The sequence below is a fragment of the Pan troglodytes genome, chromosome 10 (genome assembly GCF_028858775.2).
Source record: "Pan troglodytes isolate AG18354 chromosome 10, NHGRI_mPanTro3-v2.0_pri, whole genome shotgun sequence".
NCBI classification, from domain to species: Eukaryota; Metazoa; Chordata; class Mammalia; order Primates; family Hominidae; genus Pan; species Pan troglodytes.
Window position 1 is genome coordinate 128,139,739 of NC_072408.2, and position 143,403 is coordinate 128,283,141.

General features: G+C 45.1%; 3 protein-coding genes across 40 annotated transcripts in view; 1 reads left to right on the top strand and 2 right to left on the bottom strand.

Moving 5' to 3' along the window:
* Positions 1–1,464: 1,464 nt before the first annotated feature.
* On the bottom strand, positions 1,465–45,963 carry ANAPC5 (anaphase promoting complex subunit 5). 2 transcript variants are annotated; one of them, XM_003952336.6, is made up of 17 exons: positions 45,559–45,963; positions 41,219–41,298; positions 40,312–40,421; positions 39,255–39,447; positions 35,416–35,482; positions 30,705–30,806; positions 28,947–29,137; positions 24,760–24,841; positions 23,995–24,084; positions 21,734–21,876; positions 20,504–20,639; positions 13,802–13,876; positions 13,112–13,233; positions 11,947–12,054; positions 11,723–11,870; positions 2,810–2,972; positions 1,465–1,799 (listed from the first exon to the last, which is right to left on the bottom strand). In XM_003952336.6, the coding sequence occupies exons 1-17, from the start codon at positions 45,763–45,765 to the stop codon at positions 1,588–1,590; spliced, it is 2,229 nt and encodes a 742-aa protein (XP_003952385.1). In that variant the 5' UTR covers positions 45,766–45,963; the 3' UTR covers positions 1,465–1,587. The 2 variants fall into 2 exon arrangements, with proteins under 2 accessions (XP_003952385.1, XP_001166076.1); XM_001166076.4 differs by having other exon boundaries at positions 21,734–21,915.
* Positions 45,964–92,824: 46,861 nt separating this feature from the next.
* RNF34 (ring finger protein 34) lies at positions 92,825–117,638 on the top strand. Of its 6 annotated transcripts, none has more exons than XM_003313987.7 (7): positions 92,825–93,467; positions 95,971–96,036; positions 109,440–109,658; positions 110,786–111,193; positions 113,532–113,624; positions 113,867–114,068; positions 116,672–117,638. In XM_003313987.7, exons 2-7 carry the CDS (start codon positions 96,028–96,030, stop codon positions 116,860–116,862), a joined length of 1,122 nt encoding a protein of 373 aa, XP_003314035.1. In that variant the 5' UTR covers positions 92,825–93,467; positions 95,971–96,027; the 3' UTR covers positions 116,863–117,638. The 6 variants fall into 6 exon arrangements, with proteins under 6 accessions (XP_003314035.1, XP_009424697.1, XP_522545.3 ...); XM_009426420.5 differs by having other exon boundaries at positions 93,357–94,038; XM_009426422.5 differs by lacking the exon at positions 113,532–113,624 and having other exon boundaries at positions 93,333–93,467.
* Positions 117,639–122,363: 4,725 nt separating this feature from the next.
* The window catches only part of KDM2B (lysine demethylase 2B), a 154,654-nt gene continuing 133,614 nt past the window's right edge, over positions 122,364–143,403 (bottom strand). For 11 of the 32 annotated variants that reach the window (XM_063785129.1, XM_063785126.1, XM_063785119.1 and 8 more), the window contains 10 exons: positions 138,586–138,729; positions 137,760–137,847; positions 137,323–137,591; positions 136,990–137,103; positions 136,302–136,340; positions 135,467–136,146; positions 134,379–134,542; positions 134,125–134,286; positions 133,166–133,384; positions 123,414–123,730 (listed from right to left, as the gene is read on the bottom strand). In XM_063785129.1, the coding sequence (XP_063641199.1) occupies positions 123,549–123,730; positions 133,166–133,384; positions 134,125–134,286; positions 134,379–134,542; positions 135,467–136,146; positions 136,302–136,340; positions 136,990–137,103; positions 137,323–137,591; positions 137,760–137,847; positions 138,586–138,729 (2,061 nt within the window). In that variant the 3' untranslated portion in view covers positions 123,414–123,548. Of the gene's footprint in view, positions 123,731–133,165; positions 133,385–134,124; positions 134,287–134,378; positions 134,543–135,466; positions 136,147–136,301; positions 136,341–136,989; positions 137,104–137,322; positions 137,592–137,759; positions 137,848–138,585; positions 138,730–143,403 lie in introns of all 32 variants that reach the window. The other 21 variants (XM_063785127.1, XM_063785122.1, XM_063785121.1 and 18 more) reach the window with 7 other exon arrangements.

The following is a 143,403-nucleotide window of genomic DNA, read 5'->3' on the forward strand; positions in this document are numbered from 1 at the left end:
TTAACAGAGAAAGAACCAATAATAGGAGCTGCAAAATTTAGTTGGTTCCCTGTTGATTTATAAAGACTATTTGGGGTGGGCACGGTGGCTCACGCCTGTAATTCCAGCACTTTGGGAGGCTGAGGCAGGTGAATCACCTGAGGTCAGGAGTTTGAGACCAACCTGGTCAACATGGTGAAACCCCATCTCTACTAAAAATCCAAAAATTAGCCAGGCATGGTGGTGCATGCCTGTAGTCCCAGCTACTTGGGAGGCTGAGACAGGAGACTCCCTTGAACCCAGGTGGATGTTGCAGTGAGCGAAGATCACGCCACTGCACTCCAGCCTGGGCAACAGAGCAAGACTCCATCTAAAAAAACAAAAACAAAAACAAAAAAACACAACTATTTGGATATAGCTGCTGCTTTGGACTTGAAACAATGGCATTTTTCTGTGAACACTCAAGGATAAGAAATTCATGAACAGAAAAAGCAATAACTGGCTCCTGCTTACTTGCAGGGTTAAGAAATGTAAACTATAATACACTGTATATTTGGTGATAGCATCTCACACCTCTGAGCTTTGGACCCTTTCTCATTTATTTTTATTATTATGTTTTTGAGACAGAGTCTTGCTCTGTCACCAGGCTGGAGTGCAGTAGTGTGATCTCGGCTCACTGCAACCTCCACCTCCCAGGTTCAAGTGATTCTCCTGCCCCAGCCTCCCGAGTAGCTGGGATTACAGGCATGCACCACTATGCCCAGCTAATTTTTGTATTTTTTTTTTTAGTAGAGACGGGGTTTCACCATGTTGGCCAGGCTGGTCTCCATCTCCTGACCTCATGATCCGCCCGCCTCAGCCTCCCAAACTGCTGGGATTACAGGCGTGAGCCACCGGAGCCGGCCCCCTTAATTTATAATCACCTTACTCATGATGAATTCCTGGACGTAATTTATCATCATCCCTCATTTATAGAGTTAAATATAGGAAAAAAAAAAAGTGCCCATGCAGAATATATAAGAAAGCCAACACCTAGAAAGGGACTGAAAAATGCTCCTGGTCATTGGTCCAAAAACTATGAAAAAATCTTTTCCTTCTTAATCTCCAGTCAGGGACCAACAAGTCCTCGTGAGCAGCCACAGGAACCACAAGCGCTGGTTCAGTCCAACAAGGCAGGGAGGCCTCAGAAGAAAGTCCAAGCCTCATACAGACCTGCACTGACCACCCTGGAGAGATCTACCAATTCCAGGAAGAGCTCTTGTCTGAGAATAGGTGCTAAATGAATTTACATAATGATGGAGTGTGTACAATTTCTAATCAAGATATTGGCAATTTTGCCCAGAGAGAACATAATCTGAGATGCTTGCACTAACTTGTTAGCAAAATACCCATTTATTAAGAAAAAGTTGGTGTCCTTTGCTACCAAAAGGGAAGAAAAGGGGAATAAAACAAATACGTAGTTACTAGCAACAAAATAAGACAAACTAATCAGAATGCTGTTTATTGACAAGATAGGGTGTCACAAATACATCATTTAAAGGGAGAGAGGGGACATGAACAAGTCCAAAATCTTATACTCTGCACAGCAGCCCAGCAGGGATGTCCTCTCTAGAGATGGTTTATCAAGGGTACCCCATGAGAGGGCAGTTCCTGATGCAGCTGCCGGAAGAGCATCGCACACCGGTTCCTCTCCTGGGTCTTCCCCAGGGTATGGTAGAGTCTGGCCTGGAAGTAAACGACGTCCCTGATTCGCTCTTTGCAGTCAACCTTTGCAAAATAGTTCTTGGCTTCATTGAGGTTCTCGATGGCAGCCTCCAGAGCTGACGGAAAGGGGAAAATAACACACACATTTAACTCAACCCTTCACGTATAGTTTTCAAAACGTGGTATTTAGTTTTATTTGTTCAACAACTACCAGAAGATTCTTTTATATTCTCCATTCTTTGAGAGAGAAAAAACAAACCACTAGGGTGAGGTTTTCAAACAGGTCTTTAAGACTGGGCGAAGTGGCTCATGCCTGTAATCCTAGCACTTTGGGAGGCCGAGGCGGGTGGATCACCAGAGGTCAGGAGTTCGACGCCAGCCTGGCCAACATGGTGAAACCTCGTCTCTACTAAAAATACAAAAATCAGCCAGGTGTGGTGGCGGGCACCTGTAATCCCAGCTACTTGGGAGGCTGAGGCAGGAGAGTCACTTGAACCCGGGAGGCAGAGGTTGCGGTGAGCTGAGATCATGCCACTGCACTCCAGCCTGGGTGACAGAGTGACTCCATCTCAAAAAAAAAAAAAAAAAAAAAAAAGGCCGGGCGCAGTGGCTCACACCTATAATCCCAGCACTTTGGGAGGCTGAGGTGGGCAGATCACAAGGTCAGGAGTTCAAGATCAGCCTGACCAACATGGAGAAAGCCCTACTAAAAATACAAAAATTAGCCAGTCATGGTGGTGTGCGCCTGTACATATTCAGGAGGCTGAGGCAGGAGAATTGCTTGAACCTGGAAGGCGGAGGTTGCAGTGAGCCGAGATCACGCCACTGCACTCCAGCCTGAGCTACAGAGTGAGACTTTGTCTCAAAAAAAAAAGGTCTTTAACTCCTGACTTCTAGCCTGGTACTTGGCTCTATAGGGTTAAAATAGCCATTCACTTGTCCTCAGTCTTTCTGCCAAGCGTGCATGTGAAAGCACTTTAAATGCTGCATGAAATTTTAATATATATTTGTGAACACTCAGAACTTAAATGCTGTCCCAAATTTAATGTCTTTTCTTCTTCTGGGTCCTAAACTTTCAATGCTTTCTGGAATAGCATTGCCTAACAGTCTTCGTACAGCTTCCTACCTTCTGCTTTCTTCGGCTGATCATAGGAAGCTGCTGAAGCCACCTGGCACTTGGCCACTAAGAACATGGCACGACCTTTGTCCAGGATAGCCCCGTCAGCCAAGATGGGCTCGATGGCCATGTGGAGAAGACTTAAGGCCTGTTCTGGGATTCCAAGAATGAGCTGAAAAAGAAACATCATGGCACTGTACATACCCAAACCCACTGCCCTTCACCAGGAAGCGTTTCGTTTCTGGCAATTCTCTCCTGAATGGCTATCTCTGGCTTACCTTTTACCTGACATGTACTACGTTAAAACAGGAACCACATTCCTAGAAAACACAACATGTGACAATCTGATTTCAGACTATGACAAATATAGCAGGGGGCGGTTATTCACACTATGGAAAGGTTCCTGTCTTTACAAAAAGATCCAGCATTAATATCCTTTAGCTTGGTGATTCTGAGGGGTTGAACTAGGTGGGAGAAAGGTAACAATTCAGAAAATAACTCAAAAGAATAAAGCAAAAGAAACAAGAGATTCCGGTTGGTGTTAGTACATTTAAAAAAAAAAGAGAGAGAGAATTAAAATGGTACACTAGAGCTGGGCACAGTGGCTCATGCCTATAATCCCAACACTTTGGGAGCATGAGGCAGGAAGATCACTTGAGGCCATGAGTTCAAGACCAGCCTGGGCAACACAGCAAGACCCTGTCTCAAAAAACAAATTTAAAACAATTAGCTGAGCATGGTTGCACATGCCTGCAGTCCCAGTTATTCAGGAGGCTGAGGCAGGAGAATCACTTGAGCTCAGGAGGTCAAGGTTGCAGTGAGTCACAATCGTGCCACTGCACTCCAGCCTGGGCAACAGAGCAAGACTTTGTCTCAAAATAAAATAAAACTAGAAAACATCTACTTAACACACAAGAAAGCAGTAATGGAGGAACTGAGGGACAAAAAAGATATGACATATAGAAAACAAGGCAGGCGCAGTGGCTCACATCTGTAATCCCAGCACTTTGTGGGAGGTGCAGGCGGGCAGATCACTTGAGGTCAGGGGTTCGAGACCAGCCTGGCCAACATGGTGAAACCCTTTCTTTCCTAAAAATACAAAAATTAGCTGGGCATAATGGCACGCACCTGTAATCTCAGTTACTTTGGTGGCTGAGGCAGGAGAATCACTTGAACCCAGGAGGTAATGGATGCAGTGAGCAGAGATCACACCACTGCACTCCAGCCTGGGTGACAGAGTGAGACTCCATCTCAAAAAAAAAAAAAAAAATCAAATTAGAAATAATGACATTAAAGGCAAATGAGTTAAACTAATTAAAAGGCAGAAATTGTGAGAACAAACTTTTTTTTTTAAAGTATCCACTGTATGCTGTCTACAAGAGACTCACTGTAGATTAAAAGACACAAATAGTACTTTAAAAATTAGTCAGGCATGATGGTGCTCTCCTGTAGTCCTAGCTACTTGGGAGACTGAGTTGGGAGGATCCCATCAGCCCAGGAGTTCAAGGTTACAGTGAGCTATGATTGCAGCAATGCACTCCAGCCTGGACGATGGAGTGAGACCCTGTCTCTAAAAAAATAAAATAAAGACACAAATCAGCTGAAAGTAAAAGGATAGAAAAATATTCCATGCAAACAATAACCAAAAGAAAGCTGGAGTGCCTATATGAGTATCATACAATATAGAGTTTAAGTTAAAAGCCGTTACAAGAGACAAGGAAAAAGGAGGACATTATATACTCATGAAACAGTCGATTCATCAAGATATAACAATTATAAACAAACCAAACAACAGTGTTCCAAAGCATATGAAGCAAAAACTGACAGAACTGAAGGGAGAAATAGACAATTCAACAATAATAGGCCAGGCACAGTATCTCATGCCTGTAATCCCTGCACTTTGGGAAGCTGAGGCAGGTGGATCTCTTGAGACCAGGAGTTTGAGACCAGCCTGGGTAACATGGCAAAAACCCATCTCTACAAAAATATAAAAAATTAGCTGGTTATGGTAAGGCACACCTGTAATCCCAGATGCTCAGAAGAGTGAGGTGGGAGGATCACTTGGGCTCCGGCAGTTGAGGGTGCAGTGAGCCATGATTGTGCCATGGTATTCTAGCCTGGGCAACAGAGTGAGACTCTGTCTCAGACAAAATAAAACAAAACAAAAACCACAATAATAGTTGGGGAGCTCAATATCCCACCTTTCAATCACAGATAGAAAAATTAGACAGAAGATCAGCAAGGAAAGAGAAGACTTGAATGACACTACAAATGAACTGGCCCTAACATATATATATAAAGCATGCCACCCAATGATACATTAGAATACAAATTATTCTCAAGTGCATATGGAACACTTTCCAGGATAGACTGTGTTTGGGCCACAAAATAACACTCAATAAATTTAAGAATGAAATCATACAAAGAACCTCCTCTGATCACATTAAATCAAAAATCAGTAACAGAAGGAAACCAGAAAATTCACAAATATGTGGAAATTAACATACTCTTAAGTAACCAATGTGTCAAAGAATAAATCACAAGGGAAATTAGAAAATGCAATGAGGTGTATAAAAATACCACAGACTCCGGCTGGGTGCGGTGGCTCATGCCTGTAATCCCAGCACTCTGGGAGGCCAAGGCGGGCGGATCACCTGAGGGCAGGAGTTCAAGACCAGCCTGGCCAACATGATGAAACCCCATCTCTACTAAAAATACAAATATTACCCAGGTAGCCAGGCACAGCGGCTCACACCTGTAATCCCAGCACTTTGGGAGGCCGAGGCAGGCAAATCACGAGGTCAGGAGATCGAGACCATCCTAACACGATGAAACCCCATCTCTACTAAAAATGCAAAAAAAAAAAAATTAGCCTGGTATGGTGGCACATGCCTGTAGTTCCAGCTACTCAGGAGGCTGAGGCAGAAGAATCACTTGAGCCTGGGAGGCAGAGGATGCAGTGAGCTGAGATCGCGCCACCGCACTCCAGCCTAGGCGACAGAGTGAGACTCTGTCACACACACACAAAAAAATTACCCTAGTGTGGTGGTACACGTCTGTAATCCCAGCTACTTGGGAGGCTGAGGCAGGAGAATTGTTTGAACCCAGGAGGCAGAGGTTGCAGTGAGCCAAGATTGTGCCACTGCACTCCAAGCTGGGTGACAGAGCAAGCCTCTGTCTCAAAAAAAAAAAAAATACACAGACTCTCATTTATGAAATTTGTGGGATAAAGTACAAATTTATGAAATATAGTTCTCAAGGAAATTTATAACTGTAAAGGCCTACATTACAAAAGAAAGAAGATCTCAAATCAACAAGCGAATCTTCCACCTTAAGAAACTAGAAAAGAGGCTGGGCGCGGTGGTTCACGCCTGTAATCCCAGCACTTTGGGAGGCCAAGGCGGGTGAATCACCTGAGGTCAGGCGTTCAAGGCCAGCCTGGCCAACATGGCGAAACCCCGTCTGTATTAAAATCACAAAAATTAGCCAGGCGTGGTAGCATGCGCCTGTAATCCCAGCTACTCGGGAGGCTGAGGTAGGAGAATTGCTTGAACCTGGGAGGCGGAGGTTGCAGAGAGCCAAGATTGCACCATTGCACTCCAGCCTCGGTGACAAGAGCTAAACTCCATCTCAAAAAAAAAAGAAAGAAACTAGAAAACGAAAAGCAAACTAGACCTAAAGCTAACTAACAGAACCAAGGAAAAAATAAGGATTAAAGTGGAGATAAACAAAATGGAGACTAAGAGAACAACAGAGAGAATCAATAAAACCAAAAGTTGGTTCTTTGAAGAGATCGACAAAATTGATAAACTGTTAGACTGACCAAGAAAAAAGAGACAAGACTCAACCGAAGTCAGGGATGACACCGGGGACTTTACTAACAACCTTACAAAAGTAAAATGGATTATACAAGAATACCATGAACAATTCTATGCAAGAAATTAGATAAACTACGTAAAATGAACAAATTCCTAGAAAGACCAAACTACTAAAATTGACTCAAGAAATAGGAAATCTGAATAGACCTATAACAACTAAAGAGACTGAATTAGTAACCAAAAAAACTTCCAACAAAGAAAAGCCCAGGGCCAGACTGCTTCACTGGTGAATTTTACCAAACTTTAAAACAATTAACACCAATCCTTCTCAAATTCTTCCCAGAAAAAGGAGAAGAGAGAATACTTTCTAACTCATTTTGTGGGGCCACTATTACCCTAATACTAAAGCCAAAGAAAGATATCACAAGAAAACCACAGATCAACATCCTTTATGAATACAGATGCAAAAATTCTCAACAAAATACTTGCAAACCAAATCCAACAGCACGTTAAAAGGAACGTACACTATGACCATGTGAAATTTACTCCAGGAATGCAAGGTAGTTCAATACACAAATATATAAATAAAATGAAAGAAAAAATCAGGGCTGGGCGCAGTGGCTCACGCCTGTAATCCCAGTACCTTGGGAGGCAGAGGTGGGTGGATCACGAGGCCAGGAGTTCAAGACCAGCCTGACCAACATGGCCAAACCCTGTCTCTACTAAAATACAAAAATTACTTGGGCATGGTGGTGCACACCTGTGATCCCAGCTACTTGGGAGGCTGAGGCACAAGAACTGCTTGAACCTGGGAGACAGAAGTTGCAATGAGCCAAGACTGCACCACTGCATTCCAGCCTGGGCAACAGAGTGACACTCTATCTCAAAAACAAACAAACAAAAACCCATATGATCAAATCAATCAATGCAGAAAAAAAAAATTTGACAAAATCCAATACCTTTTCATGAAAAAAACACTAAATAAACTAGGAATAGAGGGAACTTCCTCAACCTCTATAAAAAACCCACAGCTAGCATGATATTTGATGATGAAAGACTGAACGCTTTCCCCCTACAGGAACAAAATAAAGACATACACTTTTTTTCTTTTTTTGAGAGGGAGTCTTGCTGTTGCCCAACCTGTAGTGCAGTGGCATGATCTCGGTTCACTACAACCTCCAGCTCCTGAGGACTGAGTTCAAGTGATTCTCAGTCCTCAGCCTACCTAGTAGCTGGGATTACAGGCATGCACCACCACTACACTCAGCTAATTTTTCTATTTTTAGTAGAGACGGGGTTTCACCATGTTGTCCAGGCTGGTCTCGAACTTCTGGCCTTAAGTAATCTGCCTTGGCCTCAAAAAGTGCTGGGATTACAGGTGTGAGACACCGAGCCAAGACACACACTTTTGCCACATTTATTCAACATGTATTGGAAGTTTTACTCAAAGCATTTAAGCAAGAAAAAGAAATACAGGGCATCTAAGTGGGAATGGAAGAGGTAAAACTATCTCTATTTGCAGATGACATGATCTTATACATACAAAACCATAAAAAAAAATCCCCAAAACCTGTTACAGGTAATAAGTTTGGCAAAGTTGCAGGATATAAGATCAATATAAACTAGCAATGAGCAACCCAAAAATAAATGTTTTTAAAAATTTCATTTAAATTACCATCAAAAAGAATAAAATACTTAGGAATAAATTTAACCAAGGAAGTGAAAGATTTATATACAGAAAGCTACAAAACATTGTTGAAGTAAGTTAAAGATCCAAATAAAAGGAAAGACATCCTGTGTTCATGGGTTGGAAGAGAACAGCATTAAGATGGCAATGTTCTGCAAACTGACCTACAGATTCAAATACAATCCCTATCAAAATTACAACTACTGTTTTTGCAGAAATGAACAAGCTAATTCTAAAATCAACATATAATTGCAAGGGATGCTGAATAGCCAAAACAATCCTGAAAAAGAACAAAGACGACTCCCACTTCCTGATTTCAAAACTTACTACAAAGCTATAGTAATCAAAACAAAGTGGTACTGGCATAAGGGTAACATATAGATCAAGGGAATAGAATTGAGAGTCCGAAAATAAACCTATATATCTACGATCAGTTGTTTTCTTTTTTTTCTTTGATCAACTGGTTTTTAACAGGGGTACCAAAACCATTAAATGGGGAAAGAGGAGTCTTCAACAAATGGTGCTAGAATAACCTATATCCGTATGCAGAAGAATAAGAGTGGAGCCCTATCTCATAGTATATACAAAAATTAACTCAAAATTATTCAGACTTAAACATAAGCATTAAAACTATAATACTGTGAGAAGAAAACATAGAAGAAAATCTTCATGACATTAGATTTGTCAGTCTTAGACATGATACCAAAAGCACAAGCAACAAAAGAAAAATAAATTGGACTTCATAAAAATTTTAAACTTTTGTATATCAAAAGACACTAACAAGAAAGTGAAAAGACCAAACACAGAACAGGAGAAAATATTTGTAAATTATATATCTGATAAGGGTCTAGTATCCACAATATATAAATAATTTTTACAAGTGAACATCAAGAAGATAAACAACTTAGTTAAAAAACAGGTAAAGGATCTGAATAGACGTTTCTCCAAAGAACATATGCAAATGGCCAATAAGCACATGAAAAGATACTCAACATCATTAGTCATTAGAGACATGCATATCAAAACCACAGTGAGACACCCCTTCATACCCACTAGGAAGGATGTAATAATTAAAAATGGAAAATAACAAGGGTGGGCAAGATTGTGGAGAAATTGGAACCCTCATACATTGCAGGTTGAAACAAAATGGTGCAGCCACTGTGGCATTTCCTTAAGAAGTTAAACACAAAATTATCATGACTCAGCAATTCCGTTCGTAGGCATCAAATGAAAACAGGTATTCAAGCCCGGGCGCGGTGGCTCACGCCTGTAATCCCAGCACTTTGGGAGGCCGAGGTGGGCGGATCACGAGGTCAGGAGATCGAGACCACCCTGGCTAACACAGTGAAACCCCATCTCTACTAAAAATACAAAAAAAAAAAAAAAAAAAAAAAAAAAAAATTAGCCGAGCGTGGTGGCGCGCGCTTGCAGTCCCAGCCGGGCGCGGTGGCTCACGCCTGTAATCCCAGCACTTTGGGAGGCCGAGGCGGGCGGATCACGAGGTCAGGAGATCGAGACCATCCTGGCTAACACGGTGAAACCCCGTCTCTACTAAAAATACAAAAAATTAGCCGGGCGTGGTGGCGGGTGCCTGTAGTCCCAGCTACTCGGGAGGCTGAGGCAGGAGAATGGCGTGAACCCGGGAGGCGGAGCTTGCAGTGAGCCGAGATCGCGCCACTGCACTCCAGCCTGGGCGACAGAGCGAGACTCCGTCTCAAAAAAAAAAAAAAAAAAAAAAAAAATACAAAAAAATAGCTGGGCGTGGTGGCGGGCGCCTGTAGTCCCAGCTACTCGAAAGGCTGAGGCAGGAGAATGGCATGAACCCGGGAGGCGGAGCTTGCACCACTGCACTCCAGCCTGGGTGACAGAGCGAGACTCTGTCTCAAAAAAAAAAAAAAAAGAAAACAGGTATTCAAACAAAAGCTGTACAGAAATGTAAAGAGCCGCTATTCATAACAGCCAAAAGGTGGAAACGACTCAAATGCCCATCAGCTGATGAATGGATAAGCAAAATGTGATCTAACCATACAGTGAAATATTCTTCAGCCATGAAAAAGAATGAAGCACTGATATCTATTGCTACATGGATAAAACCTGAAAACATCAAGCTAAGTAAAAGAAGCCAATCAAAAAAGGCCACATTTATATGAGTCCAGTTATGCAAACTGTTCAGAATAGGCAAACTCATAGAGACAGAAACCGGTGAGAGGTTACGAGAGGCTGGGGGAAGGGAGGACTGGGGAATGACTGCTTAATGGGTACAGTTTCCTTTTCTGTGTAATGAAAATACTCTGAAATTAGATAGCAGTAATGGCTGCACAATGTTGTCAATATTCTCAAAACCACTGAAATGTACACTTTAAAATGGTTAAAGTGGTAAATCTTGTGTTACATACTTTTTTTTTTTTTTGAGATGGAGTCTCGCTCTGTTGCCCAGGCTGGGAGTACGGTGGCACGATCCCGGCTCACTGCAACCTCCGCCTCCCAGGGTCAAGCGATTCTCCTGCCTCAGCCTCCCGAGTGGCTGGGATTACAGGCACGTGCCACCATGCCCGGCTAATTTTTGTATTTTTAATAGAGATGGGGTTTCACCATGCTGGCCAGGCTGGTCTCGAACTCCTGACCTTGTGATCTGCCCACCTCAGCCTCCCAAAGTGCTGGGATTATAGGCATGAGCCACCACACCTGGCCATGTACATTTTATCTCAAGAAAAAAAAAAAAGAATCACTGAGGAAGGTGGTAAGAAACAGATTCCTTAGCTCCACCCCTAGAGATTCTGACTCCGTAGGTCTGAGGCAAGGCCTCAGGTACGAAGATATTTTTTAAATCTCCACAATAATTCTAATGTACAGCCAGTTTGGAGAACCTCCACTTTAATTAATAAATTCTTCCAGTGCATTTGACCTTCACTCATTCATTGATTAATATTTATCGAAAGCCTTCTATGTGTAGGGCCTATAAGGTACTAGGGAATATAGATGAAAATGAAGAGTCAATTCCTTCATGGCCTTTACTGGGGGAGAAACAAAACAAACATAAAATACAATTTGATTTCCAAAAGCTTTCAATGAACATCTGTGTTCCTCATTTCTTTATTCATATCCCCTTGTTGCTAAATCAAGCATCACTCTGTGTCAGCTAATCATTAATATGATGCAGGTGTTCTCACTGAAGAGGCGAGTCCTCCTTACTGAATACACAGCTCAGGAAAGCCAGTGCCACTGGAAGGTGTCAGTTTGTCACCAGGTTCACACCTCCACAGGCCTCCTTGGAGGGCTTGCACAGGAAGACTACCTTTCCAGACGTCAATATGAACAAATGAAAACTCATTATTATCCTTTCAATACTCAAACGTAGTCACAGACTCACCAGCTCTTGAGCACAAATATGTGCTATAAAAACAGAGATCGGCTTACCTGCGCAAAAGCCAAGTTCAGCACTGTTTCAGAGGCCAAGTACTGTAACCGGTACTCCTTGGAGAGGGCCAGAGCCTGCAGGAGCATGGGCAGCGCGATGGTAGGGGAGGAAGATCGCCAGTACAGCTCTGCCACGGACAGTAGGACACTGACCGTAAAGAGGAAAACACAGGATGAGAAGATCCACCACCACATCTCCGTGAGATGCACAAGAGACCCCTTACCTGATCACCATTTCTGTGTTCTTCAGTTTCTGACAATGAACCAACAATTTTTGTAAAAGCTTATGTGCCTCTGACATTTGGTTCTGAGCTTGTAATACAACCGCTTTCCTGAAACAGAATCAAAATGAACACACGTGTTTTAACTAGTCACTTTGAGGGTAAGAATCTCAATTTATTCAATTGCGCTATAAACCTCCCAAGGGAAAAAACTGTGCCTGATTTAATTTTTGTTGAAAGAGGCTGAGCGCGGTGGCTCACACCTGTAATCCCAGCACTTTGGGAGGCCGAGGCGGGCGAATCACAAGGTTAGGAGCTCGAGACCAGCCTGGCCAACATGGTGAAACCCTGCCTCTACTAAAAATACAAAAAATTAGCTGGGCGTGGTGGTGGGCACCTGTAATCCCAGCTACTCAGAAGGCTGAGGCAGGAGAATCGCTTGAACCCAGGAGGGAGAGATTGCAGTGAGCTGAGATCGTGCCACTGCACTACAGCCTGGGCGACAGAGTGAGACTCTGCCTCAAAAAAAAAAAATGTTTTTGTTGTTGAAAGAATAAATTATATGTGTGTATGAATGTGTGTGTGAGCATGTATGTGAGCATGCTGTGTATATACACACACACACACACACACGCATGCAGGAAAAATTCTGGAATTATAGATAACAGCATGTTAATGATTATCTCTGGGAGATACTTATTTTCTTCATTTTGCTTATCTGTATTTTCTTTTTTTTTTTTGGAGATGGAGTCTCACTCTGTTGCCTGGGCTGGAGGCAATGGTGCGATCTTGGCTCACTGCAACCTCCGCCTCATGGGTTCAAGCAATTCTCCTCCCTCAGCCTCCCAAGTAGCTGGGATTACAGGCACCCACCACCATGCCCGGCTAATTTTTTGTACTTTTAGTAGAGAGATGGTTTCACCATGTTGGCCAGGCTGGTCTCAAACTCCTGACTTCAAGTGATGCACCTGCCTCAGCCTCCCAAAGTGCTGGGATTACAGGTGTGAGTCACCACACCCAGCTGCTTACCTGTATTTTCTTATTCCCAGTAATAAATAGGAAAAAAAGTTTTTTTCTAAGCTAAAATAAATTAATGCACATATAAAACAAAAACAAAACCATTTAACAATTATTTTATTCCTGGGTTAGAGTTTTCAAGGTTTCTTACCTATAAACACCCTCTATGCTATTGAGAGCTGTGATTCCTGTAACAAGTGAATCAGCCAAATGATATTTGCCATCATTCATTGCTCTGTCAAACTGTATTTTTTGATCACATAGCATCCATAACTAGTAAGAAAAAAAACACAATTAAGTACAAAATGGCACATGTTCATCTTAATGAGTATATGAAAGTATTTTGGATTGCTTAGCAAATATTCTTACAATAATTCACACATATTCTTTTTTGGGGGGATTTAAAAATTTTTTTAAATATCTCAAGTATGTGAAAAAGCACAGAGAATAAAATAGCAGATACATGTGTGCCAATCATCAACTTTGTCAACTCAAATTTTGCTTTATCTGCTTCATATACTATTAGATACCAATGAAGTCCTTTGCAAATTCTACGTCTCTTTCTCTTTTTTCAAAGTAGGCACTCAATTTGGTATTTATCATTCTCATTCATGTTTTTTATACTTTTACAACAACATATACCCTTGTCTCTAAACAACATAGAGTATGAGCCTATGTTTTTAAACTTTATATAAATAATATCATACTTGTAAGCATCCTTTGACAAGTTCCTTTTTAGCTCAATATTATTTTTCTGAGGGGAGATTATGTCCCACTTTATATTATAATAAAAGCTATTTTTATCAGAAATAAATCTATTGCCATGCAAAAGGCAGATTACCTGGGCGTGCTGACTATTAGGCGGAAATCGTTCCTTCAAGTGCTTTAACACTTCAGAAGCTGCAGCAAAACAGCCCTAAAGTAGAAACACACAATTTGATCAGCATAACCTGTGTTGAATCCACACCTGCTGTACCATGCACAGATGGTGACAGATTCACCTGTTCCCGTTCTTGATGCAGCAACCTGAGAGATACTGGTCAGAGACTCAAATTTCTTTTCTTTTTTTTTTTTTTTTTTGGGACAGAGTCTCGCTCTGTCGCCCTGCTGGAGTGCAGTGGCGCGATCTCGGCTCATTGCAAGCTCCGCCTCCCGGGTTCACGCCATTCTCCTGCCTCAGCCTCCTGAGTAGCTGGGACCACAGGTGCCTGCCACCATGTCCGGCTAATTTTTTTGTATTTTTAGTAGAGACGGGGTTTCACTGTGTTAGCCAGGATGGTCTCGATCTCCTGACCTCGTGATCCGCCCGCCTCAGCCTCCCAAAGTGCTGGAATTACAGGCGTGAGCCACCATGCCCGGCCAGAGACTCAAATTTCTAAGGGCCATTATTTAAAGGCTAATACAATTTATTTTTTAAAAAATTTTAAGACCAGGCATGGTGGCTAACGCCTGTAATCCCAGCACTTTGGGAGGCCAAGACGGGTGGATCACCTGAGGTTGGGAGTTCGACACCAGCCTGACCAACATGGAGAAACCCCATCTCTGCTAATAATACAAAATTAGTTGGGCATGGTGGCTCATGCTTGTAATCCCAGCTACTTGGGAGGCTGAGGCAGGAGAATCGCTTGAACCCAGGAGGCAGAGGTTGTGGTGCACTGAGATCGTGCCATTGCACTCCAGCCTAGGCAACAAGAACAAAATTCCGTCTCAAAAAAAAAAAACTTTTTTTTAATTACACACGTAAGACATATCCATTCTAGAAAAACACTTACAAAATACATGTAAACAAGAACAAACAAATTACTTTTTTTTTTTTTTTTATGAGACAGGGTCTTGCTGTGTTTCCCAGGCTGGAGTGCAGCAATGGTTTGATCTCAGCTCACTGCAGCCTCAACTTCCTAGGCTCAATCAATCCTCTCATCTCAGCCTCCCGAGTAGCGGGGAATACAGGTGCATGCCACCACACCTGGCTATACAAAATCCTTTTTTTTTTTTTTTTTTTTTGAGACAGAGTCTTGCTCTGTCACCCAGGCTGAAGTGCAGTGGCGTGATCTTGACTCACTGCAACCTCCTCCTCCTGGGTTCTAGCAATTCTGATGTCTTAGCCCCCACCTCCCGAGTAGCTGGAATTACAGGCGCGCGCCACCATGCTCAGCTAATTTTTGTATTTTTAGTAGAGGCAGGGTTTTGCCATGTTGGCCAGGCTGGTCTCAAACTCCTGGCCTCAAGCAATCCACCCACCTCAACCTCCTCAAGTGCTGGGATTACAGGCATGAGCCAATGTGCCTGGCTGACAAATTACTTTTGGGTTTTGCTGTTGTTGTTGCTATTTTTTTTTTTTTTTTTTTTTTGAGACAGAGTCTCACTCTGTCACCAGGCTGGAGTGCAGTGGCGTGATCTCAGCTCACTGCAACCTCTGCCTCCCGCGTTCAAGCGATTCTCCTGCCTCAGCCTCCCGAGTAGCTGGGATTACAGGTGCATGCCACCACGCCCAGCTAATATTTGTATTTTTAGTAGAGACAGGGTTTCACCATGTTGGTCAGGCTGGTCTCGATTTCATGACCTCGTGATCTGCCCGCCTCAGTCTCCCAAAGTGCTGGGATTACAGGCGTGAGCCACCGCACCTGGCCTGTTTTTTTTTTTGAGAGGGAGTCTCACTGTGTCACCCAGGCTGGAGTGCAGTGGTGTGGTCTCGGCTCACTGCAACCTCCACCTCCCAGGTTCAAGCAATTCTCTCGCCTCAGCCTCCCAAGTAGCTGGGATTACAGGCAGACACCACCACACCCAGCTAGTTTTTGTATTTTTAGTAGAGACAGGGTTTCACCATGTTGTCCAGTCTGGTCTCCAACTCCTGACCTCAGGTGATCTGCCCACCTCAGCCTCCCAAAGTGCTGGGATTACAGGCATGAGCCACCGTGCCCGGATTACATATGTTTTTATAAATTACTTATAACACTGTTTACCGCATGGTAGGCATCCAGTGAATATTTGTTGAATGAATAAATCTTTCAATGTCAATAAATACAAATTTATATCATCATAGTGTTTTATCGGGAAAAGCAATTATGGTACATGAAAATAATCTGGTTTTTGATATTTTGGTTATTTCTAATATTTTCCATTTAAAAAATGCTACAATGAATATCTTGGTGCATAGAGCTTTGCATACTTTTCCAATTATTTCCTTAGCATAAAACCTTAGAAGTAGGCTAGGTGCGGTAGCTCACGCCTGTAATCCCAGCAGTCTGGGAGGCCAAGGAGGGCAGATCACTTGAGGCCAGAAGTTTGAGACCAGCCTGGCCAACACGGTGAAACCCCGTCTCGACTAAAAGTACAAAAAAATAAGCCGGGCGCAGTGGCAGGTGCCTGTAATCCCAGCTACACAGGAGGCAAAGGCAGGAGAATCGCTTGAACCCAGGAGGCAGAGGTTGCAGTGAGCTGAGATCCCGCCACTGCACTCCAGCCATGGCCCCAGAGCAAAACTCCATCTCAAAAACAAAAACAAACAAACAAACAAAAAACCTTAGAAGTGGAAATGACAAGCACTTTTAAGTTCTTTGAGATATATTACTAAATTACCCTATATAAATGTACCAAGTACTTTCATACCAGAACTCTATGTGCTTTTCTTCCTCTAATACTGAAGTATCTTTGCTTATATAATTGGTGAAAGTAGTACCTTAACTGCTTTAAATTTAATTTCAATGACTAGATTGAAATGTTTTCATGTTTTTGGGCCATGCTTTTTCTGTGAATGAACATTCATGTTTTTTTATACTCTTATATTGTAGGGATGTTTATCTTTTTTTTTGAGACAAGGTTTTGCTCTACTGCCCAGGCTGGAGTGTAGTGGTGCAATCTCAGCTCATTGCAACCTGTCTCCTAGGTTCGAGCAATCCTCCCACCTCAGCCTCCCTGGTAGCTGGAACTACAGGCATGTGCCACCACACACCACACCCAGCTAATTTTTGTATATTTTGTAGAGACGGGGTTTCACCATGTTGCATAGGCTGGTCTCAAACTCCTGAGCTCAAGTGATACGCCTGCTTCAGCCTCCCAAAGTGCTGGGATTACAAGTATAAAGCTAAACAGCGCCCAGCTGGGAGGTTTATCTTATTGATCCTGAAATCTTTTCAATTTGTCTCAATCCTTTCATGAGGTAATGCACTTTTTGTCTACATAGACGCTCAGGCCACATGTGGACTTTTATTTGAAGTGAATAAGCAGAAATTACATAGAATTACAATAAAAGATATTCCTGTGATTTTAACTGGCCAGTCTCGCCAATTATTTTCATGACTGCCACAGGGAGTCGGGCATGGGGATATAGATCCTGCAGTATCCCCCAAAAATATTCCCATCGTGGCCTGCAATTCCTGAGACTGAGAGAGGAGTGATATAAGATGAGCTAGAATTACATGGAAAGAGCAAAGGAGAATGGTTATATTAGAAAAAGAATTCACTCTACCTCCTCTGGGTTGCAAGAGGAAGCTCAGAAAGCAGTTCTGAGCCCCATAACTTATTTATGGGCTTACCGAAACCCCAATCACTCTCATACCACAAAACAACGTGCACCATCCAATTTACTTGGAGGAAAGTTTCAGAAGCAGATACAAGAGAAAGAAAAGAGTAACTGGCGACTCATGATAAAGCTGCCTTCTCTGCAGCTGGCCAAACTTAATTTCACAAGTATGAGTCTAACTTGTCTAATTAAAAATCTGACAGTCATCAGCCCAGTAAGTATATATATCCACACGGTTGATGTTCTAAAACTAGAAAGATCTAAGGCAAGATGAAGAAAGGGGTAAAGGACTGACTTAAAAAAAAAAGGCAGCTACCTTCTAGTTGTGTACTAAAAGGCTTCCTAACACACCCTGGCTGTTGAAGCCAAACAATGATTGGGTCAGCACGTTTTTCACATAAGCCCAGAGGTGAAAGGGAGATGAAGATGGCATTATTAATATAGACCCAAAGAGCATGGTTACTTTTTAGGGTCTTACTCCCAGAAAAAAAAGACACAAAATTCTAACAAATGGCCTTGAACAAAGTTACAAGGCTAAAGAATTGAGCCACAACGTACTGTGACTCACACCTGTAATTCCAACACTTTGGGAGGCCAAGGCAGGAAGATCACTTGAGGCCAGGAGTGTTGGGCAACACAACATAGAAAGATTCCATCTCTAAGAAACAAGAATTAAAATAATTAGCTGGATGAGGTGGTGTACACCTGTAGTCCCAGCTACTAGGCAGGTTGAGGTGGAGTTCAAGGCTGCAGTGAGCTATGATCATGCCACCGCACTCCATCCTGGGCAACAGTGAGACCCCATTTCTTAAAAAAATAAAAAATACGCTGGTTGTGGTAATCCCAACACTGTGACACTGAAGTGGGAGGACTGCTTGAGCCCAGAAGTTTGAGACTAGCCTGGGCAACAGAGTGAGATTCCATCTCTACAAAAAGATATTTTAATTAGCTGTGTGGTAGCATGCTCCTATAGTCTCAGCTACTCAGAAGGCTGAGGTGGGAGGATCACTTGAGCCCAGAAGGTTGAGGCTGCAGTTTGCTGTGATTGCACCACTACATTCCAGCCCTGGTGATACAGCGAGACCCTGTCTCAAAAAAAATTAAAAATTGGCTGGGCGCGGTGGCTAACGCCTATAATCCCAACACTCTGGGAGGCCAAGGCGGGTGGATCATTTGAGGTCAGGAGTTTGAGACCAGCTTGGCCAACATGGTAAGACCCCATCTCTACAAAAAATATAAAAATTAGATGGGAGTAGTGGCACACACCTGTAATCCCAGCTACCTGGGAGGCTGAGGTAGGAGAATCGCTTGAACCCAAGAGGTGGAGGTTGCAGTGAGCTGAGATCACACCATTGCACTCCAGCCTGGGTGACAGAGTGAGACTCCCTCTCAAAAAAATAAAATTAAATTAAAAATAAATTTACAATTAAAAATTAAAAAAAAAAGAATTGAACCAAGACTAAGGTTTTTGAAAAGTAGTTTTCTATTCTAATAGTAAAAAAAAAATAATTTCGCCGGGCATGGTGGCTCACATCTATAATCCTAGCACTTTGGGAGGCTGAGGCAGGCGGATCACCTGAGGCCAGGAGTTCAAGACTATCCTGGCCAACATGGTGAAACCTCATCTCTACTAAAAATACAAAAATTAGCTGGGCATGGTGGTGGACACCTATAGTCCCAGCTATTCGGGAGGCTGAGAAACAAGAATTGCTTGAACCCCAGAGGCAGAGGTTGCAGTGAGCTGAGATCACGCCACTGCACTCCAGACTGGGTGACAGAGCGACACTCCATCTCAAAAAAACTAAATACTTCAATGTTCACCGACTCATTCATTACCAGATGCTTCTCTTATCCAAGGCACCAGGAAAGGAAGAGAAGTGGTGTTAAGGAGGTGCCAGTGCCACGAAGAGGGAAGAAACAAGCGAGAGACAGACTTGCAAAATTCCCAGGGGAAGCAACCAGCTAGCACTTTCGACCTCAGAAAACATGGGCGGTGCTTCCCAGACATGGGAAGAAACCAGCTGGCAAAGGCGCCGTGGAACCCATCAGTCAGGGCCCATCCACCCCTCAGTTTACACAGCCATGTAAGAGACTGTAAAATGCTAACATGTTTGCTATAGGGAAGTATGTCTAGACTTCTGAAAGGAGTGGAAACCACCCAAAAATCTTTAGGCTGCAATTAGGGAATGTTGAGTGTTATGATGCAATCTAACAGCAACAGGTATCACAAAGAGGAAGAGAAAAATATGATCAAGGAAACATCTGGATTGCCACAGCAGTGTTTACTGAGATGGAGGGCTTTAGATAAAATAGCTTTCCCTGACTCTTTCCCATGAAAGAAGATATTTTGAATAAAGGGAAGATAAAGCCTACAGTAGCAGAAGAGATACTTTAATTGATCCCTTATAAAGAGAATCTCGTCAAATTACTTGGGCTGTAAGTCATCAAGATTATGTCCCATTCCCACTGCTCTTCTTTGGAGTCAACCAGGTTTCGGTTGGAGACCTGCCTCTGACATTTACAGGTGTTGGATACAGGATTTAGCTCCCAGGACCTCAGTCTTTAGTTCTGTGAAATAGGGATAACAACAAACCTGAGCCCATGAAGTGGATTCTATGAGACAGTACCCATAAAATAGGCACAGGGACTGGCATAGAACAAATTTACAACCAACATTAGTTATTATGATCTCAGATATACTTCTATTATACTCTCCTCTCTCCTAAAACACACAAACCTCTGCTACCTTAAATGTCAAAGAATCCTATTTATTTCCTTAGTTACATGAAACTGGCTGACCTCTTAGAATTCCCATCACTGATGCCAAAAAAAGACCTCAAATTCAACCAACTTTGCAGACTCCACCCTTGGTCCCCTTCCACTGGTGGGATTTCACTCTTTCAGCCACAGTGTCGAGCAGACCTGTCCAACACGTGTCCAGTGCTTTCCTCAAGCATTAGAGGAAAGAAATGGTAGAGCCTCCATTGCCCCAGAAGCATGTGGGCCCGGCCACCTGCCTACCTGCTCCGCGTGTAGCTCTGCGAGGTGGCAGAGTGCAACAGCAAAGGACTCCGTGTTGTTCTGCTGCACGCCCGCATTCACCGCCTCCAGGCTGTTCATGCTCAGCAACATCTGGGCCTGTTGCAGTGCCATGGTGCTGGGTGGGGAGAGGGAACAGGATTTCCTTTCAGCAGCAGACCTGGCTGCGCTTTGGCCATGCCCGTCAGCTATCTTGAGTGGAGGCGTAAAGTCATACACCTCACAGGCTCTGGCTTTCTTGGGAGCAGATGCCTCCCAGTGCCAGCAACCTTGCCCTCAGGATAAGAAAGGCAGAAAAGCATCCTGGATGTGCAGCGCGAGGAGACACGTAGTGGTTAGGGCACAGCTGGGAGTACACGCTCCCAGATCCCCCCGCCCCCACCCCATGTTCCCTGCAGTCATAGTATGTTAATTAGTTTTCACGGGTGAATTCAGACCCGATGCCATCCTGGCACAGGCTGCTCTGGCAATGTAAGCAGTGGCCAGTGTCTGCAGCTGTTTCAGAGCACACCGTGCCAAAAAATTATCTGAAATACAAAAACAAGACTGGTAAAAAAGGCACTTCCTTTCATTACTGAATTCCTAGAAACAGACTGTCTAAGTGAGGGGTGAGGTAGCGACAGAACTCCAGGATTAAAATGCGGCAACAAAGTTTACTTCCAGGCTAAAAGTGGCTAAATGTGAAAGTACACAATAAGATGAAAATAATCCACAGAAAACACCTCAGTTAACAGAAAAGCAACTTTCTTTACACAATAGTTTTGGGGTTCAGGTGACACTCAACTAGAGCAACCATGGATCATGCCTCCTATAAACAGGAAGAAAGGTTCCTGTCACAGAGCAGAGGAGCCCGGTGCTTGGAGTCAGATGACGTGGGTTTGAGTCCTTTCTCTGTCACTTGTTAACTGCGTTTGCGATCGCGGGTAGATCAGATGTGTGAACCCTGGTTTACTCTCCCAGCATGGAGATCACCCACCCATTACCTCACAAAGTGGCTGGGAGGAGTAAGAAGGAACATGCATGGGAAAAAAGTTTTCAGTCTGTGCAAAATACAAAATGTTTTAGACTATAAAACATTTTGTCTAATCCCCTGCAGGAACAACATCTATCCAAGGCAGGTAAATCTTGTATGTATGGCCTTTCACAGAACCAGCTTGCTAGCTCCTGCTTCTCTCTAAAGAATTCACACCCCCAGGGCCTTGGGAGACCTACCTGCGGCCATACAGCCTCCAGATGGCCGTTTTCTGTGCGATGCTGATATCGATGAGCTCTGACAGGCTGTGTTTCCAGTGCAGGAGGTCGGAGTCCTTTAGGGCATCCATCAGCTTGTTTGCCGTCTTCCCAGCAAAAGCTCTCTGTTGAACAAGGGACTGTATTCCCAGGGAGGCGAGGTACTAAGGGGACAGATATACCCACGACCCAAGATAGAGATTACATGACAGAATTTGTTTTGCTCTTCAGAAATGTGGTGGATTTCACATTTCAGCACATGCACAGTGACAGCACTATTTAAAAGGAAAGTACCTATAACCTGGCCTTAACCCTGAGCCATACGAGATGTGTTCCTGAAAAACTGGGTCTGGGAGAGAGGCAGAGGGTACACGGGAAAGAGCCAGCAGGGCTTTAGCATTAGATGGACCTGGACTTAAACACTGCCTCTGCTACTTACTGTGTGACTTAGGGCCAGTCACTTAGCTTCTTAGCTAAGCCTCAGCTTCCTCATCTGTAAAATGGGCATCAAACCTATCATAAAGAATTATCGTAAGGATTACAATGAAATAATAGATGTCAAACAGTGCTGCGCACATATGTAATAGGAGATCAAAAAAGGATGCCTATCATGAGCAACAAAATTATCTTGTCATTAACTTTTTGTGTCATCTTCAAGGATGAAAGCTCAACTAAAAAATGCCAGCTTAAATTCATGGCAAAAATTGTAGTTAAGCCTGCGCTTACTTCAAGGAGCCACTTTTGTCATTATAATCAATTCTGTACATATAAGTTTCTTTCCCAGGTGTGAATCAATGGACAAGCTACAGATTTGTTTTTTGGTTTTAGGGTTGTTTTTGAGACGGAGTCTTGCTCTGTCGCCCAGGCTGGAGTGCAGTGCAGCAATCTCGGCTCACTGCAAACTCCGCCTCCCAGGTTCAAGCAATTCTTCTGCCTCAGCCTCCAGAGTAGCTGGGACTACAGGCGCCCACCACCACGCCCGGCTAATGTTTGTATTTTTAGTAGAGACGAGCTTTCACCATAATGGTCAGGCTGGTCTCAAACTCCTGACCTCACGATCCACCCGCCTCGACCTCCCAAAGGGATTATAGGCGTGAGCCACCATGCCAGGCCGATTTTAAAGTGTATACATTAAATTACTACCTGTAATTACTTTCCATTTTACTGAAGTCTGTCACAAACTTCATAAGACAGAATGCTTAAGCAATCCCACTGCCTATGGTCTAGTTTTCAATGGGTGTTTCTGAGAGAGAATAAGGTTCTCCAAGCTTGTGCTTCCTTTTTTTTTTTTTTGAGATGGAATTTCATTCTTGTTGTCCAGGCTGGAGTGCAATGGCACAATCTCGGCTCACTGCAATCTCCACCTCCCAGGTTCAAGCGACTCTCCTGCCTCAGCCTCCTAAGTAGCTGGGATCACAGGCATGTCCCACCACACCCAGCTAATTTTGTATTTTTAGTAGAGAGAGGGTTTCACCATGTTGGCCAGGCTAGTCTCGAACTCCTGACCTCAGGTGATCCACCCACCCCGGCCTCCCAAAGTGCTGGGATTACAGGTGTGAGCCACCACGCCCAGCCAGATAAGCCTTTTCAATGCCCCTCTGTGTATGTCATTGAGGACTATAATTCACGGCCTTCCCTATCACTCAGAACGAGAAAGGACAAATCTGCCTGTCAGGCTTACTGGTTCCTGGCTTTGTTTATTGTTTAAAACAAGGATCAGCAAACTTGTTGTGTAAAGGGCCAGAGAGTAAATAATTTCGATTTTTCAGGCCACACTTGGTTTCTGTCACGTATTTCTTCTCTGTTGTTGATTTTTTTTTTCTGCAATCACTTAAAAATGTAAAATCCACTCAGCCTGAAGCCCCTAAGTAGGCAGAAAGCCAGATTTGGCCCAAGGGTGGGAAAGTTCACCAATCCCTGGTTTAAAAATAAGCCTTTGCTAAAATTTTTCTAAGTGACTATGTGCTAAATTAATGTTGCTCAATAAACTAAACAACGATCTCTTATCAAATTGGTAAAGGGAATTTCCACAGATGTTATTAGGATACAGGGAACAGAGAGAAACCTACCACACAGAATTTAGTGGTCTGATTAATAATTAAAGTCATATGAAACTGCCAAGAATAAAACCACACTTTGAAACCCATTCTAAATCTATCGCTGGTTAATGACAGAGGTGGGCAGAAAAAGAGACAAAGGCTCGACCATTTATGGAAACAATCTCACAGAAAGATGAGCCTTACCGGTAACCCAAAATGTACTGCCTTCTTCACAGAATGCTCCAGCAGAACATAGCTATCGGATCTCTTCTGCCCCAGCACATAAAGCCAGCTCTGGCAAGAGAAATCATCAAAATATATCATAACAGTGGCAATGGCTGATGTTCTAGTGAAATATCAATGTGGTCATAAGAAAGAATTTAAAAGGGACAAAATGAATCCTCTCAAATACTCTTTCAAGAAATATCAAGAATCTCAATAAGACCTGTCAAACATATCAACATCATTAAAACCAGGCTGAAATAAATGAGTCATTGTTCTGCTTCACCTGACAGCCACTGAGTGGCAGGTGTTTCAGAAAAAAAGCATGAAGCTCCTATATGGCCTTCAATGGAGAAATAAGATTCTCAGGTGCTTGTCAAGTAGCTTCTGTGTTCCACTTGCCCTGGTGATTTTGCTATTACAGGACAACATCTCACCCAGTTACTAAGTGTAGTATACATCTTTTGTTAATGCCAGTGCTAAATGTGATAAAGGTTTCTCTTCTTTCATGGCAAGTTGCATTAAACTTTGTAGAGCAGATATATGCCAAAAGCAAAACAGATGTCATGAATTAAGAAAGGTAAGTAAAGATAAGTTGCCCTTTCTGAATTCCCATGACCACCTAACTTGTTTCCTTTTGCTGCTGAAGATCTCTGCTCCAACTGCAAAACAACACAATTCAACGGGGCCTTGTGAAGGCCAATTCAACCCGTGAACAAAACTCCCAAGACCAGAGGATGGCCTCACCAAACAGTGCTGGAGACACACGTGATCGTTGGACTCCTGGGCAATCCTAATTGCCTCCTGCAGGGCGAGCTCTGCCTGTTGACTAATGACAGACTAAACATTAATATCCCATTAATAATCACAAACATGCATAAGCAACCATAGCAGGAAGTCATCTGTACACAGTCATCCAAATGCAGGTCTCTGGGTTGGAAGCTGTAACTATTTCTGGGCTTATTCTCTCAGAGGCGTGCCCCAACCCTAGCAGCAGAAAACACTGACAGTGGAAATATAGGACATGTCTCTTCTAAGGGGAATTGCTACGAAAAGGGCATAAAGCAAAGGCTTTTATCTCCGCTTCTAAGATGTTTATTTTAAAGGTCCACTGCTGAGGGGAAGGGCAAGGAGAGGATATAATATTTTACTTTTCATGGCATTCTCTCCTACATTATTTGACCTTTTTACTTACTATGTGCATTTGTTACTTTTATCATTTTTTCAAAATCACTTTTATGTTTGTTTGTTTGTTTGTTTGAGACAGGGTCTCCCTCTGTCACCCAGGTTGGAGTACAGTGGCACAATCCTAGCTCACTGCAGCCTTGAATTCCTGGACTCAGGTGATGGACCTCAGCCTCCTGAGTAGCTGGGACTAAGGCACTCACCACCATGCTTGGTCGGCTAATTTTTTTAAAAATAGATATAGAGTCTCACTATGTTCCCCAGGCTGGTAAACTTCTGGCCTCAGGCGATCCTCCTGCCTCAGCCTCCCAAGTAACTGGGACTACAGGCTCATATCACCATGCCCAGCTAATTTTTTTAAGAGATAAAGTCTCACTGTGTTCCCCAGGCTGGTCTCCAACTCCTGGCCTCAAGCGATCCTCCTTCTTTGGCCTCCCAAAGTGCTGGGATTATAGGCATGAGCTATGGTGCCCAGCCCAAAGCTAGTTTTAGAAAGTATTTTGAGGATTCCCACTTCTGTAATATTTTTTCCTTTAAATCTCTGTTCAAATATTAAGTTGGCAGAGATCAAGGAGGGCTGATCTGCTACCTTTCTATTTAACCAGAGATTTACAAATTGAAGGAGTTGAGTGACCTGTATATGTATCTGGAGTAAGAGTGTTACTCAGGAAAACAAGAGCACTTCACCTTCACTTTCTAACCTCTTATCCTGGTCTATCACTATCTGAGATATTACAACTATGCTTAGCGTTGTTTATTCCCTATTTCCCCTGATATAAGCTCTATAACAAGGTTTTTTTTTTTTTCTTTTTCACTGCTGTATCCCTAGTACCTACAATAGTGCCTAGTACACAGTAAATGCTCAATAAACAACTACAAGGATTTTCAAGAAATCCTTTTAGCTAAGTGACAAAGATTTACACAGGCCCATAGATCTAAGACCAGAAACAAAGAAGCCTGGGCCTGAGTAAATCAGGAATTAAGGAAAATGTACACATTAATAAAAATCTACCTCTCCTCATTTATATTCTGTGCAATTAGCTGTCTACCCATTGATAATATTGTAAACATAGACAAATTCTGAGATGGGTGCAGTAGCTTATGCCTATAATCCCAGCACTTTGGGAGGCCAAGGTGGGAGGATCACTTGAGACCAGGCGTTCAAGAACAACCTGGGCAACATAGCAAAACCTTGTCTCTATATTTTTAAAAATAAAAAGAAGAAATTCTGTTCATCAAAATATTATTTGTGGCTGGGCGCAGTGGCTCACGCCTGTAATCCCAGAACTTTGGGAGGCCGAGGCAGGTGGATCACCTGAGGTCAGGAGTTCGAGACCATCCTCACCAATATGGTGAAACTCCATCTCTACTAAAAATACAAAAATTAGCTGGGCATGGTGGCATGCACCTGTAGTCCCAGCTACTCGGGAAGCTGAGACAGGAGAATTTTTTACCTGAACCCAGGTGGCGAGATGGCAGTGAGTCGAGATCGAGCCACTGCACTCCAGCCTGGGCAACAGAGCAAGACTCCATCTCAAAAAACAAATTAATTAATTAATTAAATAAAGATTATTTGTATCCAGAAGGCTGTGTACAAATTTCTAACCCCCAGGGGAAGCAGTTCCTTACTAAGTTAAATAGGTTATTGGTAAATATTAAAAATGGCATTTCTATTATTTTTGAGTACATAAAAAAAGAAAGGCTCTGATCGAGAGGTTATTAAATGTGGGAAGACCAAAAGAAGTTAGTTATTACAAGATATCATGGAATGTTGCAAAAATCATGGAGTTTTGAGGAGTCTTAAATATTTTTGGGTACAACTATCAATCTGATGTTTGAATACCCTTAATAACATCTTTGGTCTAGGCCTCAGCACCTCACTGACACCTTCCTCAGAGGGTTCAATAAGGGGAAACTGTTTCCTTATAATGAGCAGAAATATTTTGTCCTTTAACCTACACTTACTTACCAGCTCTCAATCTTCTCCCGTAGCCATACCCTCAATCAATCTAAGCTCTTTTCACATGACTTTTCACTACATGAAGATGTCAAACACATGCTTGGATAAGTCATTTTTTTCCAGGCTAAACATGTCTCACATCCCTCCCACATTACTTATATGATATGGCTTTGAATGTCTCAACACCCTGAGACTGTTCCCTCCCCACACAAGCTTCAGCTTGTCTACATCCCTTTTAAAGCCTCACAACTGGGTTGGCCCAGTGGCTCATGCTTGTAATCCCAGCACTTTGGAAGGCCAAGGTGGGAGGATTGCTGGAAGCCAGGAGTTTGAAACCAGCCTGGGTAACAAAGCAAGATCCTACCTCTACAAAAAATAATTTTTAAAAAAAGTAGCTGGGCATTGTGGTACATGCCTGTAGTCACAGCTAGGAGGCTGAGATGGACTGCTTGCTTGAGCCCATGAGTTTGAGGTTACAGTTAGCTATGATCATACTACTGCACTCCAGCCTGGGTGACTGAGTGAGACCTTGTCTCTTAAAAACAAAAACAAAAACCTGACAACCAGAGATAAAAAGAATTCCCTAGGTGCTGCCTGACACAGAGAAAGGGATAGATGTCTCCATTATTGAACTGTGAACACTATGCTCCCATTAATACACGCTATAGTCTGTATAGAAGGATGCCTGTAGCAAAGACCACACTTCTCTCAACTGGTAAAAAGCCACAGGGCAGGTGGGGGGGTGAAGGGATCTTTGAATTAGTAATTTCCCAACTTTCACCATTATTTACATTATTTCATTATTTCCAAGATAGCCTCCATGTTTTGAAAGTTGTTTTATCTACTTAATTCTATTTACTAAAACATAATTGATCGATTTTCCTATTTCTATTCATTAAAAACAGAGGCACACTGAGGCAACAGTATAAACCAGTGTCACCTGACTGAGCAGCCTGAATTCTACCTGAAAGCAAACCTGACTTTTAGTAAGCCTATGTAGTCTTTCATCCAGTAAAGGTACAACTGCCTTCTGGCTTTTTGAAATACTAAAAATAGCTTCTGCATCCCCATTTTTACCTCCAAAAAATCCTTTAGGGACTCTCTGGCCTAATGACCTAATTTCCTTTTCACTGAACGGCCTGTTGTTCTTAGAAGTAATGAAAGAGGCTAGGCACTAAGACGGCAATGTTACATAGTGACACTAGGGGGCAGACTATTTAGGCAGAAGGTTTCATAAACTGTTCCAGTGCCAATAAGGTTCCCTCTATGGAAGTTACTGACTAGTCCAGGTTGATGAGCTGCTTTCCTATCTTCTTTTTTAAAAATACATTTTTAAAAAATGCATCACAATTAACATTTGAGAATTCATTTCTTCCATTTCTTTTCCCTTTTCTTTTCTCCCAAAATAGCAAATCTTTATTTTTTTTTCCTTTTTTTTTAAGACGGAGTTTCACTCTTGTTGCCCAGGCTGGAGTGCAATGGCGTGCTCTCAGCTCACTGCAACCTCCACCTCCCGGGTTCAAGCGATTCTCCTGCCTCAGCCTCCTGAGTAGCTGGGACTACAGGCACCTGCCACCACACCTGGCTAATTTTTGTATTTTTAGTAGAGATGGGGTGTCACCATTTTGGCCAGGCTGGTCTTGAACTCCTGACCTCACGTGATCCACCCGCCTTGGCCTCCCAAAGTGCTGGGACTATAGGCGTGAGCCACCGCACCAGGCCAAACAGCAGACTTTTTATTGTCATCGGTTCCTTCAATTTGCGCAAGGAGAAAGGTCTATAAACTTACTAGTGACCGAAGCGGCAGTGCAGGGCGGCAAGATTCAGAGCGGCGTATCTCAAGCTCCGGCCATAGCCCTCTTCCCCATTACTTTTGCTTTCGGCTCCGGTAAGAATCAGACGATCAAAATAATGGAGGAGACTGTGTGTTGAACTGAAAACATCTTGGACACGGAGGTTGTTTAAGTAGCTGAGATAATGCTAAAACAAGAAATAATCAATGTATTTTAAACGCTGTAAATATCTCTGGTGTAAGACAACTGCAGAGAGTTCCACTGTCTACAAACACTAGTGTATCCCATACCCTTCTAATAAGATGGTCATAGTTTAGCTTAATCTTCTCCCTAGAGGCAGAATACAACAGCTTCAAGACACATTCCCCTTAGAGGGAGTCCACAAATTAAAAATGGGAGTTCCATTAGTATTTGTGTCAGTTTTATCTCAAATATACTCCACTATGCCACTGGTTACATGAGTGATAGATGAGAATACTGGGCCTTACCTAGTTCAAATATTGAGGAAAACTGAGTGTTCAGAATTAAAGATCCTAAAACCTGAATTCATATACAAATTATAAAATTAAGTTTTATTAATGTACAAGTTAAAACACACTGAGACTTACTAGTTTACTAAGTTAATTATTTTCATTTTTTTTTTAATCACTGAAACTTCCCTAACAGGCAGATCTCAGTTACTAGGAAGCAAAATAGATATATTTCTGCACCCAAAGTCAGATGGAAAATCCAAATACTATTTAAGAAAACTTTCCGAGTAAAAAATCCATTAAGGAATGGAATTATTAGAACTTTAAAAATAAACACTGACAAAAGGAGAGAAAGGAAAAGAGTTTTTCAGCCTCAAAACTGTCATTTAGGCTGGGCGTGATGGCTCATGCCTGTAATCCCAGCACTTTGGGAGGCCGAGGAGGGTGGATCACCCGAGGTCAGGAGTTCGAGACCAGCCTGGCCAACATGGTGAAACCCCGTCTCTACTAAAAATACAAAAAATTAGCTGAGCATTGTGGCGTGTGCCTGTACTCCCAGCTACTCGAGAGGCTGAGGCAGGAGAATCACTGAGAACCCGGGAGGCAGAGGTTGCAGTGAGCCAAGATCGCACCACTGCACGCCAGCCTGGGCAACAAGAGCGAAACTCAGTCTCCAAAACAAACAAACAAACACTGTTTTTTGCATCAGTCTAGTATATTATCTCCAGTCCAAACTTTACAACATCAGGAGGATGATGACTGAAAGAGAACATCAAGAGTAAGAAGAAATCGCCTATGGCCCGGGGAGGGAGGGAGGAGCTTTGCAACCTATACCGAGTTGTCTGCCTACCAAGAACACGATTTCCTTCAAGAACCTGGGCCAATGGGCTGATTCTCATTTGCACAGCTACTCAATATAAAAAGTAGCCTTGGCCAGGCGCAGTGGCTCACGCCTGTAATCCCAACACTTTGGGAGGCCGACGCGGGCAGATCATGAGGTCAGGAGATCAAGACCATCCTGGCCAACATGGTGAAACCCCATCTCTACTAAAAATACAAAAATTAGCTTGGCGTGGTGGCACGTGCCTGTAATCCCAGCTACTTGGGAGGCTGAGGCAGGAGAATCACTTGAACCAGGGAGTCGGAGGTTGCAGTGAGCCAAGATCGTGCCACTGCACTCCAGCCTGGCAACAGAGTAAGACTCTGTTTCCAAAAACAAACAAACAAAAAAAGTTGCCTTGTCATTCCTTTCCAACACAGCAACAAATTCTGGGAAAGACTTACCGCTTCAGCAAAATCAGGATTAAATTTCAACAAATTGTTTAATTCCTTCTGCAAGGAAGCTGGAGTGAGGGCCTTAGTCTCATCATTCTTTAGCAAAGAAGCCTGAAATTTAAAAATGGTAACTCAGTAGAAAGAAAGGGTCAATAAACATATGAAAAGATATACTAACTAGCATCACCTGATTATTTTCTTTTCTACAGGGGTCCCTTCAGGCTCTGGCCCCTCATCTCACCAGCCTTGGCTGGCCTTCCCTCACTCTAGGTGACACTGAAGGTGGACCCTGCCACATGCTCTCCTCTTGACCATCTACAACACTGTTTCCTCTTCCAGAAACACCAAGCCTCCCACCCATCGCTCCCCAGCCATATACTACCCAAAGCTGAGCAAACCGACGCCCATGCCTAGCTCATCCTCTGGGCCACCTGCTTCTGTCACCTTCTAGATGAAGGTGAGATCCTATAAGCCCCTCCATGCTCCCATAAGCCCTCTGCACTTACCCCTCCTGTGGCACTATCAAACTATAGTAAAATTGCCAATCTGACCCCACCCCAGACTGTAAGCTCCTTCCAGGCAGGTAATGTGTTTGCTTCTTGTATTTCCAGTGCCTGTATGGGGCCTTATGGGAGCCAGGTGGCTTGCCCCAGCTCTACTTATTTGTTTCATATGGATGATATCAGCAACAATTATATAAAATATGTAGAAAGTTAGCTACAAATTAAATGTTTACATTTAACTAGGTTATAGACACTTAACTCCAATTTTACCTAGATGAGTTTTTCTATAAGTAAAGTAATTTCTAAGGGCAGGGTGTGGTGGTTGATGCCTGTAATCCCAGCACTTTGGGAGGCAGAGGCTGAGGCAGGAGTATCGCTTGAGCCCAGGAGTTCAAGAACAACCTGGGCAATATACTGAGACCTCATCTCTATTTAAAAATAATTTCTTAAAAAAAAATTTTTTTTAAGTAAAAATAATTTCTAATTCCATTGTTAATTTATGTCATTATAGAAAATTATTGGCCAGGCGTGGTGGCTCACACCTGTAATCCCAGCACTTTGGGAGGCCGAGGCGGGCAGATAATGAGGTCAGGAGTTGGAGACCAGCCTGGCCAACATAGTGAAACCCTGTCTCTACTAAAGATACAAAACATTAGCCGGGTGTGGTGGCGCACACCTGTAATCCTAGCTACTCGGGAGGCTGAGGCAGGAGAATCACTTGAACCCGGGAGGCAGAGATTACAGTGAGCCGAAATCACGCCACTGCACTCCAGCCTGGGTGACAGGGCAAGACTCAGTCTCAAAAAAACAAAACAAAACAAAACAAAAAACAAATTATTATGTAGGTGTAGTATGGGGAAAAATTATTCCAAAAATATAGAAAACCTACAGAAGAAAACAAAAATCTTCTGCAATCTCACTACCCAGAAATAACGCTATTAATACTTTAGTGTATATTATCCTAGTCTTTGTTCTGTATGTGTGTATATATGTTACATATCATATTCTGATTTTGTTAAAAATATGTGTATACATATTATATAAATTTACAATATACCCTGTATTGTAAACATATATTGTATATACATTACATTTTTAACAAAATCACAATATATGTTTATAATACAGGGTGTATTCCAAATTTATATAATGTGTATACACACATTATATTTTTAACAAAATCAGAATATGATATGTAACTTTATTTCCTGTTCTTTTCATTTTATATTGTAAACTTTGTCTCATCATCAAATATGATTTTTTTTCTTTTTTTTTTTTTTTTTTGAGACAGAGTCTTGCTCTGTCGCCAAGGCTGGAGTGCAGTGGCACAATCTTGGCTCACTGCAACCTCCACCTCTCAGGTTCAAGTGATTCTTCTGCCTCAGCATCCCAAGTAGCTGGGATTACAAGCATCCACCATCACATCTGGCTAATTTTTTGTATTTTCAGTAGAGACAGTGCTTCTCCATGTTGGCCAGGGTGGTCTCAAACTCCTGACCTCAGGTGATCCACCTGCCTCTGCCTCCCAAAGTGCTGGGATTATAGGCATGAGCCACTGTACCCGGCCTGAAAATATGATTTCTAAACCAAAACCAAAATCTAAACTTTCACTGTCATATTTATTGTAAATACTTTTTCCCAAAGTATTGGAGCCCAAGAACACCTTTGTTATTTGCCTTTTAATTTTTTAATTTTATTTCTTTTTGAGAAGGAGTCTCGCTCTGTTGCACAAGCTGAAGTACAGTGGCGAAATCTTGGCTCACTGCAAACTCCGCCTCATGGGTTCAAGCGATTCTTCTGCTTCAGCCTCCCAAGTAGCTGGGACGACAGGCACACGCCACCACATCAGCTAATTTTTGTGTTTTAATAGAGACGGGGTTTCACCATGTTGGTCAGGCTGGTCTCGAACTCCTGACCTCAAATGATCCACCCACCTTGGCCTTCCAGATTGCTGGGATTACAGGCGTAAGCTGCCACGCCCATCCTGTTTGCCTGTTAATTATGTTAAAACAAGTCCTGACATGGAGATGCTTTCAATTTTTATTCTGAAAATCAAATTATCTTCTCCTACATGTTTTCTTCCAGTTTTTTTGTTTTTGTTTTTTTTTCCCAGATGGAGTGTCGTTCTTGTGGCCCAGGCTGGAGTGCAGTGGTGTGATCTCGGCTCACTGCAACCTCCACTCCCCAGGTTCAAGCGATTCTCCTGCCTCAGCCTCTGAAGTATTCCACAGCTTTTATGTTAGAAAGCTCTGGCCAGGCGCAGTGGCTCACGCCTGTAATCCCAGCACTTTGGGACGCCGAGGTGGGCAGATCACCTGAGGTCAGGTGTTTGAGACCAGCCTGCCCAACATGGCAAAATCCCATCTCTACTAAAAATACAAAAAATTAGGCAGCTGTGGTGGCAGGCACCTCTAATCCCAGCTACTTAGGAGGCTGAGGCAGGAGAATCGCTTGAACCCGGGAGGCAGAGGTTGCAGTGAGCCGAGATCACCACCGCACTCCAGCCTGGGCAACAAAAGCAAAACTCCATCTCAAAAAAAAAAAAAAAACCAACAATGTGTAGCTCATTCTAGCCTAATTATCTAACTAAAGCTGTAAATATTTACATTTAACCCTGTAATCCATCTGTAATATACTGAGGTACAAGGTAAAGTAAGGAAGGATCCAGCCGTACTTTTTCCTTACAGTTAACCAATCACATAGACAGGTTTTTCTAATCTGTTTGAAATTCATCTGCAGAGGTAATTCCATACATTTTTTTTTTTTTTTTTGAGACGGAGTCTCACTTTGTCACCCAGGCCAGAGTGCAGTAGCGCAATCTTGGCTCACTGCAACCTCCGCTCACCGCAACCTCCACCTCCCGGGTTCAAGCGATTCTCCTGCCTCAGCCTCCCGAGTAGCTGGGATTACAGACGGGCATCACCACACCCGGCTAATTTTTGTGTGTTTTTTTTTTAGCAGAAACAGGGTTTCACCATGTTGGTCAGGCTGCTCTCAAACACCTGACCTTGTGATCCGCCTGCCTCAGCCTCCCAAAGTGCTGGGATTACAGGCGTGAGCCACCATGCCCAGCCTCCATCACTTTTGTCTAGATATAAACATTACATCTTTCTGCAGAAAGCTCATAACAAAATTAGGGAAAAGTAGAAAAATAGAGCAAAAACTAAAAATTCTATGCTGAAAATAACACAGAAAAATGTTCAGATTATGTTTCCAAGAAAATGAAAAAATATGGCTGAAAAGCATCCATAAGAAATGTTTGGGCTGGGCGTGGTGGCTCACACCTGTAATCCCAGCACTTCGGGAGGCAGAGGTGGCGGTGAGCTGAGATTATGCCACTGCACTCCAGCCTCAGTGACAGAGTGAGACTCTGTCTCAAAAAAAAGAAACAAAAAAGAAATGTTTGGGGCACGCTGGTTCATGTCTGTAATCCCAGCACTTTGGGAAGCCAAGGCAGGTGGATCACCTTAGATCGAGAGTTCAAGACCAGCCTGGCCAATGTGGTGAAACCCCATCTCTACTAAAGATACAAAAATTAGCCAAGTGTGGTGGTGCATGCCTGTAATCCCAGCTATTTGGGAGTCTGATGCATGAGAATAGCTTTAACCCAGGAGGCAGAGGTAGCAGGGACCCGAGATCATGCCACTGCACTCCAGCCTGGGCAATGCTCTAGCTTGGGCAACAGAGTAAGACTCTGTCTCAAAAACAACAAAAAAAGAGAGACGTGTTTGGAGCAAAGTGTATTAATATCTGCAACTGGAAATATATATCAAAAAATAAGATGAAATGGTGGCTGAATAGAGAGTGGTTAGATAAGTAATAAATAGAACAAAAATATTAATTGTAGAATCGAGGTAATAGGTATGGGTAATTACCATACACTGCTTTTCAGGCTCTCTTTATGTTTGCAAATGTCTATAATAAAATGCTGAGAGAAGGGTTAAATCACAGGGTTTTAGGCTGTTAGTCACATACCATTACTAAATGAAACCTGGATTATAACTTTAATAGAAAAATAAAATCACACACAAAATAGGAAGGGGCACAGAGCTACAAGTGCTTCGTTAGTGAGGCAGAGGGGACCAAGAGTAAAGGCTGACACAGACTGACCAACAAACCTATGCACATAACGGGCCTATGCCACGACACACATCACAGGACTAGACACATCACAGGACTAGAAGAGAAGTTCATGATAAATTACAGAATTCACATACCTGTTGAGAAAGAAAAAATTCTGCTTGTTTTTGGGACAGAGGCCCACTGCAAGATACCTCCTCTTCTCTGGAAAAAATAAAAAAACAAAAACAGTAAAGAATTACACAAAAGTGAAAATGATAACATTTATAAAATCAGATGGATTCTTGTATTGAAAGAGTTCAAAAAATTTAATTCTCTCCTCAGAACTAGGAAAGAAAAACATAAAAAGTGATGTTGAGATCAATGCACAGAGCCCATAAAGAAGCCCTGGCATGCATGGTCAAATGGTTTTTGGCAACAGTGCCAAGACCATTTGATAGGGAAAGGACAGCCTTTCCAACCAATGATGCTGGGAAAACTGCACATCCACATGCAAAAGCATGAAGGTGGATCCTTATCTAACACCATATTCAAAAATTAACTCACAAGGACTCAAAGACCTCAATGTGAGGCCAAGGACTCAAAGACCTCAATGTGAGGCCAAAAACCGTAAAACTCTTAGAAGATCTTCCTTCCACCTGCTAGTAATAAAAAATAAATAATACATTTTTAAATTAAAAAAATTAAAAACTCTTAGAAGAAAACATCGAGGAGGCCAAGCGTGGTGGCTCACACCTGTAATCCCAGGACTTTGGGAGGCCAAGGCAGGTGGATCACAAGGTCAAGAGATCAAGACCATCCTGACCAACATGGTGAAAACCTGTCTCTACTAAAATACAAAAAATTAGCCAAGTGTGGTAGTGCGTGCCTGTAGTCCCAGCTACTCAGGAGGCTGAGGCAGAAAAATTGTTTGAACCCGGGAGGCGGAGGTTGCAGCGAGCCGAGATCACGCCACTGCACTCCAGCCTGGCGGCAGAGCGAGACTTCATCTCAAAAAGAAAAGATCACAAAAAGAAAACAATTGAAATTTTCCTTTAAAAAAGAACTAAGAAATATATGTAAGTACATCCTATAAAATAAAAAGGTTCTCTAACAAAGTAATTTCTTTTAGACAAAGAATTATAATCATTAGTTAGATTTAAATATAAAGAATACATTGCTTCAATTTTCACGATGAAATTCAGTTTACTAAATATGCATGATTTTCTGAAACCATATACCTTTATAGAAAATATATTGGATTATACATAAATGACTTCTTAGAATAAGACAAAAACAAAAAGATGGAGTTAGACCTAAATAAATCAAGTTAAGAGAAAACCAACCCAAATAAGAAAAGTCTGAATTTTAACATTTCTGCAGAAGTGACACTTTGCTACTTTAAGCATATAAAGTAGCTAGAAAAAGGATTACACTGTAGCCTAGAAGCATTTCTGAGGGCAACTAACTAAAAGAGAAAGTAGAGAATAATAATAGTTAACATTTCTAGGCACAGTTCTGAATACTTTATATGAATTTATCATTTAATTCTGACAACCCTCTGGGGAAGGGGTATGAGCCCCATTTTGCAGATAAAGAGCTCAAAGCACAGAAAGGGTGAATAACTTGCCCAAGGTCTCAGAGACCAAAGGCAGAGGAGCAGCAGGCCAACCTGGGGATCTGACTGCAGAGCCAGACTCTTAACCCCACACTATGTTGTCTTTCCACCAGACAAGAAGCATTTGTAAGGAAATGAGTTTTGGGGAGCAGTTAATGGTACTATTATCCTCTTGCTCTCAATATGTGCTGAACAAATCATTTAACAGTACAAAAACTACTCATAGAAAGTGCAATAAGCATTCCCCATTTATAAACAATGTCACCCCCTGCCACCCTGGGGATTACAGTAGCCTAACAGCCTGCAATGCAGTAAATAATAAGCTCCCAGGAAATGATAAGGTCCCTTGACCACCTCCTTAGGGCAGGTGGGGCTTACTTCTCTCAGAGCTCTGGACAGTGTATCTGTTTACTTGTCAGCCTTCCTCACCAGATCACAGGCTCTTTGACATCAGGGAATATGAAATACATACATATCTTTTTGCCTGCAAGTACAAGTAGTTTATTTAGAAGCAATCCCAGATAACACTAGTTAGGGAAGGAGAAGTAAAACAGCAAAAGGAAGGACAGTTAATACAAAGTGTGTTACTGGGCCAGTTACCAGTATGGGTGATGGACTATATATTGATTCATCCAACATTCAGGTACAGAACACATTCTATGAGTCAGGCACTCTACTAAACACTGGGGAAATGTGATCAAACAAGACAGAGAAGGGTCTCAGTTCTCAAGGGGTGAAGAGGCAGGGGAAATCAGATAAGCAAGCAAGCAAGTAAATTAAGAAGGTTACTTAGTGATGAGAGGTATGGAGGAATAAAGAAATAGAAAGTATTTGGGGCCGAGTGCGGTGGCTCACGCCTGTAATCCCAGCACTTTGGGAGGCCAAGGCGGGTGGATCACCTGAGGTCAGGAATTTGAGACCAGCCTGGCCAACACAGTGAAACCCCATCTTTACTAAAAATACAAAAATATTAGCGGGTGTGCTGGTGGGCGCCTGTAATCCCAGCTACTTGGTTGGGAGGTGGAGGCAGGAGAATCACTTGAACCCAGGAGGTGGAGGTTGCAGTGAGTCAAGATCGTGCCATTGCACTCCAGGCTGGGCGACAGTGAGACTTGATCTCAAAAAAAAAAAAAAAAAAGAAAGAAAAAGAAAGTATTTGGGATAGGGGCTACCTCGTGGTCAGGGAGGCCCATCTGAGGAAAGTTGAGCTGCGATCTGAAAGGTGAAAGGGAGCACATGAGGTGAAAAGCCAGGGAAGAGCATTCTAGGCAACCTGAGGCAGAAACTGACTGGAGTAGTCAAGAAACTGAAGGATAAAGTCAGAGCAGTCACTATGCTGAGAGTGAGGGAGAAAGTAAAGAGAAAGAGGTCAGGGAAGTTCATTGGGCCAGGTTATACAGGCACTGAGGCCATGGTAAGCTCAAACTCCTCTCTAAGTTCCAAAGGGTTTAGGCAGAAAAGTGCTGGGATCTGATTAATATTCTTAGGGGCTTCCCCAGATGCTGCCTGAAGAACAGATGTAGGGAGACAGGAGTTAAGTCAAGGAGAAAAGTGATGCTAGTGCAGATTTGGTGAGTAGATTTGGTAGAGATTGGGTGCTTAGACTCCAGGGGTAGCAGTGGCCATGAGATAAGTGAACGAGTTCCAAACATAGCAGGGAGGAAGGACTGACTGGATCTGCTGAGGGACTGGGGTGAAGGACAGGGAGGAATCAAGGATACTACTGCATTTTGGGCTTGACCAACTAAGTGAGTAACTTCCTTACAACAGCTTCCTTAGAGGCTAGACCTTAGAAGGCATTCAATAAATTTTCACTGAATTAATCAAGTATTACTTCACTCTGATGTGACGAACAATACCAGTCAGGGACCCAGCAGAAAACAAAGAACACATTCAAACTGAGTAGTCTGAGAAGAGTTTAACAAAGGATGAATTGACAAAAGTAGGGGAAAGGACAGAGAAGTCATAAGACACAATACAGTCCCCAGGACTGATAACAGTGGGGTACCTTTCACCTGGGGCCTGCAAACACTTGCTCCTAGTCACCGAACCCCCTGAAGGAGTGCAGAAAGAGCGACCTGACAGAAGCTGTGACCCTACAGCCAGCCCCCCAGGACCCCCAAGAAAGGGAGCCAATGAATCCACACTCCACGTCATTCTCCCTGGCCCTTGGGATTTCCTGCCAGTGCCTCCCGTTGGCCAATCACAAGTCAGAGGGCAAGGGACCCACTGGTGCAGCCCTTATCAGTTAACTTCCCAGATCTGGAAGGGTAAAAAGGGCATAAGCCAGCACGTGAATTCTAAATGAACAAGGACTTATTGCACTTGAAATTATACTATTTCACAGGAAAAGGATCCCTGTCAGAAAAGCCAAATTACCTTACAGATACATCAAGTTCTTCTTTTTCCATTTTTCTTTCACCCTCATCTCTACTGGTCAGTTCCATATCAGCATCCTCCACTGTCTTTTTCTCACCATTCTGGAAGTACTGCTGAAGGGCAGTGTACAGTTTAAACACTTGGCTGAAAGAAAGCTTACTGTAGGCCAAGATCATGTGACGCAGAAACAAACCTACAAAATAAGACGAGAGACAAGGGGAAAGCATTAACTGACATCCAGGCTACACAATGGCAACTCCACAATGGCAATGACTGTCTGCTGCAATTCTTCCTTCAGAAGAGTAAGAAAGAGACACTTGCAGTTGCCATTCCCTCCTCCTGGAATGTTCTTCCCCAGTCCTTTACAAAGCTGGTTTCTTCTTATACAGGGCACAATCTACCCACCCCACCTCCACCTGAAGGCTTCCATTTTACTTTCTTCATGGCTGTTACACTATCTGAAATGATATTTATGTGTTTACTTTTACCAACTGGCTCCCCCAACCAGAGGTAATCTCCATAAGAGGAAATTCCATGTCTATCTTACACGTCCAGAGCCTGGCACATAGGAAGAGAGAGAGAAATAGCTCACGCTGAATAACATAAAAATTACCATGCAAAAAAGCCAGAGGGATAGAGCACGGGATAAAGCTAATAGAAAAGCATCAAAGAAACACCACGTATGCCCTCACTTTGCATACTATATCAATAATGTATTTTTACTTACCTCTCTTCTTAAGTCTGGGCTGGTGACCCTCACTTACAGATGGACCATGCAGGCAAGTGATCCAGAGGACTGTGAGAAAGAGCTGGGAACCCCTAAAAACCCCAGGACCAGGCTCTGACTCTTACTATTGTAGACAAAACAGAAGGTGCTTTTCCACAGTTAATGATTTAAATATAGATCAAAACAGTAAGGCAATAAATACAAACTGCAACACCTCCAACATCCCCACTGTGTCTGTTCACAGATATAGCAGAACAATGATAGACATGACTTAGAAAGCTGCTCACTTCAATGAAAATACTCTCTGCTCTTCTTAGAAGAGTTTCATACCTACTACACTTGTTTTGTGAACCTCTGGTTCAGTTCCAGAGAAAGAATCTGAAAGGTCATCAAAAAACTGTTCCATATCCTTCAACTCGCCTTCAGCCATCAGTTTGATTCTGAATGAGAAAATCGAGGTGCATATTTTAGAAAGGCCCTTTGAATAACTTCTCATGTTTCATATTCCTCAATTACCTCAAATAATGTATTTTACAGGCAATTCAGAGATTTGTATAAAATGGTGGCTCATAAAACAAACTTCATAATTCAAAATGTTACTCCCGTATTTCTGAAAAGTATCATTGTTGTTTTCTTGATCATAAAATTTGTCAAACTATCACATCAACCAATAAACATTCAATTATCTGCAATGACTAAAAAGAGTAAGATGGATCCATAAAGAATAATAAAATTTGGGGAAAAAAGTTATAAAACAGTATGCTTAATGTTACCCATTTTTCAGCCAGGTGCGGTTGCTCACACTTGTAATCCCAGCACTTTGCGAGGTGGAAGCGGACGGATTGCTTGAGCCCAGGAGTTCAAGACCAGCCTAGGCAACAAAGCAAAATCCCATCTCTACTAAAAATACAAAAAATTAGCCAGGTTTGGTGGTGTATGCTTGTAGTCCCAGCTACTTGGGAGTCTGAGGTGGGAAGATCACCTGAGCTCGGGAAGTCCAGGCTGCATTGAGCCCTGATTGCACCATTGTACTCCAGCCTGGGCAACAGAATGAGACCCTGTCTCCAAAAAAAAAAGCTATCCATTTTTCAACAAAAAAGAATTAAGTAAAGGCTCTTGGGAAAACAACCTAGGGTAATAAAGGTATCTTTTTAAAAGAATTAACTACCACATACCCTTTTGTGATTTTCATCTACCTTCACACCTTTTCATATATAAAGAAGAAAATGAAGTTTACCTGATCTGCACTGAATTTGCCAGCTGTGGACAAGACTCTTCAATTAACTTGTAAAGTTTTGACAGTGTAATATCTGGGCCCTGTGTAAAGGAGAGATATGGAAGTATGGATTTTAAAGAGCTGGAGACTGATAAAGAATTGCAAACATAAATTCATTTATCAACCCCTCTGCTTTAATAATCACTCCAAACATGCAAATAAGGATTTTTCTATCTACCTAAAACACTAAAGTAATACTTCACATTTGCATACCATTTTTGTCTAGTCAGTGGAATGGTCTAAAATAGAAAAAAAGCATAGGATTTATAGTCTGAGGATCCACTGTTCCTTCCTTCTTAGCTTTGTAATCATTGCAAAATTGTGACCTCTGAGTCCTAGTTTCCTTCATCAGTAAAATGGAGATAATAATATCTCCCTTGTTTTTGGCAAAGATTAAATAAGATAATACAAAGTGCTTTGTAAACTGGAAAACATTATACAAATACTATTTTTCACAAACACAATCTCATTTGATCTTCTCCCAAACCTTGTAAGGTAGGCAGACATACTATGTGCTGAAGTCTATAAAGAGTACGACGAGAGGCCGGGCACAGTGGCTCATGCCTATAATCCCAACATTTTGGGAGGCCAAGGTGGGCAGATCACCTGAAGCCAGGAGTTCAAGACCAGCCTGGCCAACATGGCAAAACCCTGTCTCTACTAAAAACACAAAAATTAGCCAGGCATGGTGGCACACACCTGTAGTCCCAGCTACTCGGGAGGCTGAGGCGGGAGAATGGCTTGAACCTGGCAGGTGGAGGTTGCAGTGAGCCAAGATCACGCCATTGCACTCCAGCCTGGGCGACAGAGCAAGACTCCGTCTCCAATAAAAAAAAAGGAGTACCACAAGGAACAAAGAGTATGCAACCTCAGCTACCAAGAAGATTACAGTCTAGTTGAGATTTAAAACTAAATTTAGAATCTTTTTCGGAGAATAAGATGACTGCATATATGCCAACTTCAGATGTGGATAACCCAGCAATTGCACTTCTAGGGAAGTTATTTTGGCATACATTGTTTGAAATGAAGAAAAAATGAAAAGAGCCTGTAAGTCCAATAAAGACTTAATTTATAATACAGAGTTGAATTATGTTGCTTTTCTTACTGTGAAATATAATGCAGCCATTAAAAAGACCATTCGGGGCCTGGCGCTGTGGCTCACGCCTGTAATACCAGCGTCTTGGGAGGCTGAAGCAGGCAGATTACTTGAGGTCAGGAGTTCGAGACCAGCCTGGACAACATGGTGAAATCCCATGCCCAGGCTGCTCTTGAACTCCTAGGCTCAAGTGATCCTCCCATGTTGGCCTCCCAAAGTCTAGGCACCCAGCCAAAAATTAACTAATTTAAGAAATCAAACAGTTAGTAAAGGAGTTGAGGTCTGGCTGGGATGCTACTAGATGAACTCTACATACATTTTGATTAAAACTATACAGTAGGGGGCCAGGTGTGGTGGCTCATGCCTGTAATGCCAGCACTTTGGGAAGCTGAGGCAGGTGGATCCCTTGAGCCCAGGAGTTCAAGACTAGCCTGAGCAACATAGGGAACTACATCTCTACCAAAATTTAAAAATTAGCCAGGCATGGTGGCAGGTGCCTGTAGTCCTAGCTACTTAGGAGACTGAGGTAGGAGGACAGCTTGAGCCTGGGAGGTGGAGGCTATGGTAAGCTAGGATCGCACCACGGCACTCCAGCCCAGGTGACTGAGGGAGTGAGATCCCACCACTCTAAAAAAATTAAAAATAAAAAATTTAAAAATAAAAAATTAAATAAAATAACTATATAGTAGTTAGCCAGGTTAAAAACCAGAAAGAATTCCAAACAGCAAAAAACAACATGAGCAGGAAGGTGAGAGTTAAGAGACCAGAATCACTGTTTCTATTTTTTTTTTTTTTTTTTGGAGACGGATGCCCAGGCTGGAGTGCAGTGATGTGATCTCAGCTCACTGCAACCTCCTCCTCCTGGGTTCAAATGATTTCCTGCCTCAGCCTCCCGAGTAGCTGGGACTACAGGCGCACATCACAATGCCCAGCTAATTTTTTTTGTATTTTTAGTAGAGATGGGGTTTCACCGTGTTGGCCAGGCTGGTCTCGAACTCCTGACCTCAAGTGATCCACCCACCTCAGCCTCCCAAAGTGCCGGGATTACAGGTGTAATCCCACCCGGCCTTTTATTTACCAAAATTTTAGTATTATAACTTTAATAATGGAGGGAAATGCATTTATAATAATAGCAAACGTGGCTAGCCCTGGGAGCTACAAGTTATAAAGACATCCCTTTTATTTAACTGGGTAAGTCTCTTAACCATGGTGTCCTCAGTTCTCCCCTCTTCCCATTCCCCTCACCCACAAATACAAGTGATAAATTTTTTTTAAAATCCTTGATAAACTATACTAAGGAATACAAATACAACTCTAGATACTAATTTTATTAGGTTTATCTTTTAAGATCCCATAATATGGAGGCCCAGGAACCCAGATCTGTTTCTGCCATCACTGTTACTCAACAGACAATGCTTATCCATCAAGGCACAGCTTCACACTTTCTGTAAGAAATCCTCCGGCCGGGCGCGGTGGCTCATGCCTGTAATCCCAGCACTTTGGAAAGCCGAGGCGGACGGATCACGAGGTCTGGAGATCGAGACCATCCTGGCTAACACGGTGAAACCCCGTCTCTACTAAAAATACAAAAAATTAGCCGGGCGTGGTGGCGGGAGCCTATAGTCCCAGCTACTCCGGAGGCTGAGGCAGGAGAATGGCGTGAACCCGGGAGGCGGAGCCTGCAGTGAGCCGAGATCGTGCCACTGCACTCTGGCCTGAGCGACAGAGCGAGACTCCGTCTCAAAAAAAAAAAAAAAAAGTCCTCTCCATGAGTGCGCTCATCCACCTCTATCGCATTTCATTCATTTTACAAAAAACTACTCAGGCATTCTAGGAGGCTTTGGGGATGTACCAGTAAACAAAAACAGGACTAAGTACTGAGCTCGTGGAGGTTACCGTCTAATGGGGGAGAAGGCCATCACTCACGTAACCATGAATATAAATGGAAAAACCACAACTGATATAGGGGAAGGTATATGCCATATGTGAACACACTAAAATGAAAATACTAGTAATATTGAGCATTTACTACATGCTAGTAACAGTTTCTACTATTGTTCCCATTTTACAGAGAGAAAACTGAGACCCAAATGAATTAAGGAACTTAATTATCTGAGCTAAACCTGTGTCTGCAAAATGAAATAACACATGACGGCCGGGCGCAGTGGCTCACTCCTGTAATCCCAATACTCTGGGAGACCAGACGTGAGGATTGCTTGAGTCCAGGAGTTCAAGACCAGCCTGGGTAACATGGCAAAATCCCGTCTCTACAAAAAATGCAAAAAAATTAGCTGGGCGTAGTGACCCGCGCCTGTACTCCCAGCTACTTGGGAGGCTGAGGTGGGAGGATCACTTGAGCCTGAGAGGTCGAGGCTGCAGTGAGCCGCGATCACACTACTGCACTCCAGCCTGGGCGACAAAGCGAGACCCTGTCTCAAAAAAATAATAATAATTTAAAACAAATTTTAAGTGAAGTGCTTAGCACACAGTTAAGTATTCAATCAGTGCTCGTCCTTGGCTTTACGCCTTTTTTTTTTTTTTTTTTTGAAACGGAGTCTTGCACTGTCGCCCAAGCTGGAGTGCAGTGGCGCGATCTCGGCTCACTGCAACCTCCGCCTCCCAGGTTCTAGCGATTCTCCTGCCTCAGCCTCCCGAGTGGCTGAAATTACAGGTGCCCGCCACCACATCCAGCTAATTTTTTGTGTTTTTAGTAGAGACGGGGTTTCACTATGTTGGTCAGGCTGGTCTCGAACTCCTGACCTCGTGATCCACCCGCCTTGCCCTCCCAAAGTGCGGAGATTATAGGCGTGAGCCACCGCGCCCGGCCCGGTTTTATGGCATTTTTACTGTTTATTACGGTCCTCTAGGATAGGGAGCCTGTATGACTTATCCCTGTGTCTCCAACGCTCTATTGTACCGCCCCATTTTAAAGAAGATACAGGATCTGAGACTCTAACTCTCAGCTAATAAATACTGGAGCCAGACATAAACTTGCAAAAAAAAAAAAATGCATGTAAAGCGCCTGGCCCACCGTAAACGCTCAGTACGTGTTAGCTACCGGTAGTAGCTATCTTTATTTCTTCACGTTCCTCCAGGCAGGGAGAGTATCTGATGGACACAAGTGTCCCCAAGCCCAGGGTTCCGCACAGAGCAGATGCTCAGTAAAAGTTTGCTGCACGAGCAGGAGCCAGCGGACGCCTCTCACCTGCAGCAGGGGCAGGAGCAGCTGGTTGAGCCTCCGCCGCTCCATGAGGCTGACGGCGCCCTCGCCTGTGCGGCTCATCTCGTTCAGCAGCACCAGCACCGCGATCTTGTACGGCGTCACCCAGTCCTTGATGCCGAACACATTGGCGTGCACAACCCCATTGGTCATCATGGGATTGAAGTAGAGGCTCTCGTGGACGCTGGCCATGGCGGCCCGAGACTAAGTCTCGGGCCCGCGGCGCGCTGCCGCCAGTTTTCACCACAAGGCACAACACTACCGGGTCTACATCTCCGCCCGCCCTCACAATATCCCAGGAAACAGACATCCGCGTGCTCGCGGCATTTGTTAACCAATCAGAGCAGTCTGTCAGAGCACATGGGAGAGCGACAGCCAGTCAGAATGTACAAGAGTGCGGGGAGGGGTGCACCAAAAGACTGACTCCCTACAGAAACTTTTGCCGAGTGGGAGCAGGTTCCCAGGCTACGTGGACAGGGACCGGATGGGAGGGGAAGTCGATGCTTGGGGTCGGGGCTGAAGGGACTGAGGAGCTCCCAAAGTGGTTTTGTTGCTGTTGTTGGTTGTTGTTGGTAGTGGTGGTGCTGGTGGTGGTGGTGGTGGTGGTGGTGGTGGTGGTGGTGGTGGTGGTGGTGGTGGTGGTGGTGGTGGTTTGAGACTATATCTCGCTATGTTACCAAGACTGGAGGGCAGTGGTTATTCGTAGGCGCCCTCAAAGAGCACTGCACCCTCCCAAATCCTGGGCTCGAGCGATCCTCCCGCCTTCCCGAGAAGCTGGGTCTACAGGCAGCGCGCCGGGCTTGTTCATGTAATTTGAAAATAGTGCAAATAGAATGTTTAAATGATTGTGTTTAAAAGTACCGAAATTAAATTTGCACCCTTAAAGTATGTATTTAATTCATTATGTTACTTTTAAACTCAAATGTTTAGGAGTTTCATTTAACTCTGTCTTTTTAAAGATAGGAACATGAGATTTTTCTTCAGCGTTTCACAAGTGCCATTTGCAGACAGCCAGATCAGGTTGCCAGTGGTCATGTATCCTTACGTGAAATAGAACATTAGCAATATCACCTCCATGTGCTGAGTCAGTTTCCTACCTAATAAACTACAAAATCTATACTCTGCATTTCAAAGCCCTCCAAAAGCAATCCCCAGCCAACATTTTGAACCTGATTTTTCACAATTCCCCTTCCGTTCATCTGTACCTCTCCCAAGACACTTAGTTCTCTATACCCTGAATTATTATTAATGATCTGGTATCCCTATTAGTCTTTATGTCCCTTGAAAGAAAAACCACATACCATTCAACTTTGGCTATCCACATGCACACACTGTGCCTTGTGCCTTTTGTTTTGTTTTGTTTTGAGACAGAGTCTCCTCTGTCGCCCAGGCTGGAGTGCAGTGGCGCGATCTCTGCTCACTGCAAGCTCTACCTCCCTGGTTCACGCCATTCTCCTGCTTCAGCCTACCGAGTAGCTGGGACTACAGGCACCGGCCACCAGGCCCGGCTAATTTTTTGTATTTTTAGTAGAGACGGGGTGTCACTGTGTTAGCCAGGATGGTCTCAATCTCCTGACCTCCTGATCCTCCCGCCTCGGCCTCCCAAAGTGCTGGGATTACAGGCGTGAGCCACCGCGCCCGGCCTGCCCATTTTTATGTTTGTTTAAATTATACTTTCTCTCTCATTCTGCTACCGAGGCTGGACTGCAGTGGCACGCTCACGGCTCACTGCAACCTCAGCCTCCAGTTAAAGTAGGTAATTAGACATGAGCAGGGCAGGAGACCCCCTCGCCCTCAGGAATGCCAGACTCAAGCAATCCTCCCACCTCAGCCTCACGAGTAGTTGAGACTACAGGCTTGTGCCACCATGCATGGCTAATTTTTTTTTTCTCCCCGATACGGAGTCTTGCTCTGTCGCCCAGTCTGGAGTACAGTGGCTCGATTTCGGCTCACTACAACCTCTACCTCCTGGGTTCAAGCAATTCTCCTGCCTCAGCCTCCCGAGTAGTTGGAACTACAGGCACGCACCACCACGCCCGGCTAATTTTTGTATTGTTTGTAGAGATGGGGTTTCACCATGTTGGCCAGGCTGGTCTTGAACTGGTTGAACTCCTGACCTCAGGTGACCCGCCCATCTCCGCCTCCAAAAGTGCTGGGATTACAGGCATGAGCCACTGCGCCTGGCTGCATGGCTAATTTTTTTATTTTTTGTAAACACGAGGTCTTGCGATGTTGTCCAGGCTGGTCTCGAACTCCTGGACTCAAGTGATCCTCCTGCCTCAGCCTCCCAAATTGCTACGATTAAAGGCATGGGCCACTGCATGCAGCCTCATGCCTGGTTTTTGTTTTCTCAATTGCTATTTGTTTAATGAATAATGAATGAATATGTATTATTAGTTCACAAAAACAAAAAAGAAGGCAGATATGTATAAGCTAAATGATGCTATCAAAAAAAAGACATTGATATCTTGTAATACAAGCTTTCCTATCTTGAGAACTCTGTATGTTTTAGTTACTATACATAATTATTATATAACTATCTTTTATTTGTGAAAGGAGAAGCTGGCTTTTGCCAGGAATTTAATACTTACTTAACCTCTTTCTTTGCCTCGGTTTATTTTTATGCCTCACTCTATTAATGAAAAGGCATACTTACAATCTCCCAGCTCTTTAGGATATTTTTGCATATGTGTATACCATAAATAAGGTTTGACAAAGGGTCTGTGTGGAATAAACTAGTATTCAACCTTAAAATCCTGAGTAGGAACACTTAATGAACGGAAAGAGGAAAGTAATTTTACAAAATCCTAAATAACAATTTTACTCTAAATTGGTAAGACTTTCAAGCCATTGATTCATTTATTCAGTAACTCTGTGCTAAGCTCCTGCTGTATTTAAGGCACTGTTCTAGGTGCTGGGGACCAAAAGGGATGAATTTCTAAGCCAGAAGTTGCAAACTGAAGTTGCAATCTAAACTAAATGCGGCTCATTAGATATATTTTATTTGCTTTGCATGGTGTTTGCCAACACTTAAAAATTAGGATATTTCTGCCAACAAAGAACTACATTTCCAGCTTCACTTGAAAAATTTGAAAATTTGGTAACATGATTTATTCCTAGATGGTAACAACTGACTGGATATGCACAGCATAAGCTGCCTTTGGCCAGGTGCAGTGGCTCATGCCTGTAATCCCAACATTTTGGGAGGCCAAGGCAGGCAGATCACTTGAGGTCAGGAGCTCGAGACCAGCCTGGCCAACATGGTGAAACCCTGTCTCTACTAAAAATATAAAAATTAGCCAGGCATGGTGGCGGGTGCCTGTAATCCCAGCTACTCGGGGGGCTGAGGCAGGAGGATCGGTTGAACCCAGGAGGCAGAGGTTGTAGTGAGCTGAGATCATGCCACTGCACTCCAGCCTGGGCAACAGAGCAAAAACTCCGTCTCAAAAATAAATAAATAAATAGGCTGGAGGTGGTGGCTCATGCCTATAATCCCAGCACTTTGGGAGGCAGAGGTGGGTGGATCACTTTGAGGCCAGGAGTTTGACACATGCCTGGCCAACATGGTGAAACCCCGTCTCTACTAAAAATACAAAAATTAGCCAGGCGTGCTGGGATGCACCTGTAATCCCAGCTACTTGGGAGGCTGAGGCCGGAGGATACCTTGAGCCCAGGAGTTCAAGGCTGCAGTGACCTATGATTACCACTGCACTCTAGCCTGGACGACAGAGTGAGATTCTGTCTCATAAATAAATAAATAAATAAATAAGCCACCTTTATTTAGGGCATGCCATTTCCAACTCACTACAATCCTCATCAACCGTTATTGGGTTTTTTGTTTTGTTCTGTTTTGTTTTTTGGAGCCAGGGTCTCACTCTGTGGCCCAGGCTGGAGTGCGGTGGCATGATCACAGCTTACTGTAGCCTTCACCTCCTGTGCTCAAGCGATCCTCCCACCTCAGCCTCCCGAATAGCTGGGACCACAGGAATGCACCACCACATGTGGCTAATTTTTAATTTTTTTGTAGAGATAGAGTCTCACTGTGTTGCCCAGGCTGGTCTGTAACTCCTGGGCTCACAAAATCCTCCCACCTCAGTCTCCCAAGATGCTGGGATTACAGGTGTCAGCCATCACACCCGGCCTAGACTTTTCTATATGTATATATCTGATTTTAAGAATGTTGCTAGGCCAGGCGCCATGGTTCACGCCTTTAATCACAGCACTTTGGGAGGCTGAGTCAGGTGGATCACCTGAGGTCAGGAGTTCAAGACCATCCTGACCAACATGGTGAAACCTTTTCTACTAAAAATAAAAAATTAGCCGGCCATGGTGGCGCATGCCTGTAATCCCAGCTATTTGGGAGGCTGAGGCAGGAGAATCATTTGAACCCAGTAGGCAGAGGATACAGTGAACCAAGATCATTCCATTGCACTCCAGCCTAGGCAACAAAAGTGAAACACCTTCTCAAAAAAAAAAAAAAAAAAAAAAAAAAGAACATGGCTAAACATCAAAACCCTGAAAACATTTGAACTCTTTTGGACTTACTCCATCATCTTAGAGATCATGTGACCATTTTTGTAGCACTTTGTTCAAGCTTCATTTATTATGTGTATGATTTTATATCAATGACTTACTTAAGTAACTGCCTCCTCTGATGGACTGTCATAGGCAGGGAGCAGGTTTGCTTTTTTAAAAAAATCTTTGCATCCTTAGTTTCTGACACATTTAATATATGCTCAGTTATTGTCAATATGCCTTTGAGTCAACTGTGCTGCAAATCCTTATATTCACTCAACAAATATTTTTGAGTACGTACTATATGCCAGACATTGTGCTAAGTCCATGCAGGTACAGCAGTGAATATACAAACTAGGTGCTTGACCTCGTGGAGGAAAACAATTGTCATAAGAAACTACCCAAGGCTGGGCACAGTGGCTTATGCCTGTAGTCCCAGCACTTGGGAGGCCGAGGGTGGGAGGATTGCTTGAGCCCAGGAGTTTAAGACCAGCCTGGACAACATGATAAGACCCTGTGTCTACAAGAAATTAAAAAAATAAATAAATAGCCAGCATGGTGGTGTGTGCTTGTAGTCCCAGTTACTAGGAGGCTGAGGTGGGAGAATCACTTGAGTCCAGGAGGTCAAGGCTGCAGTGAGCTGTGAGCATGCCACTATACTCCAGCCTGGGTGACAGTGAGACATTGTATCAAAAATGAAAGAAAGGGAGAGAGAAGGAGGGAAGGAAGGGAGGGAAGGAAGGAGGGAAAAGAAAGAAAGAAAGAAAGAAAAAGAAAGAAAGAGAGAAAGAGAGAAGAAAGAGAAAAAAAGAGAAAGAGAAAGGGAGAGAGGGAAGGAAGGAGAGAGAGAAAGAAAGAACGGAGGGAGGGAGGGGAAAGAAAGAAAGAGAGAAGAAAGAGAAAGAAAGAGAGAGAGAAAGAGAGAGGGAGGGAGGGAAGGAAGGAGAGAGAGAGAAAGAAAGAATGGAGGGAGGGAGGGAGGAAAAGAAAGAGGCCTGGGTGCGGTGGCTCATGCCTGTAATCCCTACACTTTGGGATGCCAAGGCGGGTGGATCACCTGAGGTTAGGAGTTTGAGACCACCCTGGCCAACATGATGAAACCCTATCTCTACTAAAAATACAAAAAATGAGCTGGGTGTGGTGGTGCATGCCTGTAATCCCAGCTACTCAGGAGGCTGAGGCAGGAGAATTGCTTGAACCCAGGAGGCAGAGGTTGCAGTGAGCCAAAATCAGTCCACTGCACTCCAGCCTGGGCAAGAGAGTGAGACTCCATCTCAAAAAAAAAAGAAAAAAGAAAAAGAAAACAAAGAGAGAATGAAAGGAAGGAAAGGAAGAAAGAAAAGAAAGAAACTAGCCAGAAGTCCCTTTGATGCACCAGTCTCTGTCTCCAGGAGACTAAGGAGGACCTGCCATTATAGATGGGTCAGTGGCTGCTATAAATGCTGTTCCTTACACCAACATTTCAAAGCAGCACTCCAAGGTAATAAAGGAAGCAGGGCTTTGTAACCTGCAGTGGACTTTGGTTTATTTATTTTTATTTATTTAGTTTGCCCAGCATACTCTACTGTCCTCCCCAAAAATGTGTTGTTTTTAATTTGCACGAAGTTGTAGAACATGTCCCTCTGGATACAGGGATGGGCATGGAGCCCTAGCACAGCTAATCAACGCTTCTCTGGGATTGCACTATGGACTCTAGAGAAAGAAGAGCTCCCTTTCTCCTGAGGTTGCTAAGCAAGGCTGTAGATGGCATATTCTTTGCTGCCTGTAGAGAAAGAGAAGAAGGCCAATCTGCAAAGAGAAATAGAATCAAGCATAATGAGAAAAACTATGATTCAAGAATATTTGTGATCGATGAGACAAAAGAGCTACCCTGGGAATCAGAACCCCCAGGTTCTAGTGTTGGCCTCGAAACCAGCTCTGTAATTCAAGCGACAACCCAGTTTTTTCTCTTGGGTTAATCGCCTTCGCAATGAAAGGTCTGTACTAGATGATGTGTTAAGTCATCTGCAGTGCTAAAATTCTGACTTGTTACTCTTTATTTTTATTTAAAAAGTTTTTGTTTGTTTGTTTGTTTTGAGACGGAGTCTCGCTCTGTCGCCAGGCTGGAGTGCAGTGGCGTGATCTCGGTTCACTGCAATCTCCGCTTCCCGGGTTCACGCCATTCTCCTGCCTCAGCCTCCAGAGTAGCTGGAACTACAGGCGCCCGCCACCATGCCCAGCTAATTTCTTTTTGTATTTTTAGTAGAGACGGGGTTTCACCGTGTTAGCCAGGATGGTCTCGATCTCCTGACCTCGTGATCCGCCTGCCTCGGCGTCCCAAAGTGCTGGGATTCCAGGCGTAATCCCAGTAGCCTGTAATCCCAGCTACTCGGGAGGCTGAGGCATGAGAACCACTTGAACCCGGGAGGCAGAGGTTGCAATGAGCCGAGATCGGACCACTCCACTCTGGACTGGGTGACAGAGAGAGGCTCCATCTCAAAAACAAACAAACAAACAAAAAAATGTTTTAAAAATAAAAAGTCAGCCAGCGGCCGGATGCGGTGGCTCACGCCTGTAATCCCAACAATTTGGGAGGCCGAGTCAGGTAGATCACTTGAGCTCAGGAGTTAGAGACCAGCCTGGGTAACATAGTGAGACCCCATCTCTACTAAAATTAGTTAGGCATGGTGGTGCATGCCTGTAGTCCCAGCTACTCAGGAGGCTGAGGTGGGAGGATTACTTGAGCCCGGGAGGCGGAAGTTGCGGGGAGCCAAGATCGCACCACTGCACTCCACAGCCTGGGTGACAGACTGAGACCTCATCTCAAAAAAAAAAAAAAATTAACGTTAGCCAAGCACAGTGGCTCATACCAGTAATCCTAACACTTTGGGAGGCCAAGGCAAGAGGATCACTTTAAGCTAGGAGTTTGAGACCAGCCTGGGCAACATAGTGAGACCCCCATCTCTACAAAAATAAGTACAAAAATTAGCTGGGCATGGTGGCGTACACCTGTAGTCTTAGCTACATGGAAGGCTGCGGCAGGAGGATGGCTTGAGCCCAGAAATTTGAAGCTGCAGTGAGCTATGTTCATACCATTGCACCCCAGCCTGGATAACAGAAGGAGACCCTGTCTCTAATAATTACAGTAATAATAACAATTTAAAGGTCAAACGTAAACATTACTATTTTAGGGCCAGGAGCAGCGGCTCACACCTATAATCTCAGCACTTTGGGAGGACAAAGTAGGAGGATTGCTTGAACCCAAGAGTTTGAGAGCAACTTAGGCAACACAGTGAGACCATGTCTTTCAAAAAAAAAATAATTACCATTTTAGGCCAGGCGCAGTGACTCATGCCTGTAATCCCAGCACTTTGGGAGGGTGAGGCGGGCGAATCACTTGAGATCAGGAGTTCGAGACCAGCCTGGCCAACACAGCAAAACCCCTATCTCTACTAAAAACACAAAAATTAGCCGGGCGTGGTGGCACACGCCTGTAATCCCAGCTACTCAGGAGGCTGAGGCACGATAATCGCTTGAACCCAGGAGGCAGAGGTTGCAATGAGCCGAGATCGGACCACTCCACTCCGGACTGGGTGACAGAGGAGACTCTATCTCAAAAAAACAAAACAAAACAACAACAAAAAAAACCTACCATTTTAATCACATACATAATTCAGTGTCATTTAGTACATTCACTGTGATATGCAACCTTCACTATTATTCAGTACCAGAACTTTTTCATCATCCCCAAAAAGAAAACACACGCACTTTAGCAGTGACTCCCCATTCTCCCATCCCCTCTCCCCAGCCTCCGGAAATCACTAGGCTGCTTCTTGTCTCTATGGATTTGCCTTTTCAGGATCTTTACTATAAATAGAATCATACAATATGCAGCCTTTGGGATCTGATTTCTTTCACTTAGCATAACGTTGTTTCAAGTTTCATGCATGTTGCAGCATGTCAGTACTCCATTCCTTTTTTTTTTTTTTTTTTTTTTGAGATGGAGTCTCGCTCTGTTTCCCAGGCTGGAGTGCAGTGGCGCGATCTCGGCTCACTGCACCCTCCACCTCCCGGGTTCAAGCCATTCTCCTGCCTCAGGCTCCAGAGTAGCTGGGATTACAAGTGCCCGCCACAACGCCCGTCTAATTTTTTTTTTTTTTTGTATTTTTAGTAGAGACAAGGTTTCATGTGTTAGCCAGGATTGTCTCAATCTCCTGACCTTGTGATCGACCCGCCTCAGCCTCCCAAAGTGCTGGGATTACAGGCGTGAGCCACCGTACCCGGCCACTCCATTCCTTTTAATGACTGAATCATATTCCATTGTATGGAGAGACCACATTTTGTTTACCCATTTGCCCATGGATGGACATTTGGGTGGTTTCCACATTTTGCCTATTGTGAGTAATGCTGCAATGAACCTGTGTCTACAAATTTCAGAGTATTTAATCTTCTCACAGGGCCACAGAATAAAATAGTGCTTAACAAAAAATAACTTAGGCCGGGTGCGATGGCTCACGCCTGTAATCCCAGCACTTTGGGAGGCCGAAGCGGGTGAATCACCTGAGGTCGGGAGTTCAAGACCAGCCTGGCCAACATGGAGAAAACCCCATCTCTACTAAAAATACAAAATTAGCTGGGCGTGGTGGTGCATGCCTGTAATCCCAGCTACTCAGGAGGCTGAGGCAGGAGAATTGCTTGAACCCGAGAGTCGGAGGTTACGGTGAGCTGAGATCTCACATTGCACTCCAGCCTGGGCAACAAAAGCGAAACTCCACCTCAAAAAAAAAACTTGTGAGACTGGGCGTGGTAGCCCACGCCTTTAATCCCAGCACTTTGGGAGGCTAAGGCAGATGAATCACTTAAGGCCAGGGGTTCGAGATGAGCTAGGCCAACATGGCGAAACCTCATCTTTACAAAATATACAAAAAGCAAACAAACAAAAAAGTTGGGCATGGTGGTGAGCGTCTCTAGTCCCAGCTACTCGGGAGACTGAGGTGAGAGGATCACTTGAGCCCCAAAGGTGGAGGCTGCAGTGAGCTGAGATCGTGCCGCTGCACTCCAGGCTCAGCAACAGAGCCAGACCCTATCTCAAAAAATAAAAATAAAAATAACATTTGAGTGGCTGAATTTCAGCAAGCTTGGGCAGGGACCTCTGGGTGCCCCTCAGACCACCCTGCTTCTGGCATGACAATCAGTCCATGGTTTTGGGTTGTTTTGGGGTTTTTTTTGTTTTTTGAGATGGTGGTCTCACTCTGTCATCCAGGCTGCAGTGTAGTGGTACAATCACAGTTCACTGCAGCCTCCATCTCCCAGGCTCAAGTGATCCTCCTACCTCAGTCTCCCAGGTAGCTGGAACTACAGCCACATGCCATAATGCCCGGCTAATTTTCTTGATTTTTAGTAGAGACAGGGTCTCACTATGTTGCCCAGGCTGGTCTCAAACTCCTGAGCTCAAGCGACCCTCCTGCCTCGGCCTCCCAAAGTCCTGGGTTTACCGGGGTGAGCCACCACTCCCGGCCTTCAATACATGTTAGTTAAATGGAAGAACATTACAGGCTGCCACCTAATTAGTTTTTATTTGCTTACCTCTATCTTTGCCTGTTTTTTTTTTTTTTTTTTTTTTTTGAGATGCGGTCTTGCTCTGTCACCCAGGCTGGAGTGTGCAGCAGCGCGATCTTGGCTCACTGCAACCTCTGCCTCCTGGGTTCCCACGATTCTCATGTCTCACCCTCCCAAGTAGCTGGGATTACAGGCATATGCCACCATGCCCAGCAATTTTTTGTGTTTTTAGTAGAGACGAGATTTCACCATGTTGGCCAGGCTGGTCTCGAACTCCTGACCTCAGGTAATCTACACGTCTCAGCCTCCCAAAGTGCTGGGATTACAGGCATGAGCCACCGTGCCCAACCTCCTCTTTGTTAAAGACTCCCCACCACTTCAGTCCTCTTTCTTGCTTTCTTCCCCATAGACTCCAGCACCTGTATCTGCCTGTTATATCCTTGATCTGTCATAACACATCCCTTTTTGTCTTTATTTTTTTATTTTATTTATTTATTTATTTATTTTACAAATGTAGTCTTGCTATGTTTCCCAGGCTGGATTTGAACTCCTGGGCTCAAGTGATCCTCCTGCCTCGACCTCCCTAGAAGCTAGGACTACAGGCAGGTGCTACTGTGCCCAGTTTAAAACATCAATTCTTTTTTGTGCATGAGTGTTTTTAAAAATGCCTAATGAAAAAACAGTATTTATTTGCTATGGCTGCCATAACAAAGCACCACACACCAGGTGGCTTAATCAACAGAAATGTGTTGCCTCACAACTCTGGAGGCTAGAAGTCCAAGATCAAGGTGTGTGCAGGATCAATTCTTTCTGAAGGGTATGAATGAAGGATGCGTTCCAGGCCTCTCTCCTTGGCTTGGAGATGGTCATTTTCACATAGCCTGTACACATACCTGTGTTCGTATTTCCACCCCCGCTTTTTTTTTTTTTTTTTTTTTTTTGAGACGGAGTCTCACTCTGTTGCCCAGGCTGGAGTGTAGTGGCGCAATCTCAGCTCACTGCAACCTCCGCCTCCCGGGTTCAAGTGATTCTCCTGCCTCAGCCTCCCAAGTAGCTGGGATTACAGGTGCCCGCCACCACATCTGGCTAATTTTTGTATTTTTAGCAGAGACGAGGTTTCACCATGTTGGCCAGGCTGGTGTCGAACTCCTGACCTCAGGTGATCCACCCGCCTCGGCCTCCCAAAGTGCTGAGATTACAGGCGTGAGCCACCGCGTCCAGTCCATATTTCACCCTTTTATAAGGATACCAGTCATATTGAATTAGAGACCCACCTTGATTCATAGGATCCCATATTTTAACTAATCTACATCTGCAATGGCCCTATTTCCAAATAAGGTTACCTTCTGAGTTATTCAGGGTTAGGGCTTTAACATATAAATTTGGGCAGGTAGAAGCGGGGGACACAATTTCCCACAATGATAAAATGCAGTAAGGTTTGGAGGAAACTGACAGTTTCACACAGTACTGGAAGGAATATGAATTGATACAGCCCTTAGAAGGGTTTATCCATCAGAGTGCAGGCAGGAAACAGAAGCTACAAACAAAAAGATGAATACAGAGAATTGGTTCCACAAGTAATGAAAGATCTAAGAACCCAAATGGGACAGAGATTAGCAATAAAGCTGGGTGCAGTGACTCACACCTATAACTCCAGCACTTTGGGAGATCAAGGAGGAAGAATTGCTTGAGCCCAGGAGTTCAAGACCAGCCTGGGCAACATAGCAAGACCTTGTCTCTACAAAAAAAAATTTAAAAATTGCTGGATGTGGGCTGGGCACGGTGGCTCATGCCTGTAATCCCAGCACTCTGGGAGGCCAAGGCGGGCGGATCACATGAGGTCAGGAGTTCGAGACTGGCCTGACCAACATGGCAAAACCCTGTCTACTAAAAATACAAAAATTAGCCAGGCGTGCTGCCGTACGCCTGTAATCCCAGCTACTCAGGAGGCTGAGACAGGAGAAGTGATTGAACCCAGGAGGCAAAGGTTGCAGTAAGCTGGAGATCCCGCCACTGTACTCCAGCCTGGGTGACAGAGCAAGACTCTGTCTCAAAAAAAAAAAAAAAATTGCTGGGTGTGGTGGCACACACTTGTATTCCCAAATACTTGGGAGGCTGAGCCGGGAGAATCTCGGGATCCCAGGAGGTCAAGGCTGCAGTGAGCCACAATTTTGCCACTGCACTCCAGCCTGGGCAACAGAGCAAGACCCTGTCTCAGAGAGAGAGAGAGGGAGAGTGAGAGAGACAGAGAGGAAGAAGAAAAAGAGGAAGAGGAAGACGAAGACGAAGAAAAAGAAGAAGAAGAAGAAGAAGATGAAGACGAAGAAGAAGAAAGAGAGAGAGAGAATGAGTAACAAGACCGTGCCACTCCCAAGTCGAAATGGACAAAGGAAGTGGTGAGCAGCTAGAGCCACTGAGAAGGAGTTGGTGATGCCAAGTAAAATATAGCCACTGTTGGAGGATGTTGCCTGAGGCAGAGAGAAAGGGCAAGAAATTCTGAAGCTTCTCCTTTTCCCTTGTCCTCCAATCTCCCTGTGGGGTATCCTATTAGTTCAACCCATCAGGGTGACTCAGGAGCCAGGAAAAGAAGCCTGTGACCACCACTATCTAATTCCAGAACATTTCCATCTCCCTAAAAAGAAACGCCATACCCAGTAGCAGTCACTCCCTATTCTCCCTCCCCCAACTCCTGGCAAGCACGAACCTACTTTCTGTCTCTGTAGATGTACCTATTCTGGAAATTCCATTTCGATGGATTTATACAGTATGTGGTCTTTTGTGTCTGGCTTCTTTTCATTTAGCTTCATGTTTCTGAGGTTCATCCACACCGTAGCATGGATCAGGACTTTATCCCTTTTTATGCCTAATATTCCATTGTATGGATAGACCACGTTTTGTTTATCCATTCAACAGTTCATGGACACTTGGGCTGTTTCCCACCTTTTGGCTATTGTGAATAGTGATGGTATGAACATTCACATATATGTTTTTGGATGAACATAGGTTTTCAGTTCTTTGGGTTACATACCTAGGAGTGGAATTTCTGGGTTGTATGCTAACTCTACGTTTAACTTCTTGAGGAACTGCCAGACTGTTTTCCAAAGTGGCTGCACCATTTTACATCCACCAGCAATGACTCTACATTTCAATGAGCATGAGAAACCCAGCTTGCTATTTAACCATGAATCATGTTCAGCAATGTGATGATTTTGAAAGAACTAAATAATTATCAAAGATTTTAAAGTTATTCTGAGTAATGGATGATTATATTCCTGATTTCATGTATCTCTGAACACTGTACACCCCGAATAGAATTGTGCCAGCTAGAGCCAATTTTCTCCATTGTTCATTAGACAGAAGTTCACCAGCAGCTAAGTGCTGACACATCATTCCCAGCATCCACCCCAGATGGGAAAGCCAGCAGTGTCACCGCACGCATGCTGGACCTGCTGCTGCTCAGATCTAAAACTTCTGAAAATGACAAACCCTAACCCTACAATTCTGAGACATGATGTTAGAGGGAATGGATAATTGCTCTGATTCCTCTGGGCAAGGAAAATGTAATGTGTGAACCGGTTCTCCTGTGTGCATGCATAAACACTCTCTTTTGATAATCCAAGAAAATCCAGCTGAAAGGGGGAAAAATGTCTCCTATTGAATAAAATGAGGCCTGACTTTGAGAGAGTCACGCAGAGTCTTAGGACTCACTCAATACAGAAAGTTCTGGGTAATTAACTGAGCTGCTGGGGAAATTCGATCACTAGCCTGATAAGCATCACTAAGTATTTCCAGATCCAAGGTAGCATTTCAGCTTCTCAAGGCTCACGAACTGAATTGACCTCCCTCCCTGGGGAAAGGAATTCTCATTGTTGTCTCTGGACTATTTGTTTCATCCAAAGTAGACATCACTATCTGCTGCTGAAGGATCAATGGACAAATTATTTGGGGTTGAGTTTACATTTTTATTGTCAACTCTCATCATTTGCTTGGTTAAACCCACTTCCCGTATCTCTTAGTGCTAATCAGAGAAAGATTACATAATTTTACACTCACCTTTTTCATTTCCTTGGGGCCACCCTGACTTACTCTCAATGACTTAACTCTCAAAGTTTAACTGGCAGTTGCCAGCAGAACTGGCTACTTTCAGTAATAGAAGTAGAAACTACATTTGCTCATTGCTTTTCCTTCTTATCAGATGTTAATTCCTTGGTTTTTAAAAAATGTATACATTTGGCCGGGTGCGGTGGCTCACACCTATAATCCCAGCACTTTGGGACGCCGAGGCAGGTGGATCACTTGAGGCCAGGCGTTCGAGACCAGCCTGGCCAACATGGTGAAATCCTGTCTCTACTAAAAATACACAAATTAGCTGGGCATGGAGGCACATGCCTGTAATTCCAGCTACTCGGGAGGCTGAGGCAGGAGAATCACTTGAACCGGGAAGGTGGAGGTTGCAGTGAGCCAAGATGGCACCACTGCACTTCAGCCTAAGTGACAGAGTCAGACTCCATTTCAAAAAAAAAAAAAAAGCATACATCTGAGTGTGAAAGACTTCCTGGACCTGTAATGTTTGATGAATACATATAATGTATTGTGGCAGTAGGGAACTGACGCATTGCCAAATAATGGGATAATGGATTATTTGGCAATGCAATGCCAAATAACGGCAATACGTCAGGTCTCTACTGCCGCAATAATGCTGTGTCACAACTACAAAACCTCAGTGATATAACAATAAGCATAATTGTTCACACATCTGTGGGTGGCTGGGGAGCCTTGCTGATCTTGTTGGGGACGCTGGCTCACAGATGAGAGGGCTGGCTGAGTGGCCGATCTAGAATGGATGTGACCACAGTGTTTCTCTCTGTCTCTTCCCCATCAGGCTACCCCAGAGAATGATATTGCGGTGAAGGTGGAGGTGCAAGAGAGCAAAAAGGGAAACATCTGGGTCTCTTGAGTCCTAAGCTCAGTGGTGGCACACAATACTTGTGCCACTTTTTTTAGCTAAAGCGTTAAGTACAGCCCAGATTCAAGGGTCAGGAAATAAAGCCTGCCTGTTTAGCCAGAAGAGCTACAGAGTCACATAGCAAAAAAATCCTGAACGCAGGGAAAGGCAAAGAATACCCCAAAGGACAAGCCACTCAAGGCAGTCCGTTCTCATCCCCTTTGCAGTCGATTTTTTTGTCTAATTTTTATTTATTTATTTATTTTTATTGAGACGGAATCTCACTCTGTCTGCCAGGCTGGGGTGCAGTGGTGCAATCTCAGCTCACTGCAAACTCTGCCTCCTGGGCTAAAGCCATCCTCCCATCTCAGCCTCCCAAGTAGCTGGTCCTACAGGTGCCTGCCACCACGCCTTGTTAATTTTTACATTTTTAGTAGAGACGAGGGTTTCACCATGTCGGTCAGGCTGGTCTCAAACTCCTGATCTCAAGTGATCCACCTGCCTCAGCCTCCCAAAGTGCTGGGATTAAAGGCATGAGTCATCACGCCCAGCCCATTATATATTTCAAAATAGCTAAAAGGACTTGAAACTTTCCCAACACATAGAAATGATAAATATGTGAGGTGATGAATACCCTAAATACCCTGAATTGATCATTACACATTCTATGTACATAACAAAATATCACATGTACCCCATAAATATGTACAAATACTATGCATCAGCTGGGCGCAGTGGCTCATGCCTGTAATCCCAGCACTTTGGGAAGCCAAGGGGGGTGGATCACCTGAGGTCAGGAATTCGAGACTAGCCTGACCAATATGGTAAAACCCCATCTCTAATAAAAATACAAAAATTAACTAGGCATGGTGGCGTGCACCTGTAGTCCCAGCTACTGGAGAGGGTGAGACAAAATTGCTTGAACCCGGGAGGCAGAGGTTGCAGTGAGCCGAGATTGCGCCACTGCACTCCAGCCTGGACAACAGCGTGAGACTCCGTCTAAAAAAACGACAAACAAATATTATGCATCAATTTAAAAAGTTAGTTTATGGTTGGGTGCAGTGGCTTACACCTGTAATCCCAGCAATTTGGGAGGCTGAGGCGGGTGGATGACCTGAGCTCAGGAGTTTGAGACCAGCCTGGCCAACATGGTGAAACTCTGTCTCTACCAAAAAAATAAAAAATTAGCCATGCGTGGTGGTATACGCCTGTAATCCCAGCTACTCAGGAGACTGAGGCATGATAATCTTTTGAACCGGGGAGGCCAAGGTTGCAGTGAGCCAAGATTGCGTCACTGCACTCCAGCCTGGCTGACAGAGCGAGACTCCATTTCAAAAATAAATTTTAGAGGGAGGTGGGGGGCTCAGCCCCCCGCCCGGCCAGCCGCCCCGTCCGGGAGGGAGATGGGGGGGTCAGCCCCCCGCCTGGCCAGCCACCCGGTCCGGGAGCTGAGGGGCGCCTCTGCCCGGCCGCCCCTACTGGGAAGTGAGGAGCCCCTCTGCCCAGCCACCACCCCGTCTGGGAGGTGTACCCAACAGCTCATTGAGAATGGGCCATGATGACGATGGCGGTTTTCTGGAGTAGAAAGGGGGACAAGGTGGGGAAAAGATTGAGAAATCGGATGGTTGCCGTGTCTGTGTAGAAAGAAGTAGACATGGGAGACTTTTCATTTTGTTCTGTACTAAGAAAAATTCTTCTGCCTTGGGATCCTGTTGATCACCTTACCCCCAACCCTGTGCTCTCTGAAACATGTGCTGTGTCCACTCAGGGTTAAATGGATTAAGGGCGGTGCAAGATGTGCTTTGTTAAACAGATGCTTGAAGGCAGCATGCTCGTTAAGAGTCATCACCACTCCCTAATCTCAAGTACCCAGGGACACAAACACTCTGCCTAGGAAAACCAGAGACCTTTGTTCACTTGTTTGTCTGCTGACCTTCCCTCCACTAGTGTCCTATGACCCTGCCAAATCCCCCTCTGTGAGAAACACCCAAGAATGATCAATAAAAATAAAATAATATTAAAAAAAAAAAATGAACAAAAATAAATTTTAAAAAATTGGTTTTAAAAAACCTTCCTAATATTAGAATTCAAAGCTGGAACTTTCCAAAGTCTCAGAGATTGATCAGGACAAATTTCTTATTTAGTCCTTAAAAACAGCCCAGGTTAGCCAGGTGCGGTGGCTCATGCCTGTAATCCCAGCACTTTGGGAGGCTGAGGCAGGTGGATCACCTGAGGTCAGGAGTTCAAGACCAGCCTGGCCAACATGGTGAGACCCTGCCCTGTCTCTACTTAACATATCAAATTAGCCAGGCATGGTGGCACATACCTGTAATCCTAGCTACTCAGGAGGCAAGACTGGAGAATCACTTGAACCTGGGAGGTGGAGGTTGCAGTGAGCTGAGATTGCACCACTGTACTTCAGCCTAGGTGAGGAGCAAAAGTACATCTCAAAAAACAAAACAAAACAAAACAAAAACAGGCATGGTGGCTCTTGCCTGTAGTCCCAACACTTTGGGAGGGTGAGGCAGAAGGATCGCTTGAGCCCAGGAGTTCGAGAGCAGCCTGGGCAACATCTCTAATATATAAAATAAAATAAATCCCTATTTCTACAAGAGGTCAGGGATATACTCGCTCTAAAGCCTAGCCCAATTTTGAGGGAATGATTAATGAGTCATTGTTAAGCCAGATTTATCGGAAAATTCAAAGTGGTTTCATGTTTCCCAGCCAGAGCATTGGAGCTCATGTTTCCCATAAGCTTCTGGAACTTCTGAGCATTATTCATACAGTATTAAAAACTACGTGATTCTCTCTTTCTTTTCAGGCTCTTAATGATCTTGAACCACAAAAGCAATTAAGTTGCCAGAAAACTTCTCTAGTCTTCTGGTCATTTTGAGTTCTTTGAATGAGTATTTTATTCACTGCGTGTGTATGGGGTAAAGGAAGGAAACACTTCTTCATGGTCTTAATTTGTGTCAATTAATGAATAAAAGAATGGACATTTTCTTAGAGGACAGAAAGCTTTCAGAGAATGAATCCATTATCCCAAAGAAAAGAAGAGATTAATTTGTTTAGAGAGTACATTAAAGGTGCACTGAGGCTGGGTGTGGTGTCTCATGCCTGTAATCCCAGCACTTTGGGAGGTCGAGGCAGGCAGATTGCCTGAGGTCAGGAGTTTGAGAAACCCCGTCTCTACTAAAATACAAAAAATTAGTCAGGTGTGGTGGCGGGCACCTGTAGTCCCAGCTACTCGGGAGGCTGAAGCAGAGGATCGTCGTGAACCCAGGAGGCAGAGGTTGCAGTGAGCCGAGATTGTGCCACTGCACTCCAGACTGAGCGACAAAGTGAGACTCGGTCTCAAACAAACAAACAAACAAACAAAAAAACTGTAGATAAAGCCAGGCGCTGTGGCTCACGCCTGTAATCCCAGCACTTTGGGAGGCCAAGGCAGGTGGATCATAGGTCAGGAGTTCAAGACCAGCCTGGACAACATGGTGAAACCCTGTCTCTACTAAAAATACAAAAAATGAGCCGGGCGTGGTGGCGGGCACCTATAATCCCAGCTACTGGGGAGGCCGAGGCAGAAGAATCGCTTGAACCTGGGAGGCGGAGGTTGCAGTGAGCCAAGATCACGCCACTGCACTCCAGCCCAGGCAACAGTGCAAGACTCTGTCTCAAAAGAAAAAAAAATGTAGATAAGCATAATAATTTAACAGTTTTTATAATTACTATCAGGCCAGGCATGGTGGCTCATATCTTGTAATCCCAGAACTTTGGGAGGCCAAGGTGGGAGAATTGCTTGAGGCCAGGAGTTCAAGACCAGTCTGGGCAACACAGTGAAACCCAATGTCCAACTATATATATATATATATATGTATACACACACACACATACACACACATATATATACACATACATACACACATACATATATACATATATACATACACACACTTTCATATATGTATAAAATTATATATAACATATAAGCATATATTATAATATATACTATACAGTATATTATATAATTTATATATAATATATTTGTAAATATACAAAAACATATATTTATATATAAATATTTAAATCACTATCCCACATTAAAATAAAACTGATAGTGGCCAGGCACGGTGGCTCATGTCTGTACTCCCAGCACTTTGGGTGGCCAAGGTGGGTGGATCGCCTGAGGTCAGCAGTTTCAGACCAGCTGGCCAACATGGTGAAACCCTGTCTCTACTAAAAATATAAAAAATGAGCCAGTCGTGGTGGCGGGCACCTTTAATCCCAGCTACTCAGGAGGCTGAGGCAGAAGAATAGCTTGAACCCAGGAGGTGGAAGTTGCACTGAGCCAAGATTGTGCCACTGCACTGCAGCATGGGCAACAAGAGCGAAACTCTGTTTCAAAACAACAGCAGCAACAACAACAACAAAAAAAAACTGATAGTGGGCTGGGCGCGGTGTCTCATGCCTATAATCCCAGCACTTTGGGAGGCCGAGGCGGGCGGATCACAAGGTCAGGACATTGAGACCATCCTGGCTAACATGGTGAAACCCCATCTCTACTAAAAATACAAAAAATTAGCTGGGCATGGAGGCGTGCACCTGTAGTCCCAGCTACTCAGGAGGCTGAGGCAGGAGAATGGCGTGAACCCGGGAGGCGGAGCTTGCAGTTAGCCGAGATCGTGCCATTGCACTCCAGCCTGGACGACAGAGCAAGACTCTGTCTCAAAAAAACAAAAAACAAACAAACAAAAAATTGACATAACACTGGATTTATTTTTAAAACGTTTAAATAATTATATATTTTTTCTTTTTACTTTTCTTTTCTTTTTTTGTCTTTCTTTTTGTTTTGAGACAGCGTGTTGCTCTGTTGCCCAGGCTAGAGTGCAGTGATATATCACAGTTCACTGTAGCCTCCACCTCCCAGGTTCAAGTGATCCTCCCACCTCAGCCTCCTGAGTAACTAGGACTACAGTTGCACACCACCATGCCCAGCTAATTTTGTTTATTTTTTGTAGAGACAGGTCTCCCTATGTTGTCCAGGCTGGTCTCGAACTCCTGGAATCAAGCGATCCTCCAGCCTCTACCTCCCAAAGTGCTGGGACTATAGGCATAAGCCACTAAGCCAATCCATATTTTCTCAGGTATTATAAAAAGTGATACATACTGTTTGCAGAAAACATCAAAAATATAGAAAAGGAGAACAAGATAAATCAGAAATAGCAAAACTATCATTCCACAACCCAGTGATAACTTCTATGTCATTTTGATATATTTCCCTTTTCTTTGGTCATTGCTAAATCTCCATACACGCAGCAGCGTCTAGTATGTAATTGGCATGCAATAAATATTTGTTAAATGTATTTGTTTTTAAATTTTGGTAAAAGAAGTTAAACTGCCAGCGTGGTGGCTCACGCCTGTAATCCCAGCACTTTGGGAGGCCGAGGCGGGCGGAGACATAGGGAGACCTGTCTTTACAAAAAATAAACTAAATTAGCTGGGCATGGTGGTGTGCAACTGTAGTCCTAGCTACTCAGGAGGCTGAGGTGGGAGGATCACTTGAACCTGGGAGGTGGAGGCTACAGCAAACCATGATCCTATCACTCCTGAGGTCAGAAGTTCAAGACCAGCCTGACCAATAAGATAAAACCCCGTCTCTACTAAAAATACAAAAAAAAAAAAAGTTAGCCGGGCATGGTGGCACGCACCTGTAATCCCAGCTACTCAGGAGGCTGAGACAGGAGACTCATTTGAACCTGGGAGGCGGAGGGTGTAGTGAGTTGAGATTGTGCCATTGGCTCCAGCCTGGGCAACAAGAGTGAAACTCCATCTTAAAAAAGAAAAAAAAAAAAGAAAGTTAAACCAAGCAAATTTTACCATAAAATTAGGTAGAATATGGGTATCATCGTGTTAGCTTTGTATCTTTTGATTTGCAAGTTTGGGATACTGAGGAAGTACTAAAGACAGGAACAAAGCACAGGGAAAAGGTGGGGTATCCTAGGCTGAAGGGAACAGCCTCTTTAAAATCACCCATTGAGAATCTTGTTCACTGCCAGGCACAGTGGCTCATATCTGTAATCCCAGCAATTTGGGAGGGTGAGGTGGGTGGATCACCTGAGCCTGAGAGTTCAAGACCAGCCTGGGCAAGAAAGCGATACTGCTTCTCTACTTAAAAAAAAAAAAAAAAAAAAAATTAGATAGGCATGGTGGTGCATGCCTGTAGTCCCACCTATTCAGGAGGCTGAGGTAGGAAGATCACTTGAGCCCAGGAGTTTGAGGCTGCAGTGAGCCATGATCACACCACTGCACTCCAGCCTGGGTGACAAAGGAAGACCCCGTCTCAAAAAAAGAAAGAAAGAAAAAAAAGAATCCTGCTGGCACGGTGGCTCACACCTGTAATCCCAGCACACTGGGAGGCTGAGGCAGGCGGATCACTTGAGGTCAGGAGTTCGAGACCAGCCTGGCCAACATGGTGAAACTCCATCTCTACTAAAAATTCAAAAATAAGCCCTGTATTGTGGTGGGAGCCTATAATCCCAGCTACTTGGGAGGCTGAGGCAGGAGAATGGGTAGAACCCAGGAGGCGGAGGCAACAGAGTGAGACCTTGTCACAAAAAAAAAAAAAAAAAAAAAAAATCCTATTCAGAGGTGTACTCTAAAACATTTAATTTCTTTTTTTTTTTTTTTTGAGACAGAGTCTCGCTCTGTCGCCCAGGCTGGAGTGCAGTGGTGGAATCTCAGCTCACTACAACCTCTGCCTCCCGGGTTCAAGAAATTCTCTTGCCTCAAGCCTCCTGAGCAGCTGAGATTACAGGCATGCGCCACCGTGCCCAACTAATTTTTGTCTTTTTAGTAGAGATGGGATTTCACCGTGTTGGCCAGGCTAGTCTCAAACTCCTGACCTCAGGTGATCCTCCTGCCTCGGCCTCCCAAAATGCTGGGATTTCAGGCGTGAGCCACCGTGCCCGGCCTCTTTTTTCTTTAGCTTATTTTTTCAGAGACAGAGTCTCACTCTATCACCCAGGCTGGAGTGCAGTAGCATAATTGATCCAGTCTCACTGCAGCCTTGACCTCCCAGGCTCAAGTGATCCTCTCGCCTCAGCCTCCCAGGTAGCTGGGACCACAGCCACGTGTCACCACACCCAGCTAATGTTTTTAAAATTTTCTGTAGCGATGGGTCTTCCTATCTTACCCAGGCTGCTCTCAAACTCCTGGGCTCAAGTGATCCTCTCGCCTCGGCCTCCCAAAGTGCTGGAATTACAGGCATGTCACTCCTTAAATAAACTCTGCCACATCTCACATAAGAAGGCAATTTTCCTGGCTGACTTGGAAGCTTATATTAACATTTTCTGGCCGCTGGTGTGTGTTTTGTATTGTAAAGACTTTCATCTACTCAGAAGCTGAGTTCCTTGAAAATCATGGCTAAATCTTTTGATGGTGGTTAAATTTTCCAGTGCCTTAAGGGAGATTGGAAATTAAAGACTAATGGGAGCCTGTTAAGCAAGCAGTCATACCGCAATGCATCCTCCGTAAAAAACTGAAATTATGACCGGGCGCAGTGGCTCAGGCCTGTAATCCTAGCACTCTGGGAGGCCAAGGCCGGCGGATCACTTTAGGTCAGGAGTTTGAGACCACCCTGGCCAACATGGGGAAACCCCATCTCTACTAAAAAAAATACAAAAAAAATTAGCCGATCGTGGTGGCATGCACCTGTAATCCCAACTACTCGGGAAGCTGAGGCAGGAGAATTGCTTGAACCCAGGAGGCGGAGGTTGCAGTCAACTGAGATCGTGCCACTGCACTCCAGCCTGGGTGACAGAGTGAGACTCCATCTCAAAAAAAACAAAAACAAAACTGAAATTATGTTAATATATATTTGGTTGCCTAGAGTGGGGTAAGCTTGTACCACTTCAGCGTTCCTATAACTGTGATTTTCCACACTTTAACGTGCAAGTGAATCAACTGGAAAGCTTGTTAAATAAATACAGATTCTGTGTCGGGCGCGATGTCTCACGCCTGTAATCTCAGCACTTTCAGAGGCTGAGGCGGGCAGATCACTTGAGGCCAGGAGTTTGAGATCAGCCTGGCCAACATGGCAAAACGCCATCTTTACTGAAAATACAAACATTAGACAGGTGTGGTGGCATGCATTGTAATCCCAGCTACTTGGAAGGCTGGGGCAGGAGAACCGCTTGAGCTCATGGGGCGGAGGTTGCAGTGAATTGAGATTGCACCACTGCACTCCAGCCTGGGCGACAGAGGGAGACTCCCTCAGTCTGAAAAATAAAATTAAATTAAAAAGTACAAATTCTCGTTCAGTTGGTCTGGGGCAGCCTGGGGTTGTGAATGTCTAACAGGCTCCCAGGTGATGTTGAGAATACGAGTCCTCTAACTATACATTGAGATGTGAAAGCTCATGATAGCCTAACTGGTCTCTACTATTAAAATCTCAGGGCACAGTTCTGTAGATGTAATGGGGGCATTAGGCTGGGTCTCATTGAGTTAGCCCATTAATCTAAATTCTCTCTCTCTACAGCTGAAGTGCTTAATTAATTAATAAACAAAGCTATCTTTTTCCCCTTTCTCTTTTTAAATTGAGATAAAATTAACCATTTTAAAGTGAGCAATTCAGTCCCATTTAGTGCATTTACAATGTTGGGCAACTATCATCTCCATCTAGTTCCAAAACATTTTCATCACCCCTAAAAGACACTCTGTACCCATTAAGCAATCACTGCCCACTTTCCCCTCTCCCCAGCCCCTGGCAACCACCAATCTTCCTGTCTCTATGGATTTAACTCTTCCGGATAATCCATATGCAGATGATAATGTTCTGGAACAGATAGCGGTGATGGTTGCATGTGAAGGTACTAAATGCCACTGAATTGTACCATTTAAAATGGTTAAGTCCGGGCGTGGTGGCTCACGCCTGTAATCCCAGCACTTTGGGAGGCTGAGGGGGGGGTGGATCACGAGGTCAGGAGTTCAAGACCAGCCCGGCCAACATGGCAAAACCCCATCTCTACTAAAAATACAAAAATTAGCCAGGTGTGGTGGTGCATGCCTGTAATTCAGGCTACTTGGGAGGCTGAGGCAGGAGAATCACTTGAATTCAGGAGGCAGAGGCTGCAGTGAGCCAAGATCGTGCCATTGCACTCCAGCCTGGGCGACAGAGTGAGACTCTGTCTCAAAAAAAAAAAAAAAAAAAAAAAAGGTTAAAATGGTGAATTTTATGTTAAGGGAATTTTACCACACTAGAAAAAAATATGAACATCTGCATTTTATAACAAAAGCTACTTGGCTGGTGACCTTCTCAAAAATAATTTGAGTTCTTTAGGATAAGGAAACTGAGGCCTTGGGGGTCACCCATCCCTTTCGTGGCAGAATAGAAACCAGATTTCTTTTTTTTTTTCTTTTTTTTCTTTTTTTTTTTTGAGACAGAGTCTTGCTCTGTCACACAGGCTGGAGCGCAGTGGTGCAATCTCAGCCTGCTGCAGCCTCCACCTCCCAGGTTCAAGTGACTCTCCTGCCTCAGCGTCCCGAATAGCTGGGATCACAGATGTGCACCACCATGCCCAGCTAATTTTTGGATTTTTTAGTAGAGACAGGGTTTCACCATGTTGGCCAGGGTGGTCTCGAACTCCTGGCCTCAAATGATCCGCCCGCCACGGCCTCCCAAAGTGCTGGGATTACAGGCATGAGCCACCGTGCCTGGCCTCTGTTTTTTCTTTCTTTCTCTCTCTCTCTTCCTTCCTTCCTTCCTTTCTCTCTCTCTCCTTCTTTCTTTCTTTCTTTGTTTTTGGTTTTTTGGGTTTTTTTGAGATGGAGTCTCGCCTTTTGCCAGGCTGGAGTGCAGTAGAGCGATCTCGGCTCGCTGCAACCTCCGCCTCCCAGGGTAAAGGGATTCTCCTGCCTCACCCTCCCGAGTAGCTGGGACTACAGGAGTGCATGCCCAGCTAATTTTTGTATTTTTATTAGAGACAGGGTTTCAACATGTTGGCCAGGATGGTCTTGATCTCTTGACCTCGTGATCTGCCCGCCTCAGCCTCCCAAAGTGCTGGGATTACTTGTGTGAGCCAACGGGACCGGCCCCCCACCTCCCCACTCCCTCCCTCCCTCCCTCCCTTCCTTCCTCTCTCTCTCTCTGTTGCCCAGGCTGGAGTACAGTAGTGCAGTGACACAATTACAGCTCACTGTGGCCTTGACCTCCTGGCCTTAGGTGATCCTCCCATCTCAGACTCTCAAGCAGCTGGGATTACAGGGGTGCACCACCATCCCGAGCTAATTTTTGTATTTTAGGTTGGTGCAAAAGCAATTGCGGTTTTTTACCATTGACAGTAATGGCAAAAGCCACAATTGCTCTTGCACCAAGTTATTTTTTTTTTCTCTTTTCTTTTTTTTTTTTTTTTTTTCCCGGTAGAGACCAGGTTTCACCATGTTGCCCAGGCTAGTCTAAAACTCCTAGGCTGGAATCATCTGCCCACTTTGGCCTCCCAAAGTACTGGGATTACAGGTGCAAGTCACCATGCCTGGCCATGTCACTAGCTTTCTTATTGCCTCTGAAATTGGAAATATAACACTTGCCTTCTCTACTTCAAAATAAATAATAAAAAAAAAGTGTTTGAAAACTATAAAGCATTGTACAAACATAAATTTCTTATTGAATGCAGGGTAAATCATAATTATCTATTTGTAAAAGCAAATTTCTTTTTTCTTTTTTGAGACAGAGTCTCACTCTGTCGTCCAGGCTGGAGTGCAGTGATGCGATCTCAGCTCACTGCAACCTCTGCCTCCCGGGTTCAACTGATTCTGCTGCCTCAGCCTCCCGAGTAGCTGGGACCACAGGACCACGCCACCCCATGACCGACTAATTTTTGTATTTTTAGTAGAGACGTGGTTTCACCATATTGGCCAGGCTGGTCTCGAATTCCCAACCTCATGATCCGCCCGCCTTGGCCTCCCAAAGTGCTGGGATTACAGGCATGAGCCACCGCACCCAGCCGTGTAAAAGCAAATTTCTAAGAATTTCAATTTTCCTAAATTGTATTTGGTCTATTCAGAGTTATCGCACACACTTAAATGTGCTACAATCACATCACTTTCAAAATTTTTATAATTCAGACTTTTCACTAATTCAGACAGACATTTTCCCAACCCACACAAATTGTTGAGATTTACTTTTATATCAAAAGATACAGGCCGGGCACGGTGGCTCACGCCTGTAATCCCAGCACTTTGGGAGGCTGAGGTGGGCGGATCACTTGAGGTCAGGAATTCGAGACCAGCCTGGCCAATATGGTGAAACCCCCTCGCTACTAAAAATATAAAAATTAGCTGGGTGTGGTGACATGTGCCTGTAGTCTCAGCTCCTCGGGAGGCTGAGGCAGGAGAATCGCTTAAACCCGGGAGGCAGAGGTTGCAGTGAGCTGAGATTGCACCACTGCACTCTAGCCTGGGTGACAGAGCAAGACTCTATCTATTAAAAAAAAAAAAAAGATACAAGTGTGGATTGATACACTTGCAGGCATTTGAGCAAGAAGATTTCTAAAGTCTCTTCCAACCTCATGCTGAAAGAATTCAGACAAAAAAAGGCCTCAAGAGTAGGCAGACTAGGGCGAATTTAATCAGGGAAAATATGTTAAGCAAAACTGTATTTTGGGGAAAAGAGGAAAGCATGAGCAGGCAAGGGCCAAGACTAGAAAGACAGTCGATGAATGAGAAAGAAAAATAAAATCTGGAAGGAAGGAGGTGGTAGTAACAGCAATTATCTTCTTAGGTCAAAGATTCTGGAACAGGCCAGGCACAATACCTCATACCTGTAATCCTAGCATTTTGGGAGGCCAAGGAAGGTGGATCGCTTAAGCCCAGGAGCTCAAGACCAGCCTGGGCAACATGGCTACATTGTCTCTACAAAAGATACAAAAACTAGACCGGGCCGGGCGCGGTGTCTCATGCCTGTAATCCCAGCACTTTGGGAGGCCGAGGCAGGTGGATCACCTGAGGTCAGGATGTTCAAGACCAGCCTGACCAACATGGTGAAACCCCATCTCTATTAAAAATACAAAAAATTAGACGGGCGTGATGGCGAGCGCCTGTAATCCCAGCTACTCTGGAGGCTGAGGCAGGAGAATCGCTTGAACCTGGGAGGCGGAGGTTGCAGTGAGCTAAGATTGCACCATTGCACTCCAGTCTAGGCAACAAGAGCGAAACTCCGTTTCAAAAAAAAAAAAATTAGCTGGGTGCAGTGGCACACGCCTGTAGTCCTAGCTACTTTGGAGGCTGAGGTGGGATGATCGCTTGAGCCTGGGAGACAGAGGTTGCAGTGAGCTGAGATCACGCCACTGCACTCCAGCCTGGGCGACAGAGTGAGACTCCATCTCAAAAAAAAAAAAAAAAGAAAGGAGTGAATGCTGATGTGATGGGAGGAAAAAAATCATCCATCAGTGATGATGGTTGGGGAAGGTTTCAACTAGAGTAAATCTCAGTCTCTGGAGGAGATGCTGATGTAATGTGACCCATCAAGTGTCTCCAGCCTGCTTTAACAGTTGTCGGCATGGCTTGTCCTGCCGACACTTGAGACTTAACCACATTTCCGGTAAAACTAAAGACATTTATCACCTTATCCTTCAAACTGACACCGATTTTTTTTTTTTTTTTTTTTTGAGACGGAGTTGTGCTTTGTCGCCCAGGCTGGAGTGCAGTGGCGCCATCTCCTCTCACTGCAAGCTCTGCCTCCCAGGTTCATGCCATTCTCCTGCCTCAGCCTCCCTCGTAGCTGGGGCTACAGGCGCCCACCACCACGCCTGGCTAATTTTTAATAGAGACGGGGTTTCACCGTGTTAGCCAGGATGATCTCGATCTCCTGACCTCATGATTCGCGCACCTCGGCCTCCAAAAGCGAGAGGTGACAGCGTGCTGGCAGCCCTCACAGCCCTCGATCGCTCTCGGCACCTCCTCAGCCTTGGCGCCCACTCTGGCCGCACTTGAGGAGCCCTTCAGCCTGCCGCTGCACTGTGGGAGCCCCTTTCTGGGCTAGCCAAGGCCGGAGCTGGCTCCCTCAGCTTGCGGGGAGGTGTGGAGGGAGAGGCGCGGGCGGGAACCGGAGCTGTGCACCACGCTTGCGGGCCAGCGCGAGTTCCAGGTGGGCATGGGCTCGGTGCACCCCGCACTCGGAGCGGCCAGCCGGCCCCACCGGCCCTGGGCAGTGAGGGGCTTAGCACCTGGGCCAGCAGCTGCTGTGCTCGACTTCTCGATGGGCCTTAGCTGCCTCCCTGTAGGGCAGGGCTCGGGACCTGCAGCCCGCCATGCCTGAGACTCCCCCCGCCCCCTGCCCCCCGCCCTGAGCTCCTTGGCAGCCGGAACCTCCCGGACGAGCCGAGCTAGTCCCTCCTGCTCCACGGCACCCGGTCCCATCAACCACCCAAGGGCTGAGGAGTGCGGGCACATGGCGCAGGACTGGCAGGCAGGTCCACCTGCAGCTCCTGTGCGGGATCCACTGGGTGAAGCCAGCTGGGCTCCTGAGTCTGGTGGGGACTTGGAGAATCTTTATGTCTAGCTAAGGGATTGTAAACACACCAATCTGCACTCTGTATCTAGTTACTCTGGTGGCGACTTGGAGAACCTTTATGTCTAGCTAAGGGATTGAAAATACACCAATCAGCACTCTGTATCTAGCTCAAGGTTTGTAAACACACCAATCAGCACCCTGTGTTTGCTCAGTGTTTGTGACTGCACCAATCGGCACTCTGTATCTACCTCAAGGTTTGTAAATGCACCAATCAGCACTCTGTGTCTAGCTCAGGGTTTGTAAATACACCAATGGACACTCTGTGTCTAGCTAATCTAGCGGGGAAGTGGAGAACTGGAGAACTTTTGTGTCTAGCTCAGGGATTGTTAAATGCACCAATCAGCACCCTGTCAAAATGGACCAATCAGCTCTCTGTAAAGCAGACCAATCAGCTCTCTGTAAAATGGACCAATCAGCAGGATGTGGGTGGGGCCAGATAAGAGAATAAAAGCAGGCTGCGGAGCCAGCAGCGACAATCGGTTGGGGTGCTTTTCAAGTGTGTGGGTGGTTTAGTTTTTTCGCTGTTTGGGGCCATATTGCTTTTATGAGCTATAACACTCACCGCGAAGGTCTGCAAAGCTTCATTCATGTAAGCCCTCGAGACCACGAACCTGCCGGGAGGAACGAACAATTGTAGACGCGCCGCCTTAAGAGCTGTAACATTCACCGCGAAGGTCCGCAACTTCACTCCTGAGCCAGCGAGACCAGGAACCCACCAGAAGGAAAAAACTCTGGAACACATCGGAATATCAGAAAGAACAAACTCCAGACACGCCGCCTTTAACAACTGTAACACTCACAGCGAGTGTCTGCACTTCATTCTTGAAGTTAGTAAGATCAAGAACCCACCACTTCCGTACACAAAAGTACGGGGATGACAGGTGGGAGCCCCCGCGCCTAGCCCAAACTGACGCTGATTCTTCATTTGTATATCGCAGTTAGTAAAAGGGCTTCCTGACCCCTAGCCTTGAATTTGGGGAGTAATTTGATATTCTTGATCATCACTAACTCCTTTGTAATATATTTTTTCAAAGTATGTCTGTTTCCCTTTCCCCCACTACATGTCAGTATTTTGTTTGGGGGGCGCGGGGGGTGTCTCATTCTATTGCCCAGGCTGGAGTGCAGTGGCGTGATCTTGGCTCACTGCAACCTCTGCTTCCTGGGTTCAAGAGATTCTTCTGTCTTCTGAGTAGCTGGGATTATAGGTGAGCGACACCATGCCTGGCTAATTTTTGTATTTTTAGTGGCGATGAGGTTTCATCATGTTGGCTAGGCTGGTTTTGAACTCCTGACCTGAAGTAATCTGTTCACCTCGGCCTCCCAAAGTGCTGGGATTAAGAGGTGTCAACCACCGTGCCTAGCTAAATGTTTGCATTTTTTATGGAGACGGGGTTTCACCATGTTGCCCAGGCTGGTCTCAAACTCCTAGGCTCAAGCAATCTGCTTGCCTTGGCCTCCTAAAGTGCTGGGACTGCAGGGGTGAGCCGCTGCACTCAGCCTAAGGCATTTTCTTTTCTTTAAATTTATTTTTATATCTTATTTTATTCATTTATTTTTTGAGATGGAGTCTTCCTCTGTCACCCAGGGTGGAGTGCAGTGGCGTGCTCTTGGCTCACTGCGTCCTCCGCCTCCTGGGTTCAAGCAATTCTCCTGTCTCAGCCTCCCGAGTAGCTGGGATTGCAGGCATGTACCACCACATCTGACTATTTTTTCTATTTTTAGTAGGGACAGGGTTTCACCATGTTGGCCAGGCAGGTCTCGAACTCCTGACCTCAAGTAATCCACACGCCTCGGCCTCCTAAAGTGCTGGCATTACAGGCGTGAGCCACCATGCCCAGCTGTATTTTATTTTATAGAGACAGGGTTTCACTGTGTTACCCAGGTTAGTCTTGAACTCCTGGACTCAAGTGATCCTCTTGCCTTGACCTCCCAATGTGCTGGGGTTGCAGGCGTGAGCCCGTTCCAAGATATTTTCTGAACCTTTGTTCAGAAATACCAATGGTGAATAGGCAGTGGACAACATTTGGGGAATAGGCAGGAAGTGGGGAAGGTGCGGAGGGGGTGGAGATTAACACCCAAACTCTGGGGCCTTCCCTCTCAAATTTTAGACACCTTAAAAATATACCTGATTCCAATCTCTTACACAAATGATAAACATAAATAGGAAGATAGCGCATTTGGCAAACAGGTGCCAAGCAACAGTCTTGAACAGATGATTGAACATTTCATTTGTTTCTCTGTTAATAATTAATCCATTTGGAATGTAAATTTCCAGCTAATCTTTTAACTCCTCTTTAGCCACTCTAGAGTAATAGGAAAAGGGTAGTAAGCTTCTGGATTTGATTTTTCCTAAGTACAAATTATCCTGAGAACTCAAATTACATGATTTTTCTTTTTCTTTCAGGAAAAGCATTCAGGTATAATTAAGTCGAACAACATCATGCCCATAATTTTCCACTTTTAAGAGATGGGGTTTCACTCTGTCACCCAGGCTAAAGTGCAGTGGTATGATTATAGCTCATTGCAGCCTTGATCTCCTGGCCTCAAGCCATCCTCCCACCTCAGCCTCCCAAAGTGTTGGGATAATAAGCGTAAACCACTGTGCCTGGTTTACTTTCTACATGTTAACACTAGTGATTAAATGAAGATTGAAAATAGAAACATGCTAGGGAAAAAATACTTTGAATGTTATCTATGGCTCCACTATATTGGAGAAGTTATCAAACTTTTTACAAAATCAAAATGAAAAAAAGACCAAAAAAAATTTTTTTGAGTGTCTCACTCTGTTACCCAGGCTGGAGTGCAATGGTGCAATCACCATGGTAGCCTTCACTGTGCAGGCTCAAGCCACCCTACCACCTCAGCCTCATGAGTAGCTGGGACCACAGGCACGCACCACCTTGCGTGGCTAATTTTTTAATTTTTTTGTAGAGGCAGGGTCTTGCTATGTTGCCCAAGCTGGTCTCAAATTCCTGGGCTCAAGCGATCCTCCTGCCTTGGCCTCTGAAAGTGCTGGGATTACAGGTATGAGCCACTGTGCCCAGTGGAAAAGCAAATTCTTTTATTTTGTTTAGCTTGTTAAAAATTGAGATGAAATTCATATGACATCAAGTTAACCATTTTAAAGTAAATAATTTGGCCAGGCATGGTGGCTCACACCTGTAATCCCAGTACTTTGGGAGGCCAAGGTGGGCAGATCACCTGAGATCAGGAGTTCAAGACCAGCCTGGCCAACATGGTGAAACCCCATCTCTACTAAAAATAAAAAAAAATTAGCCAGGTGTGGTGGTGGCCACCTGTAATCCCAGCTACTCGGGAAGCTGAGGCAGGAGAATCATTTGAACCTGGGAGGTGGAGGTTGCAGTGAGCCACTGCAAGATTGCACCACTGCACTCCACCCTGGGCAACAGAGCAAGACTCCATTTCAAAAATAAATAAAGTGAATAATTCAGCCTGGGCGTGGTGCTCATATCTGTAATCCCAGCACTTTGGGAAGCCGAGGCAGGCGGGTCACCTGAGGTCAGGAGTTAAAACAGACCAGCCTGGCCAACATGGCAAAAGCCTGTCTACTAAAAATACAAAAAAAAAAAAAAAATTAGCTGGGCGTGGTAGTGAGCACCTGTAATCCCAGCTACTGAGGAGGCTGCGGCAGGAGAATCACTTGAACCCAGGAGGTGGGGTTGCAGTGAGGAGAGATTGCACCACTGCAATCCAGCCTGGGCAACAGAGTGAGACTCCATCAAAATAAATAAAAATTTTAAAAATAAAGTGAATAATTCAGTAATATTAGTACATTCACCATGATGTACAACCACCACCTCTACCTTGTTTCAAAACTTCATCACCGTAAAAGGAAATCCCGTGTCCACTAAGCAATTACTCCCTATTCCTCCACTCTCCTCAGCCCCTGGAAACCACCAGTGTGCTTTGTGTCTCTATGGATTCATTTATACCGGGCGTTTCATACAAATAGACTCAGCCAGGCATGGTGAATCCTGCCTGTAAGCCTAGCACTTTGGGAAGCAGAGGCTGGAGGATCATTTGAGGGCAGAAGTTTGAGACTAGACTGGGCAACAGAGCAAGACCCTGTCCCTGCAAAAACAAGGGGGGGATGTGATACAGTATGTGACCTTTTGTTTCTGGCTTATTTGACTTAGTAAAATGTTACCCAGATTCATTCATGTTGTAACATGTATCAGTACTTCATTTCTTACGGTTGAATAATATTCTGTTGTGTATATATACCACAATGTTTTAATCCATTCATCAGTTGATGGAAATTTGGGATATATCTGTCTTTTGACTCTTGTTTATAGCACTGCTATGAACATTCCTGTACAAGTATTTGTTCTAGTATCTGTTTTCAGTTCTTTTGAGTATATACTTAGGAGTAGAATGCTAATTCCTTTTTTTTTTTTTTTTTTTTTGGAAACAGAGTCTCGGCCGGGCATTGTGGCTCACACCTGTAATCCCAGCACTTTGGGAGGCCAAGGTGGGTGAATCATGTGAGGTCAGGAGTTCGAGACCAGCCTGGCCAACATGGTGAAACCTCGCCTCTACTAAAAATACAAAAATTAGCCAGGCATGGTTGTGAGTGCCTATAATCCCAGCTACTGGGGAGGCTGAGGCAGGAGAATTGCTTAAAACCCGGAAGCAGAGGCTGCAGTGAACCAAGATTGTGCCACTGCATTCCAGCCTGGATGACAGAACAAGATTCCATCTCAAAAAAAAAAAAGAAAAGAAACAGAATCTTGCTCTGTCGCCCAGGCTGGAGCACAGTGGAGTGATCTCAGCTCACTGCAACCTCTGCCTCCCAGGTTCAAGTGATTCTCCTGCCTCAGCCTCCCAAGTAGCTGGGAATATAGGCATGTGCCACTGTGCCTGGCTAATTTTTATATTTTTAGTAGAGATGGGGTTTCATCATGGTGGCCAGGCTGGTCTTGAACCCCTGACCTCAAGTGATCCATCTGCCTCAGCCTCCCAAGTTCTGGGATTACAGGCCTGAGCCACCGTGCCCGGCCAGGAACTACCTTTTTGTATTCTAAGAGTTAGCTCCAAACTAGTCAATGCTGAAGGCCTGTTTATCCATTACAATTCTCATTTGCTTCTAAAATACATAAAGACGCTAAAACAATTGGCTTGATGGAAAAAAAAAGTTCAACTCAAGATAAACACTGCACGATCTCATTATGTGTGGTATCCAAAGAAGTCTAACTCATAGAAACGAGAGTAAGTTGGTTGACAAGAGCCATACAGAGGGAGAAACAGGAGAATTTTGGTCAAAGGAAAGTTTCAATTATAAGATAAATAAATTCTGGAGATCAAAAATATAGCATATGGTAACCGTAACTAATAATAATGTAGGCCGGGCGCGGTGGCTCACGTCTATAATCCCAGCACTTTGGATGGCCAAGGCGGGTGGATCACGAGGTCAGGAGATCGAGACCATCCTGGCTAACATGGTGAAACCCCATTTCTACTAAAAATACAAAAAATTAACCAGGCATGGTGGCGGGCGCCTGTAGTGCCATCTACTCGGGAGGCTGAGGCGGGAGAATGGCGTGAACCAGGGAGGTGGAGCTTGCAGTGAGCCAAGATTGTGCCACTGCACTCCAGCCTGGGCGACAAAGCAAGACTCCGTCTCAAAAAATAATAATCAATAATAATAACAATGTATTGTATACTTGACATTTTCTAACACAGTAGAACTTAAGTGTTCTTGCCACCAAAAAATGGTAATTACATGAGGTGGTGGATATGTTAATTAGCCTGACAGTGGTGATCTTTTTTTGACAACGAGTTTCGCTCTTGTTCTTGTTGCCCAGGCTGGAGTGCAATGGCGCCATCTGTGCTCACTGCAACCTCCACCTCCCGGGTTCAAGCGATTCTCCTGCTTCAGCCTCCCAAGTAGCTGGGATTACAGGCATGGGCCACCATGCCTGGCTAAATTTGTATTTTCAGTAGAGACGGGGTTTCTCCATGTTGGTCAGGCTGGTCTCGAATTCCCAACCTCAGGTGATCCACCCGCCTCGGCCTCCCAAAGTGCTGGGATTACAGGCATAAGCCACCACGCCTGGCTGTGGTGATCATTTTACAGTGTATAAATATATCAAAACATATTGTACACTGTGAATATATACAGTTTTTATTTGTCAATTACACCTCAATAAAGATGGGAGGGAAAGAAAAAGAAAAATGTTTAACTCTACCAAAAATAAAAGAAATGCAAATCAAAATAAGAAAAATGCCATTGTTTAGACTCAGAAAGCCAGGCATGGTGGTTCATACCTGTAATCCCAACACTTTGGGAGGCTGAGGCAGGAGGGTTGCTTGAGGTCAGGAGTTCAAGACCAGCCTGGGAAACATAGCAAGACTCTACCTCTACAAAAAAAAATTTTTGGCCGGGCGTGGTGGCTCATGCCTGTAATCCCAACATGCTGTGAGGCTGAGGCAGGTGGGTCACTTGACGTCAGGAGTTAGAGACCAGCCTGGCCAACATGGTGAAACCCCATTTCTACTAAAATACAAAAATTAGCCGGGCATGGTGGCAGGCACCTGTAATCTCAGCTACTGGGGAGGCTGAGGCGTGAGAATCACTTGAACCGAGGAGGTGGAGGTTGCAGTGAGCAGAGATTGCACCATTGCACTCAAGCCTGGGTGAAAGAGTGATACTCTGTCTCAAAAAAAAATTTTTTTTTTTTAATTAGCCAGATGTGGTGGCATGTACCTATAGTCCCAGCTACTCAGGAGGCTGAGGTGGGAGGATTGCTTGAAACCAGGAGTTTGAGGCTGCAGTGAGCTATAATTGTGTCTCTGCTCATTGCAACCTCCGCCTCCTGGGTTCAAGCAATTCTTTTGCCTCAGCCTCCAGAATATTAGAGGGATTAGGGTTGAGATTACAGTTGCCTGCCACCATGCCCGGCTAATTTTTGTATTTTTAGTAGAGATGGGGTTTCACCATGTTGGCCATATGCTGGTCTTGAACTCCTGACCTCAGGTGATCTACCCACCTCGGCCTTTCAAAGTGCTGGGATTATAGACATGAGCCACCATGCCCGGCTTGATCCTATTTCAAATAAATAAATAAAATAGACACAGTATTGGCCAAGATTTGAGTAAATTAATAAGCGCTGATCAGAGTGCAGAGAATTGGGCTGTTTCTATACAAAACCAATAGAAATGCAAATTGATATGCCCATTCCCTGGAAAAATTTGAATGTAGCCTGGACAACATAGCAAGACCCCCATGTCTTTAAAATAATGAGAACATCTGTGTTCTAACGCATAGTGCTTAGCTTTTTTTTTTTTTCTTTTTTTTGAGAAGGAGTCGAGCTCTGTTGCCCAGGCTGGAGTGCAGTGGCACAATCTCGGCTCACTGCAACCTCTGCCTCCCAGGCTCAAACAATCCTCCTGCCTCAGCCTCCCGAGTAGCTGGGACTACAGCTGTGTGCCACGCCCGGCCTCTGGCCAGCATACTTATTAAAAATTGGAAGACTCGGATGGGCACGGTGGCTCACGCCTGTAATCCCAGCACTTTGGGAGGCCGAGGTGGGCGGATCACGAGGTCAGAAGATGGAGACCATCCTGGCTAACACGGTGAAACCCCGTCTCTAATGAAAATACAAAAAATTAGCTGGGCATGGAGGCGTGCGCCTGTAGTCCCAGCTGCTGGGGAGACTGAGGCAGGAGAATGGCGTGAACCGGGGAGGTGGAGCTTGCAGTGAACTGAGATGGCGCCACTGCACTCCAGCCTGGGCGACAGAGCAAGACTCTTTCTCAAAAAAAAAAAAAATTAGAAGACTCAGTAAATGTTAAGTCTGGCTATTGTAATTGTCAGATGTACATCAAAATGCTGGTACTGCTTATCTTTAAGTAGTGGAATTGTAATTTTAATATTCTTTTGTACACTTTTCTATATTTCTCACAATAATGCATTTTCCTTTTGTAATCAGAAAAAAAAAAGAAAATTAAGATTTCGGTCCTCATAGCCGTCTTTATAGTCAACTTTCTAAGCAAGATAACTTTGCTCAAGGTAATTCTCACTGCTGTGGGACAGTGATTCCATATTGGATAAAGGCTTCGATATTTTTGGAAAGGCATCCCAACCTTTGCTACCCTCTCTTCTAATAAGAGTCGAGGTGAACACTATCAAACAACTGAAAAATACTTCTATCAGGTCAGCGCTCCAGGATATTTCTATTCTTAGACATAATAAGATTTGGAGAGCAGTGCTTTAGAGGCTGGGCAAGAATTTTAGAAAGCTAAGGATTACAACAGATCTGGACATTTCTCCCCCATCCCCATTAACAGTCATGAACTGAAAATTTCTATTAGGGGTCATTCATTTACAGGAAAAACAACGAAAACCAAGAAACTTGGATTATGTCATTCATCTACTAACATTTTTTATGGCACCCCTGTGCCTATTCTAGTACCTACACATTACTCAGCCAGGCATCTGAGGTCATTTTAAAGATAATTTTCAGGCCAGGTATGGTAGCTTATGCCTGTAATCTCAGCATTTTGGGAGGCTGAGGTGGGAGAATTGCTTGAGCCCAGGAGTTCCAGACCACTTTGGGCAAGAGGGCAAAACTCCATCTCGACAAAAATTACAAAAATTAGCCAGGTGTGGTGGCGCCCACTGGTGGTTCCAGCTACTCAGGAGGCTGAGGCAGGAGGATCACTTGAGCCCAGGGGTGGAGGCTGTAGTGAGCCGTGACTGTGCCACTGCACTCCAGCCTAGGCAACAGAGCAAGCCCCTGTCTCAAACAAAAAAAAACGTGATATTCAGAGTGACTTGAAACATGGATCTGAATCTAGGTACTGGAGTTTCCACTTTCAGCTTCAGGACTATCAGTTCACACCCAGCTATAAACATATCGAGCAAATTCCAAGAACTCTTCTATGAGTGTCATATCAATATACACACCTGCATATGTGTACTGCTGAGCCACCGCGCCTGGCCAAAAGTATTTTTTTCAAGTGTCTAATGGTGTAATAATTAGCCATTCAAATTAAAGGGGCCATTCTAAAGAATTAGCTTCAGCAGGTGTTGTGGCTCAGGCCTGTAATCCCAGCACTTCGGGAGGCCAAGGCAGGTGGATCACCTGAGGTCAAGAGTTCGAGACCAGCCAGGCCAACATGGAGAAACGCCGTCTCTACTAAAAAAACATGAAAATTAGCCGAGTGTGGTGGTGTGCACCTGTAGTCCCAGCTACTCAGGAGGCTGAGGCAGGAGAATTGCTTGAACCCGGGAGGTGGAGGTTGCAGTGAGCTGAGATCTTGTCATTGCACTCCAGCCTGGACAACAAGAGCGAAACTCTGTCTCAAAAAAAAAAAAAAAAAGTTGAAGTAGGGGAGATAAGAATTAAATAGAATTGAATCAGTTGAAACAAAAAAAATTTCAATGCAAGATCAAAAGAGCTGTTTTGGAAATCTTGGCAGCAGTGCTGAAAAGAAAAGGCTATTAACCTTTTAGCAAAGACATAGTCAGATGTGTGTTCAAGAATACCATTTGAAATTATAGTCTTACAAAATTACTACAGGCAGCCAGGCATGGTGGGTTATGCTTGTAATCCCACCACTTTGGGAGGCCGAGGCAGGAGGATTGCTTGAGGCCAGGAGTCTGAGACCAGTCTGGGTAACATAGTGAGATCTTGTCTCTACAAAAAAAAAAAAAAAAAAAAAAAAAAAAACGGGCCAGGCATGGTGTCTGTAGTCCCAGCTATTCAGGAGGCTGAGGGGGGAAGATCACTTGAGCCAGGAAGGTCAATGCTGCAGTAAGCCATGATCTTGCCACTGCACTGTAGCTTGGGCAACAGAGCAAGAGCCTGTCTCAAAAAGAAAAAAAAAAAATTACTGCTACAAGTATTGTGACTCTGGAAGGTGTTAAGGTTTCAGAATGAGGATGGACAAAGGTTGACATTTTTGGGAACAATTATTAGGCACATGTATCTTCTTTTTTTTTTTTTTTTTTTTTTGGAGATGGGGTCTCACTCTGTTGCCCAGGCTGGAGTGCAAATGGTGCAATCTCGGCTCACTGCAACCTCTGTCTCCCGGGTTCAAGCAATTCTCTTGCCTTAGCCTCCTGAGTAGCTGGGATTACAGGCGCATACCACCATGCCTGGCTAATTTTTGTATTGTTACTAGAAATGGGGTTTCACCATGTTGGTCAGGCTCGTCTCTAACTCCTGACCTTGTGATCCACCCACCTCGGCCTCCCAAAGTGTTGGGATTACAGGCATGAGCCCCCCGTGCCCAGCCTAGGCACATGTATATTCTTGATTGTAAATGAAGGTGGTGATGGATAAGAGTATTAATCTTTTTATCCTGCATAGTCTGAAATTGGAATTTTCAAGGCAACTCTTCTTACCACAACCATCTGAATGTCTCCTTCCCTGAATGTCTATTTTATTCATTTATCAGTTGATAATGTTCGTATTTCATTGTGTCTGTCTAATTTGGCTATAAATGTGCAAGAGCGTCAGCCTGTCTGCCTTGGATTGTAAACTGTTAGAGGAGAGAGGCAAGGTTTAGCTAATTCTCTGTGTGAATCATTTAGCATGGCATAGCACTACACACAATTAAGGTTTTAATAAATGTGTTGATTATGATCTTTGAAAAAAGGCTTAGTCCCATTTATCATCTTCTCGACCTTGTCAGCACTTCTCAAGAGGGTGGGGAGAGTTGACTTAATCTACATTTTTTTTTTTTTTGAGTCAGAATCCCACTCTGTCATCCAGGCTGGAGTGCAGTGGTGTGATCTCGGCTCACTGCAACCTCTGCCTCCCCAGGTTCAAGCAATTCTTGTGCCTCAGCCTCCCAAGTAGTTGGGATTACAGGTATGCGCCACCATGCCCGGCTAATTTTTGTATTTTTAGTAGAGACAGGGTTTCACCATGTTGAACAGGCTGGTCTTAAACTCCTCACCTGAAGTGATCTGCCCGCCTTGGCCTCCCAAAGTGCTGGGATTACAGGCGTGAACCACCGCACCTGGCCTACTTTTAATACCTGAAGCTTATGCTAAGTATGATAACTGCAACGTATCAGTGATGTCTGTTGGTGAATGTCTGAAATGTTGTATTTTCACATTTCTGTAGCTGTTTGAGATGATATTATTAATTGTATGGTACTTGGACACTTGACTTGAAGTAAATATGTTTTAAAATTGAATCACTTCAGTGTGAAATTCAAATTTTGTGGAATCCAAAAATATTTATTTTGACTTTTGCCAACTGTTATTGGGGATGGAATGCCTAATCCTTGAATTGTAACTTCAACAGAAGGGTCTCATTACCAGCACAGGGGTGAACAAAGGCTCAAGGAGACAGGAGACTTCTATATTTTGCCTCTTAATTATTTTTATTACAGTCAGTGATGTTAATCTCTAAAATATCCCAATAAATTAATGTAATCACTGCAGTTTTGTTTTCTTTTTTTTTTTTTCTTTTTTTGAGACAGAGTTTCACTCTTGTTGCCCAGGCTGAAGTGGAATGGCACGATCTTGGCTCATTGCAACCTCCATCACCCGGGCTCAAGCGATTCTCCTGCCTCAGCCTCCCAAGCAGCTGGGATTACATGTGCGTGCCACCATGCCTGGCTAATTTTTGTATTTTAAGTAGAGACAGGGTTTCACCATGTTGGCCACGCTGGTCTTGAACTCCTGGCCTCAACTGATCTGCCCACCTCAGCCTCCCAAAGTACAGGGATTACAGGCATGAGCTGCCTTGCCCCACCATCCCAAAGGAATTTAAACAGGAAAAGACAAAGTCAGACTTTTCGTGTAAAGAGGCTTTTGTCCTCAGGATAGAGAGCAAACCAGAAGTGGGGATGACTAAGCAGGTGGTGGGGGTGGTGGGGTAGTGCAGATTGGAGTTCCATCTCCTGCAGCTGCAATGAAGCAAGAGAAACAGTAAGAGCCATGGGCCAAGGGGATGAAGAAGTAGATGGATGTGAGTGGTGCACAGGGGTAGAGCTGCTCAAAGGCAAAGTCAAGGATGACTTGCAGTTCTCTAGCATGGTGCCATAGAGCATGGTAGGGAACCCAGGAAGAGGAGCATGGGTTGGAAGGAAGTGGGTACTGAGCTGACAAATCTGAAACGCAGGGAAGAGACGGATTGGCAGAGGCTCAGGAGACCCATATACAGACCTAGACAGGGAATTCCTGAGAATAGTTACCTATCTGGAGTTACAGGGTGAGGTCATCCAGGAGAATCTGTCGAGTGAGAAGTGGAAAGGCCTGCAATACTTGTATCAACACCAAAACTTGAAGGGTGGGTAGAGGAGATGGAGAAGAAATTGCTCAGAGAGACAGAAGGAAAACCGAGAGAGTAGAGTGGGTGGCCCAGCACGGTGGCTCACGCCTGTAATCACAACACATTAGGAGGCTGAGACAGGAGGACTGCTTGAGCCCAGAAGTTCGAGACCATCCTGGGAAACATAGGGAGACCCCGTCTCTACAAAAAATAATAATAAATTAGCTGGATGTGATGGTGCATATCTGTAATACCAGCTACTTAGGAGGCTTAGGCAGGAGGATTGCTTAAGCCCAGGAGATCAAGGCTGCAGTGAGCCATCATGGTGCCACTGCACGCCAGCCTGGGTGACAGAGTAAGATCCTGACTCAAAAAATTTATTTATTTATTTATTTATTTATTTATTTATTTATTGAGATGCAGTTTTGCTCTTGTTGCCCAGGCTGAAGTGCAGCGGTGTGATCACGGCTCACCACAATCTCTGCCTCCCAGGTTCAAGTGATTCTCCTGCCTCAGCCTCCTGAGTAGCTGGGATTACAGGCATGCACCACCACACCCGGCTGACTTTGTATTTTTAGTAGAGACGGGGTTTCTCCATGTTGGTCAGGCTGGTCTCGAACTCCCAACCTCAGGTGATCCGCCCACCTCAGCTTCCCAAAGTGTTGGGATTATAGCATGAGCTGCTGTGCCTGGCCAAAAAATTTTTTAAGAAGAAATCTGAAACCTATTTCATGTTATATCTGAAATATGCTTTCTCTTAGTTTTCTAAAAATATGTTTAAACCCTTTTCTGGTTTAGAATTTACTGTAGTTTGGAGTATAAGATTTGTCCAGGTAAATTCCCAACATCCTTATCAAGGAGTCATCAGATAGTTTCCGTCTTTGAAGCCTGGGTTGTCTTTGAATTTAGAGCAAAGAATGGTTGGATTTTTTCCAAAGTTGCCAGCAAAAAGCATGCGCTTAAGTCAGACTTGGCTTCTGGTCCCATCTTTGCCTGTAGCTAGATGTGTGATCCTGAGCACACTTAACTCTTCTGGGAGGCACTTTGTCAATGTAAATTGAGAAAGTACATAAAGTGACCTTGAAGGGCCCTTCTAGCTCAAAAACTTTATAGCAAATGATGGATTCTTTTTTTTTTTTTTTTTTTTTTTTTTTTTTGAGACGAGGTGTCACTCTGTTGCCTAGGCTGAAGTGCAGTGGCAGGACCTCTGCTCACTGCAACCTCCACCTCCCAGGTTCAAGCAATTCTCCTGCCTCAGCCTCCAGAGTTGCTGGTATTACAGGTGCCTGCCACCACGCCTTGCTAATTTTTTGTATTCTTAGTAGAGACAGAGTTTCACCATGTTGGTCAGGCTGGTCTCAAACTCCTGACCTCAGGTGATCCGCCTGCCTGGGCCTCGCAAAGTGCAGGGATTACAGGCATGAGGTACTGTGCTCTGCCAGGACTCATTATTAAGTTCAGAATTTCTAGATCTTAGTGAGACTCCGTTCAAGCAAAACCATACTATGATACAACTGTTAACAAGATGAGAACCTGGCAAACTTTTAAATTTTTATTTATTTACTTATTATTTTTTAGAGCCAGTGTCTCTCTCTCTTGTCCAGGATGGCCTGCAGTTCCTGAGCTCAAGTGATCCTCTGGCCTCAGCCTCCCAAGTAGTGAGAACTATGGGTATGTGCCATCACGCTTGGCTAACCACCCCCCTGCTTAACCTGAGTTTGCAAATGTCAAAGTTGGAGATAGGTCATAAAATCGACTCACTGGTAGATTTTACAGACTGGATCTTGCTGTGTTGCCCAGGCTGGTCTATAACACTTGGGCTCAAGTGATCCTGCCATTTGAGCCTCCCAAAGTGCTGGTATTACAGGTGTGAGCCATTTCCCCCAGCCCTGCAAATAAACCTATTTTCTTTTTAAATTACTCAGTCTCAAGTGTTCCTTTATAGCAACACCAATGGACTAAGACGTATATGAATGTAGATTTACTGTACAAGAATGAACTTGTTTTGGAAGGTCTGTCTTTTTATTGGGAGAATCGTAATTCTGGTGAGCATCATGCTGGACTGGGGATAGGAGAGTTGGCAGCTCTTCTTTCATCACTGCCTCACTGAGCCTCAGGCAAGACAGCTCACCTTCCCAAGCTATGAAAAGAAGAAAACCCTTTCTCCTTTCTGCCTGCTAAGGAGGGTTATTGGAGAAAAAGCCTATAAAGTGCTCCAACTTCAGAGAAATATCAATTGGCCCTGTGTTATTTGTCTCACTCTCTGGAAACCACTTTATTTATTTATTTATTTATTTTATTTTGTTTTTTTGAGACAGTCTTGCTCTGTGGCCCAGGCTGGAGTGCAGTGGTATGATCTCGGCTCACTGCAACCTCTGCCTCCCGGGTTGAAGCAATTCTGCCTCAGCCTCCCAAGTAGCTGGGATTACATGTGCCCACCACTGCACCCAGCTAATTTTTGTATTTTTAGTAGAGATGGGGTTTCACCATGTTGGCCAGGCTGGTCTCGAACTCCTGACCTCGTGATCTGCCCGCCTTGGCCTCTCAAAGTGCTGGGATTACAGGCATGAGCCACCGTGCCTGGCCTTTTTTTTTTTTTTAATTTATTTATTTGACACGGAGTCTCGTTCTGTCACCCAGGCTGGAGTGCAGTGGCATGATCTCGGCTCACTGCAACCTTCGCCTCCTGGATTCAAGTGATTCTCATGCCTCAACCTCCTGGGTAGCTGGGATTACAGGCACGCACCACCATGCCAGCCTAATTTTTGTATTTGTAGTAGAGACAGGGTTTCACCATGTTGGCCAGGCTGGTCTCAAACTCCTGAACTCAAGTGATCTGCCCGCCTCAGCCTCCCAAAGTGTTGGGACATAGGCGTGAGCTACCGTGCCTGGCCTGGGAACCACAGAAAGTTCTGTTTCTGTTTCACTTTCAGGATTCTTCAGCTATTTGGCAAAGTTGAAGACATAAGTTCCCAGTTCACAACCATTTTCTCCATTTTACAGAGGGAGAGACGTAAGGCAGAAGAAGATTACATGTACGAGTTGACAGCATAATTCACTGGCAAAATTCCAAAAAGATGCTATCAGTCCAAAAGAAAATTATTCTGGGGAGCCATCTGTTCTCCAGCTGCAGAGATGTTTCTCTAAAGTGCAATAAGTATTGTTGAAACCATTTTTACTGTAGCGGAAGTCAATCACAGTCCGGATTCAGATGGGAGCTGGTTTAAGCATTCAGATGAAGAGATACTTCGTCATTTCTACCATTGAGTCAACTTTATGACCTATCTACAACTTTGGCATTTGCAAACTCAGGTTAAGCAGGGATGGTTAGAGAGTTTATTTGATCCTTTAAATTATAAAACTTATGCAATGAGTCCAAAAAAGATGGATTACCTTGAGTAGGTAAAATAGTTATATTTGTTAAAGTGACCAAGGATAAATAAAAACATAGCAAACCAGATCCAATTCTCAAATATTTTAATCTGGCTCATATCTAGGCAACCAGAGTTGGGCACTCGTCTAATGATGCAGTTGAGCTTAGATGGGAGAGTGGTGGGGCATGGGTAGAGAGGTACACGTGCTGGAGATGAGACACGAATGGCAGAATGTAGAGAACTGTTAAAACTGGGTGATGGGTATGTGAGGGTTCATTGTATTATTCTATTTACTTTAAATATGTTTGACATTTTCCAGAATAAGAAATGGCTTAATACAGCAAGTTGCTAACCAACTTTTAAAAAGGCATATTATCTTCCTTCTATGACTTGTTATCATTGGGTGATTCCATTGTTAGGATAATAATAAAGCGTTCTACCCTATTGTCTTTTTTTTTTTTTTTTTTTTTTTTGAGACAGAGTCTTGCTCTGTCACCCAGGCTGGAGTGCAGTGGCGCCATCTCGGCTCACTGCAAGCTCCGCCTCCCGGGTTTACGCCGTTCTCCTGCCTCAGCCTCCCAAGTAGCTGGGACTACAGGCGCCCGCCACCGCGCCCGGCTAATTTTTTGTATTTTTTAGTAGAGATGGGGTTTCACCGTTGTCTGGATCTCCTGACCTCGTGATCTGCCCGCCTTGGCCTCCCAAAGTGCTGGGATTACAGGCGTGAGCCACCGCGCCCAGCCTCCTAGAATGTTTTTATTACCCCAAAAGAAACCTGTGTCTAGTAGCAGTCACTCCATTTCCCCCCTGCTCCTTCAGAGACCTTAATCACTACTCTACTTTCTATCTCTATGGATTGGCTTATTTTGAACATTTCCTGTAAATGGAATCATACAATATGTAATCTTTTTGTATCTAGCTTTTTTCACTTAGCATTATTTTTTTTTTCTTTTCTTTTCTTTTTTTTTTTTTTTTTTTTTTTTGTTTTGAGACAGGGCCTTGCTCTGTCGCTCAGGCTGGAGTGCAGTAGCGCAATTTTGGCTCACCGCAGCCTCAACCTCCTGGGTTCAAGAGATTCTCCCACCTCTGGCTCCCGAGTAGCTGGGATTACAGGCGTGCGTCGCCACATCCGGCTTTTTTTTTTTTTTTTTTTTGTATTTTTAGTAGAGATAGGGTTTCACCACGTTAGCCAGGCTGGTCTCGAACACCTGACCTCATGTGATCCGCCCGCCTCAGCCTCCTGAAGCCTTAGGACTACAGGAGTGAGTCACTGTACTCAGCCAGCCGCATGATGTTTTCAAGGTTCATCCATGTTGCAGTATGTATCAGTACTTCATTCCTTTTTTGGTCTAATAATATTCCACTGCATAGAGAGACCACATTTCCTTTAACCATTTCTCAGATAATGGACATTTGGGTTGTTTTTACTTTTTGACTATTATGAATAATGCTGCTAAGAAACCATTAGCATGTACGTTTTTCTGTGGACCTAGGTTTTCATTTCTCTCGGGTATACACCTAGGAGTGGAATTGCTGGGTCTAATGGTAACTCTGTATGTTTTAACATTTTTGGGCCGGGCGCGGTGGCTCACGCCTGTATCCCAGCACTTTGGGAGGCCGAGGTGGACGGATCACGAGGTGAGAAGATCGAGACCATCCTGGCTAACACGGTGAAACCCGTCTCTACTAAAAATACAAAAAATTAGCCGGGCGCGGTGGCGGGCGCCTGTAGTCCCAGCTACTTGGGAGGCTGAGGCAGGAGAATGGCGTGAACCCGGGAGGCGGAGCTTGCAGTAAGCCGAAATCGCGCCACTGCACTCCAGCCTGGGCGACAGAGCGAGACTCCGTCTCAAAAAAAAAAAAAATTTTTTTTTAAAGAATTGTCAGGCATTTTCATAGCAGCTGCATCATTTTACATTCCCACCATTCATGTATGAAGATTCCAAATTCTCCACATCCTCACCATCTATTTTCTTTCTTTTTAATGTTACCCATCCTTGCAGGCGCACAGCAGTATCCGTGGATTTGATGTGCATTTCCTTGATAGTTAATGATGTTGAGCATCTTTCATGTGCTTATTAACTCTGGAGGGAGACCTGCCAGGCCTTTTCTAATGAGGGACAACCATGGCTTTGTACCCCAAGAACATTTTTATTGAGTTGCTTTGTGTCTAGATCATTAGGAGAATTAATTAATACTTTCTCTTCCAATGAAGCTCAGCTGCGTCCTGCATCGTGAATGAAAGGCTTTCTGTACATTTTTCCAAAAAAGAAAACCTAGGACTATTATGGATAAGAAGTGACATTATCTGAGCAGCACTTGAAGCAAGAGAAATACATACTCTGATGCATTATTTCAGTCTAAGGAAGTGGCCTGCCACGCACTCTCTCTCTCTCCGTGTGTTTTAATCTAATATAGCACAACTTGTCGAAGCAAATCTATAATGTATATAAATAACAGAACAGTCTTAGGTCCTCATGAAGAGCGAACTGACTTTTTTATGTTTAAAATCTTAAATATTGGTTAAGTTAGAGGTGAGATTTAAAAGTGTAGGAAAATCGGCTGGGCCTGGTGGCTAATCTCAGCACTTTGGAAGGCCGAGGTGGGCGGCTTACCTGAGGCCAGGAGTTCTAGACCAGCCTGGCCAACACAGTGAAAACCAGTCTCTACTAAAAATAGAAAAAATTAGCCGGGTGTGGGGCGGGCGCACGAAGTCCCAGCTACTAGGGAGGCTGAGGCAGGAGAATCCTTTGAACCCGGGAGACGGAGGTTGCAGTGAGCCGAGATCACACTATTGCACTCCAGCCTGGGCAAGAGCAAAACCTTGTCAAAAAAAAAAAAAAAAAAAGGTGTATGAAAATAAACTGTCATCCAGTACAGCTGAAGAAATCGATACCTTAATTTACAACCTGTTTCTCTGTCCAAAGGCAATTCCAAGACTCGAGCAAATTCTTTTATTATGCTACGATTTTGGTTATTTTGAATACAGCTTTTCAAAGAGCACTTGGGATTTGAGAGCCCTTGGTTTTCTAAGTGTTTTCAATAAGTCTTGTTTTTAAAGGCCGCGTCCTAGCGAGTGCAGCTGCCGCTCCTTACCGGACCCACAAGTGAGGAGCCCCGAGGTCATCACCGAGCATGAACGCGGGAACGTCTGGGAAGGAAATCTGAGGCCCTGCTCTGACGGTCATAACAAAAGCCTTCGAGCCAACCGGCGTGTTCAAATTCACCACGGCCCTCCCCGCGCTGCCCTCCCCGGAAACTTGACCACCTAGCCCAGAAAGCCGCAGCAGCTTCCTCAGGGACGCTGTCTCCCATTTCAAACACCCAACCGAGAAAGCAGCATCGCAGCGCGCCTTCCGCCACGCCCAGGTCCGCAGGTTTTCGCTCGGGGCGGAAAAGACTCCTCCCCGCGCACTCCCAGCCAGGAGGATCGCCAGAGGCCCCGCCCAATCCCTGTTGCTTCATTGGCTCTGGTGACCGGCCTCCCGAAAGTCGGCTTCCTATTGGTCGTCTTGGCCGCCGCTCTGCGCTTTTACCGGGGCACGCGGCGAGCGTGATCACGCCCCTTACGTCCGGACGCTCGGTCACTTCCCGGGGCGCCGTATTCGCCGCCCAGAGGGAAGGAGGTCGGCAGTGCGAGGAGCTGCTATGGTGCTGAGTTTCCTGGTAGAGCCGGCCGAGCTGAGGCGGTCGCGGCCATGAAGGTGAGGGGCCGGTGGAGCCGGACAGACCCTCCTCGCCAATCCTATCCAGCCAGGGCACCTGAAGCGCCTCCTTTCTTTCCGCCTTAGCGGTTACCTAGTCGTCATCTCGGAGAGCTGCGCTGAGGGGGGTCGCTTGCCCGGCTTCAGGTGCCCCAACCGAGCCAGGGCAGGCTGCCGGACGCTCTCGAGCTCCTCCAGTGCCACCCCCGTCAGCGACCCGAGCGGTGGGGAGAAGCCGGGCGCCCCTAGCGTTCGCGCCGGGTGGGCCCCTCTCTGCGCCGGGCCCTGTGCGCCTCCTCGGGGGCCTGAGGCAGAGCCGCCAGGGCTCGCCTGAGCCTCGGTCCCTTGGCGCGCGGCGCGCCCTCTCCCGCCCCGAGTCCTTGAACTAACCCAAGTGTTGGGGACATCGTGGGACCAAGGAGAACAGGAGGGGTGCAGGGGGTGAGGCTAGGGCCAGGCTAACGGGTTAAAGAACTCTCAGGGTGGGGATGCCACCCGGAAGGGGTGCTTCGTAGGCTGCACGTCGGGGCCGCGACCTAGAGAAGGCTGGATGTGCCTCCATCGCCACTAGGTAAACGCAGCAAGGAATTTGGCAGCTTGAGTTCTCCAAGGTGGGAGTGAGAGCGTGGGAGCATTACTGATGAGAAGTTGAAGAAAAGGGGGAAGGGGAGCGGGATTTCCGGCCTACTTCTGAGAGATGATTCTCAACCCGATCACTGAGAGTTCTGAAGAGCTTTGTGAACAGCAGTCAGTTCAGGGTATTGATTCATTTGCCGAACTCAAACCAAGTGGGATGAGTCATAAGGTGATGATAACTTTCAGACCTAGACGGTTTCGTTAATCTCAATGCAGAGGTGTGCTGGGGGTGGGTAATCTAGCAGGTGAGCTGCTAGATTAACGCTGTCTCCATAAAGCGTCAAAGATTTACTATGGAAGATTGAAAAAGAGTGTCAGCTGGTCACAGAAGTTCAGCACGTTTTGTTGAACGTTTTCTGTGCGTTAGCCAAGAGGGAGACATGGTGAAGAGAAGTAATTCAAAATACAGTCTCATCCCTTAGGAAGGCAGTTTACCATTCAAAAGAAGAGTCATTTGTAAGTAACCATATTACAAGGCAGAAGGCTATGGGTATCAAAAAAAAAAAAAAAAAGGCAGGGACAAAACACAGGAGCAAGAAAGAATACTTCTGGCTACAGAAAGCAAGGAATATTTTTGGAATAGGTAACTTTGGAACTGTGCCTTGAAGTATGAGGATATTGTAAAAGCTTATTTTTAACTTTCCAGTTTAGTTATAAAATATTACAGCTTGAAATATCTATTAAAGTATCTAGAAGTAGCTTTATTTCCTGAAAACCACCCTCTGCTGTGTTAAGATCCAAAAACAAAGCAGGGATCTTTATATATAATGCCTCGAAGAATCAGTATCTTTATTAATATTAAATTTGTGGCCCATTAAGGAACTAGCTATCGAAGGAAAGAATTAGAGACAGGTCCAGTGTTGAAATTTTTAAACAAGTTCTTTGAAAACAGACGTGTGTTTTGAATTGAAGTGGAAGGTACTACTTTCCAAGATGAAATTTTAGAAACAAAGTTTGGTGGCAATTGAAATTATAGAAAAGATACGTATTTTCAGAAGCAAAATATGGACCTGAATAGACATCAGCCTGTGCAAGATGACAGTTATAAATGATGCTTTTGTTTTTGTGAAACTGGATTTACACCATTTAGGATTTGGGCTGTTAAATGTTTATTATTTAACTTAATGTTGATTTATATTGAAATTGTTTAATTGTGGGTATGCTCATCTGTAGATTTCTGGGCAGAGACTGATTCCTGATGTCATGGAATGCTAACATGTGAATGTTCATATAAGGAAATAATTCTTTCTGTGGAATTAAAATTACATTAAAAGCTAAGCAAGTATACCTGGCCGGGTGCAGTGGCTCACGCCTATAATCCCAGCACTTTGGGAGGCCAAGGCGGATGGATCACTTGAGGTCAGGAGTTCGAGAACAGCTTGGCCAACATAGCAAAACCCTGTCTCGATTAAAAATTATTTTAAAAAGAAAAAAAGGAAAAAAAAAAGTTAAGCAGTTAAAAATAAACAAGAAAAGCTAAGCAATTATATGAATAAGTACATGTTCACTCAAACCTGGAGCAGCTGGTTTTAGTATATGTACGGAATGGGTATTTACTTTCTCCCTTTGGTGTTTTGGTTTGGTTTGGTTTAGAAACTGATGTTTTGAAATAGGTCTTACCTCTCAGACTCAAGTAACTTTTAACCTTGCAGTAACATCCAATCAACTTCCTATAAGGGATTAAAAAAAAAAATCCAAATTGATTCCCTGTGTTAATTTGATTTAATCCTCTTTCCCATTTTTCCTTATTTATATTGATCTCACCATTAATTGTGCTAATCTGGGTTCTTCCAAGCTCAAAATGAGATATCAAGGAGAAAGTAATCTACTGAATGTAATTCCTTTTCCTTTTTTTTTTCTCTGAAAGGTGGGGGAGTGGTGCTAAGGATCAAGTATACTGTTAAAAGAAAACAAAAACCCAAGCATGAGGAAGGTAACATTTATATCTATAGCACACATTATTGTAATAATGTTATCAGTTTGGCCAATGTCTTGTCTAAAAGTATTACATTTTGGAGTTCATCATCTGTTTTTGCAACCTGCTTAATGTCCAAATGGTATGAGAGAAATAATTTAGGATGTAGAATTCCTTCCTTTGTGGTATATGGTCGGATATTTGGTCACTAAGAAAGAGTTAGGTCCCTGCATATTGTATTTCAGTTGAAGCAGCAGTTTTGATAAGAAATCCTTTCACATTCTAAGGAGCATATGTTTCTCAAATGGCTCTAAATAGGATAAAGAGGCCGGGCCGGGCGCGGTGGCTCACACCTGTAGTGCCAGCACTTTGGGAGGCCGAGGCGGGCAGATCACAAGGTCAGGAGGTTGAGACCATCCTGGCTAACACAGTGAAACCCTGTCTCTACTAAAAATACAAAAAATTAGCTGAATGTGGTGGTGGGCGCCTGTAGTCCCAGCTACTCTGGAGGCTGAGGCAGGAGAATGGCGTGAACCCGGGAGGCAGAGTTTGCAGTGAGCCGAGATTGTGCCACTGCACTCCAGCCTGGGCGACAGAGCAAGACTCTGTCTCCAAAAAAAAAAACTAAACAACAAAAAAAAAGGATAAAGATTTTGCTTTTTTATCAACTGTTTTTTCTGCTTTGCTTTTAGTTATGTAGGAAAGTTTAACCTAACCAAGATTAAACTGTAAAACTGATTATTTTATATCACCGTTGCTAAGATTTAATACATCTTTTTCCTGTCGTTTAACACAGGACATTGAGTTTTAGCAAATTGAAGGTTGTCCAGAGTTTGAAACAAACCCTGGACATATAGTGGGTGAGTTCTCTGAGGAAGCTTTCATTGATGGAAGAACAGTATTGCTCCTTGGTCCTTGTAGATTCATGTAGCATCCGAGACAATTATTTTTGAATTTAAAACTTCTAGGTTCATCCTTAAAATAACTGTGTAAATAATATATTTAACTTAGAGTTATGGCAAGCAAGGTAGACGCTTATGAGAAGAGTCTATGGCTTTATTATTACATTGCTATTTACCTAGTTTAATAAAAAGTGAATGACTGTGTAGTAACATATTAGAGTTTTGGCAAGCAAGATAGACTCTTACGAGAAGAGTCTATGGCATTATTATTACCTTGCTATTTACCTAGTTTAATAAAAAGTGAATGACTTAGATCATTTAGTTTTCTGTTTCTTTTTTTTTTTTTTTTTTGAGATGGAATCTCACTCTGTCGCCAGGCTGGAGTGCAGTGGCACGATCTCAGCTCACTGCAACCTCTGCCTCTTGGGTTCAAACAGTTCTCCTGCCTCAGCTTCCCAAGTAGCTGCCATGCCCGGCTAATTTTTTTTTTTTTTCCTTCGTATTTAGTAGAGACGGAGTTTCACAATGTTGCCCAGGCTGGTCCCAAACTCCTGAGCTCAGGCAGTCCACCTGCCTCGGCCTCCCAAACTGCTAGGATTACAGGCTTGAGCCATGGCACCTGGCCTAGTTGTCTGTTTTCATACTCATAAACTTTCTTTTCCCACTCTCCCCCTATACTTCTCTTGTGTCTGGCTGTCATTTAATCTTTTTTTTTTTTTTTTTTTTTTTTTTTTTGAGATGGAGTCTCTCTTTGTTGCCCAGGCTGGAGTGCGGTGGCACCATCTCAGCTTACTGCAGTCTCCGCCTCAAGTGATTCTCCTGCCTCAGCCTCCTGTGTAGCTGGGACTACAGGTGTGCACCACCACGCCCAGCTAATTTTTTTTGGTATTTTTAGTAGAGACCGGGTTTCACCATCTTGGCAAGGCTGGTCTTGAACTCCTGACCTCAAGTGATTCTGGCCTCCTAAAGTGCTGGGATTAGAGGTGTGAGCTACTGCGCCCGGCCTGTCATTTAATCTTCATGGAAACTACCATAGCTTTTCTGATTCTTCGTTCTAGTCTGGCTGGTTGATAATATATTTAATGGAATCATTAAAAGTTTAGGGTTGAAAATTTGTGGTAAATTTGTGAATTCTTTAAATTGAGCATTTTGAAGTATTTTCTCCCCACAGGGATTCTGAAAGCATATTAGATTATACACACACAGAAGCAAAGACAGCTGAACCTTGAGGCCATTTGAAAATCCTGGCACTGTGCCAGAAAGAGAGCTGGGCTGCTGCTCTTGCAAAGAAATAGAACACCTTTCCTCTTGCTTTTGTTGACTGTAATGATGTTTCATGGGCTTATATTGTTTGACTCTGACTGAGGAACCTGAGAGAGTCCTTATAACCTTATTGGCTGGAAACTGTCATTCCTACTCTTACGCAGATTATTTAGGTTTGTATTCTTTCCCCTCCCATTTGCTTCCTCTCCTTTGCTCCTACAGAGGGGAGGGGGCTTCTAATTCATTTTTGGGGAGGGAACAGTATGGGAGAAACACTGTCAGTCTCTGCTATGGGAGGAAAAAGAGGGACTTGAATATTGAGGAGTTTCAGTGAAGGAACTGACATGCTTGGCTAAGTACTTTCTGGGACCTTCTCACATTTGTCTTCCTGTAGTGAAGATGGAGTTCTGGTCTCCGCTCAACTAGCTGGTAAGCTGCTCTTGGTCAGCTGTATATTATCCAGACTTGTTGGCTACAGAGCTAAGGTCCTGTTCTCCAGTTGATGCTATCAGTAAAAACAAACATTTTAATTTCCATTTGTCTTCTTGCTTTTTTTTTCTTTTTGAGACAGGGTCTTGCTCTGTCACCTAGGCTGGAGTGCAGTGGTGCAATCTCTGCTTACCGCAACCTCCGTCTCCCAGGTTCAAGCAGTTTTCCTGCCTCACCCTTCTGAGCAGCTAGGATTACAGGCATCCACCACCATGCCTGGCTAATTTTTGTATTTTTAGTAGAGACGGGGTTTCACCATGTTGACCAGGCTGGTCTGGAATTCCTGACCTCAGATGATCCTCCTGCCTCGACCTCCCAAAGTGCTGGGATCACAGGCGTGAGCCACTGTGTCCGGCCTCTGTCTTATTTCTTTTTTTTTTTTTCTTGAGACGGAGTCTTGCTCTGTTGCCCAGGCTGGAGTGCAGTGGCGCAATCTCGGCTCACTGCAAGCTCCGCCTCCCAGGTTCACGCCATTCTCCTGCCTCAGCCTCCTGAGTAGCTGGGACTACAAGTGCCTGCTACCACGCCCAGCTAATTTTTTGTATTTTTAGTAGAGACGGGGTTTCACCATGTTAGCCAGGATGGTCTCGATCTCCTGACCTTGTGATCTGCCCGCCTTGGCCTCCCAAAGTGCTGGGATTACATGAGGCACCGCACCCGGCCTGTCTTATTTCTTAATTAGCTCCAAATTGGATGTGGAAAAAAGGTACTGTTACTGGCTCCCTAAAATCTTGGTGCACTGTCTTTGAAGAAAAGAGGAGAACTGGCATTGGATACCAGTATGACATGAGGATATCTAGGTGTCTGAGGCAGTCCAGGCAGGTTTTAGAATTTGATTTCTTATTATGGAATGTGTAAGTTGTTGTTGTTGTTGTTTTTGTTGTTGTTGTTGTTGTTGTTTGAGACAGACTCTTGCTGTGTCGCCCAGGCTGGAGTGCAGTGGCGTGATCTCAGCTCACTGCAGCCTCCGCCTCCCAGTTCAAGTGATTCTTGTGCCTCAACCTCCCGAGTGGCTGGGACTACAGGCACTTGCCACCACGCCCGACTAATTTTTTGTATTTCAGTAGAGATGGGGTTTCACCACGTTGCCCACGCTGGTCTCGAACTCCTGAGCTCAAGCAATCCGCCCACTTCAGCCTCCCAAAGTGCTAGGATTACAGGCGTGAGCCACCGCGCCGGGCTAGGTGTTAAGTTTTTAAATACGATACCTGGTTTTTAACTGATATAAGCCAGGCAGACCATGGTCCTATGGTGGCTCTACTGAGAGCAGCTTTGGCTTAAGAGAGTGGGTAGGAAAGGGATTAGACTATCAAGAACAAGTCATTTATTTTTAGTAATCACTGATGGCTAGAAAATAAACTCCAAACACGGGTGAATTCTCTGAGCTTGGAGTTTTGTGCTAGGCATAGGCAGACAGTTGCCTCATTCTCTTATTTTCTATGTTGTTTTAAACTACATTCATGGTCAAGAGAGGAAATTTAGCTGTCTTCACGATTATCGTTCTTTTTTAAAAATATAATTTCAACTTTTAGATTTGGGGGTACATGTACAGACTTGTTACATGGGTATATTGAGTGACGCTAAAGTTTGGGGTACAGTTGGTCCCGCCAGCAGGTAGTGAACACAGTACCCAACAGTTAGTTTTTCACCCCTTGTTCCCTTCCTCCCTCCTTCCCCTCCCCCCAGATTATTGTTCTTTCTAAACTGTTAGAAAAAGGGTTATACTTCTTACATACCACTTGGATTCATGTGGTATAACCCATGGAGTTTTGCTGCCAACTAAGGTCCCCAAGTAGGTCATGAAAGCCCAGATCATGGCTTGCATTTTCGAAGTTCCAGACTTTTCAGAGATCTGGCTTTGGGCTTTATTCACGGAGGAGTAACTGTAGGGTTTTTTTCCCCCAATGAACAAATAATGGATGGTGACCCTTCCATAAAGAAGGCACCACTTTGGAATTGAGGCCAGTGAATTGACTGCAAATTCAGAAGCCAAAGGGGTATGCCTAGTATACTGTCAGAAGCCAAAGGTGGGGGTATGCTTAGTATACAACAACTCAATGAATTGACTGCAAATGCAGAAGCCAAAGGCATATGCCTAGTATACAACAACTCGGTGAACTGACTGCAAATTCGGAAGCCCAAGGGCTACGCCTAGTATGCTGTCTTTCCAGGAATTGAGTTTTCTCAAAATCTAGGAGGAAATGGAGTGGTTTGTAGAAGATGCTTCAATCTTACTATCAGTATGGAAGCAATGAATGAATAAAAGAAAAATAAAGGAATACAGGCTAATTTAACTGGAGGAAGATCTTAAAGTATAGGGAAGACAGAAATGGAACAGGAAAGAACATGAACTTAGGTCTCTAAAGCTTTTAAAAGGAGGGTGCAGAAGAGGGATCCTTGTTGGTTATGACCTACCGGATATGGTAACTGGGTTCCAAGGAAATATAACAGAGGCAGAGTGTGAAGAGCTCAGAAAATAGATTGGCATATGTTCCCCCCATCCCTTGTCCCCCTCTCCACTGTAAGAGCTCAGATTCAATAAACCCTTGGGGAAATTGTCTTTTAAATAGTTCTCCAATTGCTTTTATAGGTTCTGTCAAGTCATAGCAGAAAATGTGGGCCAAGCGTGGTAGCTCATGCCTGTAATCCCAGTGATTTGGGAGGCTGAAGCAGAAGGATCCCTTGAGCCCTGGAGTTTGAGATCAGCCTGGGCAGCATATCGAGACCCCGTCTCTAAAAAAATAAAAATAAATGGTCAGGTGTGGTGGCTCACGCCTGTAATCCCAACACTTTGGGAGGCCGAGGCAGGCAGATCACCTGAGGTCAGGAGTTCGAGACCAGCCTGGCCAACATGGTGAAACCCCATCTCTACTAAAAATACAAAAAATTACCAGGGTGTGGTGGCAGGCACTTGTAAACCCAGCTACTTGGGAGGCTGAGGCACAAGAATCACTTGAACTCAAGAGGCAGAGGTTGCAGTGAGCCAAGATCGTACCACCGCACTCCAGCCTGGGTAACAAGAGTGAAACTCTGTCTAAAAAATAAAAATAAAAATAAAAACTAGAAAATGTGTACAGATTTAAGAGGGGAAAGATCAGTATAGGACACTTCAAGCACTGTTAGGTGAGTGTCAAGGTGACAGTTGTAGGTAGAGATGCCTTTGCCCTGAGGAGGCATGCAGAATAAATTTCTGAAATTTATGAGAAAGTACAGGAAGATGAAACATACTAAAGGAGAGCCAGGTAGATGGAGTCCTAGCTTGGAAGGATTTATCTTCTGGATGGATTCTTCAGCCTGGAGGTGAAGAAGGACAAAAATACTTTGAACAATGGCTGCTTTTGATAGACCCAGAAATCACTGACTTTCTCCTCATATTGGGAGATTTCACACAAGAAAATGTGCAGAGGAGTTAAGGTGGGAAATAAAAGTTGGGGCCCAGAAGCAAAGAGCAAATAAAATCAAGGAGAGCACCAAAGTCCAGCAAAAGTTACAGGCCAATCTGTGGTAAAAAGGAAAGGGATTCATTGAAGAATCAGATTGTTAAAAACTCAGGTGACCCTTTCTTTTTTTTTGAGATGGAGTCTTGCTCGGTCACCCAGGCTGGAGTACAGTGGTACAGTGGTGTGATATCTGCTCACTGCAACCTCCACCTCCCAGGTTCAAACGATTCTCCTGCCTCAGCCTCTCGAGTAGCTTGGACCACAGGCGTGCACCACCACGCCCGGCTAATTTTTGTATTTTTAGTAGAGACGGGGTTTTACCATGTTGACCAGGCTGGTCTCAAACTCCTGTCCTCAGGTGACCTGCTGGCCTCGGCCTTCCAAACTGCTGGGATTATAGGCATGAACCACAACACCTGGCCAAAACTTAGCTGACCCTTTCTTAAGGGATTGGGTAAAACCAAAGTGGGATGCGAAATACTACATATCCCACAACAGAAAAACATGTAGACAGGTCTTGGGGAGTATGTTGCCGAGGCATTAGTTCCAGAACTCTAGGGCCACAGGCTTCCAAAGTAACCACAGCCCTTTCCACTCAGGAATTTGTGGAGGGTGATGTTCCAGCTGAAACAGTGTAGGCAGGAAGAAGACATCTTCCCTTTGACTGAGCAGGTCTTAAGCTTTTAACCTGGCCTGTATATCAGAATTACCCAGGGAGTTTTCAAAAAAATTCTGGTGCCCAGGCTGTACCACAGACCAGTGAAATCAGAATCTCTGGGGCTGGGACCCCAGGAATCAGTATTTTTAAAGACTTGCCTGGTGAGTCCAACATGCAGCCAAGGCTGAAAACCATTCTCTTAAGGGCAGTTTCACAACCCTAGGCAATTCCTCAGCAAGAGGTACTGACAGCAGCTACCAAGGTACAGGACTAAAACACCTGTTCCAATGAAGGGCAGCGGGGGTGGGTGTTACCTGGCACTTCAGTGCTAAAATGAATGTAAAGAAATTATGTTCATGGCCAGGCGTGGTGGCTCATACCTGTAATCCCAGCACTTTGGGAAGCCGAGGCGGGCGGATCACCTGAGGTCAGGAGTTCGAGACCAGCCTGACCAACATGGAGAAACCCTGCCTCTACTAAAAATACAAAATTAGCCGGGCATGGTGGCACATGCCTGTAATCCCAGCTACTAGGAGGCTGAGGCAGCAGAATCGGTTGAACCTGGGAGGTAGAGGTTGAAGTGAGCCAAGATCGTGCCATTGCACTCCAACCTGGGCAACAAGAGCGAAACTCCATCTCAAAAAAAAAAAAGGAATTATGTTCATTTCAGCACTGGGATGCCAGGAAATATGGGGCTTAAAGGGGAGATGGAAATTAAAATTTTTAAATATGCTGGATGGGGCTGGCGTGGTGGCTCGTGCCTGTAATCCCAGCTCTTTGGGAGGCTGAGGCAGGCGGATTATGAGGTCAGGAGTTCGAGACCAGCCTGGACAACATGGTGAAACCCCGTCTCTACTAAAAATACAAAAATTAGCTGGGTGTGGTGGTGGGTGCCTGTAATCCCGGCTACTCGGGAGGCTGAAGCAGGAGAATTGCTTGAACCCGGGAGGCAGAGGTTGCAGTGAGCCGAGATTGCGCCACTGCATTCCAGCCTGGGCAACAGAGCAAGATTCTGTCTCAAAACCACCAAAAAAAAAAAAAAAAAAAAAAAGCTGGATGGGAAAAAAAAAATACTTCAAATATACTAGTGACAGGGGCTTCCCCTGCTTCAAATTTCTGAACTTTCCAGAAGGCTGGAGTGTTGCAAATGCTCCTCTCAGAGATGATAACTATAAGTGGATTTGCCCTTCAATATGATGCTAAGGTTATTCTCTCACTGGGAGATCATGTTCTCATTGGAAGATTTTGCCCAAATTTAAGTTCAGAGATTCTAATGAGGCTGCAACCTGAATTTTTCAGGATTGCTTCTTTACCTTCTATTCCTGTAGTATTTGGCTGACAGTAGTTAATATGTGTCTGAGTTGTACTGAATATTGGGTTATAGCAACGTTTTTGCCTGGGACACTTTGGAGGTTGGCTTGGGCTTTTTTGTTGTTTGTTTTTGAGACAGGTTCTCACTCCGTCACCCAGGCTGGAGTGCGGTGGCGTAAGCATAGCTCACCATAGTCTCAACCTCCCAGGCTCAAGAGATCCTTTTGCCTCAGCCTCCGAGTAGCTGGGAGCACAGGCACATGCCACCACACCTGGCTAATTTTATTTTTTGTAGAGATAGAGTCTCCCTATGTTGCCCAGGCTGGTCTTGACCTGGCTTCAAACAATCCTCCCACCTTGGCCACTTAAAGTGCTGGGATTACAGGTGTGAGCCACCATTCCTGGCCTGTTTTTAATTTTTTATTTTATAATGAGGGCTAAATTAAGTGTTTTTCTTCATTTTCTTTCTGGGGAACAAAGAGGAAATTCCCTTCCTTGTATAGAAACGTGAGGAATGGGACAAAATTGTCCCCCTCCAAAATTGGTATCTACACAGAGAATCCATCTGTTTTCCCAAAATAAGACCTTCTATTCCCTTTACCAGAGCTGTGTAGTTGAAAAAAAAATTTTCAGCCTAGAATTTTAATGCTCATACTCATTAACATGGTTTGAAAAATTGTATCCTTCCCTAATTCATTGTAAAACTATCCCTGATACAAAGGTCATAATCTCTGACAGTGCTGCTTTTAAAAGGGGGTGTCATTTGAGAATTTTGGTTTTCTTTACCAAGAAAACATATTTTGAACTTTCTAAATAGCATGTAAAATTTTATAATGTTACATTGTCTGTGAAGAGATAATAGGAATTTTTTACACAGTTACTTGTCAGTCATACCATGGTGGAAAGAGGAGCAGGAGAAAAAGAAGTTTTTGTCCGTGAGGAACTTTCACTGTAGTCCAGGAGGCAACATCAGACATGAATTAGAAGGGGGATAAAAGCTAAGAGAGCTGTTGGTTTAGTAGCTACATTAGTAGGAAGCTAAACTTGTAAAACTGCACTTCTGTTAACCCTGGAATGAAGAGAAGTTTATCCTGGGAGTACTTTCTGCAGTTGAGGTATTTTTTTCCCCAAAAAATGTAACGTGCAAACTAAATTTTTTAGAACAAAGTTTTTCCGGTTTTAAGAGTGCATACTCTAAAGAACTGTGGATGAATCCTTTACTTAAAAGAACATTAACTTTATTATTATTAATTTTTTTTGAGATGGAGTCTCGCTCTGTCACCCAGGCTGGAGTGCAGTGGCGCAATCTTGGCTCACTGCAAACTCCGCCTCCTGGGTTCAAGCGATTCTCCTGCCTCAGCCTCCCGACTAGCTGGGACTACAGGCACGTGCCACCATGCCCAACTAATCTTTTTTTTTTTTTTTGAGATGGAGTCCTGCTCTGTTGCCCAGGCTGGAGTACAGTGGCGCAATCTCGGCTCACTGCAAGCTCTGCCTCCCGGGTTCACGCCATTCTCCCACCTTAGCCTCCCGAGTAGCTGGGACTACAGGTGCCCGCCACCACGCCAGGCTAATTTTGTTTTTGTTTTTTTGGTAGAGATGGGGTTTCACCGTGTCAGCCAGGATGGTCTTGATCTCCTGACCTCATGATCTGCCTGCCTTGGCCTCCCAAACTGCTAGGATTACAGGCGTGAGCCACCACGCCTGGCCTAATTTTTGTGTTTTTAGTAGAGATGGGGTTTTGCCATGTTGGTCAGTCCAGTCTCGAACTCCTGACTTCATGTGATCCACCCGCCTTGGCCTCCCAAAGTGCTGAGATTACAGATGTGAGCCATTGTGCCTGGCTGAACACTAACTTTAAATTAACTCTTAGTGAATCTAGATTTTCATGCTTTTTTTTTTTTTTTTTTTGAGATGGAGTCTCGCTGTGTCACCCAGGCTGGAATGCAGTGGTGTGATCTCGGCTCACTGCAACCTCTGCCTCCCGGGTTCAAGTAATTCTCCTGCCTTAGCCTCCCGAGTAGCTGGGATTACAGGTGCCTGGGCACCACGCCAGCTATTTTTGTATTTTTAGTAGAGACTGGGTTTCACTATGTTGGCCAGGCTGGTCTCGAACTCTTGACCTCATGATCTGCTCCCCCACCTCTGCCTCCCAAAGTGCTGGGATTACAGGCATGAGCCATTGTGCCCAGGCTATTTTTTTTTTTTTCCTTCCTCTTTTCGAGGCAGAGTCTCACTCTGTCACCCAAGCTGGAGTGCAATGGTGCGATCTAGGCTCACTGCAACCTCTGCCTCCCGGGTTCAAGCGATTCTCCTGCCTCGGCCTTCCAAGTAGCTGGGATTACAGGCATCTGCCAATACGCCCAGCTAATTTTTTGTATTTTTAGTAGAGACGGCGTTTTGCCATGTTGTCCAGGCTGTTCTTGAACTCCTGACCTCAGGAGATCCACCTTCCTTGGCCTCCTAAAGTGCTGGGATTACAGGCATAAGCCACTGAGCCTGGCCAGATTTTCATGCTTTTAAGCACACCATGGCTGTAGAGTTTGAGGTATATAATCATTTAAAGGTATGGACTGTTATAATTTTACCTGTCCTTTTTTTTTTTTTTGAGACGGAGTTTTGCTCTTTTGCCCCAAGCTGGAGTGCGGTGGTGCGATCTTGGTTCACTGCACCCTCCGCCTCCTGGGTTCAAGCGATTCTCCTGCCTCAGCCTCCCGAGTAGCTGGAATTACAGAAGCCTGCCACCATGCCCAGCTTTTTTTTTTTTTTTTTGAGATGGAGTCTCGCTTTGTTGCCCAGGCTGGAGTGCAGTGGTGCCATCTGGGCTCACTGCAAGCTCCGCCTCCCAGGTTCACGCCATTCTCCTGCCTCAGCCTCCCAAGTAGCTGGGACTACAGGCCCCACCAGCACGCCCAGCTAATTTTTTGTATTTTTAGTAGAGACAGGATTCACCGTGTTGGCCAGGCTAGTCTTGAACTCCTGATCTTGTGATCCACCTGCCTCAGCCTCCCAAAGTGCTGGGATTACAGGTGTGAGCCACCGCGCCCGGCTTCACCTGACTTTTAAAGGCATCACTATTTCTTGAGAATTATAGGGTGTGAAGACTTATAATATTGAAATCCTTGGCTTTGATACTTCAGACTGTTTGAACCTTGTGTTGTGGTTTCTTCTTTACCTTCTCCTTTCTTTATAATACAACATTACTTCTGGGTAATAGCAGAAACAGCCATTATCCTTCTGTTGCATTCCAAATTGCCTTTTGCATTTTAAGGTTGAGGGCTTTTTGTTTGCTTTTTGTTTTAAGAGCTTGCTGGACAAACAGTCCAGCATTTTACATGCTATTATAAAATGTTTGACAGAATCAGATAATAAAATAAATGGAACTGTATTATTATATGCTGCCATTTTAACTAATACCTCAGCTATCTCGACTTCCATTACCTATCACATTATCTAGATTCTAGAATATGCTTAAGAATTAAGACAAAGGCAAAAGCCTATTCGTTCTAAACACTATAGCTTTTATTTTAAGCATGGGAAAATGCCTTTGGCCCTCGCTGAAAATTTATTCTTTTATGTATACTTGGGACAAGCATGGTTATCAGGTTTCTGAGACTGCAGTAAAAAGGAGACAGGTTACTCTGGGCAGGTATAGTGATAGCCCTGGTGGCTCAAAGAGAGGGAAGAGACAAGGAAAAAACCATAGAAAGCAATACATTAGTTCTGGGCCATTTAGTGGAGTAGCAAATAGCCCTTACGCCTTGGAAGTTCATGATGGTTATCAACTCATTAAAAATTATGTTTAGTATCTTCAGTTTGAAAAGGTAAAATAAAAAAATACTTTCCTGTTGTTGTTGTTTTTTTTTTTTTTTGAGACGGACTCTCGCTCTGTCGCCCAGCCTGGAGTGCAGTGGCTTGATCTCGGATCACAACAATCTCTGCCTCCCCAATTCAAGTGATTCTCGTGCCTTTGGCCCTCGCTGAAAGCTAGGAGGCTGGGCACGGTGGCTCATGCCTGTAATCCCAGCACTTTGGGAGGCCGAGGTGGGTGGATCACCTGAGGTCAGGAGTTCGAGACCAGCCATGGTCAACATGGTGAAACCCTGTGTCTACCAAAACTACAAAAAATTAGCTGGACATGGTGGCGGATGCCTGTAATCCCAGTTGCTGGGGAGGCTGAGGCAGGAGAATCGCTTGAGCCCGGGAGGCAGACGTTGCAGTGAGCCGAGATCACGCCATTACACTCCAGCCTGGGCGACAAGAGTGAAGTTCCATCTCAAGAAAAAAAAGAATTTGGAAAGTAGAGAAAATTTCAGAGAAAATAAATTACACATAATACATTAAAATCTATTCTGGTTTGTCTACAACTTCAGGTACAAAAAAATCTAGAGAGAGTTTCAGTTGGTGTTTTGATGTTTTCCAAGTCATTTAAAAAATCATTTACATATGCTATAGTATATTATACCCAATTACAAATGCAAAAACAGAGGTTTAAGGAAATGAAGTAATTTAAATTTATGGGCCTGGCATAGTGGCTCACACCTGTAATCTGAGCACTTCGGGAGGCCAAGGTAGGCAGATCACTTGAGGCCACGCATCTGAGACCAGCCTGGACAACATGGTGAAACCCAATCTCTACTAAAAATAAATTAGCCAAGTGTGTGGCGTGTGCCTGTAATCCTGGTTACTCGGGAGGCTGAGGCAGGAGAATCACTTGAACCCAGGAGGTGGAGGTTGCAGTGAGCCGAGATCGCGCCACTGTACTCCAGCCTGGGTGACAGTGAGACCCTGTTTTTAAATAAATAAATTTATTTTAAATAAATAAATTTATTTTAAATAAATAAATAAATTGATGTTATTTCTGTTAAATAATAGCTGAGAAAATCTGCCTTAGACTGTAGAACTGTGGTGCAATGGCCACCAGCCTAATGTTGCCAGGTAAAATACAGGGTGCCTGAAAATTTGAATTTCAGATGAAAAACAAAGAATTTTTAGTATATGCATATCCCAAATATAGCACAGGACAGACTTTTGTCCAGTCTTTTTTTTTTTTTTTTTTTAACATGCCTGTATACATGTATCTGTTTTGGGTGGGTAGGGAGGTTTTTTGTTCTGTAAAATTTGGATCATGTTCTCTTTTTGTTAAACAAGAGATCATGGGTATTGGCAATGCCAGATATTCTTTGGAAATAGCAGAAAATTCTTTCCAAATGGCTTGAAATTTCAGTGCCCAGAGGAATATAGTAATCTCAAAGTTATTGAGGGCAAACTTACCTCTCCAGAATAGCATTCCCTGAGGATCCCAGAGAGCCCAGATTCCACTTAGCTTTAAACTGTGGGATTTGTGTTCCTTTTTAGGCGGGTGCCACGTCTATGTGGGCTTCGTGCTGTGGGCTGCTGAATGAAGTCATGGGAACTGGAGCTGTCAGGGGCCAGCAGTCAGCATTTGCAGGAGCCACCGGTCCATTCAGATTTACACCAAACCCTGAGTTTTCCACCTACCCACCAGCAGCTACGGAAGGGCCCAACATAGTTTGTAAAGCCTGTGGGCTTTCATTTTCAGTCTTTAGAAAGAAGGTGAGTTGGATGAAATGTTACATAACAAGACACATGGGTCAGAATTCTTGATTGTAGGTTATTTTGAATAGCTATTGAATTTTCATTTCTGTTTATAAAAATAGCAAAAGCTTAGTTCCATTAGCCATTTTCCATCTAGAAAAATACTTAATTGGAGGGATTATATTACTGCTCAAGTTTTATAGACATTGTTTCTCATGTTCAGGCATCCTTTCTCCTGAACTTTGACCTGTTTGTATCATTTTATTTTCTATTATGTTTATTTCCAAAAGCAAGAAGTTTGTTAAGTCTGTAGTTTTGTTCACAAATGATTTACTGTAACTATGATTCAGATTCAAGTTTCAAAAAAGTATCCCGTACCTTAACTTTCAAATGAATAAATGAATGCAATAAATTAACTACTCTTTGGAGATTCAACATAAAATACTTAGCTAACAGTTATTTTCACTAAGATGGAAAGTCATTCAGAGACCCATCATATTGGTAGGCCTCCTTGCTCTCTTTGATCTTTAGTTTAGTCTTTTGAAATACTTAAGGAAAAAAAATGTTAGCTTGCGGGAACAATGCAGCAAGCAGAAACGACCACATCTTAGTGCCCTCTTTAAGCTTCTCTAGTGGCAAGGCTTTGATTGTGATTAGGCTGTGTAGTTTACAGATTACTGTATTAGTGGGTCCTGTATTTTCTTGGATTCACCTTGAGAGATCAGTTGCCTTTCTCTTTCCCTGTCAGTCTGTTATGCTTTTTGTCTCCTGCTCTTTAAATGGAGGAAATTGTTCATGTAGGAAAAGACCAGGAAGTGTGATTCTGCTTTCTGCTCTGTGTGGTTCAAGCTCTGTTTTGTTAATTACATGTTTATACCAAGGGGTGGAAAGGTTTTAATTCATTAACACAAGAGTGTGTTTTTCTTAAAGTCCTATATTAGAACTTCTGTGAATCCAGACTGCCTTGGCAATGAATATTTTGATTTTCATGGCTTTTGAAACATGAAAATACCTCTGGAAATAGTCTGGTGCCACTGGGGACTTCACTAAGAACTAAAATTAAACTTTAATAGAAGGCAGAAAGAAAACTCATGTTTTCATAATGGTTTATATCTTGCTGTCATCAAATGCTTTTCTTTCTTCAGCATGTTTGCTGTGACTGCAAGAAGGATTTTTGCTCCGTTTGTTCAGTCTTACAAGAAAATCTCCGTAGATGTTCTACTTGTCACTTATTACAAGAGACAGCATTTCAGCGCCCTCAGTTAATGCGACTGAAGGTGAAGGACCTGCGGCAGTATCTCATTCTGAGAAATATACCCATAGATACTTGTCGTGAGAAAGAAGACTTGGTGGATCTAGTACTGTGCCATCATGGACTAGGCTCTGAGGACGACATGGACACAAGCAGTCTGAATTCTTCAAGGTCCCAGACTTCTAGCTTTTTTACACGTTCGTTTTTTTCAAACTATACAGCCCCCTCTGCTACTATGTCTTCGTTTCAGGGAGAGCTTATGGATGGAGACCAAACATCCAGATCTGGAGTGCCGGCACAGGTACGAGGGGGTAACTAATTACACCCAGGGCCCGGCACGCTTATTCTTGGCCGTATATGGTGGGGCCTTTAGTGCTTGATGACTTCTGATAAACTTCAAGTCATGTGCTGGAGTGAAGCTTCCACACCCAGCTGAACTCTGCACTTAAAGGCTGTCCTGATGTATAGTGTCTGCTGAGGTGCTAGGTGGCTCCAAAGTCTGCTGTCTGAAGGGTCCCAAAATAGCTCATCAGTCTCTTGGCCTTAGTTAATTTCTCTGTCTTACACAGTTAGACACTAACTGTTGAAGAAATGGCTGTGAAAAAGTAGCACATACACATTTGTAGTGTTATGTGTTAGTGCACGTGTTTCAGTGACCACAGAAAACAATCAGTAGTGTAAGTTAGCCTAATGCCCGTTTGTCTTGCTACAGTGAAATTGTTCTAATTTAGTTAATGAAAGAGCCATCTGAATTAGTGAAAAAATGTAGTTATTTACTAATTGTAATTAATAATATTGTCCCAATGAGGTCCTTGGACATCCTGATTGAATAACATGTAAAGGCTTGTAATATTTACTTGTACGTGAGTGATTCTAAACTGCTGAAAGAAATGTTTTGAACAAATTTTTTCACGCTTAATTTTCTTCTCTGAAGAAGGGGGTTATTAAAAGTAGAGGAAAGCTGGATGCGGTGGTGTGAGCCTGCAGTCTGATACCTGGCAGGCTGAGGCAGGAGGATTGCTTTAGTTCAGGAGTACGAGGCTGCAGGTGTACCATGATTGCAACTGTGAATAGCCACTGTACCCCCAGCCTGGGCAACATAGCAAGACTTTTTTTTTTTTTTTTTGGAGGCAGAGTCTCACTCTGTTGCCCAGGCTAGAGTGAAGTGGTGAGATCTTAGTTCACTGCAACCTCTGCCCCGCTGGGTTCAAGCAATTCTCCTGCCTCAGCCTTCCAAGTAGCTAGGATTACACCCCAGTTAATTTTTGTATTTTTAGTAAAGATGGGGTTTCACCATGTTGGTCAGGCTGGTCTCGAATACCTGACCTCAGGTTATCTACCTGCCTTGGCCTAAGTGCTAAGATTACAGGCATGAGCCAACCGCGCCTGGCCAAGAGTGTCTTTTAATTAGTAAATGAATAAATGCAGAGGGAAATTTGGTCTAATTGCCTTCTAGATATAGTCCTGTGTCCTCTAATAATGTTTTGGTCAGTGATAGACCACATACACGGCAGTGGTTCTGTAAGATTATAATACCATATTTTTATTGTACCTTTTTTGTGTTTAGATATGTTTAGATACACAAATACTTATTACTGTGTTATAGCTGCCTACAGTATTCAGTACACTAACGTGATATATGGCTTCGTAGCCGGCCATGCCCTATAGCCTAGGTGTGTAGCAGGCTGTGCCATCTAGGTTTGTGGAAGTACACTGTGACGTTCGCACAATGACAAAATCGCCTAAGGACACATTACTCAGAACGTCTCCTAGTCGTCAAGCAACACATACTGTAGTCGTAAATTAGATAAGTCCAAGCCAGGAGTTTTATTATTCTCCCAAATAAGAATTGGCATATTTATGCTGCAAACATAAGGCACAGCTGACTTACATACCCCTTTTGGGTATACACCACCATTTGGGTGGTGTGGATTGTTGGATGCTACAGTATGGTGCCTGGCAATCAGTAGGGTGGAATATTTGAAATTGGGAACCAACCTAGCTTATTGGAGAGCTATTGTCAAATATAGTCAAAAGAAAATATGTGAAGGAAGGTACATAACCCAAACTGAAGAGATTTGTGTTTTCTAAAGTGTTCTGATTGAGAAATGTTAAAAACTAGAATTAGCCTCAGCCATCAGTGAAGTCTAGAAAGCCTTCGTTGGAATTAGATTGTCTAAGTATGCTGTGGTAGGACTGAGATCTTTCAAATCAGATGCCCCTGATGCTTGGGCTGACCCATCAGAGCTTTAGCTTTTTTCTGTCTGCATCTTACAGGCTCCTAGCCTGAACAAACTAGCCATTTGCAGGTACTTTGATAATGACACAGTGCTGTCCCATATCCTTAATGGCTTTGGCATTCCATTATGGGACCTTCCTGAGAGAGTTAATACTCTGGTTAGATTTTATAACTTTACACACACACAGGAATTTGTGTTTTGAGCTAACTTTATGGAAGGTAGGTTCTTCATGCAATTTTGTAGGGCCCAACTTTTTGGAAGGGTCAGCAGCATTCTGAATCCAAAGATGTGCATTATGCTGGCTTTCTGGTCATCATGGGGAGCATCGATGACAAGGTTTTCTCTAGTGATAAATACGGATTGATTCCTGACCTAATCAGATACATTGTATAAGTGTAGGTACAAAGTGAAATCACTTCAGCAAACACAGAAGATGATGATGACGACGATGATGAGGATGATGATGATGATGAAGAAAACACGGAGGATCGGGTGAGGCCACCCATAAAATTTGGTTTCCCTGACATGTCAGCCTGACAGGAAGGGACAGTGCCCTGCGGACTTTCTCTAGATTAGTACAGGATGTTTCTTCTGGTTTGAATGTAGGACAGTATACTGAAACACTTCTAGGACTGCTGAGATGGCTGGGAGAATATTGAGGGCCAGTGATGAGTTTAGAGTGGGGAGGGTCTGGACTTATGGGACCAGGGCTAATGGATGCTCTGTGGTTTCAGAACCCCGGGCTCTCCAAGGAGAGAGTGAGAGCTTCACTGTCTGACTTGTCAAGCCTTGATGATGTGGAAGGAATGAGCGTGCGCCAGCTGAAGGAAATTCTGGCTCGGAATTTTGTCAACTATTCTGGCTGTTGTGAAAAATGGGAACTGGTAGAGAAAGTAAACCGGTTATACAAAGAGAATGAAGAAAACCAAAAGTCCTGTAGGTTTATCTTTTCATTTTTTCCCTATAGTATTTTTCCTTAGGCTTTTAAAAACTGGGTTGTTTTTGTCACAATTAAGTCAAATTTATTTTTGAGAAAGCTGTGTACCATTTTACTGAGTATCAGTTAGTTACATGAGCCTGTTTATAGATCTGGAAAGTAGTAACTTCATTATGTGATGTTCATTATGGCTGTGAGACCACCACTGCCAAGTGAGTTAGAAAATTATTCAATTTGGTTTTTCTTACTATAATTAACTATTTGTTACAACCCTAATTAAATTCCTCGTCTCTGTAAAAATGCTTATTTTCTCACTAATGCCTTTGGCCGGCCAGTACCTTGGTTCTCTCAACTTTTAAATCTAACAGTAGGGGGAAAATTCCCTATAGCCCAGATGTTACATAGTTCTTAGCATCAACTATCTGTAGATTTCTGTGTAAGTCACAAAAAGCTGAGGTTAAGAACTTCTGAACTAGGCTGGGCTTGGTGGCTCACAACTGTAATTCTAGGACTTTGGGAGGCTGAGGCAGGAGGATCACTTGAGCCCAGGAGTTTGAGACCAGCCTGGGCAACATAGAGAGATCCCATCTCTACAAAAAAAAAAAAAAGCCAAACCAAAAAAACCTGGTGTGGTGGCACCAGCCTGTGGTCCCAGCTACTTGGGAAGCTGAGGGGGGAGGATTGCTTGAGCCTGCAGGGAGCCGTGGTCATGCCACTGCACTCCAGCCTAGGTGACAGAGCAAGACTGTCTCAAAACAAAACAAAACAGAACAAAAACTTCTCAACTATACATTGATGAAATTTGGCACAGAAATTCTTCCTCAGCTGGTAACACGATCAAGCCACGGAACATTTATGGACAAGAAAAAATAATTCAGTTGTATTTATTTTTTTCTTTTTAATTGTAAAAAAAATATATATGTACTTAATATTTTTAAATTGAGACAGGGTCTCACTATGTTGCCCAGACTAGTGCTGAATTAGGCATGGGCCACCATGCCTGACCCTCAGTGGTGTTCAGACTAACAAATCTTATGTTCCTATCTAGCTTAAACAGCCCTCCCATCATTAACTTTTATCATCTTGAGTTCTCTCCTTTAAAAGCTGGTTATAATACAGCATTTGTTGATGAACAGGTTTATGCCCAGAATATGCACAAAATATTTTGGCAATCCTACTTCAAAGATGATGTCACAATGGTAGATGCAGGAATCTTCATCCTCAGAGCTTTCAGAGGTCGTAGGCTGCTGGCTGGGAAATGGTTTTCTGGCAGTGAGGGGAGAAGTCAGTTGACTTCATAAATGTAAATAGCAACTATGTACAGTGCACAATGATAATGCCATTCCCACCCTTAAGTACTTTGCGGTGTAGGATATAACATGGTTGTTATTATGACAGCATGGTTTCCAGTGTCTTTCTCCATTAACTCACTGCATAATCTAACCCTAGTTCAATCTCTGGCTTGGGTGGAACACACATTTTGTTTTGAGCACAGCTGGCATCTTTCCTAGCTTGACTGGCTCCAAGTCACTACCAAGATTGTTCCCATATCCCTGACAAGATACTGGCTCCTCTGCTTTCCTAAGTTCTAAAGAGTGGGAAGGAACCCTCCACACAGAAGGGGAGACCAAGGCCCACTCTGATTTCATCTTGAGTTGCCTAGTGTCTTCTCCATTGGCATATCTGCCATCTCATCCCATAGATCCTTTCTCCCCAGGTCCACACCAGTAGTCGTGGGCCATGAACTAAGACCCCAGATCACAAGAATCTCTCCCCATGAATGGCAGTAAAACATTTCTCTTAAATCTAGAGACTACTGACCTTTCAGGCTTGAATTCCTGTTCTGTTCCAACTATTCATGATTCCCTTTGATCTCCTCTGACCTGTAGAAAGGGAAGCACCCAAATCCATAGCCCTATGGCCAAATCTCAGGCTGGGGTTAACTTTTTTTTAACTTATTCATCGTCTTTCTTATTCACAGACTGGATTTTCTCAGATGTAAAGGTGGGCCAAGAGCCAGGACGGCCCATCTCTTTCAAGTTAGACTTCAGCAGGGCCAGGAACACAGATGGCTTGAGATGATTCTAAGGCTAGGGAGGGAAGGATGCACAATTATTCCTAACTTTTGTAAGAGGGGAACTAAGGCTCCTTTTCCTACTGAGATGAGGCTCCAGAGACTGTGATATTCCCAGGGCTACAAAGCTGGGGCAACTGAGTTAAATTCCAATAGCATCCTGACTCCAAAGCCCATCTACAGAAGACCAGCTGAGGGTTTCTTTTTCTAGTTACAGAAGTAATATATCCCTATCACAGATGTCTTGAATTAGACAAAGATATAAAATAGAAATACATAGCTAACATTTGTTGGGTACGTCAAGCATTTTATTCTTTACAAAACCCTGAGGTATAGCTTTTATCATTGTCATTTCTAGTGGAGAGAACCAAAGTGCAGAGAAGTTGGGATTATTTCTTGTACAACACTGGGGTGGCATTGGGCCTGCAGTGGTCATTCAGCAGGTGGCTGCTCAGCTTCGGACTGGTAGGGTGGCTGGCTGGCTGGCCATGCCCGAAGCCGAGGCCTTAGCTCTCTGTTGCCTTTCAGATGGCGAGCGGCTGCAGCTGCAGGATGAGGAAGACGACAGCCTGTGTCGCATCTGCATGGATGCCGTCATCGACTGTGTCCTACTGGAGTGTGGGCACATGGTTACCTGCACCAAGTGCGGCAAGCGCATGAGTGAGTGTCCCATCTGCCGGCAGTATGTGGTGCGAGCCGTGCACGTGTTCAAGTCCTGAAACAGGCTCCCCTCACCAGGACAGTCACCCCCAAACTTGACCCCAAACATTTCAATGCACAGAAGGGACTGGAAAGTTACTGTTCAAAGGCTGAAGCTATTTTAAAACATTATTTTGACTACTAAGTGGGGACAGAAAGATCCATCCTGAGTTGTGGAAACATTGGTCCATGCCGTGAGCCTGTCTGCCTGTGGACACGTGAGCTTCCCGGGCTCAGCTGGGCTTTATCACACATCCCGTGAACACTCATTGAAGTCAGCCTGTTTGCGCCATGTGGGCATCAGCCACTGCTGTCTTGGGAGGACACTTATCCTGTTCTCTTATTTCCCCTTCATCCTATTTTTAACTTAAACTGCTCAGATGTTTGAAACTTCTGTCCTCTTTGGATGAGATCAGTGTCCACAAGTGGCCGACATGGAACATGCTGAGCAGTGGCTCCTCTGAATGTTCACTTTATTAGTCATGTATATTTTAAATGCTAACATTTGATGAATGTAAGTTTCCACATTGTTGCTGTTTCTGCATTTAAACATAATTGGGAACAACTGACATTCTCTAGTCGACTGCCAGGGCCTTAGACTCCACATGTCCATTTTTGTTCAGGTATAGCTTTTTATAGCAAGGGCTGCATCTAGCTTCTTTTATTAGAAGTGTGTGTGCTAAATTCCTTATTAATGTGTAATCAGTTTACACTGTTTTGTATAGTGAAGGTGTATTTTCAGTGCTACCCGCTAGCTGATTTTAACTTTAGGAATAAAATTAGTTTTAAAAGCTTTTGTTTACATTGTCTTGGTCAGTTCCTAAATCAGGTGGCCTGGCCTAGCACCCCTCTTCAGAAGAGATGGTGGGAGCACCTTCAAAGATGTCACATGGGGGCCGGGTGCGGTGGCTCACGCCTGTAATCCTAGGACCTTGTGAGGTTGAGGCTGGAGGAATGCTTGAGCTCACGAGTTCAAGACTAGCTTGGACAACATGGCGAAACCCTGTCTTTGGAAAAAATTAGCCAGGCGTGGTAGTCCCAGCTACTCAGGAGGCTGAGGTAGGAGGATGGCTTGAGCCTTGGGTGTGGAGGTTACAGTGAGCCAAGATCACGCCACTGAAATCCAACTTGGGTAACAGAGCCAGACCTTGTCTCAAAAAAAAAAAAAAAAGAAAAAAAGAAAAAAACAATGCCACATGAGCAACAGTGCTTACATTTCCTGCTTGCTTATCAGTAAGGTTAACTGCTGATGTGCTGTTTCTTGTGTCCAGGTATTGCGCTAGGTGCTGTAGTTGCCTCTGCAGTCCTCAAAGCAACTTTCTGAAATAAACATTGCTTTGCTTCTCTAACCTCTGAGAAGTTAGACTTGTCTAAAAACCTCATGGTTAAAAAGTGGCTATGCAGAATTTGAACCTAGCTCTGATGCCACAGTTGCTCTTAACCCTTCCAGTACCACATAAGAAATGAGAAACTTGGGCCAGGTGTGGTGGCTCATGCCTGTAATCCTAGCACTTTGGGAGGCTGAGGCGGGTGGATCATGAGGTCAAGAGTTCGAGACCAGCCTGGTCAACATGGTGAAACTGTCTCAACTAAAAATACGAAAATTAGCTGGGCATGGTGGCGGGTGCCTGTAATCCCAACTACTCAGGAGGCTGAGGCAGGAGAATCGCCTGAAACTGGAAGGCGGAGGTTGCAGTGAGCCAAGATCGTGCCATTGCACTCCAGGCTGGGCGACAAGAGCGAAACTCCGTCTCAAAAAAAAAAAGAGGAACTTGAACTAGTATGCAAAAATGTTGTGAAATCTCTTTTAGGTCCAACTTGACTTGACTCAGGATGGTTGAGTTGAGACCAACTGTCATTTCAGTGCAGCTGGGAGTGGCCACTTCTCAGAGTCTGTTATCTCCTGACTCTGCAGTGAGTAACACATATGGCCTTGGGTGCTCAGAATTTATTAGTTCATCAACAGAGCTGAAAATACCTGTGAACACCAGGAGGCAGATGCCCCTGTGCTTTGGGCAGAAAGTTTGTGTGGCTAATAGTAAAGAAAAAAATTTTCTGCTTTTTAAGATCAAAGCATGTAAATCAAGGCCTCCCACTTGTTTGTCTGCAACCACAATTGGTAGTAACTGGCTTGAGCAGGTCATGGTTTCCCTTTAGAAGCAGCATAAGTTGCCAGAGTTTTGTGGGCACTTGTGCTTTTTGTCTAAACTTTTTTTTTTTTGAGACAGAGTCTTGCTCTGTCGCCCAGGCCGGAGTGCAGTGGCGCGATCTCAGCTCACTGCAAGTTCCACCTCCTGGGTTCATGCCATTCTCCTGCCTCAGCCTCCCAAGTAGCTGGGACTACAGGCACCCGCCACCACGCCCAGCTAATTTTTCTGTATATTTAGTAGAGACGGGGTTTCACTGTGTTAGCCAGGATAGTCTCGATCTCCTGACCTCATGATCCACCCGCCTCTTCCTCCCAAAGTAATCTTTTCATGAGACTCTGGAAATTTTAACATTTCCTCCAAATTGGTAACTTGGTGGTGGCAAGTCTTTAAATCCAGGCCATAGAAGCTAAGCAGTAGGTGCTGGTTTTGTCTAAACTTAAATTCAAAAATTCAGATTTATACAGTCTTAGTTTAAAGCAGTTTAATGTTTACTCTTAGATTTGTGTATTAAGTTTTAGTGGCTTCTTTATAGAAAGAGTACAAAATGCTTGGTGGATTTTTTAGATAGTAGTTTGAAGTAACCCTGGTTTATTAGCCAGATAACAGAAATGTCAACAGAAATGTTTAGTGTAACAGGCTTGATACTTGGAAATTGGCTTGTTTGGCAGAGGGCAAGCATTTCCCCCTGGAATTTGAATTTTTAAACTGGCATGCCTTTCTACCCCCTCCCCCCCTTTTTTTTTTTAAAGACAGAGTCTTGCTGTTGCCCACCCAAGCAGAGTACAGTGGCATGATCATAGCTCACTACAGTCTTAACTTCTGGGCTCAAGCAGTCCTCCCGCCTCAGCCTCCCCAGGAGCTGGCATATAATGCGTACCACCATGCCTGGATAATTTTAAACAATTTTTTTTTTTTTTTTTTTTTAGACAGAGTCTTGCTCTGTTGCCCAGGCTGAAGTTCAATGGTGCAATCTTGGCTTATCGCAACCTCCGCTTCCCAGGTTCAAGTGATTCTTCTGCCTTTTCCTCCTGAGTAGCCAGGATCACAGGTGCATACTACACTCCCAGCTAATTTTGTATTTTTAATAGAGACAGGGTTTTACCATGTTGGCCAGGCTGGTCTCAAACTCCTGACCTCGGGTGATTCGCCCGCCTCGGCCTCTCAAAGTGCTGGGGTTACAGGTATGAGCCACTGCACCCAGCCCCATGCTGCTTTAAGTAAATTTTTTAAATAGGTCATGTCATATGGATAAGTCTGCAGTGGAATACAGTGAAGTCTCTTTATCCCATCTTCACAATATGAAAGGATGTCATTTGAGGTGCCATGGTGTCTTCCTTTGTAAACATCAGATTCCCTAGAGGAAGGGACAGAGCCTCTTTTCTAGGTTACTAAGCTGTGATTTGACACAGCAAACATTCCCTTGGGTTTATGGTCCTTTCATTACTTCATCAGACATGGCGTGTAGGCTCAGAGTAGTTGCTTGTAGCATTTAGCCTCGGCTGGCCTCATCTTTGGCTCATTTTAAAAATAAAAGAGGCTGGGGACGGTGGCTCATCCCTGTAATCCCAGCACTTTTGGAGGCTGAGACCAGCAGATCACCTGAGGTCAGGAGTTCGAGACCAGCCTGGCCAACATGGTGGGTGAAACCCTATCTCTACTAAAAATACAAAAGTTAACTGGGCATGGTGGCAGGCACCTGTAGTCCCAACTACTCGGGAGGCTGAGGCAGAAGAATTGCTTGAACCTGGGAGGCAGAGGTTGCAGTGAGCTGAGATCACACCACTGCACTCCAGCCTGGACAAGAGCGAGACTCCGTCTCAAAATAAATAAAATAAAATAGGTCTGTACAGAGACCATGGATTTGTACTGAAGTACAATCTTACTGGATTGTTCAGTACTCTTGGGAGAGTTTATGGCCACTGTGTTATACAATGGCCTGTCCTGAAACTAGAGATCTGCTGTGTCTCTGCTGTATTGCACATCCATGTGGTGGCTTGGATCCCCAGCCCTGGCAGCCCCTCCCTAGCAGACCTGTGTGCTCCAGGAACCCTTAGAGGAGAAACACTGCCTTCTAACCCTGAGCCCTACTTCCCTTAACCAGTCCCGGTTGCAGCCACAAATCTGTCTTGGCTACTAATGAGTGACTACGGGATCCGTTCACCAGAGAACAATGATTAACCTTAAAGCAATTCTTAAGGAAGAGGATGACTTTACTGGATATCAGGGTAGCTATATTATTAATGTTTGGAGGTTTGGAGAACTCAGGCTGTCAAGAAAACAAATATTACCATTCATGAGGACACTGCATTTTAAACAATCAGGCTTACAAAAGAAAGTCACATTTTTATAAACCATGGAGTGAAGTGGATTCCTGAGTTAAATTCTGGGGTACAGTGGCTTCAAGTGTCTTTAGATTGAGTCAACAAGGGTCTGTGGATTTAAATTAACAGGAGACATGTATCTAGATGAGATCTTTCTCTTTTTTTTTTGAAATGCGGTCTCGCGGTCGCCAGGCTGGAGTATGATGGCGCAATCTCAGCTCACTGCAACCTCCATGTCCTGGGTTCAAGCGATTCTCCTGTCTCAGCCTCCTGAGTAGCTGGGACTACAGGCATGTACCACCACTCCTGGCTAATTTTTGTATTTTTAGTAGAGATGGGGTTTCACCATATTGTGGTCAGGCTGGTCTTGAACTCCTGACCTCAGGTGATCCCTCCCAAAGTGCTGGATCCACTCCACCTGGCCTTGTCTCATTTTAATTAAAACTGTTTTGCCATAGTAAAAATAAAAGGGACAAATAGAAAACTCAGCCATCAGCAAGAAAAGCCTTCTTCCACAGGGGCAACATCGTACATTGCTCTTATCAATCACTGAGGAAGGAGGTTGGTTACTTTCTCCATCTTCAGATTCACTAGAGCAGTTGTTTCTGTATGTGAATATGACATTGCCAGCAGGGTCCTGTCTTTAAAAAAAATTCCGTAATCTAAAATTACTTCTCACTGGTTTCTGCATCTGCCACTTGGGGAAGCCACCTCATGACCAAGTGTTTCCTACAGCCACCATGGCCCAAGGCTACCTGTACAGGATGCAGCCTCCTGCAGTTGCTCCCACTGTCTCCCAAATCTGGCGAACTTTTAGGCAATGGTAATGGCAAGTAGCCATGGAATTAATTCTGTGTGGTAAGAGGCACACAGACAGATGATGAGCAACTCTTCTCCTTAAAGAAGTCTGTGTCTAATTCCTACGCGTGGCCATTGTCAGAGCATAGCTCTTTCCCGTTACCTTTACTAGCCAGAAACAGCTTGCTTGCTTTCTGAAGAAAGAGAAATGACGCACCACAGGGTACATCAGATGAATCAGAAATTACATTGTTTGGACTTCAAAACAGTGTTTACTGACTCTGGGCTTAAACTTCTAGTCCACTCCTAGAACAGAAACCCTCAAAGTTCAAGAGTGGTTTTTTTTGTACAATTGTTTATACAAATTCAACAAAGGTAAAATCGCATCAGGGAAGGTCTAGGAAACACCACCTTACAACAATGGCACTTATAAATGCAGAACTTTACAACTAGGAAATAGCCATGTTACAAACCTAAATGAGAACTCAACTCACACTTCAGAGGAGAGAAGCAAAAGAAAGGCTATGTGGGAGCATTTATTCTACGTCTTGACTCACTGTATAAATTAGATCTATGTAAGTACAAGAGCTCATGCTGGAGCAGACCCTCCTGAGTGCAAAGGCTGAAGTCGAAATTTTAAAATTTGAGAAAAGTGAATTCTCTACAGAGGAAACTTGGCAGAGTATCTTACTTTGACTATAATTTACATTTATCCACAACATGCTCATGTAACTCTTGAGGTACAAAGCAGACTCTCAACTTCCAGTTAAACATGCTTTTAAGTGGAAGGTCTTAGCCTACTTTGTTAGATCTGGGCACATTTGTAGATGGGTTGTGTCGATGAAGTACACGTTAAATTCTCTCCTACCTTAAGGAAATCAGGAAAATTGGCAATCTCAAAACAATAAAAACACTGGTATGCATTCAAACCTTGCATAAATAACTTTTAAACAATTTGTACAAAAATAGTTCTGCATAATGTAAGATGTAACAAAACCAACCAAAAAAAAAAAGTGTCAAGACGGCAGCAGATGTGGTGTGTGGTCCACTTTATGTCAACACCCAAAACCTCGGTGTTGCAAGGAATGAAGTGTCCAAAACACCACTACCACTAATAGAAACTCCTAAGCTCATGCTTCAGTATGAGAATTTCTCCGAAGTCCACCCTCCTCTCCGACAGGAATGTCTTCTTGTAAAGGCCGCCTTAGAAATGGTCCAGAGAGCAGTGCAGTTACGATTTAGAAAGACCAAAGGAAAGTGTCGGCTCACTCATCCCCCAAACGGGTGGTTGAACAGCTTCTCCCTTGGAAAGACTTGCAAAATGGAATTGCGTTGTGGTCTGTTGTCCCACGTTCCAAATGGAAAATAAAAGCCCTCATTTTTGTAAAGTCTCTCCCCTCCCAGAGCCCGCCCCGTATTTACATACTTATCCTTGGACTAACTCAGTTTTTGCAGGAGTTTCTCTTCTACTTGCCCAAACTGGACACTCACAGACATCTCGGCTATGAACTGCTCACAGCCTTCCTTGGTGACTTGCTTGCAGTACCTCAGGTCAATATGACAGATGTTTCCACAGCGTTTGAAGAAGGACAGGCACTGATCAGTGACCTTATTGCAGTCTGCAGAGAAGAAATAGTAATGTGAGGTGTGAAGGCCAGGAGCCAGAAGCCCCCCCGCCGCCAGACCCAGGCACTCAGCAGTGGGGACAGGTCAGAGCTCTACATATTCCAGTCCCTGCTGTGCTGCACTAAATAAAATGTTATTTGCTTAAAATCTCTCTTCTTCAAACGGGGAAGGGTCTCACCCGCCAGGTATAAAGGTTAATATATGCCTCAAAAGCATTCAGATAACCACGTGAAAATAACTTCTAATTTACCACACAGCTGCCTCTATACGTGCGTATGCTCATGTAAGTAGTTCTATGTGCTTTCACAATGATAGGTTCACACACCATGTCAAGTAGCTTGCTTTTCTCATCTAATATGTTGTTGATGAGTACTGCTCTATGTCTATTACTGTGCATTTATTTGCCTCCTCCCTTCAGATAAATTCCCAGAGGGGCATTGCTGGGTCACAGAAAGAACATCCCTAAGGGCATCTTGGGATCATTTTTGCTTTTGCAGGCCGCAGTGCTTTGGAGCAATTCACAGCATGAAGGACAGCTGTTTGGCCCTAACTCCAGGACTGACCGTGTGCCAGCAGCCTAGACACCAGACCAACATGCCCTTCTAGCAAAAGCAGAATTCAGACTTCGTCACACCCTCATCTGCAGACACACCCTTTGTGCTTTTTTTTTTGAGACAGAGTCTCGCTTTTGTCACCCAGGCTGGAGTGCAATGGTGCAATCTTGGCTCACTGCAACTTCCGCCTCCCAGGTTTAAGTGATTCTCCTGCCTCAGCCTCCTGAGTAGCTGGAATTATAGGCATGTGCCACCATGCGCGACTTTTTTTTTTTTTTGTAGTAAGTAGAAACTGGGTTCCACCATGTTGTCCAGGCTGGCCTCAAACTCCTGACCTCATGTGATCCGCCCGCCTCAGCCTCCCAAAGTACTAGGATTACAGGCTTGAGCTACTGTGCCTGGCCTCAATGGTATTACATTTGTGACCTTTGCTAATCATCCTTAGTATCAACACTTTCATTTCTTTATTAAATTGAGTGGGAATAAAAATACGAAGGGCAAACCGCAATCATGCATACAACGTCTGTGCTATCTACATGTTGTCAAAATCCCTGCAAGCGAGGAGGTGGTGTAAAGTAGTAAAGTCAGAGCACCACATACGCCACCAAACTGACTTCCTTTATACAGCTAGTCCTTTCAGACAGCGGCCTCCACATCAGCACAGAATCTTCAAACAGATGCTCACCAATTCGTGAACCTGGAGCAGTGGTGCTGGAAAGCTGTCTACATACACATAGGCATTCACAAGTGAAGGCCCTGCTTTACATACACATAGGCATTCACAAGTGAAGGCCCTGCTTTTAGACTGAAGATGGGAAAACGAGATGCTTCAACAGATAACTCAGGTTTTCATGGGGTTTTTTTTCTTTTTTCTTTTTTTTTTTTTTTTGGAGATGATGGAGTTTTGCTCTTGTTGCCCAGGCTGGAATGCAGTGGCACGACCTCGGCTTACTGCAACCTCCCCTTCCCAGGTTCAAGCGATTCTGCCTCAGCCTCCCAAGTAGCTGGGATTACAGGCGCCGGCCACCACGCCCGGCTAATTTTTTTAATTTTTAGTAGAGATGGGGTTTCACCATGTTGGCCAGGCTGGTCTTGAACTCCTGAACTCAGGTGATCCATCCAGCTCAGCCTCCCAAAGTGCTGGGATTATAGGTGTGAGCCACCGTGCCCGGCAATAACTCAGTTTTTCAAAGGGTATCCCTTAATCTTCTAATTAATCCCTCAAGTAGTTCCCCCTCAAATGGCTGACCCTCTTTATAATCTTCCTGCAAAATCCAATGATGAAGGAAGTTGTAGAATGTTATCATACAATTCCTTCGGGAAACTCATGATCCCCAAAACTCAATACTTGATTCATTTTAAGTATAAAGAATAGGGATTTTACTAATATGTTTATTTTCATATACTTTTCATTTTTCATTATTTACTATGACATGTTGACCAGTTAGATTTGAACTCCTGGTCTCAAGTGATCCTCCCCACCCAGCCTCCCAGACCACTGGGATATAGGTGTTGGGCCTGTCTGACCAGGACGGTTTTCTTAGAGGATGTCCCACATTCACACTTGTCATCTTAAAGGTGTCATTTCGCTTGTTCCATCTCTCCTGTTTTTCCTATAAACTGCAGATATCCCAGAGGCTTGCTTAGATTCAGGCTAGACATTTTCAGCAAGAAATCACCCTCAGAATCTTCCATCTTGACCCTGTTCCCAGCTCCCTATCTGCCTTCCAGAGCACTGTCTAGCTCATCCCCAGAATGCGTCTCATTCCTTACTCAGATGCAGCTATGCTGTCCCCACTCCATCACCAGCTCAGGGATATTTTTCCCCTGTAATGTTTGCCTAGTTCCTGGCTAGAAGGGACTGACCCAAGTCCTGCCTCTCCCTTGACACCTTCAAGCACCAGAGCAGGCAGCTCCCATGCCAGAGAACTCTGCCATCTGGTTGGCACACTGCTGTGGCCTGTAGCTGTCAGACGGCTGAGGGGGCCTCAAGTGCATCCTGGCAGTTACCTGTCGGTGGTAAGGCAGCACTTGGTGTGAAGTGAGACCTGGAGGCCCAGCTGGCTCCTTTTCTGAGTTGTCTTTGGGTACTAATTTGGGCCCTCTTTGGAGGCTCATTCATGCCCAGCCAGCATTCTTCCTGGCTTGTGGTTCACATATTCCCCAAAACTGGAGCCCAAAGACCCTTCCAACAAAGAAGCTAGAAGGAAAAGACTTTCCTTTGGTCCCTCTGTGCGTTAGAGTTCACTGCAGCCTGGTTTCTCGGACCCTCCACAGGCAGGCTGACAGATGTTTCCTGCTGGCGCGTGGGGCCCGCCTGCCCGCCCGCCAGCCTGTGGAGGAACATCACTTTTGTTAGCATCCTCATCAGTTCTCCCTCCGCCTTTAAACATTTTAGATCTGGAATCTCACTACTTTGCCCAGGCTGGTCTAGGACACCTGGGCTCAAGTGATCCTCCCACCTCAGCTTCCTGAGTAGCTGGGACTATAGGTGTGTGCCACCATGCCTAGCTTCAGGAATAAATTTAACCAAGGAAGAACTTGTACTTTGAAGACTATAAAGCATTGCTGAAAAAAACTAAATTAGACATAAATAAATGGAAAGACTTAATACTATTAAGATGTCAGCACTACCCACAGCAATCTACAGATTCAATGAAATTGCTATAAAATCCTAGTAGTATTTTTTGCAGAAAAAGAAAAATCTATCCTAAAATTCATGTGAATGCATGGGGCTCCAAGTTGTCCAAACAATCCAAAAAAACAACAAAGTTGAAGAGCTAATCTGAAGCTGAGGTGGAAAACCACTTGAACCCAGGAGTATGATTCCAGCCTGAGCAACAGAGTGAGATCCCGTCTCCAAATAAAATAAAATACATAGGCCGGGCGCGACTGCTCATGCCTGTAAGACCAGCACTTGGGAGGCTGAGGTGGGTGGATCACTTGAGCCTAGGAGTTCAAGACCAGCCTGAGCAACCTAGCAAAAGCCTGTCTCTATAAAAAAACAAAAAACACCAAAATTAGCCAAACATGGTGCCTCTAGTCCCAACTACACAGGGGGCTGAGGTGGGAGGATCACTTACGCCTGGAAGGTGGAGCCTGCAGTGAGCCATGATCACCTCACTGCACTCCAGCCTGGATGACAGAGTAAGCCCCTGTCATTCATTCATTCATAAATAAAGCACGTTACAGGCATAAGGATAGACATATAGACCAATGGAATAGAATCAAGAGCTCGGCCAGGCGTGGTGACTCACGCCTATAATCCCAGCACTTTGGGAGGCCGAGGTGGGCGGATCACCTGAGGTCAGGAGTTCAAGACCAGCCTGGCCAACATGGCATGGTGGCACACACCTGTACTCCCAGCTACACAGGAGGCTGAGGCAGGAGAATCACTTGAACCCGGGAGGTGGAGGTTGCAGTGAGCCAAGATTGTGCCACTGCACTGCACTCCAGGCTGGGCAACAGAGCGAGACTCTCTATCAAAAAAAAAAAAAAAAAAAAAAAAAAGAATCAGGAGCCCAGAAACAAACCCTCAAATATATGGTGAAGTGATTTTTGAAAAGGGTGCTGCCAACAGCATTCAATGAAGTAATAAATAATCTTTTCAATAAATGTTGCTGGAAAAATTGAATTTCGACATGCAAAAGAATAAGCTGGACCTGGCTGTGCGCGATGGCTCATGCCTGTAATCCCAGCACTTTCGGAAGCCAAGGCGGGTGGATCACAAGGTCAGGAGTTCGAGACCAGCCTGGCCAATATGGTGAAACCTCATCTCTACTAAAAAATACAAAAATTAGCCAGGTGTGGTGGCACGTGCCTGTAGTCCCAGCTACTTGGGAGACTGAGGCATGAGAATCACGTGAACCCAGGAGGCGGAAGCTGCAGTGAGCTGACACTGCACCACTGCACTCAAACCTGGGCGACAGAGCAAGACTTTGTCTTGAAAAAAGAAAATGGGAAATTTTTCGTGACATTAGACTTTGCAAAGATTGATATGACACCAAAATCACAGCCAACAAAGGGAAAAAAAAAAAAAGGCCAGGTGCAGTGGCTCATGCCTGTAATTCTAACATTTTGGGAGGCTGGGGCAGGAGGACTACTTGAGCCCAGGGGTTTGAGACCAGTCTGGGCAACAGAGCGAGACCCTGTCTCTAAAACAGAAAAAAAGTCTGGAGATGGATGTTGGTGACAGTTGCGCAACATTGTGAATGTACTTAATGCCACTGAATTCTATGCCCAAAAATGGCTAAGGTGGTCCATTTTATATTATGTATTATTTTACTACAACATAATTATTTTTCTAATTTTGGAAGCTGGAGAAGAGGTAACAATTTAGGAGACCTGAGAAAGCTTAATTAACCCTAAAGTGGCTGAGGGGAAAGCAGAAAAGAATGATTATTCTATAGAACACCTCCAAGGTGTTTAGTTGTGATTTCTCAGAAATTCCTCTTGGATTGGAAGTGACATGTACATTGGAAGTGGGGCTAAAGATGGTGTTAGTAACAGAAGCACTGGTTGAAAATCTATTCAAGGAGCAGTAAGATGTCCAGATTCCTTCCCCAGCAGAAGACTGGGGTTTTAGTCTCTGATGGGCTGGGCTCCAGTGGGCACAGAAAGTAGGGGTGCCCACTCAAAAGTGGGGGCTAAGGGAAAATTTACCTGCTGACTGTTGAGAACCTCCTTCCCCCATCAAGCCCCATACTTGACCATACCAATGGCGGTCCACCCTACACCCTTAGGAGATCAAGGAGAGTCTTTCTGGCAATCCTGACCAGCTTAAGAGAAAGATGGAAAGATCTGATGTCCAGGTTTCACCAAAGAAACGACACACAGAGACCACCCTGTAAGTGTCGTCCATAGCAGACAAGCTCCAACCGCGTGCCCAGAGCTTCTGATCACCCTTGAGTGGAGGGACAAGCAAGCATCAGCATTCAAGCTGAGGAGGGCCTCTGCTGAAGGCCACTGACGGCATTTGAAGGAACAGTCAATGCAGAGAGAAGAAAATAAAACAATCATTCATATCCTCAGGTAGGAAAGTATCTGGCTCCAAGAAACAACTGGCCATTCCACAAAAAGTTCAGAGAATACAGCTTGAAAATTAAACATATAGGTTGAACAATATGAAAATGCCAACATTTGACTACTTTTGACTTATAAAAACAGCAGTTTCATATGGTTCAACTGCACAACAGCAGAAATTAAAAACTCAGTGTATAAGTTGTGGCCGGACGCGGTGGCTCACGCCTGTAATCCCAGCACTTTGGGAGGCCGAGGCGGGTGGATCACGAGGTCAGGAGATCGAAACCATCCTGGCTAACACGGTGAAACCCCGTCTCTACTAAAAATACAAAAAATTAGCCAGGCGTGGTGGCGGGCACCTGTAGTCCCAGCTACTCGGGAGGCTGAGGCGGGAGAATGGCGTGAACCTGGGAGGCGGAGCTTGTAGTGAGCTGAGATCGCGCCATTGCACTCCAGCCTGGGCGACAGAGTGAGACTCCATCTCAAAAAAAAAAAAAAAAAAAAAAAGTTGTATGATAAAGTAAGGGAAAACTCCCAGAAAATACAGCAAAAAGACACTGACATGGAAATGAGGAGGGAAGACAGGAATCAGAGGACTAGTCCAGAAAGAGGAAAACAGAAGGGGAGGAAGTTAAGAAAGAAGAAGTTTTTCTACAAGTGAAGAACACAGACGTCCAGACTGAAGGGCTTCTGTGAGTGTTCAGCATGGTAGGTGAAATGGACTCAAACCCAAGTTTGTCATCAAAAATTGCAGACAATTACAGACGACTTTCTATTAACTTACAAGGAGAGAAAATAGATTCACTGACAGATGAAGAATCAAATGGTTTTAGACCTTGCCTCTGGAAGGCAGAAGATGGTGGAGCAAAACCTCCCACTTACTGTAGCAACAGGCTCCCAGACTAGGGTTCTATACCCAGCAGAACTAGCAACTAAATGGGAAGGTATATAATAAAAACAAATTCAGACACACAGGGTCTAGAAAATGTCTCACCAAATGTGAGAGTAAACCAAGAAAGAAGATATGAGATCAAGGAAGGAGGGTACCTAGGCCAAGACAGAGACCAAAGGAGTCCAGGATGGCAGCGGTGGGGCGGGCAGTCCCAGAGGAGAAAACGGAAGGGGAGGAAAAGAAGTCAGGAGGCAGCTCTCGTACAAAAACTGGTCAAGAAACTGATGAGTTGGGGGTGGGGAGGGGGAGAGCATTCAATTCTGTTGTACCATTTGCATAGAAACTAAGCAAAATGAGGCAATTAATAAAAACATTGAGCAAGAAACAAAATGTACTCATAATACACTATTTGGCTCAACAGTGACCAACACTTAACATGGTCATAATAAGTGAAAGAATAGTGACAACCAAAAATTGGAAAAGATGGAGGGAGAAAAACGGGTGGGGAGTGGGAGGGAAGGATACAACAGTAATAAATCCTCATGTTATATAATAGCAAGCTAATAAATATATAATGTCCACATGGGAAAAAAAAAAAAGAAATTGCAGTATATGGGCTGCCAAAGCAAGCACTAGGCTTGCTATTTTGAAATAGCAGAGGTAAACACTGGAAGAAAGAATTCAAGAGTTTAAGGCGTTGTCTCAGGTAGTGAGGATGGGGTAAAGGGAAAGGCAGGGGACTGCCTTGAGCACCCAGTAAATTTTCCACGATGGAATTCGGCCAGAACAATAGCTAGAATTGCAACTTCCCTTGTCACGAGACCAGATCCTCCAACCAAGTTTAAGGATCTTGAGGCATGTCAACTGTCATCTATTTTGTGGCACAGACTTTTTTCCCATCTCTGGTGCTTGCATCAGGACAAGCTTATTTTTCCAGTAACTCAACTGGTTACACCGATGAGAGGGGAATTTTTTTTTTTTTTTAAGAAAATCTAGAAGAGTTTAGGTATAGAGATATGCCTTAGTATACTTCACAGCTCTTAACAAGAATGCAGGCCGGGTGTGGTGGCGCACGCCTGTAATCCCAGCACTTTGGGAGGCAGAGATGGGTGGATCACCTGAGGTGAGGAATTTGAGGCCAGCCTGGCCAACATGGTGAAACCTCATCTCTACTAAAAATACAAAACTTAGCCAGGCATGGTGGCAGGCACCTGTAATCACAGCTACTCGGGAGACTGAGGCAGAAGAATCACTTGAACCTGGGAGGCAGAGGCTGGAGTGAGCCGAGATCGCACCACTGCACTCCAGCCTGGGTGACAGAGCAAGGCTCCGTCTCAAAAAAAAAAAAAAAAAAAAAAAAAAAAAAAAGAATGCAGAGAGCTGTATGCACTGAGATAAAAAGATGACCTCAATTTATCATGCTGGAAAAACAAAATGCAAAAGATGATTTGCATGCACACACACAGCATGGCCCACACCGCAGGGGAGGGAATTTATACTGAGATCTCTGCTACGCATCCATAATAACTAAACCAGGATATAATGAAGAGATTTAATAAAATGCCAGCACTTAGAGTAAGACGACTCCCAGGCCCTCTCCAAAGGGCAGCTCCATCACCCATTCAAGCCTATGACCTGGCCCTTGAGCTGGAGAAGCCTCAATTCACTCTGGTTCTTTGCCTCCACGAGGTGGAACAATCCCTGCCACCAAAACTTCATGAGGAGAAGGAATGGCTTCCTAGGTCCCGAATGATCTCATCCCATCCAAAGCTCCCATGCCCCTGCTATGAGGCATGGTTGCCAGACAGTTTATCAGGCATAAATGTGGGATGCAGAGGAGAAAACAACGTGTACGTCACCACTGCGCTGTGTGAAAAATGTAATTTGATGAGATGGGGATGTCCTTAGTACTTGGTAATTTCTGAGGGTAAAAAAAAAAAAAAAAAAAAAACACCTGTAGTTTCTTTTTCTCTTTCTTTTTTTGCTCTCACGCAAACCCAACACCCCCCAATCCAGACCATCCTAAGCTACCAGACCAAAATCGGGTTAGTTGGGCGAAGAGCAGGCAGCATTGCTCTGTGTACCTCGCTGCATACTGGAGCCCCAAGTCCTTCAGAACCAACTGCCGCCCCAACGGCAAGTGCAGTGAGCGAAGATCCTGCACCACAGCGACAGACAGAGAACAATAATGGAACTCACTGTGGGTTTTTTTCTCTCCAACAACAGGCCCCTTGATAGCAGGGTCACAAGGGGTGCATGTAAGCAACGACAGCAAAGGCAGAAACCAAGCTCCCTCCTGCCCACCAGGGCCCTTGCCTCCCGGCCCCCACTGTCTCAACACCCTGGTTGTCAGGCACCGGCTCTTCTGCACCCCCTCGGGAAGCTGTCCCTTGTCCGTATTTTGGGTCAGGAACCACTGCTATGTGCTTGTGGCTGCTGCTAACTGGCACTATTTTGGGGTAGCAATTACTACAACTCCAACGGTAACTTTTTTTTTTTTTTGAGACAGTTTTGGTCTTGTCACATAGGCTGGAGTGCAGTGGCGCCATCTTGGCTCACGGCGACCTCCACCTTCCAGTTTCAAGCGATTCTCCTGCCTCAGCCTCCCGAGTAGCTGGGATTACAGGCGCCGGCCACCAACCCCCGGCTAATTTTTGTATTTTTTTGTAGAGACGGGGTTTCACCATGTTGGCCAGGCTAGTCTCGAACTCCTGTCCTTATGATCCACCTGCCTCGGCCTCCCAACGTGCTGGGATTACGGGCGTGAGCTACTGCACCCGGCCAACAGTAACTCTTTGTTTACTGTGTTTCCCCCCTGGACTGGGCTGTCTGTCTCAGTAAACGAGACACCTAGCACTGTGACCACATAGCTGTAGACACACGAATCGTTTTCCACAAATGTGAACCTCCTGGTTCTCCCACGGAGTGTTGGGCAGACCCGATGGGGGCCCCTGACTCACCAGACAGGTTGATCTCGGTTAAGGAGTCTCGGGTGGTGGTGCCAACAGCGGTGAGCAGGTTGATGGACTGGTCGGTGACGTGGTTACAGTAACTGAGGTGGAGCTTGGAGAGCAGGGGCATGTGGCGGATGATGAGCCGCAGGGAGGCATCTGTGATGTCCAGGCCTGCCAGGCGCAGCTCCACGATGTTCCGGAGCTTGCTCCGATTGTCCATCTGACCTGGTGGGGCAGGAAGGAGGGGGCAACCCGTCAATCTGACCGAGGAGGCCCGGTCATGCTGACATGACACTCTAAAAGGCCCACCAGCCAGAGAGAACACTCAGATTTCATTGAGTTATAAACTGCTTCCTCCCAAAATCATAATTCCAACAGTGAAAAATCAGACTCCACATCAAAACTTAGATTTTCAGATTCTCTTGAAAAACTAAAAGACCTAGAAACACTAAGCCCACATTCCACCCAGTAGTCATCAGCCAACCAGTGCAGAGGCTGCGCAGCATCTCCGATCCCCATGGCTTGGCGAGAAGCACGGACCTAGGCAGTCCAGCCCAGTCCAGGGGGAGGTGCCATCCTGGAAGCCCTTGCACAACCACACTGATCCCGATGGCAGCGGAGGCTTGAAACCAACGAGGGGCAAGTCAACAGAAAAGAAGTGAGATGCACGCAGAGCCCCATGAGCGAGTCAATAAGAAAGCAGTGAGACACACGCAGAGCCCCATGAGCGAGTCAACAGGAAAGCAGTGAGACGCACGCGGAGCCCCAGGAGCGAGTCTCGCGTGTGCACAGGAGCCCCTGCCTCCTCCCAGATCCCCTCTGTGCCTGAAGCAAACTGAGAACATGGCAGCAGAGACTCATCCCTATGTCCTTTGGGGAACAGCTGGGGTCTGAGGGTAAAAGCAGATCCAACAGCCTAGCTCGCTCACCCCACCCCCACAGAAACCCCCAGCCTGGCAACTCACCTGGCCTGTTGTCTGTGGGCGGGGACAGGAGATCCCGCATCTGGGCATCCTTTAGTCCCTCCACCCACTGGACATCCAGGGTCCGGAGCAGCGGACAACTGGAGCTGCAAAGGGCCGAGACCGCGATCCATGAGCAGCCTGACAGCACCAAGTCCCGGAGCCCTGGGGGGACATAGAAAAGGGTGAAGGTCAGGGGATGTGTCCCCAGCCCTCACTGCAGCAGACACACTCGGGGCCACTGGCCCAGGGCTCACCAGGCAGCCGGTTGATGAGCCAGCTCAGCTGCTTCTTGGAGATATTGGTCCAGCTGAGGTCGAGGGAGACGGGCTGTCGCCGGATGATGCCACTCAGCATCAGGGGTGTGATAGACTTGCAGTGGTTCAGGTCAATGCGGGTCCACAACCGCTTATCGCAGCACCTGGGGACCGGCCCCGTGGGGACACATCGTCAGAGGTGGGGCTCCTCTAGGGAGCCCACACACAGCTCTTAACTCTCCCCACCTAACAACCTCTGGGAGGCTCCTTAACTCAGCGCTCTGGACCCTTCTCTACGTAGCACCTATCCTGCCCCCACGCGGGCACCTCCCATCTGCTCTAACAGCCATGGCCTCCACTCTCCATCAAGTATGTATGTATGTATTAAGACGGAGTCTTGCTCTGTTCCCAGGCTGGTGTGTAGTGGTGCAATCTCTGCTCACCACAACCTCCGTCTCCCAGGTTCAAGCTATTCTCCTGCCTCAGCCTCCCGAGTAGCTGGGATTACAGGTGTGTGCCACCACACCCGGCTAATTTTTTTATTTTTAGTAGAAATGAGGTTTCACCTTGTTGGCCAGGCTGGTCTTGAACTCCTGACTTCAAGTGATCCGCCCGCAAAGTGCTAGGATTACAGGCATGAGCCACTGCGCCCGGCCTCCATCAAGTATTTACCATGGGCTTTACAACGCCCTCTACCGGCCGTTCCTCCAAACAACCCCATGAAGCTGGCGTCATGCCCGTTCATCCAAGAGGGTAAGGCAGAGCTAAGGCCAGAAAGCTGGTAAATATCGGCTGGACTGAAGTTGCAACTGGCAGCCTTGCTGGAAACCTGGACTAACTCTCCGAAGCCAAGGACTCCACGTGGTCCTCACTTCACCCTCCAGGAAGCTAAATCAGGGAATAAACGGGGTCACCTCCTCTGACAAGACCAGAGGGGCCGCTGTAGCCAGCTGGAACGCTTTGCGGAGCACAATGAAGCCATACTGGGGTTTGGAAGGAAAGAGCATCGCCAGCGACTCCACACACCACGGGCCATCCCTGGTGCCGCCTGAGCCTTAACCTAGAGCCCTACACAGGCCGCCGCTCACCAGCGGTTCCAGGTCCTGCAGACCCGCATGCACACACACAGGTCTTGGTGGCTGAGGTAGCTGAAGACGGCCATCCACACCTCCCTGTGCATGACGTGGGCTGCCCCATCGTCCAGGGGTAGCGAGTCAGGCGGGGGGCTGATGGGGGGTGGCCGGATCACATGGCGCTCCATCTGGATACACTTGGGCGGAGACACGGAGGGTGGGGGCCGGGAGATGACACGGGGCGGGCTGCGCAGGCTGGGCCCCAGCTGGTGCCGCAGCTCCCGGGGGGTGCCGTTGAGCCCCTTGCTGAAGCGGTGGGGACGCTCGCAGATGCCCGGGGGCCGCTTGGGCTCCTCGCCCTCGCTCTCGGGCTCCGACTTGATGGGCTGCTGGTTCTCGTTGGCCAGGCTGTTCTCCGTCCTCTGGATCTCGTGGTTGAGCTCCTTGCTCAGCTCCCTGCTCAGCTCCTTGTTGGGAAGCCGCCGCTTCCGGCGCATCTTCACCTTCTTCTTCTCCTCCGGGCCCTCGGCCCCTTCGGTGCTGGGTCCCGCGGTGGGGGAGCTGGAGCGGGAGTGGTCGCTCTCCCTGGTCTTGGGGGGCGCCTCGGGCAGTTCGTCCTCGGGTTCCTGCTTGAAGCGCCGGAGGGGCTTGTTGGCCAGCGCCATGCGGTCCTCGGCGTTCTTCCAGGACCGCCGCTGAGGGCGAGAGCGGAGACGCGTCAGCCTCTGGGGCTCAGGGCTGCACCCGCCCAAGGCCTCCCGCCCCACTGCCACGGGACTGTGGCCCAGGGAGCTGCGGTGCAGCTCTAACCGCTCAGGCCTGAGGCACAGGAGGGAGGGGAAGATGGTACCTTTTTCCTGAAAAGCTTATCTTCTTTGCCAGGTTTGAGCTGTCACGAAAAAGAAAGGACGCAGAGCTTGCTCCCCGGGCTCGTGGGATTTGGTCTCCTCGACACCCCACCCCACCACGAGTCCACAGTCTCCAGAGGAGGGGCTGGAGGGAGGCCTTCCCCACAAATGCCATCTCCACGTCTGACCGACAGACGGGCGAGCCCTGCCTGCAGCTTTCAAGGAAGAAGCTGGAAGTAGGAGTACAGTTGAACTGTTCCCACCCAACTGACCTCCCACCCCACAGACCCGGAGATGTGCAGCCGCCCATTCAAATCATCCTCGGCTCTGGGAGCCAGTTCTGGAGCACAGCCCTGTGGGAATCCCCGGCCCAGCAGGAATGGCTAGAGCTGGGAGAGACTCCTGGCGCCACCTTGTGGCTGGTGACAGCACGGCCCGTGGGTGGAGCAGGGCCACCAGGCTCCTCAGAGGTTCCCTGGACTCACAGCTTCCATCCCAACCAACAGAGGCTCTAGGCACAGACAGCTTCCCAGGCCCCAAGCCAGAACCACGAGCCAGAGATCTGGGGCCGAGACCTGGGAAGCCTCAGGAGAGGCAGCAGTGGGGTGGAGGACCAGCGGGGTGGGGTGGGGGACAGCCCAGGACTCGCCAGTCCCCGGGGCCTCAGGAGGGCATGCGTCGTGGGAGCACCTGCTGCTGGAAGTAAGTGAGACTGGATCTCCACCAGGGGCTGAGGCTGCTGCCTAGAGGGGGCCTCGGCGAGAGGTGAGAGGAGGAACCGGGGGACGTTTGAAGCGATGAGGCCTAAAGGGGGGGGGGGGTGGGAAGAGGAGTGACTCGCTGGTTTTCCCCTCCTTTCTTTGGGGCAGGGCTCTCAGCACTTAGGTGACCTGCTCAGGGCAGCAAGAGGCCGGGATTATCCCAAGCTCTACCTGCTGCCCACCCCCTGCCCCATCCCTCCAACCCAGCACCCGGGACCAGCCAGACCAACCCCTTTGCCTCCCAGCCCCTCCTGGTCCGTACCCGCTTGCGTCCACTCAGCTCCTGGGGCTTCTCGTATTTCCGCTTCTTCCTCAGGTGCACGTCATCAGACTTTCTGCGCAGGAGGCCGTCCGGCGGCACCTTCTTCGGGTGCTCATCCGACCTGCGCCGGGGCGCCTCCTCACACTCACTCCTCCGCTTGGCAGGTTCCTGCCCTTCCTTGTTGTCCCGGTTCATCTTCTGCTCCTTGAGCAGGGAGCCGGGCAGGTTGGAGGCGTACTTAAAGCCAGGGCCACGCTTTTGCTTGTAGGCCAAAAAGAGAGAAGGAACAGACCAACTGTATACCTTTGGACTTGCCCTTCCTCCTCCCCAGGCCGACGGCAACCCACCTGCCTGACACTCCTGGGACAGGCTGGTCCCGGCCAGGCCCAGGCCCGCCCCTCTCCCGACTGACCCTGGGACTTGGAGCCCGGCACTCACTTTCCCGGTCTTGCCGGCGTGGTTACACTTCGGACACTCCCAGCAGTTTGGAAGCTCGTCGTTGACCACACCCTCTGACTCCTTAATCTGCGGGGAACACCAGGACTCAGAAGAGGGACGGGCGGAGAAGACGGCCCACGGGCACAAGGCTCTGTGACGCCACGTCTTCCAGAAGCAGCAGCACCCCCTCCCCAACGTCACGTCTATCCCATTTCCAGCCAAAAGAAAACACAGCTGCAGAGGCTGGCAGAGACGGGCAGCTGTGGATCCAGGCCAGGGTTCAGAGGCTGAGCCCCTTTGCTTCTCTGGGACCCTGGGCAAGACACTCCGTCTCTGTGGGCTGGTGTCCTCGGCCATAAAAGTTAGTGTGCCCATCTCACTGGGGGGGTATGACCCAGGTAAAGCCACCAGTTCAGCGCCTGGCATGCAGAAAGGACTCTGCAGAGGACTCTACTGGGTGCTGGGGGAAGGAGTGTGGTGTGGGGCCTTGTTCTCCCAGAAGCCTGGAGCCACCTGGAGGCGCTCCCTCTGGCCCAGCTACAAACAAGCAGCCTGTGTTTGCCATCCGCTGAGTCTCTGGAAACCCTCTCTGGTTCTGACATCCTGGGAGGTGGGGGTGTGTTTATTCCTTTGATGACACTGGGTCTCTGAGGTACTCCAGGCCCTCCTTGCCCCGGGCTTATCCCTTGACACAGAGGATCACCCAGACTCAGGGGTCCTCCAGGAATTCACTGCACGACCTGCATCCCACCATCTCACCAGCATCTCCAGCAACCCTACCTGCCCCAGAGCGTCAGCACCACCTGTCCCCACTGGGCCACTCACCTTAAGGCATCCAGGGTGGATGATTTCATTGCAGATGGAGCACTCCATGAGCATGAGGTTAAACTTGCCTTCCTCCTCTTCCACCGTGTCTTCCTTCCCCGCCTCGCCACACACAAGGCACACGGCGGTGTGGGGCAGCACTGGCTGAGGAGCCAGGGAGAACAAGACAAGTCATCAGGGGTGGGGAGCACGGACCCCCAGGGGGGCCAGTTCAAGGGCAATGAGCTGCTCCCCTTAGGCCTGCCAGGAGACCCCCGGAAAGTGGCCCAGGCACATTCGCTCACTCATTCATTGAAATACGTATCAGGCTACTCCCTCCACATGCCAGATACTACTCTTAATTGCTGGGGATACAGCAAGGAACAAGACAGCTCAAAATCTCTGCCATCCAGAGCTTACATTTTAGTGGAGGGAGGCAGACAAAATGGACAGAGCATGTTAGAGACAGAGACATGGGGAAAAATTAGAGGGCTGGAGTGAGGGGCAGAAGGGGGGCTGATTTTAAATATGGAGGTCAGGGAAGGCCTCACATTCAGAAAAGCCCCAAAGGAGCAGGGGCGTGAGCGCAGCCCAGATCCATGCAGATGAGATGAAGCTGCATCTCACCAGTGGGTATTCAAGGCACAGACCATGGACTGCGGGCTCCCAAGACCTTTACAGAAAGGTTAGGAGGTCAGAACTGTCTTCAGAATAACAGACGTTATTTGCCTTTTGCACAGTATTGATATTTGTACTGGCGGGTGAAACTCCTGGCCCCTCAGCACCAGGCAAGGCAAGGCCCCCAGCTCACCAGCAGCCATGGAGTAACTCATGCCATATTAAAAAGATCACCAGGCCGGGCGCGGTGGCTCACGCCTGTAATCCCAGCATTTTGGGAGGCCAAGGCGGGCGGATCACAAGGTCAGGAGATCGAGACCATCCTGGCTAACACGGTGAAACCCCGTCTCTACTAAAAATACAAAAAGAAATTAGCCAGGCGTGGTGGCGGGTGCCTGTAGTCCCAGCTACTCGGGAGACTGAGGCAGGAGAATGGCGTGAACCCGGAAGACGGAGGTTGCAGTGAGCCGAGACCATGCCACTGCACTCCAGCCTGGGCGACAGAGCGAGACTCCGTCAAAAAAAAGATCACCAGTTTCATCTAAGAATATCTCTGATGAAACAGTAAAAATTACTTTATGAAAACCTTACCCTAGAGTACACATCCTTTTCATGTGCTTTGTGACAATAAGAAGTATGCATAAAGTGCCTCGGCACACAGGTGACGCGTACCAAAGGAAAAGCACTCGTGACTGAGCTGGGAGGTGAAATGGCCACTTTCTCCACAGATTATTTTTACTTGAAGGAATGACTGATAGAAACCCCCTGGACATTGGTGTATTTTTGTGAAGATCAAAGAAGTGAGCTTGTCATTTCCAGAAAAATAACTGACAGCATTTGTTGCAAATGACAAAATTCAAGTTTCTGAATGAAAATTAGACTTTTGTAAAACTTATATGAACCACCATAACCCGCACAGCTTCCCAATACTGAGAGACTTTTCCAATGAGATCAGTAACCATATTAACAAACGTGATTTCTAAAATAATATTATGTGCCAATATTTGGAAAATCTGCCTAACTCAGGGAGCCAATATTTTCCAGATGACCAATACATGGTGTTACAACATCATGCCTGAGCAAATGAGCTACTCAAAGGTCAAGACAGGCTAATGATTTTCAATGTAACAGTGTGAACAGCTCATTGATACAGTTTCAGACTCCACATTGCAACTAAACTTTAAAAAAAACTGTTGAGTTCTAGTTGAGTATCAGAGTACCCACAGTTATCGAAAAGGCTATTAAAATACTCCTCCCTTTTCCAAGTAGTATATATCTGTGTGAGGCGAAATTTTCCTCATACTCCCTCCAAAACAACATATCACAATAGACAAAACACAGAAGCAGATATGAAAATTCCAGGTCTTCTCTTTTTTTTTAAATTTTTTGAGATGGAGTCTTGCTCTGTCACCCAGGCTGGAGTGCAGTGGCACGGTCTCGACTCACTGCAACCTCTGCCTCCTGGGTTCAAGCGATTCTCCTGCCTCAGCCTCCCGAGTAGCACAGGTGCCCGCCACCACGCCCAGCTAATTTTTTATATTTGTAGTAGAGATGGGGGGTTTCACCATGTTGGTCAGGCTGGTCTCGGACTCCTGACCTCATGATCCACCCACATCGGCCTCCCAAAGTGCCAGGATTACAGGCGTAAACCACCGCACCCGGCAATTCCAAGTCCTTTCTAATGAATCAGACATAACAGAGATTTACAAAAATATAAAACAACGCCATTCTTCTTATTTTTCTTTTGGAAAATGTAATTATTTCTCATAAAAATATGTTATTTCTTTTTTCTTATTTATTTTTGAGACGGTGTCTTGCTCTGTTGCCCAGTCTGGAGTGCAGTGACATGATCTCGGCTCACTGCAACCTCTGTCTGCCTCCTGGGTTCAAGCGATTCTCCCACCTCAGCCTCCCGAGTAGCTGGGACTACAGGCGTGCTGGGTAATTTTTGTATTTTTAGTAGAGATGGGGTTTCACCATGTTGGCCAGGCTTGTCTCAAACTCGTGACCTCGAGTGATCCTCCCACCTTAGCCTCCCAAAGTGTTGTGATTGCAGGCATTAGCCACCACGCCCGGCCAAAATATGTTATTTCTATTAACACGTCATGGGTTTTCTTGTTATTTTAAGATAAATTTAAAATCTAAAAAAAAATTTCTTGGCCAGGAGTGATAGCACATGCCTGCAATCCCAGCACTTTGGGAGGCCAAGGCAGGCGGATTGCCTGGGCCCAGGAGTTTGAGACTAGCCTGGGCAACGTGGCAAAACCCTGTCTTTACAAAAAAATACAAAAATTAGTTGAGTGTAGTGGTGAATGCCTGTAGTCCCAGCTGCTCGGGAGACTGAGGTGGGAGGACTGCTTGAGCCCAGGAGGTAGAGGCTGCAGTGAGCCACGAGCACACCACTGCACTCCAGCCTGAGCGACACAGCAAGACTCTGTCTCAAAAAAAAAAAAAAAAAATCAGTTTTAATTTTTTTTTTTAGCTAAAGTCCTCTCACACCAAACTCAGTTTAAATTTCTAATATGGTCAATATTAATAAATATATAGCCTACATAAAAGAAAAGCTCTTTAGGGTCCTCATAATTTTTAAGAGCATGAAGGGGTCCCTGAGACCACGAAGTGTGAGAACTTGATGCACCCGGCTGTGAGCCCCCTGAGGCCAGGGCGGGTCAGCCTCATCCCGCCCAGTGCACCTGCAGACAGAGGAAGCACGCAGCCAACCTTTATTATGCTGCTCAGAGGAGCTTCAAGCAGGCTGGGATATACACGCCATTGGTAAGTGAAAAAGACTTGATTAAATGGCAAATGTTTGAATTCTAATAAACAGGACACAGAAGGCAAGGCAGTCATCGTTCCTTCCACAAATACCAAACACACATCTGCCACGGCCTGAAACAAGGTCCTGGGGGGCACAGGAGCGAGGGAGATGGCTGCTCCCCATGAGCTATTTGGGAAGACAAAGACATTAAGTCGCTGAAATCCAAAGAAAACATGGAAAAATCTTGTTCAAGAGTTCTCAGAAGCAGCAGAGGCTGATTTCTGGAGGACTTGGAGGACAGGGTGGAGAGAAGCCAAGTGGGCAAGGCCGCGGGGCCTCAAGGTGAATGAGGACAGAGCAGGCCGGGCCAAAGGGGACATCTGGGGACCAGACTGCAGCGGGGGGCACAGGGTGAAGCACGGCCCACACGGCAAGAAGAGGGTCTGTGGTGGGGTGGGGCAGATGGCAGAACTGGCTCTGAGCCAGGTGGCAGGATGGGAGGCGGTGCCAGAGGCAAATCTCCTGCAGGGGCTGGCAGGGGGCTTGGGGCGCATGTGGGGGCGCAGACTGCAGGACACCAGCATGACATCGGCATGACACTGGCAGGGACATGGTGGAGAGGGGAGGCTACGGAGGCAGCCCCAGCGACGGAGCAAAGGGAGGGTCCAGAAAAGGAAGATAGGTGGGGCTGCGTATGTCACAGGTGGGTAACACGTGAGAAGTGCCCTGGCAGAGCAGAAGGGCTGGGAGAAGAGTAAGAAGGACCCCAAGGGTCAGGCCAAGCCTGCATCTGCCATCAGTTCCAGAAGCCACGTCAAGCTGAAGAGAGTAGGAGACGTAGAAAAATGGGGTTTCCTTCAACCAGCATGCGCTGTGCCAGGCACCAGAGCTGCAAAGATAAGATGGCACCCGAGACAGGTTTCCTATAACTGGGCCCAGCACACGGGGGCTGGGAGATAATAATGCCAAAGAGAAAAAGACAGTCACGGGTTCATTGCTGGCAAACATTGGGTTTTAGGTGACACCGTTCTAAAAACCACCAGTTGCTATAGACAAGCTCTTTTAAATTCTATAGGATCCAATGGGTCACATGGACCCAGTCTCCAAAAAATGCACATCCATGCATGCACATAGACAAAAATGCATTTAATTTCAGGATGGCTCACAAATTCCCCGAAATCCATGGAAATGTCCTGGGGTTCGGGTACCAATTAAAAGCACAAGCAGTGAAACTGAACTTCTGCAGCAAAAGAAAGAACTGACAGAGTGAAAAGGCAATCTACAGGATGGAAGAAAATCCTTGCTAACCAGAGACCTGATAAGGGTTAATATCCAAAACATATCTAGAACTCCTCTAACTCAGCAACAAAAACCCCCAAAAGAAAGCCGATCTAGGCCAGATGCACTGTAATCCCAGCACTTTGGGAGGCCAAGGCGGGAGGGTGATCACCTGAGGTCAGGGG

Coding starts and splice junctions, on each gene's coding strand:
- RNF34 (XM_003313987.7), top strand. Junction 109,659..110,785: donor TTTCAGTCTTTAGAAAGAAG/GTGAGTTGGATG, acceptor TTCTTTCTTCAG/CATGTTTGCTGTGACTGCAA. Junction 114,069..116,671: donor TGAAGAAAACCAAAAGTCCT/GTAGGTTTATCT, acceptor GTTGCCTTTCAG/ATGGCGAGCGGCTGCAGCTG.
- ANAPC5 (XM_001166076.4), bottom strand. CDS start 45,765: ATGGCCAGCGTCCACGAGAGCCTCTACTTCAATCCCATGATGACCAAT. Junction 40,422..41,218: donor GCAAATTCAGTGCAGATCAG/GTAAACTTCATT, acceptor TTTCTCATTCAG/AATCAAACTGATGGCTGAAG. Junction 21,916..23,994: donor CAGTACATTTTGGGTTACCG/GTAAGGCTCATC, acceptor CTGTCCCCTTAG/TACCTCGCCTCCCTGGGAAT.